Genomic DNA, 133545 nt, shown 5'->3' on the forward strand with positions numbered 1-133545 from the left:
TGGATGAATACTGGCTGTTTTGTTCATTAAAATGAATAATAAAAATACTTACTGCTGATTTTGATTTTCTTCACTACTTTACTGGTCTCATTATTCACTTTCACTTTGATAGGAATGGGATCTCCATGATAGTAGAGCTGAAGGGTGAGAAATCAACAGTGAACAGTGAATGCAGAGACATAGAACTGCATATGTTGAAAACATCCCAATTTCATAAATGATCTACAACAGGCATTTAAAACACTGTACCTCTTTCTCCATGGAGGCCTCCACGTGAATTGGTTTGTCTGCAGTGATAAACTGTTTGTTGAGATCGGTTTTGGGTCCTGCTGCTAGCTCATTTGGTGCATACTGGATTTTACGTATAATCAAACGACAAGTGTCCCTATTATTGGTAGAAATATTGTAATTAGAATAAAAATTTACTAATTGTGTCTGAGAGTATCTTTATGTTAAAATGGAGCAGTACATACTTCTTTTCAACTTTTTCATCTGTCTCGTCTTCTTCATTTGCAATATAGGCTTTGACTTCATAGTCAACCCCGCAAGGCTGTAAGAGTAAACATGTTACATATTAGAAAAACAATTTTTTGTTTGTGAGTTTATTTGTGTATGTGCATGTATTTCTGCTACTGTACCTTCCCGGCATCCTCTGGTGCTGGCTGAAGGGACACTGAGCATGGGAGATGTACTGGAATCTGAGACAGAACAAGAGACACACAAATGAAGGATGTTTTGTGTTTCTTGATTGTTTTTCTCAATGCTTAATGCATAATTGTGAATTTACATCAAAAGTGAAGGGATGTCCTTGGTCTCCAACTTTCTTCAAAAGCGCATCCTGGATTGGTGTGTTTGGGGGCTTGGTTCCCTCAAAGGGATGCATCTGAATGCGCTTTATCCAGATGTCTTTTCTGAAGGAAACTCCAATCACATCCAGATCCTCTCTGCCATAGCGGAAGGCACATGCAAGCTGTACCCACACTAAAAAATTAAATACATTAGATGAAGTGTTTTATTTATTGGTGAATTTTTTTAATGATGGTGTTTTATTTGATGTAATAATTTTTTTTTTTGTTTTGAGATGTGGGGTATATATTGAGCACCCCATCTGAGAGGGAAATTACAAGTCTTTTGAACTAGAAAAATGAAGTGTGTGTATAGATATACATATATACATTTAATAAAAAAAAACTTAAAAGTAAAAGCTTCCCACAATGTTAGGGAATAATATTTTTTTCATCGTAAAGTAGCCTAGAACGTACCAACTGGATCAATACGTTCCACATGGTCCACAAAGTCTCTTCTTCCCAAATAAAGGCATAACTGTAATAAATAATTACTGAGATAATTATCATGTGTGCTTGTGTCTTATAAATATGTTGAGAGTAGGGTTGCCAAGTCTGCGGTTTCTGGATCCTGCGGAATGGGGCTATTTTTAAACTGTTGCCGGGGTTGTTGTTTTCCCAGCTGTAGCTTGACATTGCATAAAATGCAAAGGTTCGACATGTTGCATAAATTATATTTGACTGGGAACCACTGAACTACTGTGAGGTCCTTTATGAAAACAGACTGTTTTTACGATTACTACTAGCCTATATAGTGATTTAAAATTGTGTGTAATTGTGTGTATTGTAGTCTCATAACAGAGACTGTAAAATATGTATTTTAGGTATTGGAGTGGCATGTTTTGAGTTTGGGCTAGGGTCACTGGGTTAGTTTTATTGCTCAGATCTGGCAATCCTGGTTGAGAGCAGATGACAAGTAATGTGAAGTATAAGAAGTATAAAAGGAGCCTTACCGAACCATTGCCACTAGTCTTCTTGTAAACTCTGTAGAAACATAAAGTCTTGATATTATAATCATTATGAGAGTTCTATATCTGCTGCTTTTGCATGTTTTTAATATGTTAGTCTCCATGAAGTGATTAGTGATCTGCATATGCTAAGCTTTGTACTGTTACTTTTAAACTCTTGTGGTAATCCCTGTAAATCCACTCTAAAAGGGATTTCTTATAATCTGGTAATCCACAAGGATTGAAGACCAAAAAGACTTCTACAGATTTAATACTACTAATGAACAGGGTGTAGGAGCATTACATGAAGGCTGCTTAATCTAGAGAGGTGTCATAGAATCCTAAATAGTCTTTAGGATACAGAGAAATTATGGGCTTAAATGCCTTTTTAATGTTGATTATGATGTTTTAAATGTCTTAATATCTAATATTTCAAGTATTTATACATTTCTTGGAATAAATGAATATGCAAAAACTTACTTTGCCATGGTTATGGAAAGTCAGCTGGGGCTTTCTGAAATGAGAAGTGAAAAGGTTGGAGTGTAAAATGTGTGCAATAGAGGGCAGTCGTTTGATTTAGCAACATGAATTGGAAAACCATTCATGTTTGCATGTTGTCCTGCTGAGCTTTCAATCTACTAGGGCTAATCAGAGAAGAGAAGATTAGCATAACGATAGACTGCTTCATAATCCTCCACCGAAGCCACACTCAGGATTAGCTCTTATCTGTTTCTAATGTGTCTCTGTGAATGAGGCCAACAGTTTTCAAACCCTCAAGGAGCCAAAACATCAATGATATTTTTACTTGTACATGTACTTTGAATATTAAAGTACTGTGTTTGAAAATATGTTTAGTCAACTATGTCATTTATTAAAATGGGTGCAAAAAAAGAGTGGTACTTTGCTAAATATATTATAAAAATGTGCATAAAATATTTTAACAGAAGCTAAATTATATTCCTTTAAAATGTGGCACTGCATGGCCTTTGGAAATATTTAAAAATAAATATTTCAAAGTCTGAGCATGAGCATCCCAATAAATAAGCTGAATTAATTACTATTAATTTGTAAATGAGTACAAATAAATCACATGAAATATAAACCATTTATATGGCCTGCAAAATGTATCCATCATGCTTTTTTAAAAATCACACTATATTTAATTTGCTTGTGTGGTTCAAAAGTAATAAAATTAAATGAATATTAAACTTTTTGTTGTGCTATAGAAATTATTACAAAACACAATAATCACAATATTTTCTCAAGTGCAATCAACATGCAAAGTCTAAGTATCATATGTCATATTTAGATGATTATTGTTCTCATGATCAACTATGGATATTCTTGAATATGCAAACAACTGATGCTCCTTGGTCTCTTGTCTGCATGATAGAATCTTGTTATCTTTGGAATTAAGTACACTCTCAGAAAAAAAGGTAGAAAAAAAAGCTGTCACTGGGGCAGTACCCTTTTAAAGGGTACTAAAAATGTACCATTTAGATACTAATATATGCATTTATTCTACAAATGTACTAACATTCACCCTTTGGGTGGTAATAAGGCACACGTGTACCTTTTTGAAAGGGTACCATCCTAGTGACAGCTTTTGTACTTTTTTTGCTGAGAGTGTACAAATACTATGCCACATTTCGATCTTCCTATAGCAAACAGAAATGCTAATCTTCACATTGAACAATCTCATATAAACAGAATCCAAATCAACAGCTGTCCTGAACTCTTTCACTTGCACCTCAAAGTGTATTCATTTTTTTCAGTGATACAGTCCAGATCTTACCTGGTTTTGGGAAGGTGTCCTCTACTTTGTTCTTGACTGTTGCACGTGAGCACCGTTCTGTAGCTGGTGTTGTTAGTTTCCTATAGTGTGTTTCCCAGTTTGTCTCGTCCGCCTTTTATAGTGCAAACTCTCCTCCCTCTCTTTGGCTTACACAGACTACGTTATAAAATGTTCATTTCGCACCCAATCCTATTCGTTGATTAGTAGTCGCCTTTTTTCTGGCTACAATAAGTATAAAAATAGACACAGAATTGGACTTGGAGGGATTAGCTATTGAGGAGTACATGTATGAATGAGAGTGTCAGCCTCAGGATCATTTGGTTGGCTGTAAAAATATGCTTGCATCTCTTGTCTGTGTGCAGAGCTCCACCTCCAACATAGCATGCATCCATCTAGGGCATGTCCTGCACCTTGGCATCACTTTCCAAATCATGAGGCCAAAATAACAATAATAACTGCTCCTAAAGCTTCATAACATACAGCATGTTCATCCTAACAGGACGAGCATGGACAGCCATCAAAGTAAACTAAGCTTTAAAACTCCTGCTCACATTGTTCCTGTTGGTGTAATAAATTCATAAATGGTTTTTCCCTGGCATTAGTCTTCCAGGGTTTTGAGGGAATGAGCTGGGTGTCAAACTTTTTTTAGAACAACGGCTTCTTCAAAAGCAGTTAGAGGGATATTGTCATTGTACTCTCAAGGGGATTTGTGACCGTGGCATATAGTACTTCAAACAGCTGGTTGGCTGTTACTACAGTATTTGCACTAACCAATACACTACACTTAACATTCCTTTGTGATAAAAACAAACATAACTTACCTGAAATTCACAATGAGAAACCCATTTTCTATTCAATAACACCTTTTGCTTGTGGAATAAATTAATCATGACAATAATACATATCTACAATGTTATTGGTAACTGATCATCTTTTTGAATGACTGCATCCACGCCACTAGGTGTCCCTATTAGTTGTTTTATATGATGTAACTAAAACACAGCTGAAAAGATCTGATTTTAGTGACTATGGTCCCAACTCTTTCCCAGACAACGTAAATTAGAAAAAAGTGTTTGTTAAAACAATATGTAGGTATAATTAATATAAAAATGTAAGCACCATTAAGTTATTATCACTATATGTGATCCTTTGAGGGCTTCATTTAAAGGGTGTTGAATGGGAAACGCAGTGTTGAACATATTGTTATTAATAGAAGTAGTGACTGGTGTAATCCTTTTTCTGATAATGAAAGAGAGAGGATCAGACTGGGATGTCTGGGCTCTCACCATACCTCACGCCTGCTGTAACAGATGGTTATAGGGCTTGTGCTCTCTTCTCAGATGTCATGTAAAGGTGTTTTGATCACTATTATGCTCTTTTAAATCTGACACCAAATGGTTAACTGTGTGAAATCTATGATTACTAAAATACAGGTAGTATCAATACCTTTGCCATAGCTGAATGGACAATAGTAAAGTGATCACAGAACAAAAGAATATTGACATACTGCAACTACTTCATGAATGTAAGGTAAGACCTACTGTCAGACCTTTTTAAGTTTCTGTCACTGCTGTGGTGTGCAGAATTCTAGAAAAAAGACACATTAGTACTGAACAACCACTGAAGTTAGTTGTAGTTGGTCAGTTAGTAAATTAGTTATATTATAAATAAAAATCATACAAAGTTTTGTAATGATGGTGCAGGCCGATAGTTTCTAACTCAGTCTGATATAATCACATCATTATTCACATGGCACAGCTGATTTTATTTTTTCGGAATTATTGGTAGTTTAGGTTGTTAATCAACATTCAAATACTCGGCTAGTGCTTACTGTAGCAGTTGCAGCGCATTTCAGAAACCCTCCACCTTCTTAAGGTAAAACTGTATAGACCTGCTATGGGGTAATTTCATGTATGTTATATATGGGAGTTATTCATATAGGTTATATGTGCAGCAGCAGTATTTCTTACATGCTCACAGCGGCATGTCTGTGGATGTACTGGCAGTAGCTAGTGTTGATACTTGCTCTGCCGCAGCAGCATAGCAGATCTACACATTATTTTGCACATAAGAAAAAAAAATGAATGATAATTTTTAGAGTGTGAAAAGATATTTTTTAGAGTGTGTTTGTTCAAATGTGCATCAGTTAGAGACAGCTGCTTATGTCTCTAACCCTGCTGGTCTGAACATGCAGATCTTGACTGAGAGGTCACTAACACTTCTCTGACCTCCACATTAGCATACACAGCATACACAAATTAGGTTATTAAATACTTCAAGTATATACAGGCCATTTTTAAGAGTAAGAGACTTAGTTGCTAATTAGACACAACTGGATATAATGTTTTTGTATGGTTTAAAATTCAGTATGTTGTTTTTACTTTTTAAAACTATTTCAGTAAGTCTTAATTTAGGAAAAATGCAAATATATTATTTTTAGTTTATTTGCCGTAAAAGGAATGTTGAAAATGACATTTAATGATAATTGTTTACTGGGGCTTTCATACATGTTTTTGGTTCAGAGTTATATTCAAAAACGGGTGGTCTAGATGACAACACATGACTTTGCTATCTCCAAGCCACAAATGGGTTCACATCTCAGAATTTCCAAACCAAATTCAGTTTTCAACTTTGCGCTAAACATCTTGGTTTAATTTCCTGTGTCCTCGCATGCTCAGTCACTCCCCAGATGACTAATTTAAATGACTTATCTGAAGACTGCAGACATGCATCCTGTTACCTAAAACTCAAGAAGAAATCATGTTTGATTAGAGAAAATTTAAGTTCAATTTAGCTTATTATTATTATTGTTATTATTATTATTATTTTAGTAAAACAAACAAAGTGATTTATCTTGAAGGGGCTGATTGTTAATGCTCATGTGCTTGGCTTTTATTCATAATCCTCTTTCCTAATGTCTTAAGACCTTTTCTTATCTCCTCACGGTTCTAAGACAGACAAAACACACAAACATTGTTGTAACACGTTCTCTTATGCTAGAAGACTGTCTCTTGAGTTTCTCTCAATATTCAAACATTTTCTTTTAATACTCACTACTCACTCTTTAAAAACTCATATAGAAGGTAGGCCAGTAGACCTATACTGTAAAACTATTTTCAAAAAGCGTTTTTAACTTAAGCAATTTAAATAGCCATACATTTCTATTTAAGCATGAAGGTTCTATCTTTAGAGAGGGCAAATCCTCTTCCAACACCTGTTTCTTTCTCATAATACTTTGGAATAAGCAGGTAATGCTCTTTGCTAGTCTGACCTTTTGCTGGTCTTAATGGCTCACACTGAATTACCGGCCAATGCAGTCAAAAATTAATGTGATTAAAATAAAGGTCAAGCTCTGCTTGTGCTAGGATTGGGGAGTTTTAGCATGCGGAAGCAAAGCTCTGGAAACAGTTCTTTGCTGTGTTTGGTGCTAAAAAAGGCCAATATTCCCTCAGGTGGAAGAGAAGCAATAGATTCTGTGACTGTATGAATTGCTGGACACTGAGAGCATGTCTTAGATGGCTTAGCCTTAGTCAGAGATGGATGTAATCCATTGTGTGTTGTGTAAAAATGACCCCAGGGGGTAATAGGATGGACTGTACCTTCAGAAAAGAGCGCAAAAAAAAACGGGCACGTTCCAACCATGTGACCTTCATATCTACAGAATCTGGATCAAAACAAAATAAACTTTTTGTAGGTTGTTGTTCATCCTTTGCTGGCGAAGATGACCACAACTTCTTCGAATCACTTAATGTTGTGGGTGTGAAGATGGAGAGGTGTTAGGACAGGTGTAGCTGCTCTATTTAAAGATGTCTATCAATGCAAGCAAATGTGATTTGGTCAGTAACTTGTCTTTTGAATATCAATAGTGATTGTGCTGAAAGGTGCTCCATGCATTCTGTTTATCATTATTTACAGGCCTCCAACATACTATCCAGCCTTTGTTGAAGAGTTCACAGAAATGTTATCAATGATTTCCTCAGACTTTGACTGTTTTGCTATTGCAGGGGATTTTAATATTCACATAGATAATGCAGAAAACAAAATTACAAAAGAAATGATAAAACTGTTTTAAACACTTTTGACCTGATTCAGCATGTGCATGGACCTACACACAAAGGTAGACACACTCTAGATTTAATCATCAGTAGGGGTCTAAACATTTCATTCATTGTTATTAAGGACGTAGCACTATCTGATCACTTCTGTATTTTCTTTGATATATTGATCTTTGCTACCACTGAATCTAGATCTGTCTCTGTGAGAACAGCGTACACTGCTTGCGTTCAGCGGATATTCTAAAAAATGGCGCTACGGTTTGTTGAATAACGAATTGTTGAATAAAGTCGTTATTTTTGTTTTCTTCACAAACAATAGATATTCTTGTCGCTTCATAACGTTAGGGTTGAATCACTGATGGCAGATGGAGTATTCTGACGATGTTTTTCATACTTTCCTGGACCTTGACAGTGTTACTTACTTGGCAGTCTATGGGACAGTCACAAGCCTACCGGTTTTCATCCGAAATATCTTAAATTGTGTTCCGAAGATGAACAAAGCTTTTATGGGTTTGGAAAGACATGGGGTTAAGTGATTAATGACAAAATTTTCATTTTAGGGTGGAGTATCCCTTTAAGCCGGAAGCAACAGTTTGAAAACGTTTAATGATGGATTTGTTTCTAATAAATTTAATTTAATTGAATTTACTTTTTTTTTTTTTTTCAATAATCTTTAAACAAAATCTAATACAGTGCTTATCCTCTAAAGTGACTTTCCTTTTTCTCCTTACATTGCTTACATGGAATTTCCAATGGGCATTATGGGCACAGCCCAGGGGCCATGCGCACTTGGGACCCAAGCGAGGGGAAGATACTTTTTTTTTTACACTGTTTTTATAGTGCAAATAGTCTTTACACTTGTTGGCAAATGCTATTTACACTAGCTCCACCCACCAATGTCTGGTACACTCAAAATTAAAAAAAGACACTTTTGGTTCAATGTATTTAGTGGAGTAGGCAGTAGAGAGTAAGAATCTCAGAACTGGCTTTTGATGCGATCGACCCAGATTCAAATCTGCCTTCTGCCAAGCTATAAACAATCATTTATTATTGCATCTTGTTAATGTACAAAAATACTGAAATGCAAATAGTATCTGCCAATATAAGTTATACTATTTATAACAATATAGATAGCATAATTACTATTTACACTTATTGCAAAAATTGCTGCTGGCCCAGGAAAGCATTGTCGCAATCAAGTAGTGTAAATCCTACTTGTGTTGATCAGTGTAAATCCTGTAGAATATCTACAGGTGTTGAGCTTGTCCTTTAGGTTGTGATTATAGACTGTAACCTGTGTAACTCTTTTTACCATCCAGTTAATTTGGGATGGATAAAATGCATCACATTATGAAAGTAGGTTGCTAACAGCAATTTAAGTCGACTTTAAATGCAAAATTTAAATGCAAATCAGAGCCAGAAAAGCCACAACAAGAGCAGAGGTGGAAAAGTGTGGATGAACTCTTCAGGTTTACATATTCGGGGGGATAAAAATAAAGATTTTTTTACATTCCGTGATCATTTGTCTTTATCAGTGCTTCACAATGGAGTAGCTGTTGGCAGTCTAAATGATGGCACCTTTGAAAGCTCCTGCATGTACAAAAACCTGAACCCTCATACGACCTAGTGTGGTCTATTGCCACAACACTGAACAGACAACACTACGAATGAAGGGTGCGGTAGAAACTTCTAGGGACCGCCTGACTTCCTTCATAGCTACCTAATAGGTGGAAAGACTTTTTATAGCCCACTCACAACAAACAGAGATATGTGATGTGTGTCTGGTGGTGAGATTTGCAGAGGGGTTTTTGCTGAGTAGTGAGGGATGGTGTTAATCAAGCAGCTGGAAACAGAAAGAGAGAAGAAAAGGAGGGCAGGAGGAGGAGAAGGACAAAACAAGAGACGCAGAGAAAGGGGGATGATCGTATCCATATGGCAGAGCTTGTGTTCTTCACTTCCTGGACAGACAGAGGGAGATGAGAAGCCAACAAGGAGTGAAGGAGTAAAACAACTGGAAGCATAGCACAGTAACCCAGATCTTCTGAGCTGTTAGCGTACGAAGGGGAGAGAGACCGATTCAAAGCATGTGACAATGATTTAGCTACAGTGCTACTGTGTGGGTTTTTCTGAAGATCCCTCGGAGGGGTAGAAAGAAAGAATGAGTGAGACTGGAAGTTACTAATACGCTGGGCTCAGGTTCATGAACCACCGATGATGTGAGGTCACTTAGAGGAATTCAGGTTAGTGTTTTCATTTTTTCTGCTCTCTCTTCTTCCTCTGCCATCTGGAGTTGTGAAACACTACCTTACATTTACCAGGGGTCCAGCCAATTTAATTTTACATCTACATGCTGACCCTTATGGTTTTTCATCTTTGCGAATGGAGTACAGGTCTAGTTCTTACCCTAAGGCTTGTTGGTGAACCTCTATCTGGAGTTAACTGTCTTTTTAGTGGAGTTTCCAGACATCAGCTGAAGTTCTCAGAGGGGTGTTGCTTTGCCCTTATAAGGCAAAACCAACCGAGTGGAAAAGTATTTGAATTTGTGGTGGTACTGCTCCACTGCCTTTTCATGTCTGCACAGTCTGGAGCTGATGCTTGGCTTCACTCTTGGTTCCTCTTCTTGGATATTTTTGCTGCCAGACAATAGGAGCTTTTGTCAGTGGGCTGGGCAGCATGTGTATGGATGCTCTGTCATCTTCCTCAGTCTCACTCTGTAATAAGCTCTCACAAGTGGAGTTGTTGCAGATCACGAGAGGAGGAGGCCGGTCCTGGATCTGTCCTCAAGCCAAATATGCATTCTGCCTTTAAAACGCACATGCTCATGGGAAGGCAAACACAATAGACAGTGTAAACAAAAAAGCTTTTGGATGCCGTAACGATCTCTGGATCTGATGCTGCATGCTCAGCTCTTGACAGAGAGGGGAAGACAGTGTGGACCTCTGGTTTTGGTATCACTGGAGATCAACAGTATCAATATGTGATCTTTCACCGAAGTTGTGTCAACCATTTTGGTTTTTGGAAATTAGACTGTATTATATTCTGCTAGGACACTCTTTTGAAAGCACCATGACAACAGCAGCGTGGTACCATCGAGACATCAGCCGTGTTCGAGCTGAAGAGCTGCTGGCCCGTGCGGGGAGAGATGGCAGCTTCTTGGTGAGGGACAGCGAATCTGTGCCTGGAGCCTACGCCTTGTGTCTGCTGTGAGTACAACACCTTAATAATATAATACACTACACAACATTTGCACAGAATTGCAGATGAATGATGAGGCAATGCTAGATGCCAAAGGGTAGAACCAATTTGCAGATTTTAGGTGGTCAGAATTGACCAATTTCATTAAAAATTAACAGTGTATAATGGTTTCAACCAGTCAGAGGATGTCAAATATGTTTGATATTTTAGCCAGTTTTACAACACATATAGCCATGCATCTTTTAGCAACAAGGTGCATGTTTCTGCATGAGTTGTTGTGTTCAGAAAAGCATGAAAGTCTAGTAGTGTGCGTTTGTTGTATGATGACCGGATTTTCTGTAACCCATTTACAATGATGCCTAGTGTTTTGAAAACTGTTCCGATTTTAAAAATCATATAGTGTACTCCAGCCTTTACACACACTTGGTTGTGATGTGATAAATTTACCTAGAATGAGTTTGGCACCACACCCAGCTGTCTATTTACAACACTTCCTGGTGATGCACAATGACCTTTTAAAGTAAATCACAATAGTAACCAGGTATCTTAAAAAAGTCAACAAACTATTGTAGTCCTTTTTTCTATAGTCTTTGCCTGTGAGATGGATTTTACAGCCATGTGTCTGCCTTCCCCATCAGGTTTCAGCAGAACTTTGGTAAGACAGTTACTATGGCTACTTTTTTAGTTTAGTACTGTCTATCTCAATGCACATGAGCTCCAGGAGACAACACCCAGTCTACAGCAGTTCCTCTAGGCCCCACTCGGTCAGCTTTGTTCAGGCCTCAGTTTTCCCTGTTTTCCTCCTGTCTCTGGCTCCTGTAAGAGGGAACAGGCTCCAGTGACCGCACTGCTTTTCTCTCCACTGTGGCCCACAGCCAGACACATTCCTGAAGGCTGAGCCCTCCAGCTCCAACTGCACTCCCTACTTTCTTTCTTCAGTTCTCTCTCATTCATTCTTTCCCTTGCCCTCTACCTCGTTTCTTCTCTCTGAAACAGTTCACATGCAAAACATCTACTCACACAGTCGCACTTCCTCTCTGTGCTTTGTTTTCTTTTTTTAGATTACCTGGAAACACTGAGCTTTCTAATCATGTGTTCACTGGTCTCAGTTGAATACATATTCCAGGTTGTGTGGCCAGATGCAAATGAACACAAATTCTGATATATCTAACCTCCTATGGGCACAGAAATATGATCATGTATGATATGACACATACTGATGGCCTCAGTGACCACATTAACTGGTTGTCTTTTATTTTACTGTGGACTTTTATATGGTATAAATTAACTTTTAACCTACTTTCAGAATTAAACACGCTGAAAAAAATTACTTGTAGGATTTACTTGCACTAAATTTTAAAGTAAAATTTCAAGGTTAATTTCACATTAAATTTTACTGCTACTGCTCTGTACAATCTACTTCCTACTGTACTTAACATTCTTAAAGAATTTAAGTAAATATTACATTATTATATAGAAATTCACTGAATTCAGCAAAATCTACTCACCTAAGTTAAGTAAATTTAATGTTTGCTGCCCTGTGGTGACCATGGAAACCATCGATGTCAGGCATGAACACAGTGTTTCATGAAGCCACAAAATGTTCTATTTATGTGATTATTTAAAGGGTTGGTTGGCTTTCTATTTTCTGCTAAACACCAGAGGAGAAGTTTAGCAGAATGTCTGAGCTGATGTCTCGTGTACAAGCTGATGAGATCTTAAAAAGGACAAAAAAAAGCACTATGGTACACAGAACATGTGCAGTCTCATGAAGTCATATGTGTTAAAAACTGACAACTGACTGACTGTAGTTTCAGTTGCTCTTCAATGAAAATATTGTTTGACAGTCGTGGTCACCATTCACTTTCATTGTATGGAAAAGAGCAGCATAAACATCCTGCCTAACATCTCCTCTTGCGCTCCATGGAAGAAAGACAGTCACTACATTTTGATAGACACATTCATTTTTGGGTAAACTTCAGCTTTAAGACTATTTATTTTACTGTATTATCTTAGATTCAACAGTCTGTCTGTCTTGTCCATAGGTTCCAGCGACATGTTCACACATACCGAATCCTTCCTGATGCAGATGGGTTACTGGCTGTGCAGGTGAGCAGACAAAGGAGTTCACACAGTCAAATGCACAGTCACAAGTAAGAAAGTAAATGCATGCGAAAATTATGCCTTGTTAGGCAGGAGACCTTAAATGATGGTTGTATCTTTAAATGAATTTGCAATTTCACATGGAAATTACTTGATACTCATCTAGTTACTTTCAGTTTTTCTTATTCTTCAAAAAAACAAGCAGACTTGTTATTGTCTGCTGTCTGAAGCATGCAGCTGTGTTGGTTTCAAATTGACCTTGGTGGCACTCGCTGTCAATAAAATGTTTCACACAGATTCCTCCTGCACTCAGAATGAACAGAATGGGTTTGTCTGTCTGTGTGGAGATTAAAATATGTGTGACATAATTGTTTCTATGTCAAAGGTTTTGGCCAGGCAGCAGTACTAGATGCATTTTTGCAAATTCTTTTCTGTGCATGGATGAGATGTGTTGGTGTGTTTCAGAAACACTCTACCAGTAAGGTTTATATTTTAAAAGTGAATTTAATGCCTGTTTCCTATTTAAAACACAGAATGGATAACATATACACACACAAGAAGAGGCTTATTAAGTTAGTGTTGCTTTCTATTGTGAAAAAGAAACATTTTCTGAATATTCTCCCCCTCCCAGTGTCTGATTTCTTTTAATCGCTTTTCAAGAGCTGCACACTTGGAAGGAAAAAACATGCGGCTATTTGGAGATTTTAGGGGAAATAATTAAACATTTTTGCCAAAATGGTTTTATCGACCATGCTTTCAAAATACAAGCTTCTAAAAAAAGGCATTCAAAGAGTGGGTTATTTTATTTGTCATGATGCCTGATGGTTTAAGTAGAGTATGTGTGTGTGTGTGTATGCTCTTGTTTGCACAGTGGGTAGCTGGCTAGTGGCTGTTCGTGGTATGTAGAATTTGGCAGACGCAAGATTGAGGGCATCATAATGTAATTGTATATTTGGTCCATAAAGCGGAAAAACTAAAATGTTTTGGGAGTTACATAGACTATATAGTCCAACTTCTTTTTGTGGCAAACCTAGCAGTTCTGCATTTTCTGCCATTCTTTTTTTAGTTTATGCAGGAGAGTCTCAAATTATTTTTTGGCATGCAAGTTTAATAGGTCTGTCAGAATTCTAAATATTTGTTATTTAACAAAAAGTCAGCCAATTCTGAAATATAAATCAAAAATAACCCTTAAGCCTAGTCCCAGACTAAAATGCATGTCTGGGCTGTTTTAACTGAAAGAAACTTGCACCGACATATTTTTAAATATGTCAGTGCCATTGTTTTGTCTCAAGGTGCACACCAGTAATGTTTGTTCTAAGGCACGTTTATAAAAGCTAAAAACCTGTAAAAGTCTAAACCCTGTCTGTGAAACCAGGCCTGTCATCATACAGATTTTGTAGGAAAGTTTTCACACTTTTGGTAGTATGATTTTTCCTGTTAACCTACACTGATGATCCCTTTCCACCTTCCCATATTAGGACAGAATTTTAAAATCTTGTTATGCATATTTCAAATACTCATTGTACTGCTGTAACTGATTCCTGAATTTGTTTGCCTGTATGTGTCGGGTCATTCGTGTTTTTGTTACAGGCCACGCAGGGAGTGCAGGTGAATTGTTTCCGTACTCTTAGTGATTTAATTATGGGTTATCAACACCCACAAAAACGTCTGGTGGCCCCATTGCTTTACCCTGTTATGCGTGAATCAGACCCCAACGATGAGAGCTCAGGTAAGATGATAGAAGCCCAAACTGACAAACAACATTCTCTCAATAAAGATGTTAAGCGCTTCAGTTCAGTGAGTGCATTGCTTCAAACTATAGCTTTTAACCAACATTCACTGTGCTGTGAAGAAGGGGCAATTTTGGTAGGTAGATTATGACGATTTAACTTATATAAACTATAGTGTTTTGGTTGTTTTAGTATAAATTTATTACAATTAAACAATTAAATACAGGTGTCTTTTTGGTGCAGATGGAGACGATGAGAAGCCAAGTTCAACATTTGTCACCCCTCCACCACGTGCAATGTCCCCTGCAGGCCAGCCTCCACCTTCCAGTTCAGCAGCTCATTTACTGCTGCAGAGGCTTCAGGAGCTCAGGCCAAATAGGTACATTCATTCACACATGACTTATGGATCACATATCACTGTCTGTAGCTCTGTGCCTTTATATAAAATTGTGTGAAAACAGTGTCGCTCCTTACAGCTCAGTGTACCAATGTTTACCTCTGCAGTGCAGGCTGTGAGATTGTACAATTACTGGAGGAGTATCTACACAGTAATGTGTGTAAGGACCTGGAGAATGTGAAAGGAGGCACATCAGGACTGCAACACTTTCAGTGCATCCTCAGCCGTGCATGTGACAGTCTGCACAGGTGCTGTTTCTCTAACATCACATCTCACTTTACACACAGCTGCAATTATTTGGAATAAGAACATCTGAATATTTTCAAGAAAAAGTTATTGCTGATTTGTTTACCACAGTGAGATTGACCAGACTCTGTCCAGTTTGGAAACCTTAGCAAAAGTGTTTGATCATCCTTGTGGGCACCTCACCTTCTCCACAATGCAGGTACACAAATACAGGCTGCTATTATAAGTCATATTTTTCTTTAATAAATGTTAATATAGTTTAATAAATTGGCTTGGCGTGCAACATTTTCCTGAATTATGAAGCACTGCACTGTGTGGCTGATATAGGGAACCACAAATTCAAAAATGTATCACATGTTCAAACAGGAATAGGATCTTTAATGGTCTTTGCACAGGCAAGCATCACTATTACTATTGCTCATTCTTCTTGTTAGGAATTTGAACAAAGCCCTGAGCCCCTGACCCTAAGTATTAATTTAGTGTATAATAGCTAAAATCATGCAGCTTGCTGAGAAAAGGTTTACTGTTACTTTTTAAGTGATATGACTGCCTTATTTTCAAGCCCCCCCCCCCCCCCCCCCAAAAAAAAAGTTCACCAAAGTTAATTTTACTAAACATTTTTTTTGTGTTTTTTTTAGTTTTTATATAATGTTTTTATTTTTTGTATTATTATTATTATTATAACAATAATATATACATTGCAATAATTTAAAGTTTTCTGAGGCCCCCTAGTGGGCTTGAGAACCAGTGCCTTAGATCCTATCATTAGGGACCAGAATATTATAGAGCCTTGGAGGCAAACTCTTTTAACTTGTGCCAAGAAATAATCGCATAGCAATCACTCAGAACAACTTCGCAATTTCTCAGAACGCCTTAGCAACAGCATAGTATGAGCATGCAGAGCGGAGACAAATCAATGTCTCCTTTACCTTATAAATTCCTGTTGTCTTATAAACTCTCTTTTTAATAGAATACAGGAAAGAGCCCTGAAGAAAACATGGATAATTTACTTCACAAGCTCACTGCCCTCTGTAACCTGTTGTCATCTCTAGAGAAGAGGGTATGATGCATATGACAAAAACAGCATGCCAATCCACACAAACCACATACTTGTCATCTTTTTGCATTTCTGTCTGTGATGATGATGACAATATCATGTCTTTTTCAGGTTCTCAAAGCTTTGCAAGAAGCTGTAACCAATCACAACTTATCTTTGCAACCAGTCACTCCTCCTGAGTCCATCACAGTCCCCCAAAAATTGGGAAAACCTAACACTGTCCACAGCTTTCAGGTAGCACATTAGTGCCTATTGTTTTGCTTACTGGTAATATTTAAACTATGAAAGTGTTTGCATTTATTTATGTGCATGTCGGTCAAGGTGGTCAGGTATGGCAGGCAAACAGTGTCAGTAGACATAGATGCAGGAGTGCTGCTGTTTGACAAGAAGACTGGCTCATTCAGTGTGGAGACTGTCACACACAACAGGAGTGAGTTTATCTTGCCTTAAAACCTGAGTTACTTCAGTCTCCATTATTATCATACAAGGCTAGTAAATGCCATCTAATGCTTTTATGTTTTAGTCGTGCAGTTGGTGAAGATTCAGAGAAGCCCTGCCAAGCTGAAAATGGTCATAGACAGTCATCACAATCCGCCGAGAGAACTTGTGTTTGAAAGCATAAAGGTGAGGAGAAAGACTTGAATTGGCTTACCTAAATGGTCTAAATCTGATGTACTGATGTGTCTCCCACAGAAACGAGAAGCATTCTGTCGGCTGCTGCAGCTTATGAAAGCTGCTCACTCCCAGCAGTCTGAGCTTGATGTCATCTCTGTGTTTGTGGGCACCTGGAACATGGGTATGGATATACAGTATATCATTAATAATAAATATTATGGCCTCAACAGTTGCTGCAAAATATTTCATTGTTGTTTCTGTATTTTGCCTGCAGGGGGCACTCCACCACCCGGTTCACTTCAGTCCTGGGTTACTTGCTGTGGTCTGGGTCTCACCCCAGATGAGTCCATCGCCTCCCTGCCTCATGATATCTATGCAGTGGGCACTCAGGACAACCCGCAGGGCGAGAAAGAATGGGCTGAACACATCAGAGCCACGCTTCGGAGTGCAACCAACATCGACTTCAAACAGGTCTGACTTTATGAAATCAAAATGTTCATAGTCAAGAACACAAGTTTCTTCTTCTTCTTTTTTTGATCACGTATCTATATTAATCATTTGATTGGATGACATTAAAGTGTTAAATTGGTGAGAGTAGATTGTGAGTGTGTTATTGTGTTTCTCCTGTAGGTAGCAGTACAGTCCCTTTGTAATGTCAGACTGGCTGTGTTTGTGAAACCAGAACATGAAGGATGCATCAGTCAAGTAAACACGGCTAGTGTTAAAACTGGCCTGGGGAACACACTCGGTACAAATATATCTTGCTCAAACAAACCAATAAACACACCCACTAACTCTTCTTTTTTCTGTTTTCTCACCTCCTGTATATCCTTGTCTTTTAGCCAAGCAAAACAAATCAAGTGATAAATAAATCATACTTATATATATATATATATATATATATATATATATATATATATATATATATATATATATATATATATATATTTAGATTCATTTGTTTTTTTCTTTGTGGTTACAGGAAATAAGGGAGCAGTAGGAGTTTCTCTTCTCTTTAATGGCACCTCAATGGGTTTTGTTAACTGTCATCTGACTTCTGGTAGTGATAAAGCACTCAGGTATTCACACATATCTTTAAAATATAGAAGTGGATTTCAAACGTGGTGACGGACCAAAAGTAAAAACTGCAGACCACATATCAACCCAAATACTCTTTTACTTTACAAAAAAATTAGGGCACAAATTATCCTGGAATACATTACACAACTTTTAAAATCTAAACAGATTTTAAAGCACTGAACTTCCAGAGAAAAAAATGGTCATCATACACCATACTTTAATGGCTAACCAACACATGACAAAATATGAAATTATCACAAATTAAAGTTAACCAAATCAGTTAATTAATTGCTATGAGTTGATGAATCAGTTGATTATTTCAATGTGTATGAATTATTGTATTTATATTTTTCAGCTAATAACTCTTAGACCACAGTTTGAGAACCACTGCATTAGTTACCTTGCTCAAAGTTTTTTTGGCTTTAAGTATGAATATGTTAGTCTTAAGGTTATCTGTAAGCTAATGTGCTGTAAAACAATGACAGAATTTGTTAGCATTCAAAACTTACAGTCTTTAAATTTGGCAAATATGGATAGATTATTTTTATGACATCACCCTACACGTCAGCTTCTCATCTGATTTTCTGTCCGATCAATGCTCTCTAGAATCTGAAGTGTCCCGCCCCCTACACTATAGACGCTGAAAATAAACTGTCAAATGCAGTTCTGCTGAGCTCAACAGCTCTGGTCCAAGTTGTGATAGAAACAAAACACTACTGGATATCTTAAAAAGAGTTTTGGATGTTTTTTATGTGTCACACTGTGTTTTTGTGTTTCATTTAAAATTGTCGACACATAGGATGAGCTTGTCCAAATACCCCCACTTGTGGTCTTTTCACTTGACCGCTTGTCTACTTGCATGACGTATTTTCTGTATTTAGCCCAAGACCACAAGTGTGTGTAGAACTTTTCTATTACCCGATGGTACACAGTTATAGTGTTTTAAAAATGCAAGTGTTTACAGAGCTTTAATTTGATTTTCAATATTTTGCATTCAAAAATAAACTTGTCTGTGTCTGTTCAATAGTCTCTATAACAGATAACACAATTTAGTAATTGTGTTGCTTCTAATTAAGAGCAGTTAAAAAAGCAGTTGCAAATGTTGTACAAAAGAAACATACTCACCTTTGCACCAATAAAATGTGCAACACATTGTGTTTTGGTACCAAATTTTATGTAATATCTAATTATTATTCATATTTAACTTGGAAAGGTTTCTGAGACATCTCGCATAATCTCTGCAAAAAGTCTCATGATTTATTTCCAGAACATGGTGCATTATGAGATACACTTAGCCTTGAATACCGCTGCTGAGTGTGGATTTAGTGTGCGTTAAGGGAAATCCACTTTGGTGTTTTTAAGATCTGGAACAGTCTTGTGCACTTCCTGTTGTGTGCACGTGCTCTCAAGTTGCTAAGACTGTAAGTGTGAGTATTTAGACAAGCCAAATAATGCTGTGCAATTCAAGCCACTTGAGTAGACCTTTTAAGTATGAAACATCTATATAACATCATGTTACTATGTGTTGTACACTATTGTTCAAAAGTTTGGGGTCAGTTTTTTTTTTATGAATAATTTTATTCAGCAAATACATATTAAATTGATCAAAAGTGACAGTAATGACTTAGATTGATACAAAAGATTTCTATTTCAAATAAATGCTGTTCTTTTGGATTTTCTATTTTTTTTAAAAATCCAAAAAATAATGTTTTCACAAAAATATTAAGCAGAACGATTGTGTTCAACATTGATTGATAATAACAAGGAATGTTTCTTGAGAATCAAGTCAGTATATCAGAATGATTTCTAAAGGATCATGTGACACTGAAGACTGGAGTAATGATGCTGAACATTCAGCTTTGCCATCACAGGAATAAATTACATTTTAAATATATATTAAAATGGAAAACATTTTTGTATATTTTTAAAACTATTACTTTTTTTGCTGTATTTATAGACCCCAAACTTTAGAATGGTTGTGTATGTGCGAGTGTCTATTTTGCATTATTCCTCTTTCCTGTCTTAGGAGGAACCACAACTTCCAAGACATCCTCAGACTCTTGTCTCTTGGAGAAAAGCAGCTCAGCACATTTGACATTAGCCTTCGTTTCAATCATCTCTTTTGGTGTGGAGACCTCAACTACCGCCTGGACCTGGATGCTCTGGTCACATAGCTTATATCTAATTTATTTCTGTCTAGATATTAGTCACTCCAGCTTTACTTATTCCCGCTCACTGCTTTTTATTAACAGTGATCCATAGTAATTCAAACATTGCTCTAAGGAGACCCCATTAAGCGCATTGAATCGAACTGAGTTGTTCTATGAATCCTTGTGCTCACTTGTATTATATATTGAAGGTCACCTGTCCCTGACTGAGGTCTCCCTTTTGCAGGACATATTGAAGCATGTTTCAAAGCGAGAATTCGAGGAGCTGATGTGTGCAGACCAATTGACCAGAGAGCGGCACAGAAGAAAGGCCTTTTTTAACTTTAGTAAGAACTGCGGCTGCTCTTCTCCTCCCAGGGACACCACAGATACATGAAATCAATAGATGTGATTACACAACAACAGTGGGACAAAAAAAAAATCATTAACAGACACTTTAATATTTCGTTCTTGGTTTTGTTCTTGCTCTGTCTGTGAAGAGGAGGAGAAGATTTTGTTTCCACCCACCTATCGGTATGAACGTGGTTCTAGAGACTGTTATCTATGGCAGAAATACAAGTCCAGTGGGGTAAAACTTTTAATTTCATTTAATCTATCAGCCTTTGTTAATGACATCCTAACATCCTGTATAAACTTATAGTGACCCATGAATAAAATGTGTGATATGATTTGACTCATCATGTGTGACGACATAGATCTCATCCTTTTTGTTTTGTATTATTTTGTTTTATTAAAACTCAATTCAAACTTTCCTCAGGTGCAAGTCAACGGGCCCTCTTGGTGTGATAGAGTTCTGTGGAAGTCCTACCCAGAGTCACACATAATCTGTACCTCATATGGTATGTTATTCCTATTTCTCCCAATTCTTATTCTCAATAGTGCAAAAGAAAAATGTAGTCCATGCATTACAGTGTCTTTATAATGCATCAAGTGGCTAGGCATTCTCCTTTGTTGGTTTGCACTTCAGCTTGAGGGAAGTAACTAAAACATTGGACTGCTATTTTTGTAGAATTTTGGAATGAGATGTGTGTAGCTACCCTGCACAACAAAGGTTTACTTTGGGTACGATTGTAGGTCTGCGGTCCATAATCAGAGTCATATCCTGTCTGTCCGTCTGCTCAACAAACATGTGAATTCAGCCTCCTCAGCAAAGGCCTCCAACATATATTATGCTAGTGTATATAAACACAGCCAACACTGACCAAATGCTTAGTATTTCATTACTACCTCACATAAGTGTTTTTAGAATCTTTTTAAATGGCAGCATTCAATGAGATTGGAATGTGATGTTTAATTAATTTGGTTATTTATTAATGGGATGGTTGCTAATGTTCAGATGGTTTGTATGTTTTTAGACTCATTAAATAAAAAATTTAACTCCACCCCAATTACAGCTTTAAGAATTGAATTGATTAGCAAATATTTGAACTGATCCTTTGGTTCTGTTCATCAGGATGCACAGATGACATCTTCACCAGTGATCACTCTCCTGTTTTTGCGACTTTTGAAGTGGGTGTGATATCACAGTTTCCCAGAACAGGTATGGAGTCTCTGACACTGGAGTTTTTGACATTTGAGTCATTTTATAACACAAAGAGTTATATTAGGGGTTGCTGAACATGCATTTCCTTATTCCTTAACCATTTCCCTTTGCCACCGAACACATTTTTTTTCAAGGCTGGTACATTTTTAACAGCACCAACATAGACAGCCTAAAATGATTTCAACTTTTAGATCATTCTTAAAGGGTTAGTGCGCACAAAAATTTTAATTGTCATTTACTCACCCTGATGTTGTTCCAAACTCATAATATATTTGTTTACTTTAGAAACTTGAATGAAAAAAATATTGGTTGTTGCATAAGTTGATACGTGAGGACAAACCTCATTGGTTCTCAAACGTCAAGCAAGCACATTTGAGCTTTCATTTTCTGTGTTTGATGTGCTTTATATATGTCCTCTGATCAGTGTTTATATGTGAATAAAGTCATACATTTTCAACACAATTATATCTCTTCAGAAGACTTTGATAAAACAGCTTAATATACATGGATTTCTTTTACAATTTTTTTAATGTACTTTTTGATGCATAGAAGTTTTAGGTGGAATGGACTTTCAATGGATAGACACTGGAACAAAAATCTTTCAGATTTCATTGAAAATTTCTTCATTGTGTGTCAAAGTTTATGCAAAAGCGTATAAAATGCTTTAAAAACTATAACAAAAGTCTTATGGGTTTGGAACACTAACCCCATAAATAAAATCAAAGTGTTTTTTTTAATTGAGTATTTGTTTTATGCTTCTCTTAGTGTTATAACCATCTCACATTCCTCTTTTTCTGTCTCTGTGGATGTAGAATTGGGTTCAGAGAGAGCCAGCATTGAGCTGGAGGTGATTGAAGCTGTAGTGAAAACTTCTAGCAAGGCCAAGTTTTTCATCGAGTTCCACTCCCGCTATCTAGAAGGTATCTTTTGTGCAATAATTAATCAGGCTAGCGAGCATGCAGTGTTTCATTGCCAATCTGTTTCCTTTTGAAATGCCAGGAGGTCATGGATAAATGTGACAGATCTTTTTTTTTTTACTTTATGCTTCTCCTTGTGTGTAGAGTCTCGACGTTCTGCTGAGAATGACTCACAGTACTGTGAGGTACCAGGATTTCTTAAACTTGGCTGGTCTTCAAAACAGTTCCCCAAGGTTGTGATAGAGGCAATTTGGCTCAATTTGATCATTTGGAGCTATGCTATTTTTGATAAGTATTTGGTTGGAACACCAAATCAAATTTCTCTTTTTTTCAGCTCCACCCAGTGTTCTCAGATCTAGAGCATCTCCGGGATCAGCACTTGTTGTTGTCTGTGAAGTCATGTGATGGCTTTGAGTCATACGGTACATGGTCATGATGAGCTTCATGTCTTTTTGAATGAAGTTTCTCTGAAACAGTGGTTCGGTTTTTAGAAACCATTACATCATAACCAGGAACATACACATAATCTTAATTTCTTAATTTCTATTGAAAGGCACTGTTGAAACATTATGGTCATATTGATTGTATAGTTATGCCATTTCAGGCGAATGCTGTGTGGCTCTTCGCTCGGTAACAGGGAAATCATTGGATCTATTTGAGACATGCTTGACTAACAGAGGAGAAGAGATGGGTTCTATTCGAGGTCGAATCAGGGTTTATATACCACCAGACCGCCGAAGGATCCGGGAAAGGGTCTATGGTGTGTCTATCATTTCCTCAAATATTTAGTTCCTCCTCTGCTTTGGCCTTGTTTTCACTTTTCTATCTACCATGGCTTCCTCTTTTGCTGCCGTGCTGCCTGATGTTGTCCAGAAGCATTCTAAGACTTGAACTGAAATATGGAAACTTAGCGTACTGCTCATTGAAAACCCAGTGGCTGTGTCACAGATGACTACAATATTTAAACATTTAGACATAAGACATGTCTCCTGCACATTACAGAGTGGCTCTGCATGGAGAAGGATGAGAAGGAAACAACGAAGGATCATTTGTCTCGCCCATATTCCTGTGCATTCCCAACCCAGTGAGTCAAAAAATAGACCTAGGTTAATAAATAGTGTTCATTTGTTCTATGGTAAAGTAGTTTTATTAACATACTTGTTCAGATGATCATGTTCTGCTACCCTTTTCCATTGGACATCACCTTGATTTACACTTCATGTTCCCACTGTAGAGCACCATCATCTTCATATATGGCAACGCCAAACAGCTACACCAATCCTGCATACTTCATCTTTGAGGGGGTGCCTGTGTTGCGAAAAGTTGAAGAGATTCCCTCACCCAGCAAAGAATCCCAAGAAGAATGGGCCAAAGATGCTGTGATACAGCTCCCTAGAGTGACTGGAGGTCACAGCCATGGCAAAAGGTCTGCTCGGAGGTCCGATTTCACAGAGATTGACATTCCTGGATCTTTAGCACCCTATGAATCATCTTGCGAGACTCAAAGTGAACTGACGTCAACTGCTTCCTCTTATCAGCTTTTCCCAGGTCCAGATGTTCCTAATACATCCCCAAACCAAAGACATACCACCTCCTCCAATGCATCTTTACAGTTACAATCCCATAAGAACAATATGACACAGGATTCAGTATTATCAGTCAAAAAAGTCACAAACTCCTACATGAACAGTTCTGTTTTTTCCCGGAACATACAGGCGCCACTCAAAGAAAAAGACAGAAAGGACTATCACAGGCTACACCAAGGTCGGCCCATGCCAATGCGAAATGGACCAAAGCTCTACCCATATATGTCTACAACTGCTCCCGTTCATGAATCCTCAGTACCCTGGATAGTAGAGCAGTCAACTACAACTTCAGGAGACAACTCACTCACAGCCCTCCAAATTGCAAAATCATTAAGTGAGGTGGATTTTCAGCCAGTAGACAGGAATTACCAATATAATCAAATATCGTCTCAGCAAAGGCATCATGGATATGATTATGATTTAGCTGGTGAGAGAAACTACAGCTGGGAGAAAGAGGGTGAGTGCAGTAGTTTTCTGTTATGGATTATGTTGTTTATTGCACTGTGTAAATATGGACTTTAGGATTAGCTTTGGGGTTTAGCTTTAATATTTACAAAAGCAACGTGTGTCCACAGGTGTCAGTCTTACATGGAGCCCCAGAAACAGTGCGGGAGCTTCTCAGCACATTGGGTTTGCAGCGCTACTCGCTGGACCTCAGCCGTAACGGCTGGGATGATCTTGATTACTTCAGGCAGGTTGATGTGATGTAGCCCAAAATCTGACATAGACTTCATTTTCTTCTGTTCTCACAGGCATTTGCTTCATTTATTGATTTTAAGCAGCAACGGTGCATTGTGAACATATATATACAGTACATGCTGCCAAATGTCATTGTGTGTTCTCTTCTCATGCAGTGGTATTACAGAGGAGGAGCTGTGTGCAGCAGGTGTGTCTAACCCGTCTCATCGACGAAGAATCTTAGAGAACCTTCCCAAGATCACTTGGGAAGACTGAACTGAAATAAACTGAGACTATCAGGAAACTATATGACAAGTTCAATATTTGTATTCTTAAGAAATATTTTTTTACTCTTCTTTGTAATTTCTAAAGTTCATTCATTAATAAAGTTCATCACACAATGTGTTCATTCTGTCCCTGTAGTCCTAAACATCCAGCATGGAATAAACTACAGTTCAACACAGCTTCTAACAATTCTAACAAATCATGGCTATCACTAAAACACAGACTCTTCGATTGTTTATTTTATCATTGACCATCTTGATACTCATACGTAGATACTCTGTATATAATAGGCACGACACGTCAGCCTTGTCTCTTATATGAGCATTAGCTGTGAAATGTTCTGGTTCAGTACCTTGTCTGGTGACTGAATCGCAACTTGCCTATATCCCTGTTTTTAGCCTATTGTACTGTTTTTATTTCTAGGAGACCCCTTGATATAAATTACCCTTTTAAAATTGCATAAACCAACTGTGTGCTAAAGGAGTCAGCTGGTCCTTTTTTAAAGAGGAATACATATTTTACTATTTACCCCAGGGATTTAATTACAGTGATGCTGTTCTCCTCTTTACTTAAAAATAAGCTCATGGATTTTTAATGCTTAACGGAACCAACATAATGATTTCCAGTCTTACATCGCTGGCCAACTGTAAATATTACCTGCAAAAAGTAACAGAATAAGCACAGTTCACATTTTTCCTAAACATTAAAGGTGTTATCTGATATTCCACAGGGATTTAATACACATTGTAAAATGTAATTCTATTTGATTTTATTAATATAAAACTATTAAGGCCAACTAGCCTTTAGCCAGCTAGCTTTAATTTATGATGTTACCTTGACGTTAATTGAATTCTCCCACCTTGGCAGTCCTAAAGTCTTTATTCTTGCAATTGTATATCTGTAATTTGATAAATTATTCAATATACACTTTGGATTATGGTGATGGTTTTATAAAGTCAGAAAAAAATTGATTAAAGTGTGATTTCTTTATTTTAAATCTATACTATTGTGTCAATATTTGATTATCATTAAACTTGAACAAATATGAAGGTTGTTTGTATAGAAACAGGATCTTTGAGGACTATGTTTGCACTGGGATAGAGTTTACTGTCAGACATATCAAAAACAATGAGTCTGGAGTGTTTGTAATGACATCAACATGCCCTTATGATGTCCAGAGACATGTCTTACATAAGTGCAGTAATCTCAAAGATATATAGATAGACAGATAGATAGATAGATAGATAGATAGATAGATAGATAGATAGATAGATAGAAAGACAGACAGATGATTGATTGATTGATTGATTGATTGATTGATTGATCTAGACAGACAGACATATGAATGGAAATATGAATTGGAGAACTGGAGAAAGTTCAGTGTAAATTCATATCCTTGTGTGCTCTCTGCTGAAGAAAGCATCTCAGTGAGTCTGGGTATTACATAATTTTAATGACAGCAGTTTATCAAAAATAAACTTCCTTTCTGCTCTCTCAGAAAATTTGCTTTTTTTTATCACTCCAGTAGTTTGTGGCTAATCTTGATTCTTTATCTACTTTTTTGTGACACAAATGAAAATGGCTGGAGAGTAGGTGTATATTCTGCACCAGTCTGCTTGACTTCACCTGTCAGTGATTAGTTATTATGTAGGCCAGAGATGATGAGTGAAACTGAACTAGCTGTATTCCCGGCGACCTACAGTTCACATTACAATACTGAGTGGACTGATCACATTCCTGTATAGTTTAGTTTCCCATAACACTTTTTTGGACTAACTATCAGGTCAGCACTGCAGAGGAAGTGGGTCTCGCCATACCAACAATGCAAACTAATCTCCCCAGAATTCACACAGCTTATAATAGTTTTTTTTTTTCATGATACATGACTTAAATTGTAATTTAATGTTTTTTTTTTTTTTTTTTTTATAACATTCTAGATGTCAGTGATGCATAATACTAACATTATAAGTCAATTGAATTTGAAAACTATATTACAGATTATTTAACATCAAACTATGTAGTTTATTACTGCAGCCAACATCATAAAACAACTGTGCAAATATTCAATGTGAACTTTAACTCAGAGAGCCATAGCAGTCATGCAACCTATTATGACACTCAAACTGATCACAAGCAGATAAAGGTTTTTCTTGGTGTAATCATTTGCCTTTTTTTCATTTAGCTTTCTATTTTCTAGGCTCTTCCACGTTGTCTGCCATGACCAAACACTGTTCACATTATTTACCTAACAGCACATCTGAGTGGTTTGATATAAACTTGTGATTTTTTTCTTAGTTGCTAAAGAATCAGTTCTAGCACATGAGCATCTGTACTACTAGGCTAATCTCTCATTGGTCAAAGTGTTTTTACTAAAGATTAACTTTAGCCTACTCCAAACAAATATGCTTTATTACCTCTGTTACTGTATATTGAAAACCTTTAATTTCTTCGAAAACAATATTTGTAGGATGCATACGCACAATTCCATATGGGAGCCTGTATAGCCCACACAGTCACATGGTGCTTACTGAAATAACAGTGAAAATGAATGAAATAAAATAAAATAAAAGGAAGGTCATTTGGGGATCCTTAACCAACTAAGATAAAATATCCTGGATTTTAAATATAAAGAGGGGTCTGCCTGGAGTTGCCAGTAGGCCTATCTTATATAAAACGGAAAGAAAGCAGCACCATGTGTGCGATGGTGTTAAAGTGTTGTATAATCTACCTTCAAGGATTTTTATCATAAAAACTGGGCAGTATCATTTACGAGAGCCAACATATAATGTTTAAAGGGCATGTGAGATGAGCTTCTGCTGTAAATTACTGTCTGTGTGATGGGCAATGATGGCAGAAACTGATAAGCGCGATATGATACTGAGACGAGTAAATAAACTCAGAAATAGGAAAAATAGAAGAAGAGCTCCTCTTTAAACATGAAAATTTAATAAAAACTGACTTTGACTTTTAATACCTTACCAGTTTCTCGTGGTATTTAAGAAAAATTATGCGATACTGACCAATACCTCACCAAATACTGGTGAATTGTCTCGAGGAGCTGAAGGGAGAAACTGGAAACTCCGTTTGGCTCTGATTCCCCGCCCCTCAGCGCACTTACAGCAGCGGGACCGCATCAGCTCGAGCGCGCCCAGTCCGGTGAATCTGGATGCGTGAATCTCTTAAACAAGTTGAATGGTTTTTGGAACCATTAGCGTCAACCATCTAAGCTCATGTTTTGATCTGTGGAGGGACGTGTTTACCTCGTTCAACTGAGTGAACGGTAAGTTATAGCACGTGAAAACAACTCCGCGTGCTCCTCTTTCTCTTACGTCTCGTGTACCCTATATGTGCACGGTTGTGTGCAAAAAAAAAAAAAAAAAAAAGTTTTTCTTTTTGTTTTGCGATTTATTATAAAACAGCATAGTTCTCAAACGGGAGATAGTTTCGTATGAGATTATTTGAGTTAAGAGTTATGAGAATAAGTTTTCGTGTTTGGACATGGAGTTTGAATACCTTTTTAGACCTAAACCCTATGAGACGATTTAAAAAAAAAACTAAATTTTAGGCACACATAATAGTCTATTCTTTATAGACACTTTCAGCCTGTAGTTCATGTTGATTTTACAGCTTGTGACATAATATTTTACACTGAAATCTAATTGATCCTGTGTTTAATTCTAACTCTTTGTTTCTAAAATTGCTTAAAATCATTTTTGTTGTTATTTTAACAGAGAAATGAATTCACTCTTAAGGAAAAGTGTCTCAGGGAATTTTTCCCTTCCGTCTGCTACTTTGATACCGAGGTCTGAGAACGAAGTGAATTTCAGCTGTCTCTTCGATGAGGAGTTCAAGTATATTCTGCTACCTGTATCATACTCCCTGGTGTGTTTCCTAGGACTGATACTTAACTCTGTTGCTCTGTGGATGTTTATCACCAAGATGAGGCCCTGGAAACCCAGTACAATTTATATGTTCCATCTGGCCCTGTCGGACACACGCTCTATGTGCTCTCCTTGCCTATGCTTATATACTACTATGCAAACCGCAGCCACTGGCCTTTTGGTGTTTTTCTCTGTAAGATTGTGCGATTTCTTTTCTATGCCAACTTGTACTGCAGCATCCTGTTTCTCACTTGCATCAGTGTGCACCGCTACCTTGGAATCTGTCACCCCATTCGTTCTCTGACTTTGGTGAAGCCACGCCATGCCCATGTGGTGTGTGGTTTTGTCTGGATAGCTGTGATAGCCTGCCTGGTGCCCAAGCTGAGTTTCGTCAACACTTCCCAGAGAGGAAATGATACTTTGTGTCATGATACCAGCCGCCCAGATGAATTTCACAACTACGTTACCTACAACTCCGTGGTGATGGTCCTGCTGTTTATCCTGCCATTTCTGGTCATCATGGTTTGCTACTGTTTAATGGCGCGGGCCCTTTGTCAACCTCGAAAGGGCCTGTCCCAAAGTCAACAGAGTTCATCCCGGAAGAAATCCATTAAACTTATTATAGTGGTGCTGGTTGTGTTTGCGATCTGCTTTGTACCCTCCACATCACCCGTTCGCTCTAACTACGGCTACCGTATTCTAGACGCAGATTGCAGGTCCCTTAATATTGTAAACTTTGCTTATAAAATCACTCGCCCACTTGCTAGCATGAACAGCTGTGTGGACCCCCATCCTCTACTTCCTGGCAGGTGATCAGTACCGCTCTAAACTCATCAGAGCGTTCACAAGGCAGACTACAAACACTCGTTCTACTGCGTATGTGCATGAAAACAACATCGGGCTGGCCTTTAAAAACCCAGATGCCCAAGCTGGCACTGAGACAAGACTCTAGAGTCACATACCCAGACATTTTGGGTAATCATTTAAAAAACAGTTCTGGAAGACTGCCTCAAATTTTGTAAGACATCCCAAGTGTTCTCTATCAACTGTCAACAGTCTTATACAGCCACAGACATATGCATTCCAAAAGGATTCAGGAACAGTCTTGTTGTAAACACTACAGCATAGATAAAAGTAAAGGAATCACTTTGGAGAAAGGATGTTGTTTACTTCCTTTGTGCACTCTTAATGATTTTTTTTTTATTTCTTTGTGGTTGGTGTTAGTGTAGTGCACAGGAACTGCAGCTCGTTTTATAAAAGCTCTGATGGCCAATCAATCCACTCCTGGTTTACTTGTAATGTTGAAGTTTCTCACTGTTGGTCAAGGACACAACTTGGCAGTGTTTGGGTTCTGTAAACACTGAAAACAAAACCCACTCTATATCCCAGAACTACAGAAATGCAAGTACAAAGCCTTTTGTGTGTTCTGTTATGTTTTTTAAGGTCCTGTGGTAGGAAATGAAAGTGTGAAATCCTCTTGCAAAAAAAGTATTTGATGCTACAGTTTATGTTGATACTGAAAACATTGTAACTTGTTTTAAAAGAGGACAGATAAAATGCTATTAAAATGTCATTTATTGTACTTAAACAGAAAAGTTGGAAAGCCTTTTAAGGCTCTCTGAGTGAAAAGGTAAATGGTTGTGGAGGAGGCTGAAATTCGAACTGCAGTTGTGCAGATATTGCTTCATTCCTCGTACAGCTGTTTTTGTCTTTTGGCGGAGCAGATCTACAGCTGTGTTGCTGTTCATGTGTTTGTGTGTATTTGTGAGTGATTGCATAGCAGGGCTGAATGAAGGGGAAAAAAGATTGAAGAAATCAGATCCGTTTTGGCATATTGCGGAGATTTTTTTTTCCTCGCATGTAACCTCTGTGGGAATGTTTGTGAGTTGTGCATTTTATTATTTCAATGTTAGTTTCTTGTAAAGTAATGTAAATGTTTTCTTACAGTTCTCTGGTCTCATGGTATTTGTTTAATTTGAAATTGTGTTTTTTACATAATGTGTTTTGTACTTTGAAGTGAACAATTTTCTGTGTGTATTCCGTCAGTTTTAATATGCCCCTCTGATTATCTACTTAGCAATTTCTGTAAATTACACAGTATTTAACTGTAATATGAACTGTTCTTTACTGTAAAACAATTACACAGAATGTTACTGTATTTTAAAGTTGCATTATAGGAAATATCCTCTTGACACCATTAAAATACAGCATTTTTTATTTACTGTAAATCCAAATACAGTAAAAAAAAAAAAAAAAAAAAAAAAGAAAAGAAAAGAAAATGAAAAAAAAAACCTGACCAGTAACATAAAGGCTTTTTTTTTGCTTGGAGAAAGAAGAAGAACAAGAAGAAAAGGAAGACGCACACAGCTCACATCTGCAAATGTATGTACAATATTCCTGCTTTTTCATTACATTATGTCAGTGTAATTTTAGGGGTTATTTGTTGGTTTAATTGAAAGCATAATAATAATAATAATAATAATAATAATAATATAATAATAATAATAAAATTTTCCTCACGGTGTTCGATGGTAGAGAGTGGAAACTCATTTGAGACTGAAGAGAAGTACATGAAGTACAAGTACATTAGTACATGATTTAGTGATGTTTAAGGGATGATTTTTAAAAATAAACATTTTGTCACACTTTATGAAATGATGATAGAATTGTCATTTTTTGGGTGCACTATCTCTTTGAACTAATGAGAAAGGCTCCAACATCTACATATTTACATATCTACATATTTTTAGTGACACCAAAATCAAATGTGAAATGTTTTTGCAAAGCTATAATCACACAATAAAAAACATGAACATGATAAAATAATTTATTTTTTCAGGAGATTCAGTTCTTCGGAGCAAAAAAAAAAAAAAAAAAAATGGATGCTGGTGATCCAAGGCAAAGTCGACCTTCTTTCCTGTGATTGATCTACCAGATATGTCCTCTGCATTTGCTGTTCTCTTCTGTTGCACTTATGTGCATAACATCAAGTACCAAATGGAAGCAGCCACTACTTTGGAATTTATTCAGATACGTATGTAAGTACATCTTGCAGTATGCTGTAATGTTAAGTAAACATTAAAGGGAAAAAGAAGAATGAAAGCCATATACATCAGGGATAGCATGAGGGTAAGTGATGAGAGAATTTGCATTTTTGAGTGAACAATACCTTAAATGGGATAGTGCACCTAAAAATGAAAATTGTCATAATTTACTCACCCTCATGTTGTTCCAAACCTGTATGCACTTCTTTCTTTTGTTTAACACAAAATAATATATTTTGTTGAATGCTTTTGACATTTTGGTTTATGTTCCCATTGGCTTTCATTGTATTTTTTGTCCATGTAATGGAAGTCAACAGGAACTGAAACACCAACACAACAACATTATACAAAATATCTTCTTTTGTGCTCCACAGAAGAAGGAAGTGCATACAGGTTTGGAACGACATGAGGGTGAATAAAGGATGACAGAATTTTCATTTTTCAGTGAACTATACCTTTTTAACTTACCCTCATGCTATCCCTGATGTATATGGCTTTCATTATTCTGTGGAACACAAAAGAAATCCATCTCTGTAAGTCCATGTAATGCAAGTGGATAGGTCCCTCAAAGTTGACACTTCAAAAACCACAAAAAGAAAGCACAAAACTAATCCCAGTGGATGAATCAATGTCTTCTGAAGCCAAAACTATAGATATTTATGAGAAAAACAGTATATTTTAAACATTTTAAATTATAAACCATTGCTTCCGGCCAACTGTCAAACATCATGAGTTTTTTCATGAGTTCACGATTGACATAAATATCAGTACATTGTGAAGCCTGACAAGCTCGGCTGTGAAGTGAGGAGAATGCACATAGGACTGCCACTTCTTGCACGAGTTTCACAATGTGCTTATATTATGCTTCACAACATGCTGACATTTAAATCAAACAAACACATGTAGGACACTTGCCCGGAAGAAATGTTTTAAAATTTGCCCATTGTTTTGCTTTAGAGGACTTTTTTTGTCATATACATCTGGGATGACATGAGGGTGAGAAAATGTTGAGAGAATTTCAATTTTTGGGTGGAGTTTCCATCTGTTACTGTTGTGTCTTCTTGGCAAGCAGTAATGACAACTGACAATTTGAGTTAAAATAAAATGAACAGTGTACTATTGTTTATTCTTTTATTTAAATACTGTAGGTGAGTAAATGGAACTTCCTATAATTCTTATAATTTAATAAATGGAGTCTTTTATGACATGTCAAAGGCTAGACTTTTTTCATACCATGAAACAAAAAAGAAAATTAAAGACTGTTAGTTTTTATTTCACAATAGGCATGTGACATTTCAAATTCTCATATCACAAATTATATCACAAAATAAATTCTGAAGCTTTCATCATGGTATTGAATTATAAGGGGTTCTTCTATAGCTGAAAAAAAAAAAAACAATAAACAAAAAAATTCATAAATTAACAAGTAAAGATTTATAAACTTATTAAACTCAATAAACAGATTAAAGTGCAAAATATTCTAAAGAACAATAGGTAAACACTTTACAATAAAGACTCATTAGTTAACCTTATAGTAGACCTGTAAATAGATCGGGGGAGATAGACCAGTCAAGAGGGGCAGTGTTTGAAATTTTAACCAGTTGATGGAAACAAATTCTTAAAATTTATTCTAAAAATCTAAATTTGTAATAGAGTTATTCACAGTAATTTTGAAGTGCCCATTATAACAATACCATGCATGTTCGTTATTGTGATATAATGTATTACCCAATATCGGTATGTCTTTTTTCCATATATTTACGTTGAATTAAAAAAAAAAAAAATTTCTCCCCTCTCCTTAAGATATTTTTTCTAAGTTTTAATATAATACAGTTAAAGGGATAGTTCACTCAAAACTGAAACTTCTGTCATCAACCCCCATGTTGTTACAAACACGTAAGACTTTCGTTTATCTTTGGAACACAAATGAAGATATAATCACATTTTTGTCCATCCACTGAAAGTACACACAACCAGAATATTCCAGTTCAAAATATGCATAGACAGAAAATTAATCCTAAAGCTTTTATTCACATACAAACATTAATCCTCCAAATACATAGAGCACATCAAATGTAGTAAACAGAATCTCAAACATGCTTGAGAAGTAATTAGATGTCTTAAACCACTCAAATCATATGGATTATTTTAACAGTGTCTTTGGCTGCCTGGATAGACAAAAATTAAGAAAAAATATTAATTTTCATTTGTGCTCTGAAAATGAATCAGAGTTTTATGGGTTTTTAACAAAAATAAGATTTTCATTTCGGCTAAACTAATGCTTTAAAAAAACTTTACAAAGAAAATGAAATGATCTAATGAATTATTTCTTTTATGTGAAGGTTCATTGCGAGGATCGATCCTGTCAACAGCAAGAGCTCTGCAAAATTCCAGATCAGCAAAAGAAGTGGGAAGATGGTGTAAAGGAGAAACTCTGGCCTGAACCCTCATGTGTCCTCTGTCATTAAGGAGTTTGTGGATTTCAGCTGGCAACTTTGAAAAAAATAATCCATGCTTCTTGTGTGTAACAAAAGTTTGAGTTCTTTTTGAAGATTCATGCATGCACTATCGTCACTATTCACTATTATCATAGTATGTTGTGCTTAGCATAAATTTGAAGAATTTTTTCTTACTATAATAGTTAGAATAGTATGTAATTTATATACAGTTTGTTTTGTAACAGTTTTGTTTGAGTCTTAACTGAATCTGTGAAAATATTAAAATGTTATTGCAAGGATTACAGTTGAACAATTGAACAAAAAAAATTAAGTAACAGTTGTCATTGCTTATTTTCATTTAAATTATATATTTTTTTCTTGTTTTTCAATACATTACTGGAGAAAAGACCATAAAATTACTGTATATTTTACAGTAAAAACTAAAAGTACATTATACATACTGTAAATACGTTAACAGCCAGTTAAATGGTACTGTAAATATTAATACAGTATTTTTACTGTAAGTTTAATTAACAGCAAGTTACTGGTGAACTGCTGCCAGTAAGTTACTGTAATTTCTACAGGAAATTTTTACCAGTGCTAAAATAAATCAGAAGGAGAGACCAAACCACATTGTTGCAAAAATACTTGTTTACAAAATACTTAAGTATAATAAAGGGATCTGTTTTATTTAGAACATGCTTGAAAATGTGTTGCAAAGCTGATAATTTATGTCTGCTATGTCCTTTTTAACTGCCAAGCAGAAGACAGAAGTAGACAGAAAATGCATTTTATTAGTAATTTTTTTGAAACATGGAAATTACTTAGAGCAAATTGCAAAAATAAAAAAAGACATTTGATATTTTCCTGTGATATGGCATTATCATGATTTGATAATGGTGTATTTGACAATTTGTGTGTGTGTGTGTGTGTCTGTGCTTTTTTTTTTTTGAGATTATGAAGGAGTGATGCTCTCAGGGGAAAGCTCTTCATTTTTTTTCTTTCAGCCAGTAGAGGCCCCCAGAGCTGTTTTAAATGTTTTTAATGAGGAATGAGTGCGTGGACTTAATACCCACATATCCTTGAGCTCCCTGTCCGATGCTTTTGACTGGGATAAATAGACCTGTTGACTGCTGCTTTTGTTGTGGGGTTGTTGAGGTCATGAATAGTTTAATATACACAAGAGATGGAGAGTTAATGTCCCCCTTCTTTTCATGTACTAAAATCACCCTGAATATTTGGAAACAAATGGCATCAAACAAGTCAAGGCCATACACAATACATGCATATGAATAATGAAAGTAGCCAAAAAAGATGACTGCAGTTGGGACTAAGTTTACTCTGCTATGGATTTCTGTTTAAAATGGGAAAAACCTCTGTAAATAACCTTTTGCGAATAAAAATTAAAAGCAAACAAACAAGCGTTTAAATGTTGCCAATTGTAAGTTTTGTTTTTGAAGTGGTAAGCCTGCTTTTTTATAAGTAGTTGTTAACAAGGAAGGGTGATATGCTAACAGTCTGACATCTATTTCTCTTTAATAGTCCTGATCCCCACCCCCCCCCCCACCCCCTGTCTCTCATGTCCTCAACTGTTTTCATTCTCTCATTCTTGTGCACGGCCCAAGGACAAGGGTTGGGAGAAATCAATGTAGTGAGCAACGCAATACAATACTCATAAAAGACATTGAGCAATAAAAAAATTTTACTGCTGGAAAAGCATGGTTTTCCCCATCAGTTCTAGCAATAAGTAACCTTTATGTGTTTTGTGTTGTTCACTGATGTAAAAGAGCTTTTACACAGTCTAAAGAGAATTGATTTCTTTAGTCACAAAAGCATGTTTTCTGTCAATCTTCATCAATCTCTACATAGCTCTGTAAAATGATAATAACAGCTGGGTAGATGTTCACAATGAAATATGAAGCATCAACACGAAGTGTGTGTGTATGGAAAAGAATCACCCCCCTTTAAAATAATCTTATTTTGTTGCTTTGCAGCCTAAAATGATGACAGATCGTTTTTGTTTAATCCAGCTGTATTTACTCAGTGCAATTTATAACATCCAAGTGAAAGATATAACACCAACATGTCAAAAAGCATCAAAACAATAAGTTTAATACAGTTTTATTTTTTTCTCTGTACATTAAAATGTGTCCTGAACAATACATAAATAAATATTTATATAAAAACAAAAAATTACTTTTTTTGCCGTATTTTGATATTTTTATTTTCACAAAAGATATTTGAAACATTGAAATTAGAAACTATACTTGCATTTAATGTGCTTTCTATGTATATGAAATCACCAATGTAAATTTTATTTTAATGCGGACACCAAAATATATATACACATGCATACGCGCACACATGGAAGCAATTCGTGTCTTATTTAGTATTTACTTTTTTGGAGAAAGATGACATATGATGCTTTGGCAGCCCATCACATCCATCAGAAAGGTATGGTGACAACAATGTCTCTATAGAAGATTTATATAGATAAGTTTATTGCCGTTCGTTTTTACATTCCCACATATGTTGCTTTGTATGCATGCAGTCAACAACAAACATTTTGACAAATCTTTGCAAAAATCTTAATGTTAGCATTACACCTGATTTATATAAGGGGAGACGAGGAGTTATGGTTGTACTTTACAGTCATACAGATGTTCTGTTTCTACCTACTAAGCCATACTTTTTATAAGCAAACTGTTCAGCCTGGGATGCGTGATATCTTTACTTTCATGTTCTCTCTGTTCTGTTTGTCACATTCGAGAATAAACGAATGATTTCAAGGATGTGGACAAGGACTGAGATGCTGAGAGTGGAGAGGAAGTGTGACATAAAGAGGAAAGAAGTTCATTACCCAGCTGAAAAGGAGGCAAAAGGCTTTCATAGTCGCCATGGGAACAGGGCTTTCTCTCCCTGACAAACCTATAATAAGGTACTTCACTGGCCTAAACACAATTATTGCATGTTAAAAAGGGAAATATTGCTTTCCAATGTAATAGGTGGTAGATATTGATTCACATGGGTGTTCAAGCAGACCTTCAGTATAAATGTTTAATTTGCCTCTTAATTCAGATTTTGGCAAAAAATAAAAATTTTCTTAATCCTATTACTAAAAGCAGTGAATGAAGGGGAAAAAATTCTATATGAGCAATTAAGCCTAACCCAATTTTGTAGTTGTTTTAATATTCATTCAAGGCTAAAGTCAAATGCCAAACAACCATATAATGTGAAAGAAACGTGAATTTACTTTTCGGGTTTTTTTTATCCTTTTAGAAAAATAATAGATTTTGCTGTCAGGAGTTAAATTATCAACATAAAAAAAACACACACACACACACACACACACACACACACACACACACACACACACACACACACACACACACACACACACACACACACATCAAAATAATATTACTGTTTTAATATATTATTAATAATAAGCCTACTGCTAATTTATAGATAAGTGAAAGTAAAATAGCAGAATGTTTTTATTTATTAAGGTTTATTGAAGGATTAAAGATATGAAAGACCTTTAGAATATGAAAAATATTAACAAATGATCATTAAAAACATAACATTTATTCATTTGAAAGAGTTTGATAAATGAAATTAATAAATTAAATATATATATATTTTTATATTATAAAATTGAGACATGATTTTAACATTTAAGAATCATGAAAGTATTTCAAAGAATTCACAATATTTTGTAATATATAAATACATATATATATATATATATATATATATATATATATATATAATATAAGCCTTCTCCGTAATGAGGGATGAATTGCTAACAAAGCCAGAGGGTTACTGATCAATCTGCTTCAGGCGCAGCAGGGATGCTGGAGGCTCACGGCTGTATGTGGCTGATGATCACATATATAGAACGGGGAGCTGTGAGTAAGGGTTACTGGGGATTAAACAGCCCAAATCAGCTGGGCCACCCCCACCTGGGCAAATTGTTTTAAACCCCATTACAGCAGCCACACTATTTCCTTCTTATCAAGCCCCCTGCAGCTTCTCATTAATATTCCAGATATATGGCCTTGTACTCTGTATCATTGTCTATTAATGAGACAGATAATCATTCATTCAATTATCAGACCGTCAGCCCATGACCGTGCCCACCAGGTTAGCATGGTTTCTCAGTCGCTGGGTAGGTTGGAACAGAGGGGTGCCAGTCAGGAGGTGAGGGGGATAGCATGGATTACACAATAATAAAGCCTTTAATAAGACAAACAGCTCAGGAGGGTTAATGCGGAGAGACCAGATACCAGTTTTTTTTTTTTTTTTTTTTTTTTTTTTGTGCTTACATAGAGAAACTTTTGAACAAGAAAAATTCCTGATTAAACAGGAGCAGCCAACACTTAAATTGTGATGTGACTTGTGTATTGACATGCTCAGTGAATCCTTTCTCATCTGCAGGTTGACCCTGACCTCTGTTGGTCAGAAGCTGCTGAGAGATCAAGTACATTGTTGATTCCTGCTGAGCAGCTCAAGATCTGTTCTTCTGCTGTAAGGACAACCACCTGGGCCACGACAAACCACTGAGGACGGTGATAAACATGTCTCTTAATTGACATACACACACGTTAGTATACATCAGAGCAACACCCAAAGCAAAAGCACTCCCTCTCCTTGAATGAACTTAACTTCTGTAAGCACTGAGCTTTTGCTGTTAGGAGGAGGCTGGAAGACGCTGGTCCGAGAGGGTCAAATGAGAACGTGGAAAAGATAGGAGGTGAAATGTTAACAAAATCATAGAAAATCCTGAGTTTGATAAATTCCTGCATTTTAAATCAACAGAGGCGGCCGCGGCTGTCGGAGAGCTTTGTCGCTGGCCCATTTTCTCTTCACAAGGCATGCAGTCCCAGGGTCAGAGAAGTTATGAAAGTAATTAAAGCAGCTTGATTCACCGCCTGCTGCAGAGAAAAGAAAGCAAACTGTCATTCTGATTTAGAAAAATAAATTACAATTTTAATAAAGGGGTGTGGGATGGGGGTGCTGCGCTGTCTGGGAGCTTGCTTGCCTGGATGGGAAAGGCAGCAGGAGGGGGTGGTCTAAGGGTTTCTAGCTGCCTACTTATCAATAGTTGCAATTTTTTGAAACCACATCGGTATTACATTGCGGAGGCACAAGTGCCCTTAAAAAAAGAAAACCCGGGGAACATTAACATACTGATTTCCTGCGCGTGGCAAAGGGTCTGTGCCAATATCAGAGAGGACTCAGCACTCCCATTGTCTGCTAGAACTCTGGTCTCCTCTGATATGAAAATTCAATTATATTATAACTAGATCTTGCGCTGCGTTTTGACAGTTGACGGTAGCGTTTTGCCTGCTGCATCAGTGTGGGGGACCAGAGGGTCCTGATAGCGCTGAGGCAGCCTTTCAGCCATTGACATGTTTTCGGGGGACAAGATTACTTAAATGTGTCGCATTTAAGGGAGGAGAGTTAATCTAATGCATTGCCATTATCTTTCTCAGGTAATTCCAATACCACCCCCAATCTGCGTGTTTACGCACATGCACATCCTCTCATATTCCCACTTATACTACGCTGCCATCAGATTCACAGCTGTCTCTCTGCTCAGCACAATGTGTGTTTATTTTTTTTTTTATCTAGTCATTGCCTGTAAATAAACAGGAAGTTTGGGCTGACGGGAATCATTTTCTCAATGGCAAGCACTTTTTAAGTGACAGCTTTCATGGCTTTCTAAAAACTCATAGAGTTATTCAGTCTGAAAGCCCTGAGAAGTGAGTTAAGTTGTCACTGAATTGCTTACATTCATTAATTATTTTGCACAAGAGGTGCAGAGTGTGGAACTGTACCTTGTTAAAATGCATTGATTTGTTAATATACATTGCTTCACTCATTTAACTTATGCCTTCCGAGATGTATTTGTAAGAAAATGTAGAACTCAAAAAGCGACCTCAAAGAGCAAACTCCCTGAACTTTGTGCAGCAACATTTCTGTCACTATTGACTTTTTTAGTCCTCCTGTCATTTGAAACGATATGAGATGTACTTACGGTTATGTTCAGGTCAACTTTAGGCCTTAAAGGGATAGTTCACCTTAAAGAAGATATTTTGTCCATACAATGAAAGTCAAATTTGTCCATTGTCATTTTGAACCCCACTGACTTCAATTGCATGGCAAAAACAGTTTTCTATATGTTTATTCTTTAAAATGTCTTATTTTATGTCCCACTGAATAAAGAAAGTCATACTGATTTGGGCCAACATGAGGTAAATGATAATAGTTTTCATTTTTGGGTGAACTATCCCTTTAAGATGTGATGGTGATATTTGAATGTACATATATATTGTAGATTAAACTAGAGAGCACAGAGTGAATTGGAGAGTGTAGATATACTAGGAATCTTGATGGAGTTTCTTCCTTTCACCGGACTTTAGTCCTCATTGTGTGTGTATATGGTTCTATGTGAGAGAGGCCAAGGCACAGGAAACGCCCCCCTCTTCAGCCCACAGCCCTGAGACCTGAGAGTGGACCCCCCATTAACCCAGCACACAGCACACATACCTGCCTCCCCTCATTAGGCTGTGTTGAAGTACATGCTCACCCAAAAGACGAATAGAAATCCTAATTAGTATTCTCTGCAGGGCCACAACCATTAGCACTTAATTATCACAGAGAGCACCCCTCTTTCCGAGTGTGGGGTGGGAAGGGGGGTTATGTTGAGTACAATATTTCTGCATATTCGCTGTATGCCTTGGCCATGAAGAGTTTTGTTTCACTGGCCTGAAGATTTGACAGTTAAGGATCACATCTGGGTTTATTGTCATTCACTTTCATGGTCTAAAACGTAAGCAAAAAATACACTGCAATGAATGTAACTGGGTCAGTGACTGTCTTTTTTTTGTCCAATATATTAATTTATTTTGAAATATAATAACAATGCAATTCACATATACAGTGAATTTTAATTTATCTGTTTTATGAATTTTAATTTCTGTATTTTTGGGAGGACATGAAGATTTCATTTTACAAAGTTTTTAACAACAGTCATACAGGAAAAAACATACAGAAAAAAAATCTATTAAGTCTCTTAAAATATCAGATAATTGTCCTTTTTAATCACAAGGCAAGTTTAGTTCAGGTTACAAAATAAAGACAGGTGCAAAATGTAGACACATGCAAAATGCGACACAATTACTCCAAAAATATTATATTTATGAATTATTAATTCATGATTTTGATATTCCATGTGTAGATTTTATTCTCCTTCCCTATTCCTCCTTCAACTGCTTTCAGTCCTCGGCTGAGCCCAGGGCGGTGCCACCTTTCACTTCATGAAACTTTAGAGGTGGAGAGCCATCATTTGACAATTTGGCCTGAATGAGGCGGCCAGCAGATTGAATGTCTTTTTCCCACCAGGCTTCTCCATCCAGCCCAGCGTGGAGGGGGTTGGACGAGTAGGATTGGGTGTAATGTGCAGAGTAAAATTAGCACTTTGATGGCAGGTAATGGTTTGAGATGAGTGCCACTGACGTAGATTTCCAGGAAGATCTCTCTTTCTCCCTGCAGCTTGCTCTCTCTTCCCCTACATAGCTGTAAGATCAGACCAGGCCGGCCTCTGCTGTCAAGACTGTAATTTGTCCCTGATCAATATAATTATGCAATTCTAGTGGCCTCCTCCCGCTCAGATGGACAGTTTTCCGGGTGACTAATCCCATAGTTTAAACCCTGGGAAGTCACAAAGACCAGATGCAGAGCACACCTCACAGCAGTCCAAATTAAGTTCCTTTAAAAGTCTTGATTATAGCATAATTACTGAAAAACAAATGCATAATAAGTGGCAGCAGTTAAACTCTCTGTTTTGATATAGTGTAACAATGTAATTTTAGTGAAACAAAACTGCTCCCTGTGGCATGTATGGTAATGATGTGGATAACAGCCGTCTGTGGTCGGTAGGGTGTGAATGTGATGATGGCCTTTAGACGGGGCTAAGGGAGGGGTCACAGTAGTAGTGATTTCTCACCTTTTCTTAATGAAATAGCCATTATTCCTCTGGGAAGCTGAATTATGCCGCTTTGCATAGAAAACATAAATGCAACAGAAATTCTTTACCTCACATATACATATCTAATTATATAATCAAATTAGCCTATAAGAATTCTTCATTTGACCCAGGTTGCATATTGACAGATGGGTGTTGAGGGCTGTGTTAAATGTCTTTATTAATCGGTGCCTGTCATTTTGACAAAGATGGAAATAAAACACCACTTACTGTCAGGAGCCATCAAGACAATCAGAACAACAATTAAAGGCTGTAATGGATGAGCACAGAAGGGTCATCATTTATATGGCAATTTAGGAACATTTTTGCATTGCTTCAATTTGGCCTGTTCACTTTTCAACCATTGCAAAATGCTTTTTTCTTTCTTCCAATAAGAAAAATGTATTATTATATTATATTATATTATATTATATTATATTATATTATATTATTATATTATATTATATTATATTATATTATATTATATTATATTATATTATATTATATTATATTATATTATATCTAGCCTTTTAACAAACCCTAGTCCTGCTGTAACCGTGAAGACTGGGCATCTTGTCTAAGCTTCAAAAGTAACATTCTTTTTTGTTTTATTTCAGATTCTCTCAGTCGTTTCTCTGGCTTGTTCCATGGTGCTTTTCAGGAGCTCCAGGTCAGTTTCCCTACCAAGTTTTGTGGTCTGCCATGTTGTCCATTCGGCTCAGCTATTTAAAAAATGTTGAATATCAACAATGGCTTTCACTGGGGCATTGTCAACTTTTGTATGAAGCAATCTTGGCTGAATGCGATGGCTCCCAGTGCAGGGAGGGCTCGGCTCAGCGCTGCTGCGGAATGGAAGACTGCCGCTCGCCTGCCCTTCTGTCTCTCGTCTCGGCATGGTGACATGGTTTGAGAGTCTTACCTGGCTCTCTTCAGCTAAACAGTCTTCAGGACCCTAAAGATGCAGAGGGAAGGATTATGAAGAACGGCTGTGCAATGGTGAGTGTCTTTCTGGAAAGATGCAGCTGTGGGCTGGAGTACATTTGGGGGGAGGGGGGGCTGTTCAGGGGTGGGGGTGGGTGGATTTTATTAGCATTTCACTTCAGTCCAGAGGGCTACACAGACTGAAACTGTTTTAAGGATTTTTCTTCTGACACAAAAAACATTAGGTTGTTTGTGAGACTTTCATCGGTGTCAAATCAAGTCATGAGCTGTCATTCTGTTAAGTCATTGTTTGTTAAAGCAGTCTTTCTGCTTCAGTTCTGCATCAAAAATGAATCATTCGATCATAGGTACTCCCTAAAGAGTATTCATAACCACAAGTCCCTAAAGATATGGAGCAGTGCTCTGTCAGTGCTACATACGGTCTATACGTGATGTGTGTAGCTCTGAAAGGTAGTCAAATGTCTTTGTCAGGCTGTCATAGAGAGGAAGCAGTTAGCGTCTGCGATGTGTTCCTGCCAGTGCAACTGCAACAGCTTGTATCTGCCATTGACATGTCAGTTTTCAGGGCTTTGAGCTGTCAGCCCTACTGCGCCCTTCTCACCCCAGCAGAGAGCAAGAGAGCGGAAGAAAGAGGGTGTTTGTGTGCAGGTTGGCAAACTGCCATATTAGTGGCAAATGAGAATACATGATAAAAAATAGAGAAAGGCAGTGATGCACATTTGCTCTTGAAGGACGTTGAGTCATCTTAAGTACTGTTCAGAATACAAAATAACTTGGTCCATCAGGACTTTCCTCCCTGCCAGGTCAAACCATAATTGCAGAACAACTAAAGTAATGAGTCTTAATAAATAAGTGCAAAAAGATGTTATAAAAATATTGGTTTTCAGGAGTAGATATTATTGTAAACATTAGGGGGAATGCACTATGCAGTGTCCACATATGAGGGTCCGGTGTAGTCCTCTGTGTCTCCTCTGTGTCTCTCTCTGCCAAGGTGAACAGATTCATCCCCAGGCACCCAATCCATTATCCTGTCAACAACAGCAGGTCCCTGCCACAGTTAGCAGCAACACTGGCCGTAATGAAATCATCAGTAATCCCAAAACTCATCTTATCATACCCAAGGTAATTAATGCATTTGGAGGGCGATGGCTAACTCTTAATTAAATTATGCTTCTTTTAATGAGGCCTTTATGTAGAATAAATTTATGGCCAGTATCTCCATTATCAAGTGCTCGGCGCTCAACAGAGATTCGTCATTTTCACCTCAAATCACTCGCAGATTAATGTAATGAAGCCTATGATTAATATATCAATTTATACTTGTTTGTTTCTTTCCTCCAGATTTAATAAATTACCCCGCGTAATTAGTTCTTCAGGATTTTGCCACAGCCAAAACCTCCGTTCTGGCTAATAATGCATGAAGTATTATCGTTACGTATTAATTTTAGAATAATTTGGAGATAACAACTTTGTGGCATTAATCATATTACAAAATTGGGCGTATTTAATTAATTAAAGATATACCCTGCAAATTAATTGTGCATTTTCACAATATTATCTTAACTAATGAAGGTCTGACGAAGCGACTGTTTCATTTTTAAAAGGCACCAGATTAGTGGGATCTTAATTATGTTTAAAACAAAAGCCATCTGCTTGCCACGTTTGGTGCAAAGCAAAATCAGACAACTCAGCATTCTCTGCTAAACAATAAAAAGAGAAAGTTTCTATTGTTTTGGAGAAACTGTAGTACATGGAAATGATTCAAAAGATACATGGGAAATAATGAGGTCTGTAATTAGCCTTGCAGCCAATGATGGCATTTCAGTGATGGCAAATCTGATCCATTTCTGCAAGTATGACTGACAAAAGACAACATGGAGTTAACAAAATGCTTTCTGTGTATTTTGCTCAGGATGTGATATTTATTTATATGGAACTTTAAAATATGTAAATGTAAGGTTTTCATCTTACTAATTATATTTATTCTTTTCTTGTTTTTTGAAAAAAATAAATAAAACAAAAATCAGCTCTAGGCATGGCACCCTAATTGTTTGCCTGACAGGCACTTACAGAGACATTATAAACATTATCACATTGCTGGAGACAGAGATACTGCTTTAACACAACGAGAAATTCCTTCACAGATACATTTAGCTAAAGCTTATAACACCTCCAAACTCAAAGACAATTGCTTGTGCTGTCAGAATTTGCTCAGTGATTTAATCAAAACCATATTTATAGTAATTTTCTGCTAAATTAAATCAGCGGTTTAATTGAAATTAGCTTTCATTGGGTTAGAATAAATGCAGTTAAAACTATTTTCATTTAACGCATCATGTACTAAATGTGGCTTTATTGATGTTTCACTTAAAATTTTCCTCCTGAAAGTTAAAGATATTGTAGAAAAATGTTGTCATTGGGGAGCAAATAGGGACTGTGTATTCAGACATTGTGCTGCATGTCTTAATATCCCTGCAGATGATATGTGCACATTAGCTTCATGCTGCATTAGATCAGAAATCCTATTCATCACTGACTGGGCTAAAGAGATTCTCAAATATACCTTTATTCTTCTTTTGCAACATACTTCTCTGTTCTGTGTGCTTACTGTGAAAATTATTGTATTCCTTGTAAATATATATATATAAGTGGCATAAATCTGAGCAATTTAAAAAGTTGAAAAGAAAACAAAACACACATCTGTTTGTATTTGTATGCAGTGCACATGCTTTAGGCAGTCATGCTTTGCTTCTAGTAAATAAAGAGTTGATTTAATGTGCAAAAAGCCTACATACCAAAATTAGGTGTGAATAGACAGTTTTGTGTTGTTTGCGAGGTACTTGATAATATTAGTTCCTGTGACAAACAGGACTAAACCAGGGCAATAATATCACTTAACTGAGATTATACAAGAATGTCATTTGTATCAGTGGAATTTCTTATATATATCCTTTTATATCTAGAGTGTGATGGACATGTAATTTCTTTTTTTCCCAGGTACAAGTGCTTATCTTTTCTCGGACTGTATGATACCATGACAAAACAGTTAAACAACAGGCTGTGGACACCAGTGGAAGACACAGGCTGTAGTCTTCAACAGTGAATTACCTGTAGTACATTTGCATGCAGGTAACTTACCTTTAATGGTGAAGAAACTCAAGAAATGGATATATGGATTATCAGTGAGAAAACTGATTTCATTTTTACACTGTCAAATGCTGAAACCATTTCATTTCAGCTCTACTTTTCAGTTCCTGTATCAAATTTGCTGGGAAATTAAAAACAGGAATCTTTAAAAACAAGAATCTCATGTTTATAATCGTATTGAAATGTGAACTGCGGGAAGATTTTTTTTTTTTTTTTTTTTTTTTTTTTTTTGACAAACACGATAATTTGATTGATTTAGATGGCTAACTGGAAATTAATTCGTCTAACGTATTTGAGTATAGTGGCTTTGAGTCCCACTTTTTATTCAATCGATATTAGGTAATTGTCTTCTGCAAGTGATTGAGTAAAAGAGCTTAAGCGCGGTTTACAAACTTGCTGAGAATGAACATTGTCTTGTAATATTAATCTATTTAAAGCCGGTTTATCATTACATCTTTTATGATTTATATAGTTTGTTTCGATTGCAAAAATGTTAAGAATTAACTTTTTATTTTTATTTTAACGGATTTTTCTTTTAATAAATCCGTTATAAGGAAAATGTGTAATTTGACACCGACAAGTAGCACGTTTTCTTTCTTTCTTCACGTATTAGTAACTCAAAATACCTCAAATAAATTAAATAAGTTAAGTGAAAATAGCGTTGCCCTTTTTAAATAGGCTAAATCAGTTTTAGCACAGATGGTTTAATTTTAAAGAGCGAACTCATATGCTTCAAATTAAAAACAGGATATCATTCCAATAGTTCGCAGTGACATCTGAAAGAAGGTCAAACTCAAGCCTCTTTCTTTAATTGACCAGTGAATATTTTTTTACCAGTGTCAGAACCAGAGGGGATGCATCCATTCAGCAAAATACAATAGGAATAACAGACCGTGCTGAAAATGCATCTTCATTTGCATATTCGGTTCAAAAATCATGCAAATCCCAATGAGACGGTCTTTATAGTGCCTGCAATGGATAATCATTCTGTTATCCATGGTAACTCTGGCCTTATTCGTAGCCAGTGAGTTGAAACAAAAAGTTATTAATTCATATGGCAAGACGTGTAAATGGACTCCGGAGCCATGGTTAATGGTTCGGCGAAATATACCTATTTGATCTCATTAAAAAGGTGATTATTAAAATATTATTATTATTTTAGTATTTTTTGTTTCGGTTTGGCTATAGTGTTTAACGTAGGCTATTATAGTTACTGTGCTGTTCATATTTTGTTAGACATAATATGTAGACCTAATATTATTCCAGTCAAGCTTTTTCCAAAATGTAGCTATTATTCACTAATTCACTAAATAATTAGAATGTTTTTATATAGGTTATCCTTCATATAAGCTTTACCTTTTTAAGTAAAGTACAAACAGTAAAAGTATTCCTGTATATGGTACACAAATGACAAACAATGCCTCTTTACAGCTCATAAAAATCATTTAAAAATATTTAAAGTTTTCCCGCATAATTGTGTCTGATGCTTTTGTATCTCAAAGTGGGTGTGTCGCGTGCAGGATTATTGAATAGCCTATACCAAGTTCACTTATTTTAACTTTGTAGAGCGCGGACAACACCTGATTATACCCTTATTAGACTCGAAAAGGGGTCTTTTTTTTAGGCACTGTGTGCGCTTTGCTATAATTTACTTCCACTTTAATTGTTTAGGTCGAACTAATTTACAAGTGAATCCACGGGCTCAAAAAAGGACTTTAAACGGCGATAAAGTATATTAGTCCTGTGGTGATTTGTAGCCTATTGTTGGTCTCTCAATAGTTCATCACGACAGAACAAGTTGTTCAAACATTCAGCTAATACAAATCTTGCATCCTACATTTTTCAGTAAAAAACGTGACCTATAAATCAGTAACGAACTGATAGGGTATCCTATTAATTTTCCATCTCATGTTTTAAATGGCACGGATAAATACATTTTAAAATAGGCAAATATTTTATATATTTTATTTGCGGTAATTAGCACACAGTGGCCTCCTTAATGTATGTATCTGCTGCACAGTGACAGTTTTAGTTTATTCGGGTCATTTGAACAGTCGCTGCTTATTGCCTACTACACTAATGGACAATTCACTGCTCATATAGGCTACACGTGAGTGATTTTCCGAAGCCCTGTGGCTCGGAGCTCAATGATGTTGAACACCGCAGGCTTTCCTGGTGGTCCTCGGCCTTAGCTCACGTTAATTAGGAAATTTGGAGAACAGAAGCCCTCATTACCGAGCTCCGGGTAACTGGGAGTTTTCCTTTTCCTTCTACATTTCCATAAGCAGATTACAAGAGCATTATGTTCCTGAAACCACTGGGATAAATCACCGGTTTCATGGAATAAGTCTCTAATTAGAACTTTTATAATAACGGCTGGTGCACGCTTTTCTATGCTATGTTAATGTAAAGTGACTAACTGATGTGCCAAATGACAGATGTAGTTTTTTTTATTTTATTTTATTTTTGCCTCCCTGAAAACGACGGGAAAATATCCACTTTTCCTGTTGTTTTTGAGGATAGTGTCGGTTACTTATTCTCCATGAAAAATATCAATGTCTTTCTTTTGTCACTGAAAATTAGGTTGTTTCTAGCCCACAAATAGGCTTGTAGCCTATAGCCTACTATATTTGACATAACAAATTAACGTGTTGGAGAAATTACTGCCAAAATAAAGAGTAACCTATGTTTCAATAATTGGGCAATGATTTATTTATTTTTGTTCCCCTCTATTTTATTCGGTAGCCTGACCAGATCATTCTTTCAAATTGCCCTATAATGAAATTCTATGATGAATAATTTATGCCGCTTTACAATTGGAAACCTCTGGCCTGAATGACATCCTCGAGTGACAACACTGGCACTTGTTAAGAGTAGGTTTGGAAAGTAGCCTAAATAGCGGAGACGTGTTGGGGTCCTAAATGTCCTACAAATCGGTCACACACGGTGAAACTTCTCTAAATGGCAGAGTCGTTAGTGTGTGGTGTTAAAAGCCCATCGTGAATATTCAGTGCTGTAATCGGTCTTAGTGGCGTTGAATGTGTTAAATGACGATGTTCTCGATACGACGTGGTAATACTGACCCACTGAAAGGTGTAAGTTCTCCCCAGGAGACAGAAAAGCTCTCAAAACCGAACACGTCCCGAGTCATCAATAAATCACATAATAAGACGCGGAATGATTGCAATTGACAGTGATTGGTGGTGTAAAAATTCAATAATTAGGCTATACTCCATATTGGCGTGGCAGTTGTAAAAATTCGTTTTTAGAGGAGTTGTTTGTAGCTATTGTCACCTCAGAGTTTTTTTTTTTTTTTGCGTCAGAACAATATAAAATTGGTCCACAGGGGGGCGTTACTGTATTATTTTTTTATTTCACACTATAAGTTGTCGTTGTGGATACTTGACAAAAACGCGAAGTGTATTTTTAAAACAAATCTATTTTTTTGTTGAATGTTTGTTTTTTACGTAGTTTTAATGTTATAGTGTAATAATAGGTTATTGAGCTGTCAAGTAAAATTTAGAAAATATTAGGAGACAAAGAATGTAAATTTTGATGTTAAAATCGTAGGGTAGCCTACTTTTAATTAAAGAATTAAAAGCTAATATTTCCACCGTCTAATTTTGTAGCAGATTATCTTCTTTAAGAATAATACTAATTAAAATCCTATATTAATGGCGAAATAAGCCAAGGCAAAAAGGTTCAGTTTGATGTAGCCAACCAAAAGTAAAACCAAGCTTTTGCATTAGTGGATACAAGATTGTCCCATGTAGCCTATTTTTTATATTAATTTAATTATTTATTTATTATTTGTTTAATTAATGATTCTTGTTGTGTGCCATTGCTGCAAAGTTTATAGTTTAAATATTTATGTTTGAATCCAATATGTAGGATCTATCCTGATTCTTGTCTTTATTTTAGGCAATAGATTAAACATGCTTTTTTCCTTTAGTTGTATTACATTGTGCAGTTTTTGCATTTTCACATTTGAAATAGGCTAATATGTATTTAACTCATTCTTTACCGCAAAATCAGGGTAAGGCTAACATTCTCAGTGGATAATGACCGCTTTTTTAAAATATTTTTTGAGTGGTTATTTTTTTTGATAAGTGGTGAGATGATGCTGATGTAGTATTTTATCCCACTTAAAGTGCATCCCGAAACACAGTGCACTGGCAGCGCGCTGCTTGGATGGCGGAGTGTGAGGCGCTCTCTGATTGGTCGGCGCTGAGCTCATTGTTATGCTGTCAATCCAAATCACATGGCCGAGCCTCTATTAACAGCTGAGTTTATCGCACAACTTTGCAGAGTTCCGTGGCAGAGCAGAGCAGAGCAGAGCAAGACACACGGGACTAGCGTGGAGACAGTTGAAAGGGTTCGCTGCTTTTCACTTGACCAGAGTTTTAGTTCTCTTGAACTTTTGACTGACAACAGGCTTCTTTATTTTGTGAGGCTATTTAAACTTAAGCGTTTTCTTTCGAGTGCTCGGCACCACTTTCAAGTCGTTTGAATGTATAACATGATGGAAACCGAGATTAAAAGCCCCCTTCCGCAGTCCAACACGGGCTCCGCGGCGGGCGGCAAAAACAACAGTTCCAACGACCAGGACCGGGTGAAGCGGCCTATGAATGCTTTCATGGTGTGGTCCCGCGGCCAGCGGCGGAAGATGGCACAAGAGAATCCCAAAATGCACAACTCTGAGATCAGCAAGCGCCTCGGTGCTGACTGGAAAATTCTGACTGACACCGAAAAGAGACCCTTCATTGATGAGGCCAAGCGGTTACGAGCCATGCACATGAAGGAGCACCCGGATTACAAATACCGTCCCCGCAGGAAGACCAAGACCCTGCTGAAGAAAGACAAGTATTCCTTGCCCGGAGGACTTTTGGCACACGGTGCCACCGCTGTCAACAACGCCGTGTCAGTGGGCCAGCGGATGGAGTACACGCACATGAACGGCTGGACGAACAGCGCGTACTCTCTCATGCAGGACCAGCTGGCCTACCCTCAGCATCCCAGCATGAACAGCCCCCAGATCCAGCAGATGCACCGGTACGACATGGCGGGACTTCAGTACCCGATGATGTCCACGGCCCAGACCTACATGAACGCCGCGTCCACGTACAGCATGTCACCAGCATACACGCAGCAAACTTCCAGTGCAATGGGTTTGGGCTCCATTGCTTCAGTGTGCAAGACGGAACCCAGCTCTCCTCCTCCGGCCATAACCTCTCACTCTCAGCGTGCTTGTTTGGGAGACCTGAGGGATATGATAAGCATGTACCTGCCCCCCGGAGGAGACAGCGCCGACCACTCCAGCCTACAGAGCAGTCGGTTACACAGCGTTCACCCGCACTATCAAAGCGCAGGGACTGGCGTGAACGGAACGCTACCCCTTACCCACATTTAAAAGACTCCTAAAAAGACTAAGTAGGCTACATCGGATACTTGAACATTTTGATTCGCAAAAAAAGAATCGAAGTTCAATTTCTATTTTTAATCTCAATGAGTTGTCCGTTTTAGAGCATTTTATGACGACATATCGGGACTCTTCTGAATAAACTGTAATGCAGAGGAGCTTTTTATCATAAGCTGTAAAGCAATCAACGTCTGTAGAAGAATATTGGACTTCTGACTTATTTGCCGTCAGAGTTTGTTTCTATGAAAAAGGCACGTGGTTTCGTGAAGAGGCTGTAGCCTGTTTCAAAAACAAAAAAGAAAGAAAAATGGAGCGAAACTATGTTCACTCATAAATGTTTACACTTATTTTTAGATTGCCAGTTTTGTCCAAATCTGTGTAGTTTTTTGTTGTTCATTTATGAACTAGGTTTTATTATAATTAAAGACTGTGCTGGTCGCAAGCGCAAAGTTTGTTTTATTTATAGTGAGTTGTTTTTTTTAAGCTTGTGAACCATTGTACGTCTTGTTGAAATGTTCTACTTTTGTTTTGTGAATGTTTCTTTCTGTGATGTTATTGCAGTATCAGGTTAACCCATTATGTGGGACGGAGAGTTTTATTTAAACTGACGTTTCTACTCAAGACCATCCTATTCCTAAATGAATAAATTTGTTTTACAAAAAAGTTTCATGGCTAGAAATGTTTTTTTTTTCTCCAATTACTAGTTTGGTTATTTAAATCGCACGTCTAGCCAAAAACTATAGTGACAGGTTTAGTCGAATTCGCTTTAAGCAGAATGTGGTAATTTGAGGCGATCGGTTAAATGAAGAGTAGGCTAAATAAGCGAATTCAGACACGCTCGCTACCAAGCAGATGTCAACACTCGTGGATTGTTATTAAACTTTCTCATCAAACAGAAAATATATTTGTGCCTTTCAAATGCCAGTAAATGCAATCGGTCTGTAAATGAATAAAATATCATTCTGAAGCTAATTCATTCATCTCGCTCAAATGCCGGATGCCTTTCTCCCGAAAGTATCAAGTGCTGTCTATAACTTTAGTCATGATAATAGCCTAGGCTATACCAGCCATAAACTTTTTGCAAGATTCGTTGTTTTCTTAAGATATGTAGGCTACACTCTATTGATGAGACAGTTCTCCTTTGCAAGAATATGCAACACACACAAAACAACAACAACAAAACAATAAATCGTAAATGCTTCAATGTAACAAAATATTTTTTACTTCACACGATCTGTCATGCATATATTTTTCAAACGGTGTAATTTCCTCCTGCGTTTTCACTTGTTGAGTCGTCTAAGTAGCCTACATACAGTTCCTCAAAATTATTTTGTATAATTATGGTTAATTGTAAATATCTTTAATCCCTTGGATTTGTCAAAACAAGACGATTATCAATTCTGATAATTACGTTCATAATAAGCGATTAATGCATGGATTATTTCATTGCTCTTTCACTTTGAACTACTAAATTGTAGCCTGGTCAGATGGATGTTAAATATATGCTGTACATTATTTAGTGATTTGAATATCACAGAATATTGTATTTTGGTCTGTGTGTCAAGGGACCATTTTTACCATATCTTTCTTGTTGTAGTTAGTCAAGCAAAGGAGGCATATACAAGGCCGTTACAGACTGCCTCCCGAATTTAGGGTGTCATTTCCACTACCGAGTTCTCAATATATATTATGTATAATAGCTTATATGTATTGTGTAACATACACTTGTAAAAATAAAGATTCTTTAATGACTCTTTACAACATCATTGGTTCAAACAAACAAACAAACAAACAAACAAACAAACAAACAACAACATCAACAAAAACTCTTCAAATAAAAATGCAAAGATGCACTCTTCTAATAAAGATGCATTTTGGCTTTTTTGTATTTTTTATGTTTTAGAAACATTTAGAATGTTAATCTTAATTAATTATATATATATATAGATATATATATATTGTATATATGTATTTATTTTCTAGGTTAACATTCTAAACGTTCCTAAAATAATAGTTTTGTAAATGAAATCATACTTTTTTAAATAACTAGGCTACTAAAAAGCTTTCAATCATAGCTACCTCAAGGTCTCCTGTGACAACAGACAAAAACTCTAATTGGAACCTTTACTTTTTTAGAACCTCTGAGGATTTTCCGACATAAGATTTTGAATTGAGCAATTTTCTTTCAGTACAGAAGCTTGATTTAACTTGTTTTTGAAATATCACTTGTTCATCCACGTTCAACAATTATCCGTTCTGCAAAACACCTCACATTTTCGGAGACCAAATCAACCCACTTATTTGAATTTTAAATAACTTAAAACAGCTTGACAGTAAAAACTGTCAGGACGTATTGCATTATAAATACTATATGTATTTTTACAGTTATTTTAAACCCTACTCATTTAAAATGTCAGCCATTTTTTATTTTTTACTTAAATTCTCAAGTAAGATATTTTTATTTAGGGAATACTTTAAGAACTCAAATTCTGCTGTCACTAGTAATTTTGGCATGCAGCAATATGAAACAATATTGTCACACTTATTGTGCAACAGAATTTCACAACATTGGTGCACTTGACAACTTTACAGCATGGGATGATTTTCACGGCATCCCAGGGCATTTATTCCACTGAGCCGTTGAGTGCATGTGGTGGCTGCTGTCTTTCCCACATTCACTGACAGGTTTGATCCATGCCTCGTTGGTGTGCTTGGATTAGCCCTGTGCAACTCTATGGATGCCAACAGATTAAACAGACCTCCCTGAAAGTAGTAGTGTGTTTGAGACAACCTATCAGGTTATCATGCTTCCTAATGCTAAAAACAAACAAACAAAAAAAAATATTTATAGCAGCTATTGCAGATGCAGTGGTCAATTTGTTGCATATGTCTGCTATGAATGGCATGCTGGGTACCAGATTTTTTTTTTTTTTTTGACATCCACATTGACAATATTAATACATTTAATTGCCAGTTAAAAGGAAGAAATTTATTTAAACTTATATGAGTGAAGCTGTACTGATAGCACAATACATTAGGTCCCAGGCACAGAGTGGGCCTCTCTCTCTCTCTCTCTCTCTCTCTCTCTCTCTCTCTCTCTCTCACTCTCTCTCACTTGCTCGCTCAGTCATGTGTTGCACTGTGCCCACTCAGCAAGTGCAGGCATATCCCACTTCCATCTGCTTATGACCTCACTGGAGCTGTTTGTTTAACCCTTTTTCCAAACCAACATAATTGCACGCTACTTCAATCATGCATGCTGTATTCAGAGTTAGCATTAGAGACAGAAATATTTTTCACTTTCTTTCTGTCTATGGGTAATTATTATTTATTTTTTTTCTGACTTTTTATTATGGATGATTATTCCTGACATATTTGAATACATGTGCAAATCTAAGATTAAAAACGTAGCACTAGTCCTGTATTAATTTCATTCACTGAACCTGCCGGCAACCTCTCATTGTGAACTCATCATTCCAAATCTCTAGGGTGTGTTTTTTTTTTTTCTTCTGTATTCCCTGTTCATGAACATAACACAAATTGCAGTACATCAATTAAAAAAAGGGGGTGTGTTTGAAAAATAATCTGACACACAGGCTCTGTGGTATGCCAGACTGGACTTGCTGTGGCACTGTGTACTAAAACAGAATATCCTAGTATTGATTAGCAGGCTGGCTCAGGGCATTGCTGTTGGGCCTGTCCACTGGAGTGAGACTCATATGGGCTGTGAGTTTGAGTTGTGGGGCGTTTAGTTAATCTCCCTGAACTGGGGCAGATGTTGTTGACGAGCCCCTATTAGATCAGCTCCCCCGTGTGGAAAATGGCATCCAATCCTTACGGGGTCAGGACTTTGAGCTGACCCTCACGGTCTCTTCCTACCTTAAAGAGCTGTCCATTCTCCTGCACTTTATCTAAGAGACAGACTCACCTCTCCTGCCTATGTCCATTGTCTCATGCTACTATTGTATGTTTGGTTTTCTTGTACACGTAAACCTAACCTCTTCCTCTTCTTGCAGCACGTGTCACGATTTTGGTTCCTCTCTGTGTTTTATGTTCATGTATTTAAATATGTGTCGATGCCTTGTTCACTTTAGTTTCACTTTTTCTCTTTAGTTTACACAGTCTCAATATCATTTTACTCCAGTATTTGCACCCAGCACTCCTTAAAAATAGGTTACAAATTGTTGTGTGTTTGTTTGGTTTTTTTTTGCAGCAATGCCATTTTGGGTTCCCCAAAGAATTGGGGGGGGGGGGGGGTCCCAAAGAACCTTTCATGGAAATTATTTTTTTTTATTTTTTTTAATGTTCTTAATGATATTTTTTAAATTTTTTAAATGTTTTATACATTTTATAGTTTGTATAGTTTATTTAGATTATTTATGAAACCATCAATGCCAATAAAGAACCTCATTTTTTAGTGAAGAAACTCCAAAACAGCCATAAATTTTAGATATGAGCAGTGTCAGTGTTATTTGACATTTAAAGATAATTACAAATCATGTCTAGATGAATGTGCCAACTTGTTTCTCTTCTCCAATGGTTCTGATGTTTGTTGGTAATTATAGCCATGGTTGGATCTCCATGGCATTACACAACCACAAAGAATGTAGAGTGGGAGGTTTAAAGGGCGGTTGCCGCTCCAATTCAGGCTTGGCCCTGCAGTCCAGGTGCAAGTGACTTGCATTGAAGTCAGCACAGAGTAAATAATTCTAATAATAGAGTCCTAACAAAAAGGGTCTGACTCTTATGGAAAGACTGTGGCTATATCGAGAAAGAGCAGTTTAAACTTTTAGTAGGTGGGTGATGTGTTGTAATTTGATCTGTTTAAAAAAACTTTTAAGTAATATTTCACCATGCCAATCTTTAGACCCTCTACCTTCATGTATATGTATGTAAAATATGTAATATCCTGTAGAGTTTTAGGTTGTTTGAGCCAATATCCAGTAATTCCATTTCTATGTTCCATAAATTGCTGTCAGCACAGTTCCCACAGCTAATCAGCAGTTACAATAAAACTTTAACCTTTCTCTGGTGCAACAAGTCAAGGCCACCCTTCGTTTATGTTAAACCCGGCACATTTGTAGTATTTGGGATAGAGTTTATTTATTGAATGATTTCCTGGAGCTTCTGTTGTCCATCACACTGAGAAGTGGTGGCCTGAAGGGGAATTAGTCATGATGATATTTCAGTGAAACCCCTCGTAGAGCCGTGGAGCCTTAACTGAGAGTGTGGAAATTTCCCTGAATGTGGAACTACCCTGCCCTTAACGTCTGCACTGCTCTCTTGGGTGGAGCAGTGTCAGTGAGTTTCACTGACGCAGGATGGAAACAGGTTTTAGGGTGCCTGTCTTTAACCCAGCCTCTCCAAGATAGAATTGGGTGTAGTATGAGTGACAGGGCAGATGGCACTGTTTTAGGGACATATCAACCAAGAGAAAAATGTCAAAGGTTGTCTTTCAGAGATTTTTTTATATTTAGGCCTGATCTCATCAGAAAACTATATTTTATGAGCTGGCAATTTCATATGAATTTGTACAATGTGATTCGCTTTGAAATGTGCTATTTTTAAGAAAAAAGTAATGATGAATGTCCCAACCTGTAAGCAGATTGTATGAATTCATATGAATAAGCCACAATTCACAATTCACAATTTCAAAACGCAGTTTTGAATTGCCATGAAAGAGGGTTGGTTTTCTTTCAACTTCTCAACTGTCTCAAATTCATTTAGAGAAATAAATATGGACACACAAGAAGAAAGTTGTTGTTGTACAATAAGAGTATAGAGTATAGTAAACTAACATTAGCATAGTTCAGATAATTTTGGTCATAAAGGAATTTGCTGAAATATATATGACTCTTGCAGTTTTAGCTGACTACCGATGACATGATTTCTTCTGAAACTCTAAAGGAGACATGTGAGATTATTAGGGTATTTCCCACAGGAAAAAAACCCACCTGAGAAGCAGAAAACTTCAAGAATTAATTTGCTGTCTATTTAAAATAACACTAACATCTCATTTGGAAATTCTCTTTATGGAAACTTTTGAACCAGATCTTTATAGAGTCCACATATTTTGGTAAATAGTTTTTGATGCACAACCTATATATGCAATGACAGTGAAAGCAGTTGGGAAAGTAGAGACAATACATGCAGTACAGAGGTTAAGGGGTTGGGGGCAGGGATGTGAAACTGGGGAGATTAGGTCTCTCATCTAGGCCACAGATATTGATTAGTGTAGGTTAGGTCATCGAGAAGAAACAGAGATTGACAGATGAACAATAGTCTTATGCCTGCGTGATGACTCCTTTTCATATCTGTAATGTCAGAGGTTTTGAGGATGCTTGGAAAGTACATACATTAGTCCAACTCACCAGACATTCTCACCAATCCCTCTCTTTTTTAATCCTCTGTGTTATCGGTGAATGTCTTCACTCAGGAGAACATTTTATAGTGCTCCATGTGCATAGAAATAAGCCTCTACGCAGAAGTGCCCTCAATTGTTTATTGATTAGTTGCCATTGTCAGTCAGTCAGTTCTCTGAAAGATGTGTATTTGTGTGCCAAAGTCTCATATTAGGGCATGTCCAGGAGGGGTCTAAAAACGTAACATTTGTTTCCCTTTTATATGCTTCAATTTCAGTATCTGTGTCCCACTCCAATTCCTTTCACTTCAGTTCCAGTGGGTGAGATATTTCAGTCAATAAAAGAATGATAATGAGCCTCAATGTTTTGTCATTTCTTTTCACTGAAGGGTTAAAGGGGTCATTTCCCAAACCTCATTTTTGAACTTTTTTTTTAGCTGTTTTTGTCTCTACAGTGACAGCAATGAAGAACAATGTAAGGACCAAAACAATGTAGGACTCCAGCGACTTTCATTACATGGAAAAACACTTTTTTCTAAATATCTTTTTTTTTGTGTTCTTCAGACGAAAGAAAGTCATCAAGGTTTGGAATGACACGAGGATAAATGATGACAGAATTTTTATTTTTGAATGAACTTCCCCCTTCAATTTACTCTAGACGTGAAGCACAATAGCATAAGAGCATAAGCATATTCCATTTAGACCGTAATACAATAGAACTGAACAAAAGACAGATGCTTGGTTGTATTTGTTTTGATATTTCATGTCATAGTCAGTCACCCAGCATTGTATCCTGCTTTTAAGTATTGTCCTCTTTGGTTCTCCCCAGTCCTCAATAACAACTGCAAAATATGATATTTTGAAATGCTTAAAGACACTTGCATACATCTACAGCCCTTATTATTTTTATCCACTCCACCCTGTCACTCACAACAGCACTCCAGAGTTCTATTAGCATGTGAGTGAGCTTGTAGAAAGATCAGTAGTTGGTGTGACTAGCTGCTTGTGAGGGTGAGAAGGAACCCAATTAATGAGCAGATAGCCAAAGATAACATAAAATAAACAAACCCAGCATTTAAAGCCCAGAATCCCATTTTTCCCCCCCCTCTTTTTTGGGCACCTTTCATCTCATTGAGTGTTGTGAACGCCGATGTTGACTGCGCCTACAGGCCTCACTTGTCAAAGTTTTTTAAAGCTCATTAAAACACCCTGTTTCGTGGGAAACCAATCTTGGCTTTTAACTGTGGGTTAAGGTGATATCCTTTTCACCAGTGCCTTGTAAATGCTCTCTGTAGGTCAAATGAGACGTAAAGCTCTGAAATGCGCACTTTGTTCCACGAGTCGAACCCAAAGAAGTTAATTCGCATCCCTCTCTCCAAACCCCCGGCAAATATCACACCTCAGATGCATAAACAATCCAAACATGTCTGAGCTCCACACATCAAGCCACGCAGGGGGCCTGGCCGGCTATAGAGCCGCACTGTGACACCAATCAGGAATGATGGCAGCCCCTTTTGTCATGCTAACAGGAATTGCCTCTTCTCTTATTCAAATGCTCTCCTTCTCTTTCTCCCTCCCTTCATCCCTCTCTCCTTTTCTCCTTCCTCATGGACCATGTAAATCCATACTTAGAGAGTTTGAAAAAGAGGGAGAGCGAAGGAGAGAGGGAGTGAGAACCCCCTGTCCCCAGAACCGCTGATCGGTGGGCCTCTCTCCTGGGGGGTCAGCGTGGCTCGGCAGCATCGAGCTGTTTCCATGCCCAACCGAGCGCATTTCATATTCAAATGCTCCAATCAGGCCTGTGACCCGCGGGGGGCTTTTTTACAGCCCGGGCCTTGGGGTCAGCAGGTCAAGATGGTGATTTTAATAGCCAGGGCGATGGCAGAGAAAAAAGGAAAAGGAGTGATTTAGTGACTGAATGAGTCATAAAAAAAGCATTTTTCTTAAGCTGTCTTGTAAATGCGAGTAGTTTCCCTCATTTTGGCGCGTTTCTCTTTTCACCTGACTTAGGCACCTGTTTGTGCCGTTAAAATCGCTGAGGACGTGTCAAGAGTGACAAAGGTTCAAGGTCCTTCTGTGGTGTGGTGTGTTATGGGGCAGTCTTACCTGAGCATCTTGTTATTCATGTCTCGACAGGTGTGTTCGCTGCCAAATTACATAGAGCTGGTGTATATGTGTAGGCTTGTGTGTCATGTACTAATTATTCTGGAGACTGTCTTGACTGCATGTGAACACTGAATAAAATTTGATGTTAAGTTGTCATTATTTAGTACACTTCTGACATATGGTGGTTTGCCCTCTGGCGTACACTGTGGATACCTATAGAAGCTAATGATACAGCAGTTATAGCTTTAACCTAGTATTGAAATAACCAGAATGAATTCACTACACACAGAAACATGTTTACCCAAAAGTACCTCTGCATAGTGAATGAATCAGAAACAGAACAGAAAGTTCATAGTCAAGCAGTCAGAAGGTATATTATTTTTTAATAATTCAAACTGTAAGTTTTTTTCCTTTAAAATTAAAATATAAAAAAAATTGAATGAATTGGAAACAGAAAAAAAAATGTTCATAGTCAAGAAACAGAAGTATGTGGTTGTATTATTTTTTTTTAACCATTATAATTAATGTTAACAAACTGTATAATAAAGCAATATTATTATCTAATAATAACAATGTTTTTTTCTTTCAGATTATTATTAAAATAATTACATTTTCCAGAGGTTTACACTAGTGTTATTCTTTTTTATTAAATTTGTTTTCTTCAAAAAATAAAAATAAAAATAATTATTCAGAAACTGAGTAAAAATGTTTATAGTCATGAAATCAGAAATGCTTTGGTTAGTTAATTACAATTTTTATTATTATAATTTATTTTAAATTGCTTTCAAAATGAATCAGAATAATATAATTAAAATTTACTGAAATTTATGTGCTAGTATTATTATCATTATTTTTTTATTTGAACTATTTGTATTTTCCTTTCAAAATGAAAACACTAATTGTGAAAACAAGATTAAAATAATTTAAATAGTAAAACAATTAAATGTTCTTGAAGTGTGGGGTAATGGAATCCAGTACTACATGAATAGCAAGTTTCTCTAGGTTTTCTATAATCTTCTACTGTCCTAAATATACTCTAAAATGCGAAGGGCTGATGGTGATGGGTGTTTAGATGTCTCTTGATTGGGAGTAGTCGTTAGTATTTAGCTTAAGTCCGTTGAGATGTAAAAGAGGCCTGTGTGTTGAGAGCTGCGCGGTGCCCGCAGAAGCTCAGTAGCAGCCACCTCAGTGACTGACAGGTGGGTCAAAGTTGCGGATTTAAGGTGGCTCTGGGATTTGTGTGAGGCCCAATAGCCATCCCCTTCTTTTACCCTGACGCAGTGAAGTTTTCAATGCATGATGATGTGTGTGAGAGGAAGGGAATTAAAGAGAGAGAGAGACTTTGCTTAAAGTTGTGTGTGTGTGTGCATGGGTGAATTTTAGCACAACCTTCAATGAGCACAGCTGTGTCGGTGCCTGGATGTGTTGTTCTCTCAGTCCGCGGGGTTTTAGTTGCCTGATTATTTTGTTCATCTGTTCCGGGGGGTGAATGTGTTCTTCTCTTTCTCCGACCAAAGATATACCTTTGTTCTTTTTTTTTTTTTTTTTTTTTGGTATGAACATCAAAATATGGCAAGTGTTTTCTAAACATTTTAAAAGTTTAAAAAACTATTTATTTTGCTATCTATGATTATTATTTGCACTTACGTTATTTGCATTTGTTTTTTTCAGAACAGAACTATGACCCTTTTTTGTGTCCCGACCCACCAGTTGCACAACAGGTACAGGTTTGTCACTGCTCATGTAAAATTGTTATTAATAATAACTAGAAGGACTTTCTTAAAAATCCTTTAGTACTCCACAAGCAGCATATTGAGGATTTAATGCAGTTTGACAGAGCTCAAGGGATTTGTGCTCTAGACCCTCAAAGGCTTCCCGATGTCATAACCCTTTGTGTAGAGTCTTTTAATGGAAAGGACTGCATTGTAAGGCAGAGGAATCACTGAACACTCAGGGGAGGAGAACCTGATTTTCATTGACTCTAAGCTGAAAACAACCATACAAATATTATTTAGATCATAAATACACTTCTCTCTAAATGCAATGATGACTAGACATTTTGGTTTTTAAGTATTATTTTGTAATAGTCAAGTTTTTATTAATAAAGCTCAAATATAAAGAACAGAATTTGCAAAATCTAAATTGCAAACCATACATATACAAGATCTGAAAAATGAAAGACAGTAACACTTTACAATAAGGTCTTAATAATGTATCACTAAATGTTTAAATTAACTTGAATTAAGATTAATAAATGCTTCCGAAGTATCTTAAATTGTCAGTGGTTAGTTCATGCTAACTAATGTTAAGTGGAAAAAATTTTTTTTGTAAAGTGTTAGTGGTGAAAATGGTTAGATATATTTCTTTTTTTTTTTGGTTGTTGTGATTATTGTAAATGTGAATGTGTTTATAATGTATACATTATAAATTATATTTAAACATACACTACCATTCAAAATCTTGGGCTCAGTAAGTCTCAAAAGTCTCATAGGCTTACCAAGGCTTCATATATTTGATTAAAATATCAGAAACAGTAATACTGTGAAATCTTTTCTGATTGAATAGTCACATGATCCTTCAGAAATCATTCTATGTTGATTTGCTGCTCAAGAAACATTTATTATTTTCAAAACTGAAACCTGTTTGTGCTGCTCTGTCTAAATTTAATAATGCTGTTATATTAATAATGTGTCCTGAAAAAAAAAAGTTTTAAGGTCAGACTGCAAACACTTCTCTTCAAAATGTTCCCAAAGCACTAGCTCAGTGTAATCCTGTGATCTGTCACATAGATCTTTTTTTTTAGCTCTGTTACATGCTAGACCTCCCACGCAATAATACAACGTTTTCTCATTGTGTGGTTTTCTCCAGAAAGCCTGTAAAGTCTGAGAAAATCGATCCAAACAAGCCTTAATTCTGTCATTAGGTGAGAGAGAGAGTCGCTTTGTGATTGGCTGCCCTTCTGCTCCATATTCAGAGGTGCTGGATGAGGCAGAGTGCCCGCAGGGAAAATGGCGTTGTAATCAGGAGCCGGCTGTGCTGCCTGATCAGGTATGAAGTCAGCTTCCACCTTCCTCAAAAAACCCTTCCTCATCTTCCTCCCGTCTCATTCATGTGGAGCCTGCTCTCATGTACTATTACACTATATGACCGCGAGCTGTTGATAGCTGGAGAAATGCGGCTGTGAGAGAGTTTATGTGTGGGGTTTGGGGAGTATTAAATGTTAGTGCTAGTAAGTTGGGTGGGGGTACTTTTTTGTTCCCACATTTGATTATTCAGGTTGGTTGAACTGAATTTCTGAACTCATAAAATTCGGATCCCCTTTGGGGGCTATTTACATATATTTCAATCCCCCCTCCTACAGTCTCCCCAGCTTCTGTCTTCTCCCTCTGAATGTGAAAAAAGAGGGCAGAGCAACCAGGCCTGTCTGGTCTTTAAGATGATGTCACTGTGGGTGTGAAATATAGGCGAACAAGCAGGGCTTTGAAACTCAAACTGAACCCACCTCCAATCCCCCCCCCCACACCACACCACACCCACCACACACACCACACACACACACACACACACACACACACACACACACACACATCACCTAACTCCCCCCCCACACACACACACACATTTACCTTCTGTTGCTCACTCAGATACGTACTTGCACACAGAAACAACAGACCACCCCTCTCTCGTCATGCTGCCTAGTTGGTGACGCTGTGCCCACTGAGACAGATCCATCTCTGGGGTCATGTGTATGTCCGTGTGAGCATGTGTGACAGTGTGTTTGTGTGTTTAGTAGGCTGGTGGGTTACAGGCACCAGACGCAGATGTTTGGGACGGGACTGGTGAGGATGCACCTGTAGTCACTCCATCATGTGCCAAAGATTCTGGCATCTCTTAAAGTATTGGTCAAAACAGGTCATATGGCATTTTATCTTAAAAGGATAGTTCATTCAAAAAAAAAAAAAAAAAAAAATTTTTGTTCCAAATCTGTATGGCTTACTTTCTTCTGTGGAACTCAAAAAAAGATATTTAGCAAAATGTCTCTGTGATATTTCTTTGTCCATATAATGTCTGTTTGACCTTATTGACTTTTATTTTATTGGAAAAAAAATAGTAAATTATTTTGGGGTAGACCCTCATTTGAGTGAGATGTGTTTTGTTGTTGTTGTTGTTGTTGTTGGTAATGCCAATGCTTAATTCGAAAGATGCTTCTTAACTCACTGTTAATTTTACATAACACAAACACATGTCTCCTTGAATTGATTTATCAAGGGGCGTGAAATAGTTTAATTGTTTCAAATGAACACACTCGCACCCCTGCATTGTGGATTAATTTTCAGACAAAGTCTCTGAGGGCCAGGACTTAAAATTCCGCGTGGGCCCGGTGCCCGGCAGCCCGCTGGAGAGATAAAGAGAACACATATGTAGCCAGGCTCAGTCACGCTTCATTTGAGCCATCGCTGCACGGAGAGTTACAGCCGGCATGATGGGAACACTTGTTTGTTTAGGGTTGTTTTTCTGCAGAGTGCCATAGTCTGGTTGGATGGCACTTGTTTTGTACGCTCCATCTGTGCATGTGTGTCTATGTGTTTGGTAAGTATGAGGAGCATGGTGAGGGTGGTGGGGTATGGCAGGGTGGCATTTAGTCAAACAGTGTTCCTGGCCCCCAGTATCACCCCCCTCCCCCCAGTTCCCCCCAGCTCAGCCGTGTTCGCTCCCCAGCGCGCAGGCAGAATGCAGCGTCAGGAGCCCAAGCACTGAGCTCCCATTGTGTATGCTAAGCAAAGCGGAATGGCCGGGTGACAAAAGAGGGAGGAGTGGGGCTCAGGGAATACAAAGCCCGGGGGAGGGAAGGGATGGGGGGGGGGCATTCTGCCGCTGAGGGCTAAATAGACCCACTCAGCCCCCCAAACCCCATCCATAACCCCTGTCCCCACCTCCGAAAAACACCCCTCTTTCCCATCCCAACCCCTCTGGAGAAATGGGTGCCAACTATACGGGCAGAGCGGTAAACTTAAGGAGTCAAGTTTGAGATGAATTTTGCACTGTTTTGAACAGTAAAATGTGGTAATGCAAGAAGTCTGAAATGCATCAAAAGTTTTTGAATGACTGACATTTGAAGCAGTGTTGGTTTTGTGTATAGTTTTGTTTAAAAATTATTACAACTTTATAACTCACAATATGACTTTTGTATATCACAATTACTACTTTTTTATATTTATATATTGACTGTTTCTTGTTATTGTGATTGTTTTTCTTGCAATTGCAAATATATAATACTGTTCAAAAGTTTGGGGTCAGTAAGACTTTTTTTAATGAAAGAAAAATTAATGAATTAATACTTTTACTCAGCAAGGATACATTAAATTGATCAAACTTGACAATAAAAATTTATAATATTACAAAAGATTTCTCTTCCAAACAAATGCTTATATATTTATCAAAGAATCCTGATTTTTTTTTTAGCTTAGTTTCCACAAAAGGTTTTGAACACTGATAATAATAAATGTTTCTTGAGCAGCAAATCAGCACATTAGAATGGTTTCTGAAGGATCACGTGACACTGAAGACTGAGCAAAAGACTTCTTTCCAAAAAAAAAAAAAATGTACCAACTTCAAACTTAATATTTCACGGCAGCTTAATTTCCCATGATCGTGATTTTATATCTTATAATTATGACTATTTTTCATGCTTGCAATCATAAATGTTGGCATTACTCTAGTATACAATTTTTTTATTTTGTCATGCAGTGTTGTGTGTCACCTATGGTTTCTGTCTTAAAGTTCAAAATAGTTGTATGCTAAATTTCCAGCAGGACCTGTAACAAAGGCAGTTTTACTCTGCTGGTTTCAAATATGGTTTCATTGAGAATCAGCAAACAGCTGATTTGACTTGATATTGTTTGGCTTGCGGATTCTAGGACCCCAAGCATGCTTAAGTCACTATACCAGTTGGTTCGTGCCTTTCTCAATGATGATGTTCAAGTTAACATCCGAATGGCCTGTAGTCATGGGGAGCTCTGATTCTGCCCTGTGGGCTGGAAGTTCACAAAGCCTGGGGCTGGTCTTTGATGAACCCTCTTCCTCATTCTGCCCTTCCTCTGCCCTCTCAGATGCAAGGTAACCTCAGCACATCAAAGAGAGGATCCATACAGAGTCCACTTGATGCTATTACCCCCAAAACACACACTTGCAACCCCCACCTCTCCTTGCGCACACATACACCAGCAAGTGCATACACTTTACATTTGAAAAAAATAAATGAAAAAGATTCACCTATTCCATCTGTATGGCTATCTATTGGTCTCCTTGCCCTCTATTTGTCCTGGTGTGGTAGGAAGTGGCTCACTGGGTGACTTTCCCCATCTTTTGTGATGTGAAATGAAAGGGGAGGTTTAAATTTGCTGGTGTAAGACCCTCGGGGCAACAATTCAGGTGCCCAAGACGATGTACGACAGAGATGAAGATGCCACCACCCAAAGGTGTGTATGCGCTGGGCCATAGGTAAGCATGAATATTTCTCATCAGCCTAGTGTTCTCCCGGCAGGCCTGACCCGTGGAGTCATTAACTCTACAGGTAAATCACCTCACAATCAGTGTGTCTGAAGCCCCCTGCTCTCCAGATGATTCCCCTGCTGATTGGCCTAACTGGACTCCTATCTGAGGAACGATTTCCTTGCATTGTTTTCTTTATGGCACATAGATTGAGCTGTTGTTAGCATTCGCTTGCAGGGTGAAGGCAGCGTGTGTGAGGATGTGCTCTGAGGTCGCTCTCTCTTCGTAACAGGAAAAGCACAGGCGAGCTTTCATTCTAATGATTTTGAATGAGCCCTTGAAATGGCAAACTGATTTCTTAAAGAGGATATTGTAGCCAAGTTGGTTGAGGTTACGGCCAGATTCATCAATGCCACAACTGGAGAGTGAAATGTTCTAGAAATATTTGGAACGTTGTTAGTGAGATTGTATTTGGCGTTGATGCTAGAAGAGGGCACTACTTTGACACTACTTACAAATGAGCTTTTAATAAGCCTGAGTTCCAGTTCCAAGTTCCAGTGGTCAAGCCTTTATTTGTATTGCTGTTTACCACTACCTAAACACAAGAAGATACATTTTCAATGACATTTATAAGCATGTTGGGTTTCTCTTCTGTTTTGGTAAACTGGATGAATTTTGATCCCTGTATTCATGATATACTGACAACAGTATTGAGGTTCTGCTACATCTTCCAAAACATTGCTATTGCTATATAAGATATACTGTGCTGTTGTATATGTAAAGAAGTATGGTTATATTAAAACAAATAATAATCCTCTCAAAGTCCTTCTTAAGAAACAGTTCATTTATTTATGTATTTATTTATTTTCAATTTATTTAATGCCTCTCCTGAATTCTCAAGAAAACATGCAGGGGTGTAATTGTAATTTAGGTTTTTCAGTATCAGATTTTTAAACTATTACCTCTAACCATAAAAAATGTCTTCCCCACTTATGTCTGGGGAAAGCCTGAAGAGCCAATAGGATTGTAGGTGATTGAGCATTTATATGTATATGGGATCCAAAAGTCTTAGATGACCCTGAAGGATTCCAGTATTCAAAATCAAATTTAAACATAGAATAAACTGAATATTTTAGACAAACTGAAGAAAAAATAATATTATGACATAACAAATATAAAATAAAAGATTCTGCACTATTTCTAGGTCACTAATTAAATAAGTCACTTTGTAACATGTTATGTTACTCTTTATACAGACGGTCACAGTCAGATGTTCTTGTTTCCACTGAAGCTCAAGATGCTCACGAGATTTTACATTTAATGTGTGTCAAAAAACAAAGATGTTTTCAATTCATTATCATTTTTCACCCAAATTTAAAAGCATTGTCACTACTGGTCTCAGACATGTGAACCTATATATATATATAGTAAAAAATACGTACATGTACATTTCAAAACAGCCTCCTGTAACTTAAAAGCAAGTCTTGTAATTCTGCTGAATTGTAATTATCTGCATTTTTCTTGCAAGTATATACGCCACAGGACAGGGTGTTCCCACGAAAGGAACAAACAGCAAAGAACTGCTTCAAAAAAAGAGGGTCCATACATTATTATAAAGATTATGTATACTTTATGAATCTTTGTAGCTCTTCCGTCTTTCATATGCTCATGAAAGTGGGTGGAAAGGTCACTCTCTCTCTCTCTGTGTGTGTGTGTGTGTGTGTGTGTGTGTGTGTGTGTGTGTGTGCGTGTGTGTGTGTGTGTGTTTGTATGTTTGAGGCAGGGGGCCGGGGGCATTAGGCTGGCTGTGTGAGGGAGTGTGTGCTTAAGGGGGGGCAGAAACCTGAGGCCACTGTGAAGCTGTGGAGACAAAGGGAGATCCACGTGAGACTCAGGCACATGCAGGCTTGGCTTACCTGCTCACCTGCTCTACCTCCTCCATGAACTTTTGGCCCTGAGAGCACAACCTGCAGCCTCTTGCCACTGTAGGCCACACCCTGTCTCCCTCATTTCCTCTCGCCCCCCCATTTCTCCTCTTCCATTTCTCTCTTCTGACCCCTCTATTCTCCTTCTCCATTCACCCCTTCATTTCCCAGCCACTTCTCTTTCCCTCGGCTTCTCTCTCACCATCCTCTCTGTTGCGTGTTTCTTTGTTGGTCCGTCTCTCTGTCCACTTCCCTCACTATTCTTCCTCCTCACAGTCAGTGAACCTCACACTCTCTCTCTTTCGTAATCCTCAGTTCCTCAGCTTACGGCCTTCCTTAACTGTTGCGTTCACCCCACACTGGACTAACCTGACTTTCAGGTCTTGTTCATGGGCAATATCAACTGTAAATGTACTAGAGAGAGAGAGAGAGAGAGAGAGAGAGAGAGAGAGAGAGAGAGAGAGAGAGAGAGAGAGACAGAGAAATTAAGAGGTTGTGTTGGGTTTGGGCTCCTAGGTGGGGCTAAAATGCCACACAGCTGAGCAAACCTGGGCCACCACAACAACATCTTGTGTTTTCTTTTTTAATCCACACTTTCTCTCGGCTGTCTGTTTGAGGAAGGAGTAGGAGGAGGAATGTACCAGACCCATTATGGGAAAATAATAGACCCTGAATGCTGATGGTTTTCTCTTTTTGTTAGTCTTCACCTATAATACATTAGGCAGGGTGCAGACATCACAAACACAGAGCTTCTGCATCTGGTTCACATGAAAGGCCTGTGTACGGCTGATATAAACACGCCAATAATAAAAGACCAGACTGACGTCATTCTGCTTTGAAGTATTGTATGGTTAGTTGGGAAGTTGAGGAAGTTTAGGATCACCATCCATTCATGAGAGATTATTGCTTTTTTAGATTGATACCTTTCATTTCTTATTTTTTTCTTAAAGAGAGCAAAGGATTTTGAAAATATCAAAGCTTACCCGGCTGTCTGTCTGTTTGTATATCTATTTATAAACAGTGTAACAAATTAGAACGTGTGCACATTTGAGACCACAGTGTTTAACCACACTAGTGTGTGTCTATCTATCTATCTATCTATCTATCTATCTATCTATCTATCTATCTATCTATCTATCTATCTATCTATCTATCTATCTACTATCTATCTATCTATCTATCTATCTGTCTATCTGTCTATCTGTCTGTCTATCTGTCTGTCTATCTATCTATCTGTCTGTCTGTCTGTCTAGCTGTCTGTCTGTCTGTCTATCTATCTATCTAGCCTATCTATCTATCTATCTATCTATCTATCTATCTATCTATCTATCTATCTATCTATCTATCTATCTATCTCTGTCTGTCTCTCATCTGTCTCTCTGCTTGTCTACTTGTCTACCTTAATCAGCCAAAAATAGGAACAAGATCACCATTAACATACAAGCTAAATGCTATAGAGAAAGTTAAACTGGGTTTAGCCAGCATGGTTATTTTATTTATTTATTTTTTATTTTTTGCAGTTCATTCATGGTATACATTACTTCATTTAACAAAACAAACATAGTACAAACAGTATGGTTTCCACAAAATGTAGCCTGTGAATCTGCAGTTTTGTGTTTGGACGCTCTAAGGCTAACTCTCTGTTTGGGTGTGGGTCATTTTCTGATCTTTCTGCAGGTGGAGGCCTGACAGACGTGCCAGTCCTGCTGCCAATTGTCCTCCGCCTCAGCCTGCAGACATGGCTTAATACTCTCACACACAAACACACACTCATGCAGACTTACACATGCATACTTATTTCAACCTCATCTTTAAAATCACTCAAATCATGCACCCGTGCCACAAACACAAATACTCACCCACCTACACAGGCTGCTGAAAGCACGCATGATTGCCAGCCTGTCAGTCACATCATATGTCAACTATCTCCCATGATTCCCAGGCTGTCACACATGATCTCACACAGACCTGTTTGTGCATTAAGAACATCAGACAAGAATGCAGATACTCAAAGTAATACGTAGAGTTAGGTAACTATTTTTAAACTCTTACTATCACTCTCTCTCACGCGCGCACACACACACCCATTTCTATTACATAAAACACCTTACTCAGCCCCCTTTCCCCCACCCCGGTCATGTATGAAAGATGAATGAGAGCTTACATGTTCCTGTCAGAATCTTGATTTTAGAAATCACTCTATCAACAAATCTCACCCTCTGCTCTCATACGTCACAGCATGTAATGAGCAGTGCGTGAGGAGAGCCTCTGTTGTAAATGCATGTTACATACCTGTTCAGGGTGTTCTCACAATGAAAAAGACAGAGAGAGTGTAAGGGGAAGGCTATGCTAACAGCACTGAGTGCTTGTTTACTCTTGCTTGTTTACCATTATAATATCTATATGCCTAATAACATATGCATACAGTATGTATATACCAGTAAAAAATGTAGAATAATGAAGACTTTTTCATGTTTTTAAAATAATTCTCGTATTCTCACCAAGGCTGCATTTATTTGATCAAAATAGTAATATTATGTTACTATTTATTTTTGCAGTTATATTTTATCATCATCATTATTATTGTAATTATTATTATTATTATTATTATATAATGTAGTATTACAATTTACAATGTTTTCTATTTGAATATATTTTAAAATGTAATTTATTTATTTCTATTTCAAATAAATGCTCTCTTGAACTTTCTATTCATCAAAGAATCCAGAAGAAACAGTTTCCACATAAATATTAAGCTGCAAAAACAGTTTTTAACATTGATAATAAGAAGCATTATTACTACTTGAGCACCAATGATAACTGATAATAACTGAGCACCAAATCAGCATTTATGAATGATTTATGTGTCACTGGAAACTGAAGTAATGGTTGCTGAAAATTCAGCTTTACCACCACAGGAATAAATTAAAACAAATATTTATATAAACAGTTATTTTAAATTCTAGTATTATTTCACAATATCACTTTTTTATTTTTGATCAAATAAATGCAGCCTTGTTTAAAAAATATTAATATGTATATATTTAAACAAACACAGAGATATACTGTAGTAATAATAATACTGCACTGTAAAATAAAAAATGGTGTATTTATTAATAATAATAATAATAATGTAATTTTACAGAACCATAAAAACAACAATGCTAATATATTTGCCCATACATGTTGAAACCTCCTGTGGTTTACCTTCAGCCACAACACGTGTCCTCATTTTTATAATATTTATTTTTGATTTAAGATGTTGTGATTTTTCAAATGGCACAGTATGGGGTGTACACCCAATGTGAGTCAATTAAATTTGTTTGCATTTGCTTCAAAACTAATTTCTGGATAAAACTGCACGTACGTGCATGCAGGTCTGCATGTTTGTTTTGGTGTGCATAGCTGCGGTACGAACAAAGTTATGTCTATAAGCAACAAGATTTGATTCCATGGGTGGGTAAGAGTGTGTGTATCTGTATTGTTGCCTGAGCATGCATCTGTGCGTGTGAGCATGCATGTGTATGTTGTGTTTGTGTTTCTGTATTGGTTATGTTTGTGGCCTCGGGGTCTTCCTGTTAGTCATTCTCATGAGGTAAACCCCAGTAAAGCTGTCCTAGTCCTCTCTAATTCCTCATTAGCTCACGGCAGGCTGTCTCAGGGGGATTTGTGCTGCCTGTGTGAGTGTGTGTCTGGGTGTGTGTTAGTTTGAGCCCATGCGGTCTGAACATGGAGAACCACAGGGCCTCTTTGTGGGAGACTGCCGTGAGCCAGGTGTGTGTTCGCTGGCAGGTACTTGTGTGAGGGGGAGGAAGTGTTTAAACAAGCTCATTGGGTGGGTCGGCACAGTGGTGCGTTAACTAGATCACAGTTTGGGATGTTCTCCTCGGCTTATACACTGTCAGTGTATTATAACCTGTTTAAACTCTTCTCTGGGACGTTCTCATGGCATTTACCCTCACAAAAATAGTACTGTGGTACAGTCATGGTATTAGGTGCTCATACTGTAGTACTGAATTATAACCATGTTCCTGTATCAGAAAACTTTTTAGCACTTTTTTGTTTGTAAAGGCCATTTGTAACAAAGCAGTTCCTCAGCAGTGTATGTAATATTTTGTATGTATCTCGTAATCTTCCCTAAAGTGTTCTTTTAATATCTAATCACATAAATGTTTGACTTTCAGTGATTTTAATAAGTGCTTTACAGGTCTTATACCACCATGATGGCACATTTACTGGTCCACCCCACTTCTATATTTAAATGGGTTGAGCTCAACAAAACAGGTGAGCCAGACGTGTATATTCAGTGTTCATTTGATATCACTCTGTTTGTCTTGTGTGTAAAGGGTTTCTGTTCCTGTTTGCTTTTGTTAGGGACACTGAGCCCCCCTCTTACCGGGATCATCTGTCTGCCTGGTGGACGAGCTGCGTCCTGCCCACTGCACCCAATTCACATAGAAATTTACTTAAATATTACAGGTTCTTTAGTTAATTTGTGAACATGAAATTAATCTGCCAACTCAAGGGCCTTCATAAAAAGCAAATTCAATGATAATTTTAAGCCTGGCCTATAATACTATGTGTAAACTATAATAATGTTTTTTTTTAATTATTATTTATTGTGATGCTTACATTGAAAAAACAATTATAATTATAAGTCCCATTAGTTAACAATAGTTAATGCATTAACTAACATTAACAATAAGCAACACTTTTTGCAGTATTTTTTATTTTTTTTTTGTCATTATTTGTTAATAATGATGCTGTTGTAATTGTGTTTTTAATAAGCTGTGGTGTTTTTAAAACTAAGATAGAGTTAGTTCATGTTAACTAATGTAGTTGTCTAATGTTAATAAAGTAAACTTTATTGTAAAGTGTTACGAAACATGTAAATAACCATAGATGTACAGGCATATATTTACATTTTAAGTAATACAATTTAATGTGGGATACATAAAAAAAAAACATTTAGCTGAATTTTAGCGTTGGTTGTTATTAAACTAATATTTTACTTTTGTTTAAAACATTTTATTTTTACAAAAAAAGAGTTAATGAGCAAACAATAAAAGGAATAACTAGGACCCCTAGAGGTAACAGGCACCCTGTTAAAAATCACGGTCTAACTGAAAATGGTTAACATTAAAATATAGTTTTGGTGTTTTTGTTTACAACTATGAGTTTGAATCATTAAGCAAGATGATTTTCTCCATCAGTTCTGCTCTCTTTAGCGCTAACCAGTGGCGATGAGTGGAAACACATGATTTGAACTGAGCTCTTGACAGCATGAGAAGCTAAAATGTGTTTCTGCATCTAGATTTTTTACACTTGATACCTTCCTCTGTAAAATCTGATAACATATTTATTATAATTGATGTGTTTCATTTTTAATGGGTTTGATATTTACATGACACATCTGTACTTAAGCAGTTATTACTGGACACTCCTGTTATATTAGGGAAGTGCATTTACTGTAACAGTGGACTCATTCTTCCCTTAGTGGGCCCAGTCAGTCCACATGAAGTGCTCATATAAATGTGTGTCTGTAAGGTGTGATTTTTTTTTCAAACCATCTTTTCAGCTGCATTGTCTTTTTTCTCAGTCTGTATTGTCAGACGTCTGTTTGCTGATAATTGAGTAATTACCTGTATAAGATAGCACTCATGCCGGGAAACACTGCTAATCTCACTGACTGGCCTTCCCCGCAGAACAGCGTTTAGCTCAGTTAGAGGCTAAATGGTCCATTTAGCTTCACAATTTAGTGTGTGCATGTGTGTTTGAATGATCGCTCTCATTTCTGCCTGCATCAAATGAAGGCAGACACAGGGAACAGTGTTTTGAACAATTTCCTTTTCTTTAAAGATAAGATGATAATGGGGACAATTTAGGGAATCTTTTATTTTCTTCAGTGCTTTTCTTTGGAAGAGGCTAGAAATGCCAGCAAAGTGATTGTAAAGTCCAAGTAAATGTGGTTGGTTGTTTTTTATAGAGAAGAGGGTTTTGTTTTAATGTTTTTTATCACTGATGAAAAAGTTACAGGCAGTCACATAAACTGTGTCTTGTAATTGACCATAGTGGGCATGTCTTTTGGAATGGCAATGTCATCACAAAAAAAATAATTTTCTTAATTAGCATTATTGTCTTGTTTTGGAGAAAAACAAATATGTATCCTTAAAACAAGATAAGCAAATTTAGAATTTATCTTTATTTAAAGATATATATATATATCAGACAATCTTTTTGCAAATCCCTATGGGATTCTCTTTATTCCAGGGGCTCTCTTTTTTAACACACATTCACAATGTTTTATAAAGAGTGTACTTGCTATTCACATTTCCTAAGTTAATTATACCTTTTTACACAATAATCTTAACCATTTGAGATACAAATGAAGAAAACATTTAGTCCCTTTTTTCCTTGTGGGGACACAAGTTTGTTTTTCAGAAAGTCTATCCCCATAAGGACAGCAAAACTTCCACACACACAAATCTATGCAGTCCCCTGGTATTTGTAATTTTTTTTTTCTTCTCATGTCACATGTCTGCATTCCCTGCAGGTCCTGAAACAGGACTGAAACCAGAAAAGACCTGAATATTCAGTTTACGGATGCATTTTTCATGCAATTGTCCAAAAGAAGGGCAAGAAGCTGTAAATGATATGCCATGAGGAGATCATATTAATATAACACACACACAAGCATACACACACAAAACAAAACACACAGACACACTCAAATAATCTCCTAGTACTTCCGTTGCATTCCCACAGGAGTCACACCCAGTCAGAACAAGTAATGTGAGAACGTGTTTCACAGGGTCACTGCATGCAGGGAAATGATGGGATGCTCCGAGGTGAAAAACACACTGATCGATATCTCCTCCACCAAACTCAGAGTGTTTCATTCTTGAGTTTGATTCAGAGCGATATGATTCTTCAAATGAATCTGAAGCACACAGTGCATGTCCTGAGACCGACGGCCTCGGCTGTCTCTCGGCAGTTTCCCCTGAGCGCTGGCACTCTGAAAGGGACAACAATATCCACTGATGTAATGTGAGAGATAGTCGATCTTTTATGTGCTGCTTTATAAGGCTTGTGGGCGTTAATGTGAGTTTGGGGGGCGTAAAGGGGGTGATGAAGCAGTGTCGCTGGAATCAGCAGTGTTGTGAACGCTTCCTACCTTTCATCTTCCTTAAACCAATTTCACGCCGAGGTGAGCTAAGAGAGGGAAACTCTGACTCTCTGCCGCCGTAACAATGGCGCATTGAAGGGACGAGGCGAAAGTAAATTAGGTACCACTTTCACAGCAGACGGCAAATTAAAATCTGAAAGTTGGATTGGAAAAGTTGAGGGGGAGATGATTTTGTCTTTATTGTGCTGCTCACAATCTAAAAAAAAAAACCCTACCCATCCTTTTAGCAACCACCTTTGCCCCCCCACCCCCCAAGCCTCTCTGCTTAGAAGAAATAATGATATATTTCTTGTGTGGTAATTGGTTTCTAAGATGCCCTTGCCAAAAAAAAGCACAGATTTTGAATCGTGAAGCTACTCTTAGCTTTCCTTTCAGTCACGTAATTTGGTTCTTATCAGTGAGATATGATATCCTGAGAGAATCGTATAAATTAAACATTAGTGTGGGTGCTTTTTTTTTGTACCGTCATTTTCATGTCCAGAGATGTGATGTCTTGTCAGGGGCCTCGTGTAGAAACCGCTGAGTGTCACAATCTTCATGTCCCTTAATTTTAAGACACTGTCACTGAATTAAAGAAGCCTGGCATATTAGCAAAAAACTATTTTATGTTGATGGGGGCCATCTGTGTGTGAAGCTGTGCTGTGTGCTTTCTCTGAAGGCAGTAGTAATGTGACTCTTGCAAAGAATAGGCGTAAACTGTAAACAGTGCCGCAGTCCTTAGCGGTGTGAAAATCAGACACACTGACAGTAGCAGGAAGAGCGCTGAGCACAGTTCTCTGAAACCACTGGGTCTGGGTGTTGTCAGTGAGACTAAAAAACCTAAAACTTTCACAGTTTGTTAAATGTGTTTCGCTGTAGGTGAGAGTGAGGAAGATACATCACCACTTAATCTAGCTAGCTGTATAGGTCTTTGGTCACATGACCATTGCATTATAGAAAGACCACAAATGTTCATATAGCTGCATGGTATTGAGACTAGTGTTTTTTAACATGTTTTTTAAATGGGTTCAAATAATTTACCTCTTATCTGACACAGATTACCCTAATGCGGGTAAATTGTGCCACTGGTTGTCTCTGGCCTTATGTTACAGCCACATTCCTTGCAATTCTGGTTCATAGATGGGAATCAATCAAATATAATTAGACATAATCATTATACATTTTATTTATCTCTGCCTCAGATTCAACTAAGTATAAAGTGGCCCAGCTTCAAACCCCTCTAAATGTTAACCTCTCTTTATATATTTGCGGTTCAATGTTGCTTTATTTGATTGGCTTTAATGAATCTGTATAGTCTGGAAATCCTCTACAGGAGCATAAGTGTTCCTTTGTCAGTCTATCTGTATTGTGAGATGCTCCCTGATGAGCTGTCCTGTCTCTCCAGGGCCTCACACACACTTTCACAACCCTCACACAAAGCTCTGCCACAGCAGTAGGCTTTACTGCCCCCACAGCCCACTGGCTTTACGAGGCAGGACAGATCCGCCTCGCTGTAAACCCCCCATCAGTCGGAAACAAAGAGGGCAGGTGGGGGGGCCCTCGTAGAAGTGCGACTGCCTCGAGTGCTCACGCTGCTGCACCCAGCAAGGGATGCAAGCCATTACAGCACACCCAAGAGGACAATGCACTCTTCTCCACTCCTGAACTTCTCTGTTCCCCATCTGAAGGTCCCACTTTTTTCAGTTATCTTACATCTTAAATTCGTGAAGAAAACAACTGCCATACAAGGGTCCTGAGGAGATGAGAGGGTCTCAGGATTACAGTCGAAGAAAAAGACAGACATGTGATTCATCGCTGTTTGTTTTATAGAGATGACAGGTGGAAAGACTCTCAGATGTCTCTCAGCAACTTTGTTTTTTAATTTTAATGCATTTTCAAAAACCCTTATAATAAGTAACATTCAAGGTATACTTTTCATATGTCTATGGCATTTCGCCTAGTAATCATACTCATGACTATGGTGTTGACAGCAACCATGAAGTTTAAAACACAGGAAAAATTTATAATCTGGATTTTTTTTTTTTATTAAATTTGAGCGGTGGCCTAGTGGTTAAACACATATAATACTCTGCAAGATAGTTTTTTTGTTCTCAATAATAAAAAAGGTCAAAAATTGCACCGGGTAGAGATACAATTTTATACATATTGTTAATTATACAGTATATTACGATAGTAAGATCTTTACATTAATGAACAGCAAAACTTCTGAAAAACCTGTTTTACCACAATATTCTACGCCTCTGTCGTCGATTGATACTGATCAGGCTATTTAGACGTAAAAGTCCCATTTAGTAAAAGCTTTCACCTTCAGGCAAGCTCACATGCCTTTTTGCTTTCGAGAATAGTACATTCAGCTTTTGAGCAATGTTTATTTGTAACAATTTTAATCAACTGTGTAGTGCATTTGCAGTACTAAAACTGCAGAACTTTGTCATACAACTAGGGCATTTAGGAGCCCATCTTATAAGACATAACATTAAAGAAATGAGGAAATGACAACTGGTATGTATACAGTGTACATTTTAGCAGTATATGAATTTGTCATGTATGCACCAATTGGTACAAGAACAACAGATAGTGTTAGTAGCTCTTTACGACACAGATACGAATTCAGAGCATAACAATGTAACCTATGATACTACAAAACCATTTAACCTATTGACATAAAAAATACATTACACTATAAAACACCTATAAAAAATTAGCTTCTTTCCTGGCCATAGAAATATCAGCAAATGCAAACCAAATTGCACTTTTTTTGCCCAAGGTTTTTTTGAGCCTCTTAGGGGTTTATTTTTTTTGGTTTTTTTTTTGTCTCCTCCGTGGTTAGGAACTCCTACTTTCGTATACATACGTTCTAAATCCTGCTAAATGTAGCCATTAAAAGCCGTGAGGTTAATCACATATGATACCCACCAAACAAATGTTTTTTTATTTACATGTTCAAAAACCTTGAAACCTCCTCCGGTCTGTTTGAAAATGTGAGTGGAGAAATTGAATTTGTGTTTTGAAGCACACATTTTGTTTGAACACAGGCAAACAGAGAGGCAGTTCAAGGCTCCTACATGACTGAAAGGACTAGATTATAACTGCCCTCCTGATTGAAATTAGATTGGTCTTTTTAGCTATAATAAAACTGAATATAATATAAAAAATGTTCATCCGACTCTTGGCAGAGACGGTTACCAAATGCAGGGTTCCTGTATGCGGTGATTGAAGATACTTGTGCGGTTTGAAGATGCCTCCGCTCATTAAGAGGGATGAGAACACATGTGGTGCAACAGGAAGCAGTTGGTCAGTAAAGGCTGACAGTGTGGTAGCATGCAGAGAGAAGACACATTACCAGGTTAATTACAGCAAGTCAGTCAAACTCAGAGAGACAAGGTTGACATGCATGCAGTCACATATTAAGCGGGAGCAGGCAGGAGAAGACAGACAGACAGACAGACATACCCAGGCAAGCGAAGTCAGAAAGCTGGCAGCGAACAGCAGGGGTGATAGTTGCCTGAGAGTCCGCTCTGTGGCAGAGTAACAGATGTGTGGTGAATCTTTAACTTTCCTCACCTTTTCCCCACTGTCACTGCATCTGTCCACAGCCTCTCCTTGGTTGAGTGTAGCCCCCTCCTGTGTGAAAAAAACACCCAACAATAAAAACCTATCCAGTGCACTTATTGATTAGCCCATGGTGTCATGGATGCTGATATTTAATGATCTGCAGGTCATTGCCCGGCTTTCTGCAGGTTAAAACGTTCATTAAAGTTAAACGTTCATTCAAAAATCTATGCGTATAAAACCAATCTGTTACTAAAAATCTTTATGATTGCCGATTATCTAGTGATAAATCAATGGTTTTAAATTAAGTGCTAGATTTGTTTAATCAAGAAATAGAAGATGAAACAGTGTGTTATTATTACATTTTAATGTGTTTTCTGTTTTAATATATTTTTGCTTTTGTTTTCTGGTCATTATTCCCCAGTCTTCAGTGTCACATGATCCTTCGTAAATCATAATTATTTGGTGCTTAGTAAACATTTTCTTATTAGCAGTGTTTAAAAACAATTGTGATGCTTGTAATTTTTTGGGAAACCATTATACGCTTTTTCTTTTCTTTCTTTCCTTTCTTCTTTCTTTCTTTCTTTTTCTCTTTCCTTTCTTTCTTAGCTTTCTTTATCTTTTTCTTTCTTTCTTTTCTTTCTTTTCCTTTCTTCTTTTTTTTGAATCTTTGATTAATAGAGAGTTCCAAATAACAGTGTTTATTATTGGAACAGAAATCTTTTGTAACATTATAAATGGATTTATTGATCAGTTGTAATTACCCCTTACACTGACCCCAAATTTGTGAACGGTTGTGTATATATGACTGGTTTTAACAAGCTTTTTAAATATATATACATACATACATACATATATATATATATATATATCTATATATATATATATATATATATACTCTTAACTATATATATATATCTATATATATATATATAATGAACATATATTAGTTTTATAACAAAATTAGAATATCTATTGATTTTTCAGGAATGATCTCAAATTTCAACAATAGATAAAATCCATCACTTACACTGTCTAACAACTGTATGATTGTATGTCTTTATGTTTATGGTACGCATAGAAAGGACAGCACATAATACAGACGAGTTTGGACTCTCAGGCTTATTAATGTGCAAAAGTGATTCTACATCCCCTGGCTGAATGTGACCAAACTGACAGTATCACACCTCATTGTTCTAACAGCTAAAATACAATGTCTACAGTTCTAGAATATAAACTTAAAATACTAACCCCTGATTTAAAATAACAGATATGTCACTGACATAATACTCATAAGGAATGTTTTTGTTGTCATTTTATGTGATCAGCCTAATCCCTTTGTTAGAAGGGACGTCACCAGTAGTGTAATAGTACTCTGGTACCTTATCTCTCCCTTGTGCCCTCGTACTGATTACTCCCCCCCTTTAGTCATATGGTTTTATTTTAATTTGAAAATTTATACAAAACAAAACATGGGCAAGAAGCTCCCTGAATGGGGCCCCTGTTCTCTCCCTTTTCTCCTTTTCTCTTTCTCCTCTGGAGCTCCTGGGCCGTTGAATAATGAAATAATTTGCATATGGGAGCCAGTAAACGCAGCGCAGCAGCGGCGGCGGGCCTGGCCCTCGAACATGGGCACTCGAGCTCAGCCAGGCGCCTGATTTTATTAATTAACTAAACTGTCAATCTCCCACCCACCTGGGTAGCGTGGGGAAACCGCATCCATGCAGTCAGCTGCTGCCGCCATGCTGACCTGTGCGCTAGGCGAACTGGATTTCACCACAACGCCCACCGCCTGGCCCTGCATACCTCACCACAGGGCGGACAGCGTTATGTGTGTCCCGCTGCCAGTTCGCCACGTGGACATGTATGGCATGGAAGTGTGCAAACAACAAAAGCAAAAAGGAAAATACAGTCAGATCAGTGTAATTTTTATTGGTGGTCCTAAAAGAGAAGAATAAATCTGCACTAAATATAAAAATTATTGTTTAGTGTTTACATGAACATTTGTATAAAATATAACTGACTAAATACTTACAGTGTACTCTATTATTCTTAATGAATTCTGTACTTTATTTCGTTTCAGTTTCCAACAACTGGATTTTTCAAACACATTTTTTTCATTATTTTCCCCTGTATTGTTTGTGTGAGACATTAGCAAAATATGATGGTCATTTTTTAAAAAAATATTTGCAATGAGTTTAAAACATGGTACCTTTAAAAAAAGATAGGGAGTTTTTATACACATCTATCGTCCCCCGCCTGCTCGCTTTTTTATTTTCCCTACAGCCATTGAGTTCCATCCACTACCACTCTTGCCTCTTGGCCTTTGGCCCACTGGGGGTTCCATGGCAACCAGTAAATGGTTAGCAGGATGAAGTATGCATATGCCTTGGTGGAAATGAAGGTCCCAACAAAGACTTATTACAAAGCTGTAGCCTTTTTATAACTTTCCATTGTTTGTCAAGGTGCTCTGTAGTACCTGCCTCTGCCAGGGTTCCCCTGGCCCTGAAACAGTGCGTGTGCATATTGTCAAGGTCTCCAGAGAGAAAAAAAAGAGTGAAAGAGAGAAAGGGCAATGGGAGTGAGGGCAGTAATCTCTCTCTTTTCCATCCCCCCTCATCCCCCCTCGTCTCTTCTTCTCATCACCTTAACAATTTTCTGGGCTATAGGAAGGCCTATAGGACGGTAAGAATGCTTGTTAATTCACTTTCGGTTTACCACATTTCCACAAAAATATAAAGCAGCACACCTGCTTTAAAATCAGCATATTAGAATGGTTTCTGAAGGATCATGTGACACTGAGTAAGGTCATAGTACTCACTTGTGAAAATCCTTGTGAAGAATCCACACGAGCAGCTATACAAGGTAAAAAAGAGCACTGAGAGAGAGGTAGATTAGGGGGAAGTGATAGAGCTGGCACAGGATGTTTCTGAGGTTTGCTCTTACTTTAACAACATCCTCTGCACAGACACACCATGCAGGTAGTGAGATGGGGTCGGAGATAGAAGACTGCAGTCGGCCTGGTCTGCTGGTCTCTCCTGACCCATTGTTTTAACCTTATCTCGTCCTGGTCTATCTCTGAGCCCAGGGGCTATGAAGAGGGGATTGAAGAGATGGTCAGGGATGGATGACCACTCATAGTAAGACACGACAGGGCTCCCTGCTCATTCAGAAACTGGCGGGGAAAGTACTACCCTAATTATTAATCTAATTACCAATTCCAGTCGATTCTTCTGGGTTGGGATGTAGGCCTGCCTGTTGGAAGATGTGCAAGTATGTGCAAGATTTAAACTTTGAGCAGCTCATAGTAAAATCCAAGTTCACTCTTAAAAAAAACAACAACTTAGAACTGAAGGTTCTTCTTTGGAAAACCATGGTTGTTCTATCGTATTGCTGTGAAAACTCTCTTTTGGAACCTCTATTTCAATTTTTTAAGAATATTTTTTGCGCTAGTGATGGTTCCTTAAGAACCTCTGGCACAAATGGCCATTGAAAAACCCACATTTTTTTTTGGTTCTTCAAAGAATATTTTCACATAAACAGTTTTCTTAAAAAGAAACTTTTTTTTCTTAGGTTGAAAAACATTGTTAATAATCTAAATAAAAGAGCTTTTAATTTCCACTATAAAAGCACCTTGGTTGTAGAATGGAAAGGTTCAGTCCTTAAAAAATAAATAAAGGTTGTTTATTTGACATGATGATTCACACTGAAGAAACTTTAATATCCAGTGGAAAATTTCCATGGCACAAAGGTTCTTTATATAGTGAAAATATTTTTTTAGATTATTAAAATGTTGTAGCAAATGGTTATTTTAAGCCCCACAGTGGAAGGTTGTTCCTTTAATGTTAAAAGTTGCGTCATGCAACCAGAAGATGCCGATAACGAACCTTTAATTTGTAAGAGTATGTTGTGTTTGTTTTTTGGATCGAGCAAAAGTTTTGAAATTTTAGATTATTTCTGAAACATAATCAGGGGATCAGGTTTCCTTTATCAGATATAGCAGATCCTGTGTTTTAGTAGGAAAGAGTTGCAACAGGGGCGCTCAACAACACCCATCTAGTGTCAGTGTGGGCAATCACATCCATCAAATAAAGGGCAGCATTGCATGTGGTTTCAAGTAAACATGTTAGGGAAGAGGTAGAGCAATGCTGGTCCACTGGTAAGAGAGAGAGAGTAACACTGACCCTGAATCTTTAGGTGAGCTGTTTTCCTGGAGGTCTTCCCCTCTCTCCAGTGTGGGGGTGGGGGGTGCATTGCTCCGACATGTGGCTCCCTCAATAGGGTCACTTTCCCTTCACACTGGTCCCAGGAGATTGAACTGTTGCTGCTATAAGATTCCCTTACATGATTTATGTTTTATTAGCACACCTATTGTTTGATTATAAACAGTTCACATGTCTGCCTATGAGAGAAGAACTATGCCTGTGGGGGGGAAGTACGTGGGTCCAGTGGTTAGGAAGGTTGACGCCAACCTAAGGTTGTGGGTTCGAGGCTGGGCGGCAATACCATGACCGAGGGTCCCTGAGCAGGCACCGAAACCCCTAACTGTCCACGGGGCAGCAGCATAAATGGTGCCCCACGTGCCCGGGGTGTGTTGTGTGTGTGGTTGTGTGTTTGTGTGTGTGTGTGTGTGTGTTTGTGTTTGTGTGGTGTGTGTGTGTGTGTGTGTGTGTGACTGCTGCGCGCAGTGCACTTTGGATGTTTTTAAATGCAGAGCACGGCCTGTGGAGAGTATGGGTCAACATACTTTATTGTATGTCACGTCATACTTCAATTTCACTTTTTAATTTGAACAAAGGTACTTTGTACTATTTTTGTGCTGATGGATAATTGTCATTCAAATAATTTCAGTAAACGATTTAAATCTATATTTCTTGTACATAAATACTGTAATATAATAATAAAAAATAATAATAATAAACCAGACACAAATGATTTACTCTTAATACTATGAAAAATGAATAATATAATATAATATAATATAATATAATATAATATAATATAATATAATATAATATAATAATTAAACTGAATTATTGTGGTTATCTCAAATACAGTAACTGTGGTAACTTGATTAGTTCAAATAACCACAATCAGATAATTATTCAATAATAGTGGCATTAATTTATTTGGCATTTATGTTCAGTAGAAAAACAATAATTGTCCCTCAGCTTCATGTTTGTATATTAGATACAAATATTAATGTTTAAGCATAAAAACTATATGAAACTATGAATACAAATGTTTTGTAATTAATATAAGTAAATATAAGAAAGTATGTAAAATAAATATATAAAATATAAAAAATAAGTACATGAATAATCAAATTAATAAATACATTTGTAAATTAAAAGACAATCAATAATAAACAAATTAAACTTCCAATAATAACACACTTCATGGAAATCTGCTATTAACCAACTAATGAATATGCATTCCAGTCAAAAATGCATTTGTACTGAGGCACTGTTGATCATCTTTGTGCTACGGAATCTATCATGATAAGCAGGCTCTTGCCTTACCCCTGCTGATTTTTAGATAAGATTAAATTTGAGTGGGGGTGGAGATAGTTTGGGCAGGTGGGGGGCAGGGGGCTCCTGCCAGGGCAGAAGAAAAACATCTTGTCTGCTTGAGCATGAGTGCAAAGGGTCCGAGGTCCTGTTTACCGTGGCAGGTTTTTCCCTCTATGGGCTGATAAGAGCCGACCAGGGGAAGTGCTCCGCCCACAGGTGAGTGGAGAGGAGGCTGGGGAACCCAGATCTGCTCCCTTAGAAGCGCGAACTCTAAACACACAAACTCGTTGTGTAACCATGCCTGGGGAAACAAAGCAAACCTATATACATGAGTAACTAACTATATTGGACGCTACTACTTTAATTTGCATTTTTAATAGTGTGACAATATTCAGCTATTTTCATAAAGAAAATAGTGTAGCCTAGCTTTTCTTGTACCAAGCTTTATCCAACTGGTAGTGATATAACAGAACCCGACATCACCTCAACAGTCCATTCTCTTTTACCTAGTGATGGAATGGAATGGTACCCTCTTTATTATGTAGTGTTGGATAGTCAATTCATTCTTTTATTCGGTTCCTAAACAATTCTCTCTATTTCTTATGTAGTGTTGTATAGACTACTCCGAATCACTGTGGTGATTTGATTCATCCTAACGGTCTTCTCGGGTTTTTGTAGTGTTGGTTTGTCCTATTCATGTGATTCAGTTGATCTCAAAGAGTCTGTTGGAAAAACTGATTCATTTAGTGAATCGGTTCGTTTGAATGGTTCATGTAGGGATGAACAATTTCATTATAAACACCTACTTGGTTCTTTCAAAATGGTCCTCTCTCTTTCTGATGTATCCTAAAAATCCTAAACTGTTCTGTTGGAAAGTCTGATTCATTTTAGTGAATCAGTTCATCCTAATCGTTTTTCTCTCTCATATTTTTGGAGTGCCCAATTCATTATGGTGAATTGGTCCGTTCAGACAGTTCATGTAAATGAAAAGTTCACTATAAAGTGACCTATTTCGAGTACCTGCACCTACCTTTTGGCTTGGTTATGTAAATTAATGTGGTTTTTTGTATTTATGATAATTTTCCAGTTCAAAGTTTGACACTGTCACCCCAATTAAGACATTCATTCATTCAAAACTTTGTTGTGTGCAAATTTTTCTTGAATAAATTATAAATACTGTCATTGCCAAAGTTTGCCATTGCCCCAACTTTACTGTGTCTGCTTTAATTTTTCATATTTTATAGCCTTCTTTTTAATGCTTTTAGGGCTGGAATTTGGTGATATATATGTAGTGTACACAACAGGGTTTTATGACCAAACAAGTTGTAAAACTCCACAAAAATGCTGGTTGACTAGTATAATCATTGATATGACAATACTCTGATCACAGCACTCTGCAATGGTAAATCCAAAACCAGAACCCCTAATTTGGCCCGTGTCAGGTTTGAAATGGACAAAGCAGGTGAGGCACAACGGATGGACAGAGACTGAGGTTGTTTATTTTCACTCTGTCCTTCTCTTCCTCCATTACCTGAGCTCTGGTTGCTCCACTTGCCCTCAGGTGCTGAGGGAGGCGGTGAGCCTGAACTTTTTAACAAGGGAGGATCCCACAACGTATTGGAGAACGCTGCACCTGCTGAATAAAGCTTTCAGTGGGGAGTGTGGGACAGACCACAAGACAACCCTTTTTTAACTTCCCAAAAATAAAGAGTGACATTAATGCCCAGAAAACGATTAGCCAGTGCGTTTTTTATGTGTTTTTTTGTACTCCCCATCTGGTCACGGCCCATTCTTTAATAACACCCAAGTTCACCTTAAACAAACAAAAAATAGTCTAAAAAAATAAATAAATGAAGGGAAGGTAAACAAATCCCATTAGTATTTCAACAACTTAAAAGCACACATGCATCACAGAAACAGTAAATACAGTACAGGTTATAAAAAGCCTTAGTAAAAGATAGGTCTTAAGCGGATTTAAAAGTATGAGACTGTTATTTTACGAATTTCGAGAGGGAGAGTTCCATAGGTGGGGGGCCGCATGGCTAAAAGTTCTAGCTCCCATGGTTATTTTAAGCGAAAACGTGGTGACACCACGGAGAGCGAGTGGGAAAGATTTAAAGAGTGCGTGGAGGGGATAAATATGAAGAAAGATCAGTAAGGTATGGAGGAGCGAGATTGTGAAGTGCCTTGAATGTGAGAAGCAGAATTTTGAAATCAATGCGGTATTCACTGGAAGCCAGTGTATCGCTGGAGAGCTGGTGAAATGCAAAGAAAGGTGTTCTAGTAAGAACACGAGCCACGGGTTCTGAACCAAACGAAGTTTATGAAGGAGTTTAGAAGGAAGACCAGTAAGAGCATTGCAGTAATCAACCGTGAGAAACCCAGTGCATGGATGAAGTTCCAGTGTTGTTCATTGTGAGGGAAGGACGGAGATGATTAATATTAGGGCAGATGGAATAGCTACGCGCTTAATAATAATAATATGGGCTTCAAACAAAAGTGTGTTATCCAGGAAAAAACACCCGATTACCTGTGGGAGAAAGACAAATTTGGCATATTTTCAATTTCCACAGAAAAAAAGTCAGATTTGGTCAGAGTAGATTTTGTGCCTACAGTAAGACCTCATTTTTATTGCTATTAAGTTTTAAAAGTTAGCTGAAAGCCAGTCTTGATTTCGGCTAAACAGCTGGAAAAAGACGGGGAGGAAAAGGGGTCAGGGGGTTTAGAAGACAGGTAGAGCTGCGTGTCTTTCTCCATAGTAGGGAAGTGAATACCAATTTCCTGAAAATGTGACAAGCGGGAGAAAGTAAATAATAATAACTAGGGCCCAAAACAAAACCCCTGAGGAACACCAGTAGTAACTCTAGATGATCTCGATCGTAATTGCTTAGGTTGGATGAACTGAGCGTGACCAGAGAGATATGAAATAAACCAGGATGGGGTGTACCAGTGATCACAATAGAACTAACCTGTCAAGGGGTATCCCTATATGTGAAAAAGGTATCAAAGGCCCCACTTAGGTCAAGAAGGACTGTATAGGTAAAAACCAGAGTATACTATATTATTTAAAAAGCTTCATAATAATGATTAATAGTTTCTTCCCTATTATTACATAAGATCCATGCAACATTTATTTTAGATGATCCCTATTTTTATCTTACATTTTGCATATATATATAACACCAGCAGCATCGTAACTGGTCGTGTTCATGGATTTTGGATGTGGCTTCTGACGCCATTATCAGCAGTAGTCTGTGGGAGAGACAAGTGATGCCACAAGTTACTAAGAACAGTTTGATGTGTTGATCAAATATAATCGAGAGTAGCATGCCAGGAGTGCTCCTGTACAGTATATATTGTAGTTCATTTTACATTTACTATGATCAAAATATACACCACAAACTTGTGGATTTGTTTGACTTTATTTGCATTATTTCAATCATTTATGGACTTGTATATTAAGGCAAACTGTTATGAAAATAATTTTACTTATAACACTTGGCAGTTGTTGCCAAAGCACAGGTGTGTGAGAATATACACTCTGGTAGTTAAAATGCTTCATCATAGCTACAGATGCTTTCCCGCTAGTGCTGGGGAAAAATTCAAGCAAGAGTACAAGTTATGGAATAAGTCGAAGCTGAAAATGAACAGAGAGAGGTGGAGTATTGCTTCAGAAAGCATACTTTCTCTTCCTCAGGCCTCTCCTTCTTCCTTCTGCAGATCTCGGGCCATAAAAAAGCCAAGAGCAAAGGTAGCATGTTATTGTGGCCGATCGGAACCCGGGCACCTCTCCAATAAGCAGTGAGAGCAGTACTGTAGGCACTGCCAGGTGCACTCTTACCTCAAACCTATCACAAAACCTCTATTTTCAGGGCTCCCACAGCTGCCCTGGTTCTGCAAGAGCATTCTTTAGCTACGTCATTCTATCTACTCTCCGGACTAGAGAGATGGACACAGGCGCAGGCTTTTGTGTGCCAGCTGTCTCTGGATATATGAGCCCAGAAATGGCCGGAAATGAGGCCATGGATCTTCTCATTAGAAGCTAGAAGCAGGTGTCCTCTGGCCTGCTCCAGGTGAAGGCGATTCGGGAGTGAATGGGCAGGGGGGAAGGCTCATCACGCATGGCTGGCAGCCCCCTGCTGGGCTCCCTCATCCTCCTCCCTCCTCCCACGGCTATACTTACCTGCCTCGTGTGTAATGAGCTACCGTTGAATGGGCTTACATTGTGTGGAGGGTAATACTGAGGAGCAAGTGCATTAGGGGTACCTCCTGCAGCTCCTAATCTCAGAGCCCATATACAGAGAGCTTAATGAAACGGCCAGAGAGAAAGACACTCCACCTCTCCTCTGCATCATTCTTAGCTTGCATTACATTCGCTTCCCACCTCCGCCCCTCTGCTTTGTTTCCAGGTTCATGCTAGTGAAATTAACAGGGCTTTGAAACCTGTGGAAGCTTGAGGCAGCTATAAAGGCCCTTCTCAAGGCATATGAGGATCCTGGAGAGTGAGCAAGTTTTCTTGTGACAGGACACCTGTTTCTGGCTCATATCTTGTCTTTTCTGTGCTTGAGGATGGCGAACACCTGCAATAGACAATTACATGCTCATTTACTGCAAAAATCATCCGGATCAAAAACATCATGTGCCATTGAAAATCTCCAATATTATGCTGATTTAAAATACTTGAAATTGTGAAATGTGTTCTGAAAAGTCATTTACATTTTGGCAAATTATTATAATGATAATGCTAAAGTTTCTTAAAAATTGCTAAACTTTGAAAAATCGAATCAACTTAACTTTAAGGAGCTTGAGAATTTAAATTGTCAAACAACATAACCAGCCAGGCGCTTGCGCTGGGCCAAACAGAACGCATATCGCCCTTGCGGTGGATGTGTAGCATAGTTATCGCAAAGTATAGTTGTGAACGGCCTTTATTCATATGAATTCATATGATCTCGCTTCATTTGTTTTCTTTTCATTATGGCCATTGTGTGCATGCTAATACAGTTATCATTATAGTTATCTGTATGCTTATTATTACTTTTGTGAACAAGTCTATATTCAATAATATAAATTCTATCATCTTATTTTGATCATTCATTTTGTTATCGCTCGTTGGTGTGATACTAATATAGTTATCATTATAGTTGTCTTTGATAACTATATTAGAACAGTAAGCCTGTAATTGTATGAATTCATACAATCTCATTTGTTCATTTTCTGCTTATGCCTCATTGGTTACGTGCTTAGGGTGTGGACCTTTTTTTTTTCTAAAGATCATATGTTTCTGAAGGTATCACATTGCATCAAAAGTGAACAAAATTTTACATTTTCATAAAATAGTAACACATTTTCTCATGAGATCAGTAATACTTAAGAATCTCAAGATGTACATTATGTACTTCTCTAAGAGTACTCATCCAGTTCTTCTCTCACACTGTTTGCTGCAAAACATTAGTCCCCGGCCCTTTGCAGGGTGCCTGACAAATAAGGTGCTGTTATTGGCCCTTCTCAGGGCTTGGGGGTTAATGATTAGTGCTGTTGGGGGTTAAAGCCCAGAGATAGGGGCCTTTTTTTTCCTGTGCCTCAACAGATGCCAGGGCCTTTAATGTGGTTGTCAGGCTGGAGTGGGCCTTCCTGTGCCTCGGGCTTCTTCCATTGCAGGCAGCTTGCATCTAGGGCTCAGCCACGCACACACAGGGCATCGCGCGGTGAACAGCCAGGGGCTTCCTCGCTGGCACACTGTGGGCTTGGAGTGCTTCACAGCCAGGCAGCCCTCTCCTCCCACACACACTGCATCCACACTACTGATCACACAATATTCTTTTCTACACCTCCTGCTACATCTCCACACACTCAACACCCTGTTCCCCTGCCAACCCTGCTCTTTCCCCAGACACCACCTTTTATGGGCTACTCCTTGGGCAAAAAGTCTAAAAATGCTCCTCTTTACAGTTTACCCTTTTATTTTCTTCACTCCCCCTCTGTGGGCTGCTTAAAAGTGTTTACTTCTGCAACCCCAAATGTCCCTAAAGCTTCATGCTGTCCATTAGAAACGCTAATTTAGGTTTATTTAGTTGTATTTGTTTCTATCAGTACGTTACAAAAGTTCTTTCTATTTTCATACACATTATATGGTCAATTAATTGTAATTATATTAATCATAAATTGTTTTTGCATATGAATATATTTCTTTTAAAATTAATAAAATATATATTCCTTAGATGCAAAAGTTGTTTTCTTGCATCATTACTCCAGTCTTCAGTGTCACATGAGAAATCAGAAAATCATTCTAATATGCTGATTTGTTGCTCAAAAAAGCATTTCTCTATTATTAATACCAGTGCTGAAAAACTGGATTTTTTTTTTTTTGTGAAAAACTGTGATACATTTTTTAAGGAATTCTTTTGATGAATAGGAAAAGTTGGAAAACAACAGAATTTATTTGAAATAGGAAAATATTTTGTAAAATTATAATTGCTCACTATTGATGCGTCCCCAAGGATTTAAAAGTATTACTTTCTTAATTAAATAAACAAACAAACTATGCTCCAAACTTTGAATGGTAGCCTATATATAATAATTTGAATGAATGAAGGAATGAATGAATAAAACAAACAATTGAATAAATAAATAAATAAATATTTAAATGTAATCATCTTTTATTACATGTTTACCTTTTTCTGGCTCCCTGGTTCTTAGTTAAAAAATATATGTTGGCACAACTGTGCTTTTATGTTTTTATGTTTTATGTTCACTGTGTGTGACATTTTTGTATCATAAACTTGTTTTATTTTTTTCTTCTGAAATAGAAATGGCTTCTCCCATACTTTTGACCTTTCTTTAATTCATTTTAAATGATCTAGTAGGTATGACTACTGAAAAATAAAATCACAAATCCATTCCATGTGTAGCTCCTCCTTTTCCTCACGAGCTTCCTCAGAAGCCGCGACGCGGTGTTTGAAATAGTCACAACACAAAACATCAACTTTCCATAAGTATTTAATGTCAACTAACCATGGTATGGATGAATAACGTGGTGTCAATGCCACTCCTTTCATGTGCCATGTAATCGAGTGTCAGAGAGTGAAGGCAGCTGTGTGTGCTTGTTTGTATACAGATGCATGGAGCTCATAATGATAATTACCCTGCAGCTGCACTCCAGGGCCCTGGGCTGCAGTTTCTCACGCGCCACCATTGTGTCTGTGCGCAGAGCAAGAATGTGGGAAAGTGAAGTAATTAAAGTATTCTGTAACCCAATTACCAAACTGCCCCCCAGCACCATCAGCAGGCCAGGATTACACACTCAGAGAGGCACGCTTCACCCAGCCTGCTGCTGCCCTCAGTGTTTAAAGACTAGTTTAGTTAGGGGGTGTTTAACAACTAACTTGTCAAGTAAAGACAGTGTTTGACAGCCATTCTGCTTTGGCTAGAGGGTTTCAGGAGGAAGGATTGCTGGAAGAGATCAGCGGGACTCACTGAGTGGGCAGAGAAAAATAGGTAAGCCTCTCTTTTCCGCTGAGTAGAGCTATTCATTAGGACTCTGATTTATACATCCTTCTGCTTTAATCTGCAGCCAGGCCAGTGAAGATGGATGGGTGACAGTCCCATTGGTCACAGCGATTCAGCACTCAGTCACCACGGAGACAAGCAGTGAAACCAGGATTGCTGAAAGCCAAATGATTTGTGCTGTGAAAAAAATTTATATTTTAGATAATTTTCTTAAACATAATTTAATTTATCATGTAAAGTAATGGAGCTTAAGCACATTAAATAAATGCTCACCATCAAAATGGTGATGTGATAAGTTATTTAAGCTAAATTTGCAACCCTGTTTTTTAATTGAAAATTTAAAAATGTTATGCTAATTTAGTGTTTATATCTATTTAACATTTTACAGGCTATATTTAGTAAATTAATTAATGAATTAATTTTTAAGCTTTTATTTGACTGGAAAATAAATAACTCAGGTTTTTAAACTTTATTTACCCTTTGTATTGGTATATGTTGCAAAATTTCAAATCTCATTTAAAATGAATGAAAAAATAATAATAAATAAATAAAACAATTCATTTAAAATCAACTTTGACATCCTAAAGTAATAAACAACATTTTCTTATGTTAAACTCCTTTCACTGACCATCAGTTCAAAAAGAAAAAAAGTGACACGTTTTTAAGCCTTTCAGGGCTTTGTTTTGAATGCCTTCTTTTTTTTTTTTTTTTTTTTTTACAGAAAAGGAAATAATTCTATCTGACCTATCTCTTCTATCCAGATTCAAAAAATGAGATCTTGTCTACTTCCCTCTGAATAAATAAGCAATGCATGTACTGGTTTTTAGTATCTCTTTGTTGAGTTGCTCTATCTGTGCCCGTTTACTGGGCAGTGTGTTTGAAAAGAGTGAACAATGACAGTCCACAATGAAAGTGCTCAATTAACTGTATAACCCAGCCATCAATTAAGACATCAATTACCAGGTTGATTGATGGGGTTAAATGATGCGATTCATTTTCTCCATCCAGCAGAAAAACACTGGAAGTCGCAGTATGTGAAAATGAGCTGATGAATGTTATATCCAGTCCACCTTGCACCTAATGCAAATACATATATTTTTTAAACTCTTCCTTTTAACTGCATTTAAAATAAATAAATAAAATTAGACATATTTTTAATTGTGAAAAACTGTATAACCTATAAAGTGTAAATTACATTCTTGAACACATTTTACATATGTACGTTGTATCATTCCATTTTAGAAAAAAAATTTTTCACATTTGATCACATGTGAAATAATAGAGTCATGAGGCTATATAAAGTTGTATTTTTTTTGTATAAATTGTTAAGATGATATTGTATTTTTTCGTAAGTGCTGGCCCTAATTAGTAGATCAACATAATTGGTGCTCAATTTCCATTCCCAGGTCGAATTGGGTTGGGATGTAGGCCTGCCTGTTGGAAGATGTGCAAGTATGTGCAAGATTTAAACTTGGAGCAGCTCATAGTAAAATCCAAGTTCACTCTTAAAAAAAAAAACTTAGAACATGAAAGGTTCTTTGGGGGGAACCATGGTTCTTCTATGGTATTGCTGTGACAACTCTCTTTTGGAACCTCTATTTTTAAGAATCTTTTTGCCATTGATGGTTCCCATTGAGAACCCTGGCAGCAATGCCATTGAAAAAACCAACATTTTTTTTGGTTCTTCAAAGAAACATTTCAATAAACAGTTTTTCTTAAAAAGAACTTTTTTTCTTTAGTGTGAAAAACATTTTGAAATAATCTAAATAGCTGTTTCCACTATAAAGCACCTTTTGTAGAATGGAAAGGTTCAGTCTTAAAAATAAATAAAGGTTGTTTATTGTGACATTGATTCCATGAAGACAGAAACATTTAATATCCATGGAAATTTTTCCATTGCACAAAAGGTTCTTTATAGTTTGAAAAATATTTTTAGATTATTAAAATGTTGTAGAAAATGGTTATTTTAAGACAGGTGGAAGGTTGTTTCCTTTAATGTTAAAAGTTCGTCATGCAACCAGAGATGCCGATAAAGAACCTTTAATTTTAAAGAGTATGTTGTTGTTTTTTTTTTGGATCGAAGAAGTTTGAAATTTTGAATTATTTTCTGAACATAATCAGGGGCTCAGGTTTCCTTTATCAGTCACTGTGTTTTTAGCAGGAAAGAGGTTGCAAGGGGCTCTCAACACCCATCAGTGTCAGTGGGGGAAAATCACATCCATCAAAATAAAGGGCAGCATTGCATGTGGGTTCAAGTAACATGTTAGAGAAGGGTAGAGCAATGCTGGTCACTGGTAAGAGAGAGAGAGTAACACTGACCCTGAGAAGTCTTTAGGTGAGCTGTTGTCCTGGAGGTCTGTCCTCTCTCTCACTGTGGGGTGGGGGGGGTGCATTGCATCCGGACAATGTGCTCCCTCAATAGGGTCACTTTACCTTCACGACATGGTCCCAGGAGAGTGAACATGTTGCATGCTATAAGAATTCCCCCTTACCATGATTTATTTTTTATTACACACACTATTTGTTTGATTATAAAGCAGTTCACATGTCTGCCTATGGAGAGAAGAACATATGCACTTGTTTGGGGAAGTCGTGGTCTAGCTGGTTAGAGAGTTTGACTTCTAACCCTAAGGTTGTGGGTTCGAGTCCTTGGGCTGGCAATACCACGACTGAGGTGCCCTTGAGCAAGGCACCGAACCCTAACTGCTCCCCGGGCGCAGCAGGCATAAATGGGCTGCCCCCACTGCTCCGTGTGTGTGTGCTTGTGTGTGTGTGGGTGTGTGTTGTGTGTGTGTGTGTGTGTGTGTGTGTGGTGTGTGTGTGTGTGTGTGTGTTTCTCTGCTGCGTGTGTGCACTTTGGATGTGTTAATGCAGAGCACGAATTCTGAGTAGGGTCACCATACTTGGCTGTATGTCATGTCACTTTCAATTTCACTTTTTAATTTGAACAAAGGTACTTTGTACTATTTTGTGCTGATGGTTAATTGTCATTCAAATAATTTCAGTAAACGATTTAAATCTATATTTCTTGTACATAAATATTGTAATATAATAATAAAAAATAATAATAAACCAGACACAAATGATTTACTTCAATACTATGAAAATGAATAATATAATATATATAATATAATTATATATAATAATATATATAATATAATATAATATAATATAATAATTAAAACTGAATTATTGTGGTTTATCTCAAATACAGTAACTGTGATTAGTTCAAATAAACACAATCAGATAATTATTCAAATAGTGGCATTAATTTATTTGGCATTTATGTTCAGTAGAAAAAAACAATTGTCTCAGCTTCATGTTTGTATATTAGATACAAATATTAATGTTTAAGCATAAAACTATATGAAACTATGAATACAAATGTTTTGTAATTAATAAAATATAAGAAAAGTATGTAAAATAAATATATAAAATATAAAATAAGTACATGAATAATCAAATTAATAAATACATTTGTAAATTAAAAGACAATCAATAAACAAATTAAATTCCAATAATACACACACTTCATGGAAATCTACAACTGAATCCAATGAATATGCATTCAGATTGAAAAAAACAAATATACATTTACATTTAAAGAAATACATTTAAAAATCTGGATGGATGACATGCCTAATGTTAAGATCATGTAGCCTTCAATATAGCAGAAAAAATGAGGTAGGTCCATGCAAGTAAAAAAGTTTTCAAGTGTTGATTTAGTTTTCTGGTTTTTATGTATGAGAAAAAGGACTTGTCATTTTAGACTGATACCAGCGTCATTATTGATTTCAGAAATGCATTTGTGCTGAGGCACTGTTGATCATCTTTGTGCATACGGAATCTATCATGATAAGCAGGCTCTTGCCTTACACCACCTGCTGATATTTAGATAAGATTAAATTTGAGTGGGGGTGGGAGATAGTTTGGGCAGGTGGGGGGGGGTGCTCCTGCCAGGGCAGAAAGAACAACATCTTGTCTGCTTGAGCATGAGTGCAAAGGGTCACGAGGTCCTGTTTACCTGTGGCAGGTATTTCCTCTATGGGCTGATAAGAGCCGACCAGGGGAAGTGCTCCGTCACAGGTGAGTGGAGAGAGAGCTGGGGAAGCCAGATCTGCTGCTTAGAAGCGCAGACTCTGACACACAAACTCGTTGTGTAACCATGCCTGGGGCACAAAGCAAACCTATATACACATGAGTAGATCTGCTAAAACGCTGGGGGTTGTCTTATCAACCCAAGATGCTGGGTTGAGACCGCTAGGTAGGACATTTGGTTGTTTTTAACCCAAGTTTGGGTTGAAAATTGGTCTTGATCATAACCCAGCGGCGCTGGGTTGTGAACGCGGACGTGAAAGAGAGCACGCACGTCACGTTAAAATCGTACGTCTCCAGTGCGAGAAGCCGTTATTTTCTCAGCGTGAAAGAAGCGAGAAGCGAGAAGCGAGTGAAAGACATTATGGTAAGTAAAGATTCAAAATGTAAAATTATCGTTTATTGTTTACCCGGTTTTATGAAAGGCGGAAGGTTTTTTATGAAAGGCGGAACAAAAGAGTTTAACGTTATATAGAAACATACGCGACTCGCGGTTTTCGCCTCAGAAACGGAGGTCTTAACGGCCTCCTTTAACGTTACTGAACGGAACACGTACTTTTAATATAACGTCCGTGAGTGTCTTATGTCATATTTACATATTATTTTACAATATCTGTACTTTTTGAGGGTGTTAATAGACGGTTATGGTTACGGTTACACTCATGTTAATTTATCTTCATATTTTTCGCGGTTTAAAAACTGAATGTACGTTAGTTTCCTAAAGGAAACCGCGTTATGTAATAAAGACTAGCATGATGATTTTGAGGCTGTTGAAGTGGTAATTGTTTAAAAGTATGTTTTTACATGTAATATTTTAGACTGTTGAGCTCGTGTCTTCATTGTCCCCGCACTGAGAGTTAAAAACACCTGCTTTTGTGAGGAGTCACAGACTGTGTGAGGAGGAGGCGGTGTTTCTCCGCTTCTTCTGAGGAGAGGGAGAGGACGGGTTTAAGGCAAGTGAACTTCAGAATTATGTTATCCCTTTTTTTTTACTAAGACTAAAATAATGTTTGTTTTTGTAGATGTGGAAAGCCAGACACATAGGAGAGCATCATTCTTTTGAGATTTATGTAAGTTATTTTTAGCAAAATTAATGTTTCTGTTGTCTCCTGTCTCTTTACTTCACATTTTGATGCAACAGCAGTATGATTACATGTTCATATTCTATTGAAACCAGTGATGTCCCTTTTTTTCTTTGCAGAACTCAAGCTAACTTTGGAGTTAAGGACACAGAAGCCTGCTTGTGTGAGGAGGAGGAGGCAGTGTTCTCAGCTTCTTCTGAAGAGAGGGAAAGACGGGTTTAAGGCAAGTGAACTTCATAATTTCATATATCAGTTATCAGTTGTTTTATTTTACTAAGAGTAAAATAATGTTTGGTTTTTTGTTTTTGTTGTTGGAAAGCAAGAGACATAGAGTGTTTCTGTTTAGATTTTGTAAGTTATTTTTAGAGGAAATAAATGAAGCATCATCCTGTCTTCTTTACTTCAGCATTTGTGATGCAACACAACAGTGTGATATGTGCTCATTTCATTGTCTCCTGTCTCTTTTTCACATTTTGATGCAACAACAGTGTGATTAGTGCGCTCAGTTTAAAAACCATCGATTGTCTGTTTTTCATTGCAGAACTCAAACCAACTTTGGAGTTGTCCTGATTTGGAGAGTCATCATTCTTGTCTTCCCTCTTAAGGGAATAGTTTCACACAAAAAATATTTAGTTGCCCCTCATCATTCCAAACCTATACTGACGACTTTTGTCCGGGAGCGGGCCTGTCTTTGAGAATACAAATGAATATATTTTGAATTTTCTCAGATTTTTTGTTAATCCATTGAGAGTCTAGATAGTCAGTATTTTCAAGCCTCATAAATACAGTTATTGTAGAAGTAATTGGTAAGACAGGTTAAATGAAGTTAATTATTTTATTTACACAATTTAGTTATATGATTTTCCCTTAATAAAAGTTGAAAAGTGATGTGTTTAAAAAAAGAAAAAAAATGATTTAACTCAAACAGTTGACGTTTTAAGTTATTATTATTTGATTTGTGATTGACCAATGAACGAGCTCCGTCATCACGCGCTGTGTGTGTGTGTGGTTGGACGCGCCTGCGTAACGAGAAGAGAGCTGAGCATAGAGGAGAGAAGACGCGAGTCGATCTCTGCGATCAAAACTAGAAGTATATAGTTGAAGAAAGGTAGAAAACCGTTAATTTGATTAATTTCATACCGTGCGGCGTATGGAGAAGCCGAGTGAATGTTGTTGAGTCACATTTCACTCCAGGCTTATAGTGAATCGCGTGGGTATTCATCGTTCACCAACGCTATTGCTGGCCGACGCGTGCCTGTGAGACGTGCTTGGGTGAAAGTAAAAGATGCTAAATATAGAGGTAAATGATTAATATGGGATTAAAAGTTCTTGTGAAAAATTAATATTGCTATGTTATATCATTTAATTGTACTATTTCACTCTAAATGAGTATAAGTGTGGTCATAGTGAACCGCGTGGTTATTCCTCCATTTCAGTTCACCGGCGCCATTATTGGTCACATGCGCCTGTGTGAGGAAGACAGATAGGATTGTTCTAGAGGTAAATTAGTGTGATATATAATGTCTTGATGACACATATTTGTGTGTTTAATTGTTTATTTTGATTATTTCAATCTTTGATGTGAAATTATTTCTGAAATCACTAAATGAATGCTCTGGTCTGTGATCAGGCCAGGTAGAGGTTAGAGGTTCCTTTTCTTTTTTTTTTTTCTTCTCTATTTGTATTTTTATTTTTTTCCTTGGTTCTGGATTGTGATCTTCTGCGATATCCTGTGAAATTCACGTTTGATGGCGAGCCACCCGAATCTGCTACAGAGAGGAAAAGACTACAATTCATAAAGAAGAGGACAATATCCTTTCTTTCATTCTCCAGTCTTGCTTTAAGCAAGACAATTCCTATTAGAGACTATTGAATACTTTTTTTTTTTTTTTTTGAGATTGACAAATACAGGGATTGACAGGAAATTGATCCGTGCTTTGAAGAGCATTGAACACTCTTGGTGTATGGTTACCCGTAGCCATAAGTTGATTGAAATTGATATGTGATATTTTGAGAAAAGTGTTTTAAAAGAGAAAAAAGACACCACTCCTTTATTGAGTATTTTTGTTTTATTTTTATTTTATTTCTTTTTGTCATTTCATTTACCAGTCTGTACATTACTTTTCTGTTTCCTGGGGTAAAAAAAAAAAAAAAAGAAAAGAGTGCACTCTCAAGAGGGGATTTTCATGCTTGAGATTTGTATCATTGCCTGATATTGTATTTAACCTGATTATAATTCTCACTGAAAATCTAATTACATACCAGTTTGCGTCTAACTTGTGTTGTCTGTTGTTTCTCACTACAACCTGCTACCTCCTTTACGACTCTTAAAATCTTCTGATAAATCTATTTGCACCAACAGCAATTCATTTAATTAATTAATTGTTAAATTCTTTAAACACCTGTTACATAAACTTTGGCGAGCCAGCCAGGAGGTGGCGCTGTTGCTGAGAACTAACAGCTGCACATTAAACAGGAACATTTTAGGTCTTTTTTTTTTTTTTTGCTCTCAAACAAGCACCTATAATGGAGATTATTGAAGCTGAGGGGATTATTATCCCAAACTCCGTAATAATCAGTGGTTTAACTGACACTGAGAGTGATGAAGAATTGTTTGATGCTCTGAAACGTTATGGGTCGTTTGCTAAAACCGTGCGCATCGACGACAAAGAATCCGAGTTCTACCAAAACGTGATCATTGAGTACAACAGTAATCAAGCATTGCAAACACTTGAACAAAAATTGCCGTATACTCACCAGCTGTCAAGCGAACCCAGTGTTAAGTACCATGTGAGAGCGTTAGCCAGTGTGTTTACACAGCAACTGGGTAGTAGCATAACAAAATCCTACCTGGACCGATTAAGAGAAATAGCAAAACTGAGCGGAAACAACTTTGAGTCTATACTGAGTGAAATGCTGTCGCAAGTGAGTGCTGACCTCCCACCAGAGCCTGCTGTTTCTGGTAGTACTGGTGAAAATACCTGTGAGAAACCGTATTGGGCATCTCCGGATGGGAATTTCGATCCAATTCGTAATCCGCCAAGTCAGATAGATGACGTACCGTCCCAACCTACTCCTATCAATTTGATTGAGCCGACCCTTCGCACATCTTCCAAAATTCTCAACCCGCCTGAGGTCCAAAGACTAGTAGTTGAACATGTTGTGCGGAGCAGTGAAGTGGGTTGCTCAAGGACAGATACAGCCCAGGCTTAGAGTGTTTTCAGGAAAATGCCCCAGGCCTGGAAACGAGGTAGATTACGACATTTGGCGTTCTAGTGTTGAATTCATTTTAAAAAGATCCCTCTTTGTCCGATTTGCATGCGTCTATAGGCGAATACTAGACAGTCTTTTGCCACCTGCGGCGGATGTTATAAAGCATTTGAATCCCGAATCTCCTCCTTCTGCTTACCTCCAGCTGTTGGACTCCGCTTTTGGGGCTGTGGAGGACGGGGACGAATTGTTAGCGAAATTCATGAACACGTTGCAGGATGCAGGTGAAAGGCCATCTACTTATCTGTACAGGTTACAGTCAGCTTTAAGTGCAACTGTCAAAAGAGATGGTATTTGTCCCAGCAGAGGCAGATAGGCATCTCCTAAAGCAGTTTTGCAGGGGCTGCTGGGACAATGACTTAATTGCAGAACTACGACTAGAGCAAAAGCGAAACAACCCTCCTTCCTTTGCACAGCTTCTCCTTATGCTTCGTACAGAGGAGGATAGACATACTGCGAAAGCAACTCGAATGAAGCAACACCTTGGGTCTTCTAAGCAGAGAGCGTTTATGCACTCTCAGAAAGCGTGGATTTCTGCTGAGTTAGAACAAGATGAAGCTCCTAGTGTGAGTCCTCTTGAAACTGAAACGCGCGAGTTAAAGAAGCAGATTGTCAAGTTGCAGAGTCAGTTAGCTAATCTTGCAGTCCGACCAAAACATCCAAAGAGAGCTCCGTCGCAAGAGGTAGTTAAAAGGCCTGCACCACCTGACCAAAGGAAGTCAGGGGCTGCTGCGAGTGTAGTTCCGGTCAATAAGAAGCCAACTGATAGACCTAGACCGTGGTACTGTTTTCACATGTGGTGAGGATGGCCACATTGCATCTACCTGTAGTTCTGAGCCAAACCCGGAGCTTGTCGCTACTAAACGTAGGCTGTTAAGGGAGAAACAGTTACAGTGGGAGTCACAGAATTCCTCTACTAGCTCAGATTTAAACTAGAGGCTGTTCCTGTCGCGGGACATACAGGAACTGAGCTTAAATCGAGTGGTCCCATTGTAAATCGTGTCTTCAAGAAATGCCAAACTCCTAGGAAGCAGAGTGCAAATCTACCTAAGGGCTTAGTCGGTGCTAGATGTATTGCTGAAGTCAGCATAGCTGGTAAGAAATGTCATTGTTTACTAGACACTGGATCACAGGTCACAACTGTGCCTAAGTCTTTTTACGAACAACACCTCTCAGAGTACCCGATTAACCCTCTTGGCGATATATTGGAGGTGGAAGGCGCAAATGGTTTTTTCTGTCCCGTACGAAGGTTACATAAAGGTAGACATAACTTTCCCTGAAGAGTTTTTTTGGGTGCGACTATTGAAGTGGCCACAGTAGCTTTAGTAGTTCCAGATGTAAAGTCTCACACTCAGCCTTTGGTCTTAATTGGTACAAACACTCTCGATATCCTTTATGAGCAGCAGTTACTTGCAGAATCCCCACCGCACCAGCCATCTCTATTTGGGTATAGAGTGTTTTGAAAAAAACCCTTGAAAACAAGGCGAAAGCAGAACACGAGTGGTGTTCTGGGTCATGTGAGATTAAGAGGCAATGTACCGGAGGTCATGCCCGCTGGTCAAACTGTCGTAGTGAAAGGCTCTGTTGCGGTACCTGTTTGGATAGATAAGTGTGTAGTGGTAGAACACCCGTCTGATTCCTCCTTACCTGGTGGTGTGTTTGTGAAGCGCTGTTTACTTACCATTTCTAGTAGTCAGTCTGTCTGGTTACCTGTGGTACTAAAAAATGAAACGGAGCACGATATAGCCATTCCCCCAAAATGCATAATAGCAGAACTGCATGTGGTTGAATCCGTGCTTCCCCAGCCGAGTGTTTCGCCTGTTAGTGAGCGTTTACCTACTCAGGAGTCCAATTTCGCCTTGAATTTTGGTGAGTCCCCACTGCCACCAGAATGGCGGGAACGCATTTCAGCAAAACTCAGAGAAATGCCTGACGTTTTCAGCCAACACGATTTAGATTTTGGGCATACTCAAAAGGTGAAACATCGTATACATCTGCACGATGAAACTCCCTTTAAACATAGGGCGCGGCCGATCCATCCACAAGATCTGGAAGCCGTCCGCAGACATCTGCGTGACCTTTCTCGCAAGCAATGTTATTCGCGAGTCTGAATCCCCTTTTTCTTCACCTATTGTAGTGGTGCGAAAGAAAAATGGAGAGGTACGTTTGTGCATCGACTACAGGAAGTTAAATCTCCAGACCGTGAAAGACGCCTATGCATTACCCAATCTCGAGGAGACGTTTTCCGCCTTAACTGGGTCAAAATGGTTTTCTGTACTTGATCTGAAATCTGGGTATTATCAGATAGAGGTGGAAGAAGCAGACAAACCTAAAACCGCCTTTGTCTGTCCCCTGGGGTTTTGGGAGTTTAACCGAATGCCTCAGGGGGTCACTAACGCCCCAAGTACTTTTCAGAGATTGATGGAGAAGTGTATGGAGGATATCAATCTCAGAGAAGTACTTGTCTTCCTAGACGATCTGATCATATTTTCTGAAACTTTGGAAGAGCATGAAAGACGGCTGTTAAAAGTTCTTTCTCGGCTCAGAGTATGGGCTAAAACTTGCCCTTGAAAAGTGCAAATTTTTTCAGACGTCCGTTCGTTATTTAGGGCACATAGTATCAGAGCGTGGAGTAGAGACCGATCCAGAGAAAGTGCAAACCTTAAAAACCTGGCCGAGTCCCACAAACCTTAGGGAGTTAAGGTCGTTTTTGGGCTTTTCGGGGTATTACCGCCGATTTATTAAGGATTACTCTAGGGTCGTGAAACCACTCACCGACTTGACTGTAGGGTATCCGCCGACTAGGAAAAGTGGTAAACAGAGTGAGAGTAAGGGTCCATACCATAACCCAAAAGAGTCGTTCGGAGACCGTTGGACACCACTTTGTGAGGAAGCGTTTCGGTCTGTTATTGAGAAGCTAACTACTGCGCCTGTGTTGGGCTTTGCTAACCCTAAAAACTTACCTACTTCCTACATACAGATGCCAGCACCAAGGGTTTAGGAGCAGCCCTGTATCAGGAACAGGAAGGGAGGATGCGAGTTATTGCATATGCAAGTAGAGGGTTGTCCCGCAGTGAGTCCAATTACCCTGCGCACAAGCTTGAGTTTCTTGCCCTTAAATGGGCAGTAACTGAAAAGTTTAGAGACTATTTGTATGGTAGCCAGTTTTTACCGTCATTACAGACAGCAACCCTCTAACTTATGTTTTAACCACGGCGAGACTAGATGCGACTAGCTACCGGTGGCTTGCTGCCCTTTCCACTTTTTCATTTAAATTACAGTACAGAGCAGGCAAGCTAAATGCTGATGCTGATGGTTTATCAAGGCGACCGCAGGAACAGTTGCCTGAAAATCCGGTATCTCAGAAAGAGTATGAACGAATTCAGCAGTTTATGCAGAATCATCTCACGGAAGCTGCAGATTCTTGTGACACCGCAACTGACGTAGTTCAGGCTATATGTGAGAAGCATCTGGTCAGACAGCCAACAGACGTTGGGTGTGGTGCTGCGTTTGTTGAATCTCTTGCACTTTACCCTGATGCTGTACCTGATAGTTACGAACAAGAAGGTGATTTTGAGGGGTTACCTGTTGTATCTTACCTGTCAGGGAACCTCTGTGATGAGCAAAGGGCAGATCCAGTCATTCGGGAAGTAGTATCTTTCTTAGAGTCTGGGGAGAAGCCTCCACCAACAGTCAGGAAGGAGCTCCCAGATCTTCCTTTCTTTCTAAGAGAGTGGAACCGTCTTGAGTTAAAAGGTGGGGTGCTTTACCGGAAACGACAGGTAGAGGAATTCATTACTTACCAACTCGTGCTACCTGAGAAACTGAGGCCCTCTGTATTGACCAGTTTGCATGACAGTATGGGTCATATGGGGGTGGAGAGAACTCTAGATTTGGTAAGGTCTCGGTTCTATTGGCCGAAGATGGCTGCGGAGGTAGAACAAAAGATCAGGACATGCGGTCGTTGTGTGAGGAGGAAATCATTGCCTCAAAAAGCTGCACCGTTAGTTAATATCCAAGCCACAAGACCTTTAGAGTTAGTCTGTATGGTTTTTCTCTCATTAGAGCCAGACAAAAGTAACACAAGAGACATTTTGGTAATCACTGACTTCTTTACCAAATATGCTGTGGCCGTCCCCACACCCAACCAAAAGGCAAGAACAGTAGCAAAATGTCTTTGGGAGAATTTTGTTGTGCACTATGGGTTTCCCCGAGCGTCTGCATAGCGACCAGGGCCCAGATTTTGAATCACGCACCATCAAGGAGCTTTGTGAAATGGCAGGTATTAAGAAAACCCGAACAACCCCTTATCATCCCAGGGGAAATCCTGTCGAACGTTTTAATAGGACATTGCTCAGTATGTTGGGTACCTTAGAAGAAAAAGACAAGGTTCGTTGGAAGGATTTCGTAAAACCCTTAGCTCATGCGTACAATTGCACGAAACATGAGGTCACTGGGTTTACTCCCTACGAATTGATATTTGGGCGTCAACCCAGGTTACCCGTTGACCTTGCTTTTGGGTTGCCGTATCAAGATGGTCCGCGACAGTCTCATTCGGAGTATGTAAATCATCTAAAAACCAACCTGAAAGAAAAGTTATTTGCTTGCGTCACGTGGTATGTCAAAAAGTGCAGAAAGAAACAAAGCTAGGTTTGACAAATCCGTAACTCATTGCTCTTTGGAGATTGGTGACCGAGTATTGGTGAGGAACGTTAGGTTACGCGGGAAGCACAAGTTAGCAGACAAGTGGGAGTCTGAGGTGTATGTTGTGGTGAGTCAGGCAGCTGAATTGCCAGTCTACACTGTTCGTCCAGAGAGAAAGGACGGCCCTCTGCGTACTCTTCACAGAGATCTGTTGCTCCCGTGTGGGTTTTTTACCGTCTTCCGAAGTTGAACCACCCACTCTACACGAATCCATCTCAAAACCTCGAACACGACAGAATCCTAAAGTTCCGTTAATTGATGACGTTTCCCTTTCTGATTCCGAAGAAGGAACTACATATTGCGAGTACAGTCATACTCCAAAAATAGAGACAGTACGTTTCTCTACAGTTCATGATATCGGTACGGAAGGAGAGACATTGAAACGCTGATTTTGCTGATAACTCGGCTGAACAAACTTCCCCCACTGGCGTTATCCTGCAGGGCGACCAGAGTGATAATTTACTTATTGAAGCCTTACCGATCGAAAAACCTGGTGAACACTTACCTCTTAATGTTTCCGGTGACCTTGAGCAAAGTAACTTAACTGATAAGGACCAAGTTGAAGCTGTAATGGGTAATTCCGTTGATGAAGTTGAAGTGACCAGTGTTGTCGAAAGTTCAGATGTTCCTGAAAGAGCAGAACAACAATCAGAAGAAGAGAGAGACACTTTACCGAGACGTTCTGTCAGACAGAGGGAGAAACCAGAGCGACTTACTTATTTTCAGCCAGGAAACCCATTAATATATGTGGTCCAATCTTTGTTCCAAGGGTCTGAATTCGGCTTTTTGTTCAATCTCTTGGTGGAGATGAAAACCTGAATGTCCTTCCCTTGCTACCTAATGGTTTACACGGTGTGGTCACCAGTCAGCCGAGCAGAACATGCAAAGGGACTTGCATGAATTTAGGAGGGGAGATTGTATTATGGTTTATATTGAGTTAATTATTTTATTTACACAATTTAGTTATATGATTTTCCCTTAATAAAAGTTGAAAAAGTGATGTGTTAAAAAAAAGAAAAAAATGATTTAACTCAAACAGTTGACGTTTTAAGTTATTATTATTTGATTTGTGATTGACCAATGAACGAGCTCCGTCATCACGCGCTGTGTGTGTGTGTGGTTGGACGCGCCTGCGTAACGAGAAGAGAGCTGAGCATAGAGGAGAGAAGACGCGAGTCGATCTCTGCGATCAAAACTAGAAGTATATAGTTGAAGAAAGGTAGAAAACCGTTAATTTGATTAACTTCATACCGTGCAGCGTATGGAGAAGCCGAGTGAATGTTGTTGAGTCACATTTCACTCCAGGCTTATAGTGAATCGCGTGGGTATTCATCGTTCACCAACGCCATTGCTGGCCGACGCGTGCCTGTGAGACGTGCTTGGGTGAAAGTAAAAGATGCTAAATATAGAGGTAAATGATTAATATGGGATTAAAAGTTCTTGTGAAAAATTAATATTGCTATGTTCTATCATTTAATTGTACTATTTCACTCTAAATGAGTATAAGTGTGGTCATAGTGAACCGCGTGGTTATTCCTCCATTTCAGTTCACCGGCGCCATTATTGGTCACATGCGCCTGTGTGAGGAAGACAGATAGGATTGTTCTAGAGGTAAATTAGTGTGAATATATATTGTCTTGAAACACATATTTGTGTGTTTAATTGTTTATTTTGATTATTTCAATCTTTGATGTGAAATTATTTCTGAAATCACTAAATGAATGCTCTGGTCTGTGATCAGGCCAGTTTTTTTTTTTTGTCCCTTTTCTTTTTTTTTTTTTTTTTCTTCTTCTTGTATTTCTATTTTTTTCCTTGGTTCTGGATTGTGATCTTCTGCGATATCCTGTGAAATTCACGTTTGATGGCGAGCCACCCGAATCTGCTACAGAGAGGAAAAGACTACAATTCATAAAGAAGAGGACAATATCATTTCTTTCATTCTCCAGTCTTGCTTTAAGCAAGACAATTCCTATTAGAGACTATTGAGTACTTTTTTTTTTTTTTTTTTTTGAGATTGACAAATACAGGGATTGACAGGAAATGATCCGTGCTTTGAAGAGCATTGAACACTCTTGGTGTATGGTTACCCATAGCCGTAAGTTGATTGAAATTGATATGTGATATTTTGAGAAAAGTGTTTTAAAAGAGAAACAAAGACACCACTCCTTTGAGTATTTTTGTTTATTTTATTTTATTTCTTTTTGTCATTTCATTTACCAGTCTGTACATTACTTTTCTGTTTCCTGGGGTAAAAAAAAAAAAAAAAAGAGTGCACTCTCAAGAGGGGATTTTCATGCTTGAGATTTGTATCATTGCCTGATATTTTATTTAACCTGATTATAATTCTCACTGAAATCTAATTACATACCAGTTTGCGTCTAACTTGTGTTGTCTGTTGTTTCTCACTACAACCTGCTACCTCCTTTACGACTCTTAAAATCTTCTGATAAATCTATTTGCACCAACAGCAATTCATTTAATTAATTAATTGTTAAATTCTTTAAACACCTGTTACTATAATCCATTCCGATATTTATATGAGATTAAAATCTTACATTATATGATAGCAAAACACGTATGTTCAAAATAAAATATTGGTCTCCCAGACTTACAATGGAGGACAAAAATAATAGAATATTAATATATTTAGTTTGTGTTCCAAAAATAGCAGAGTTTGTATGAGTCTGGAACAACATGGGGGAGTAAGTAAATTATGACCATGTTTCATTTTTTGGTGGACTAACCCTTTGAAGAGCAGCCCGCAACGTACATGAACATTTGTGAGGTATGTGTGAATGTTTCAGTAAAGTAGCTTTCTGAAAGCAATATATTTATTCAAACAATATCACATGCCCTCACACTGGTGCTGCCATTATAGTATTCTAGAGACATTAAACAACCACACAAAGTGTTGAAATTATAAAACCGACTATATACCTATCCTTACTGATGTGAATACACCTCTATCTGAAAATGGATAGTTTAGTTAAATGTTTTGTTTTTTCAAATGTGTTTCTCTTTTTTAGGCCACTGATGAAGAGCAGGCGGTGACTGGGATGAATGCTGGTCAAAGAAGAGAATGTACTTTCCCCTAAACTGATGCAACAGTGGTTTTAAAGGAGGACGCTGCCCTGGGTTATGTAGAAGATGTCACATGTGCTGATGGGGCTTATTCATGACTTTATCAGTTATGCTAAAGAGATCATGAAAGTTGACAGTGATGCATGATCTGTATTCATGGACTGTGAAACAAACTAAGTGTATAATTTGTAAAAACAATGTTAAATGCTTGTTCTGTGTTGTTTAGTAAAAGAGTTTACACTCTGTCATTCATACACATGCTCACATTCTTTCACACACACACACACACACACGCGCGCGTCTTTTAAATGTTATAATATCAGTGTTAATGTTGTGGTGTACTGTAATGCTAGAATAGTTGGTAAAGAACTTAACTAATTGTACATTTATTGTATAATAGTGTGTTCGTTTATATTTTTATACAATATATAAAATTTACCAAAGTCCAATTTGATCTTAAAAGTTATATTCAGCACAAATGTTCAATGCTTTATTTATGAACTCTGTAGCTGTTAATGCCATACTTTTCTGCATTTCGTCTTACATGCATGTTACTTTGACTTTTCTGTTGTTTTTAAATAAATATTTACCTTTTGATAGTTACTATTTGTGTGTAAAAGTGATTTTTAAAATGAACAAAATTTGTAGGTTTAATGCCTAGCTCAATTTGGGTTCATTTTAGCCTAGCAATGTACTGTTTCCCACAGCCTTACACTCAATTAGTGGCGGCACTCCGCAAGTTCATTTTCTGCCAGCAGGAGGCGCTTTAAGAGAGGGGAGAGAGTGCAGGATTCTCCGGTAACGGCTACAAAGCGCTGAGCTCTCAAACGCTGCCTTATCAAGCATTACGTGCAAAATCGAACATTTTCTAAATACAGTCGGTTTCCTTCTGAAATACAGTGATAAAAAAACACCCGCTCTGGTTTTTAAAACCCCTGCAAAGTAGTAATTTTAAACCATTAAAAAAGCAACCCAGAATGCTGGGTTAAACATACTAACCCAACTGGTTGGGTTAAAATAACCCAGCGTTGGGGTTCGTCCCTTTTTGACCCAGCGCTGGGTTGCCGAAATAAACCCAAAATTGGGTTGTTTTCAAACCCAGCAGTTTTTAGAGTACTATTTACACATGATGTGACGCTACTACTTTAACTGCATTTTTAATAGTGTGACAATATTTCAGCTATCTTTTTCATAAAAGATAATAGTGTAGCCTAGCTGTTCTTGTAACAAGCTTTATACCAACTGGTAGTGATATAACAGAACCCGACATCACCTCAACAGTCCATTCTCTTTCATACCTAGTGATGGGAATGGAATGGTACCCTCTTTTATTATGTAGTGTTGGATAGTCCAATTCATTCTAGTTATTCGGTTCCTAAACAATTCTCTCTATTTTCTATGTAGTGTTGTATAGACCTACTCCGAATCACTGTGGTGATTTGATCATCCTAAACGGTCTTCTCTGTTATGTAGTGTTGGTTTGTCCTATTCATTAGTGATTCAGTTGATCTACAAACAGTCCTGTTGGAAAAACTGATTCATTCTAGTGAATCGGTTCGTTTGAATGGTTCATGTAGGGATGAACAGATTTTTCATTATAAAACTACCTACTTGGTTCATTCAAAATGGTCCTCTCTCTTTCTGATGTTATCCTAAAAAATCCTAAACTGTTCTGTTGGAAAAGTTGATTTCATTTTAGTGAATCAGTTCATCCTAATCGTTTTCTCTCTCATATTTGGGAGTGCCCCAATTCATTATGGTGAATCGGTCCGTTCAGACAGTTCATGTAAATGAATAGTTTCACTATAAAGTGACTATTTCGAGTACCTGCACCTACCTTTTTGGCTTGGTTATGTAAATTAATGTGTTTTTTTGTATTTATGATAAATTTACCAGTTCAAAGTTTGACACTGTCACCCTAATTAAGATCATTCATTCATTCAAAAAACTTTGTTTGTGTGCAAATTTTACTCTGAATAAATTATAAATACTGTCATTGCCAAAGTTTGCACATTGCCCCAACTTCACTGTCGTCTGCTTTAATTTTCATATTTGTATAGCCCTTCATTTTTAATGCTTTTAGGGCTGGAATTTTGTGATATATATGTAGTGTACACAACAGGGTTTTATGACCAAACAAGTTGTAAAACTTCCACAAAAATGCTGGTTTGACTAGTATAATCATTGATATGACAATATCTCTGATCACAGCACTCTGCAATAGGTAAGTCCACACACAGATCCCTAATGTGGCCCGTGTCAGAGTTTGAAATGGAGCAAAGCAGGGTGAGAGGCACAACGGATGGACAGAGACTGAGGTTGTTTATTTTCACTCTGTCCTTCCTCCTTCCTCCATTACCTGAGCTCTGGTTGCTCCACTTGCCCTCAGGTGCTGAGAGGAGGCGGTGAGCCTGAAAAATGTTAACAAGGGAGGATCCCACAACCGTATTGAGAGACACGCTGCACTGCTGAATAAAGCTTTCAGTGGGGAGTGTGGGACAGACCACAAGACAACCCTCTTTTTTAACTTCCCTAAAAAATAAGAGTGACATTAATGCCCAGAAAACGATTAGCCAGTGCAGAGTTTTATGTGTTGTTGTACATCCCCCATCTGGTCACGGCCCATTTCTCTTAATAACACCCAAGTTCACCTTACAAAGCAAACAAAAATAGTCTAAAAAGAATAAATAAATGAAAGGTAAAGGTAAACAAATCCCATTAGTATTTCAACAACTTAAAAGCACACATGCATCACAGAAACAGTAAATACAGTACAGGTTATAAAAAAGCCTTAGTAAAAAGATAGGTCTTAAAGACGTGATTTAAAAAGTATGCAGGCAGACTGTTACTGTTACGAATTTCGAGAGGGAGAGAGTTCCATAGGGGGGGGGGCCGCATGGCTAAAAGTTCTAGCTCCCATGGTAGTTAAGCGTATACGTGGTGACACCACGGAGAGCGGAGTGTGAAGATTTCAGAGTGCGTGGAGGGGTATAAAATATGAAAGAAGATCAGTAAGGTATGGAGGAGAGCGAGATTGTGAAGTGCCTTGAATGTGAGAAGCAGAATTTTGAAAGTCAATGCGGTACTTCACTGGAAGCCAGTGTAGTCGCTTTGGAGAGCTGGTGAAATGTACAAGTAGTAAAAGGTGTTCCTAGTAAGGAACACGAGCCACAGAGTTCTGAACCAACTGAAGTTTATGAAGGAGTTTAGAAGGAAGACCAGTAAGAGCATTGCAGTATCAACACGTGAAGTAACCAGTGCATGGGATGAGAGTTGCAGTGTTGTTCATTGTGAGGGAAGGACGGAGATGATTAATATTACGCAGATGGAACTATGCATTACGCGTAATATTATTAATATGGGCTTCAAACAAAAGTGTGTTATCCAGAATAACACCCAGACTCTTAACCTGTGGAGAAAGACAAATGGCATATTTATCAATATCCACAGAAAAACAGTCAGATTTGGTCAGAGTAGATTTTTGTGCCTACAAGTAAGACCTCAGTTTTATTGCTATTAAGTTTTTAAAAAGTTAGCTGAAAGCCAGTCTTTGATTTCGGCTAAACAGCTGGACAAAGACGGTGGAGGAAAAGTGTCAGGGGGTTTAGAAGACAGGTAGAGCTGAGTGTCATCTCCATAGTAGTGGAAGTGAATACCATATTTCCTGAAAATGTGACCAAGCGGGGAGTACGTAAATAATAAATAGAATAGGGCCCAAAACAGAACCCTGAGGAACACCAGTAGTAACTCTAGATGATCTCGATCGTAATTGCTTAGGTTGGATGAACTGAGCGTGACCAGAGAGGATATGAAATAAACCAGGATGGGGGGTGTGTTACCAGTGATCACAATAGAAACTAACCTGTCAAGGAGTATCCTCTATGTGAAATGGTATCAAAGGCCTCACTTAGGTCAAGAAGGACATGTATAGGTAAGAAAAACCAGAGTATACTATATTATTTAAAAAGCTTCATAATAATGATTTAGTTTAAGTTTCTCTTTAACTTATTACATATAAGATCCATGCATCATTTATTTAGATGATCCCCATTTTTATCTTACTTGTATTACATAACAATTCAGCATCGTAACTGGTCGTGTTCATGGATTGTTTTGGATGTGGCTTGACGCCATTATCAGCAGTAGTCTGTGGAGACAAGGATGCCACAAGTTACTAAGAACAGTTTGATGTGTTAATGACTAAATATAATCGAGAAGTAGCATGCCAGAGTTTCTACAGTATATATTTGTAGTTCATTTTACATTTACCATGATCAAAATATTACACCACAAACTTGTGGATTTGTTCTGTTTGACTTATTTGCATTATTTCAATCATTTATGGACTTGTATATTAAGGCAAACTGTTATGAAAAAATAATTTTTACTTTTATAACACTTACAGTTGCTGTCAGCACAGGTGTGAGAATATTAACTCTGTAGTTAAAATGCTTCATCATAGTTACAGATGCTTTCCGCTAGTGCTTAGAAAAATCACAAGAGCAACAGTTATGAATAAGTCGAGCTGAAATGAACAGAGGTGAGCATTGTTTGTGAGCACTTTCCTTCCTCAGGCTCTCCTTCCTCTGCAGATCCGCTCAATAAAAGCCAAAGAGCAAAGGTAGCGTGCCGGCAGCCATTGTGGCCGATCGGAACCCGAAGCACCCTCCAATAAGCAGGAGAGCAGCATCGTAGGCACTGCAGCACCCCACTTCAAACCTACCAAAACCCCATTTTCAGGCCCCACAGCTGCCCTGGCTCTGCAAGAGCACTTAGCCATGTCATTCTATCTGCCTCTCCGGACCAGAGGACACAGGCGCAGTTTGTTGTGCCGCTGTCTCTGATATGACTCCAGAAATGGAAATGAGGCCATGGATCTTCATTAGAAGAAGCAGGTGTCCTCTGGCCTGCCCAGGTGAAGAGCGCTGGGAGGGAATGGGCAAGGGGGGAAGGGGCTCATCACGATGGCTGGCAGCCCTCGTTTTTGGCCCCTTATCCTCATCCCCTCCCCCCACACACTTAATTGCCCGTGTAAGATATGTGATGGTCTACTGTTGAAGGGGCTTACTTGTGTTGGAGGTACTTGAGGAGCTATGCATTAGGGGTACCATCCTGCAGCTCCTAATCTCAGAGCCCATATACAGAGAGCGCCGCGAATGAAACGCCAGAGAGAAAGACACTCACCTCTCCTCTGCATCATTCTTGTTTGCATTCGCCCCCACCTCCGTCCCCCTCTGCTTTGTTTCCAGGTTCATGCTGGTGAACTTAACAGGGCTTTGAAACCTGTGGAAGCGAGGCAGCCATAAAGGCCCCTTCAAGGCATATGAGGATCCTGGAGAGTGAGAAGTTTTCTTGTGACAGGGCACCTGTTTCTGGCTCATTATCTTGTCTTTCTGTGCTTGAGGATGGCAGAACACCTGCACATAGACAATTTACATGCTCATTTACTGCAAAAATCATCGGATCAAACATCATGTTGCCATTGAAAATCTCCAATATTATGCTGCTGATTTAAAATACTTGAAATTGTGGAAATGTGTTCTGAAAAGTCATTTCCATTTTGGCAAATTATTATAATGATAATGCTAAAGTTTTAAAAATAATTGTTAAACTTTGAAAAAAATCGGAATCAACTTAACTTTAAGGAGCTTGAGAATTTAAAGTGGCAAACAACATGGAACTGCAGCTTCCGCTTATAATAACACAGACAGTTATCGTCCCTTTGGTGTGGATGTAATAGTTATCGTTATAGTGTGTGAACGGGCCTTATTCATATGAATTCATATGATCTCGTTTCATTGTTTTCATTATCGGCCCTGTGTGCATGCTAATACAGTTATCATTATATTATCTGTATGCTTATTGTTACTTTTGTGAACAAGTCTATATTCAATATAAATTCTATCATTTATTTGTCATGTATCAGTTTTTGTTATCGTCTGTTGGTGTGGACACTAATATAGTTATCATTATAGTTGTCTTTATGATAACTATATTAGAACAAGCCTGTAATTGTATGAATTCATACAATCTCATTGTTCATTTTCTGATTATGCATCATTGGTTACGTTTAGGGGTGGAAACCTTTTTTTTTTCTAAAGATCATATGTTTTCTGAAGGTATCACATTGCACAAATGTGAACAAAATTTAACATTTCATAAAATAGTAACATTTTCTCATGAGATCAGTAATACTTAAGAATCTCAAGATGTACATTATGTACCCCTCTAAGAGTACTCATCCAGCTCTTCTCACACTGTTTGCTGCAAAACATTAGTCCCCTCGGTCCCTTTGCATGGTGCCTGACAAATAAGGTGGCTGTTATTGGGCTCCTTCTCAGGGCTGGGGGTTAATGATTAGTGCTGTTGGGGGTTAAAGCCCAGAGATAGGGCCTTTCTCCTGTGCCTCAACAGATGTTGGTGGGCCCTTTAATGTGGTTATCAGGTTGGAGGCCTTCTCAGGCCCCGCTCTTCCATGTGTGCTTCTGCATTCCAGGGCTCAGCCACGGCAACAGGGCATCATGGTAGAACAGCCAGGGCTCCCGCTGGGCCACTGTGGGCCTTTTGGGGGGGTGAGTTCCTGACAGCCAGGGCAGCCCCCTCTCCCACACTGCATCCACCCTACTGATCACACACTATTCTTCACACTCCTGCTTACTCCACACTAACACCCTGTTCCCCCTGCCACCCTGCTCTTTCCCACCCAACCTTTTATGGGCTAATTCTTGGGCAAAAAAGTCTAAAAATGCTCCTGTTTACAGTTTACCCTTGATGATGAGCTAATTCTCTGTGGGCTGTGTTTAAAGTGTTTACTTCAAACCCCAATGTCCCCTAAATTCCCTCATATGCTGTCCAGTTAGGAAATGGTTAATTTATGTTATTTCGTTGTATTTGTTTATCGTAATGCATAAAAGTTCTTCATTTTCCACACATTATATTATCAATTAATTGAATTATATAATCATAAATTGTTTTCCATATGAATAATTTTAAAAATTAACTAAATATATATTCCTGTGATGCAAGCTGTGTTCAGCAGCATTACTCCAAGTCTTCAGTGCTCACATGAGAAATCAGAAAATCATTCTAATATGGCTGATTTGCTGCGCAAAAAGCATTCTTATTATTATCTCAGTGTTGGAAACTGAATTTTTTTTGTTTGTGACAAACTGTGATACAGTTTTTGCTGAATTCTGTTGATGAATAGAAAGTGAAAACAACAGAATTTATTTGAAATAGAAATATTTGTAAAATTATAATTGTCACTATGATGCGTCCCTGCTGATTAAAAGTATAATGTCTTACGTTAAATAAATAAATAAACTATGCTCCAAACTTTGAAATGGTAGTCTATATAATAATTTGAATGAATGAATGAATGAGGAATGATAAACAACAATTGAATAAATAAATAATAAATATTTAAATGTAATCATCTTTTTACCTGTTTACCTGTTTTCTGGTTCTGGTTCTTAGTTAAAAATAATGTTGCACAACTGTGCTTTATGGTTTTATGTTTTATGTTCACTGTGTGACATATTTGTATCAGTAAAACTTGTTTTTAGTTTTTCTTCTGAACAGAAATGGGCTTTCCATACTTTTTGGCCTTCTTTAAGTCATTTTAATGATCTTGCAGTATGACTACTGAAAAATAAAATACAACCATTCCATGTAGTCTTTTCCTTTATGAGCTCTTTAAAGCCGCACGTTGTGTTTTGAAATAGTCACAACAAAAACCTCAACTTTCCATAAGTATTTAATGCGTCAACTAACCATGTATGGTGAATACCCAGGCGTTGTGCCATCAATGCCACTCCTCATGTGCCATGTATCGTGAGTGTCAAGAGAGTTAGCAGCTGTGTTCTTGTTTGTATACAGATGCATGGAGCTCATAATGATAATTACCCTGCAGCTGCACTCCCGGCCCTGGGCGGCAGTTTCTCACCGCGCCACCATTGTGTCTGTGCGCAGAGCAAGAATGTGGGGAAAGTGTAAAAAGTAATTAAAGTATTCTGTAACCCAATTAACCAACACTTCCCCCCCCCCAGCACCATCAGCAGCCAGATTACACACTCAGAGAGCCAACGCTTCCACCCAGCCCTGCTGCTGCCCTCCGTGTTTAAAGACTAGTTTAGTAGGGGTGGTGTTTAAACAACTAACTTGTCAAAGTAAAAGACGGTGTTTGACAGCCAGTTCTGCTTTCGGCTAGAGGGGTTTCAGGGAGGGGAAAAAAGAAGGATTGCTGGAAGAGATAAGCGGGACTCACTGAGTGGGCAGAGAAAAATAGGTAAGCCTCTCTTTTCGCTGAGTAGAGCTATTCATTAGGACTCATGATTTATACATCCTTCTGCTTTTAATCTGCAGCCCAGGCCAGTGAGGATGGATGGGTCAGTACAGCCGGATTTGGTCCCCAGCGATTCAGCACCTCAGTCACCACGGAGACAAGCAGTGAAACCGGCTTGCTGCAAGCCAAATGATTTGTGCTGTGAAAAAAATTTATCTTTCGATCATTTTCTTAAACATAATTTTTTTCAATTTATCATGTAAAGTAATGGAGCTTAAGCACATTAAATAAATGCTCACATCAAAACTGGTGATGGATAAGATTTAAGCTAAATTTGCATAGCCTGTTTTTTAATTGAAAATTAAAAATGTTATGCTAATTAGTGTTTATATCGATTAACATTTTACGGCTATATTAGAAATTAATTAATGAAATTCCTATGGTTGTGTGTTCTTTGACTGAAATAACAAATCAGGTTTTAAACTTTATTTACCTGATTGGTATATGTTGCAAAATTTCAATGTCATTAAAAGGAATGAAAAAAATTAATACTAAAATAAATATAAAACAATTCATTAAAATCAACTTTGAACATCCAACGTATACAAACAAATTTTCTTATGTAAACTCCTTTCAATGACCATCAGTTCAAAAAAAAAAAAAAGTGACACGTTTTTTTGCCTTTCAGGTTTTTTTTTGAACCCTTTTTTTTTTTTTTTTCAGAAAAGGGAAAAAATTTAATTAATCTTCTCTTCATCAGATCCAAAAATGAGTCGTCTACTTCCTGGAAAATAAAACATTTCATTTTCTGGTTTGTACCTTTGTTGAGTGCTCTATCCCGTGCCCCTTTTCGGGCGTGTTTTGAAAAGGGTGAACAAAGACGTCCAAATGAAATGTCAAATTAAAATGTATACCCAGCTCAATTAAGCATCAATTACCGGTTGATTGTGGGGGTTTAAAAAAGGGGGTTTTTTTCTCCATCCAGCAGAAAAACACTGGAAGTCCAGTATTGAAATGACTGATAAGTTTTATCCAGTCCACCTTTCACCAAAGCAAAACTATATTTTTTTAAAATTTCCTTTAAATGATTTAAAAAAATAAATAAAATTAGAATATTTTTATTGTGAAAAACGTTAAAATTTAAAAATTAAATTTCACTTTAACACATTTACATATTAGTTGTTATTCCATTTTAGGGAAAAAAATTTTCAATTGTCACATTTTAATATGAGTCGCCGAGGTAATAAATTTTTATATTTTTGTTAAATTGTTAAGAGGGTATTGTTTTTTTTTCAGCAAACCCCAAAACTTTAATCTAATCAATATGCTTAAGGTTCGTAATAAAAAAGACCTTTTCCCCTTTACTTCTCAATGTACATATACCTTTTCCATGATTTCAAAGGGGGAAGGGGGCTCAAAAAGATTTAATTTGGGTTCCTTTTTTTTTAATTATAAAAGGTATTTTGATGATAAAAAGCAATTGTTGTACGAGATTTAAGGGCTTCTTTTTCTATACAGAAAAAAAAAGTTTTTTTCTGAAAATTTTTTTGTACCAACTTTACAAAAATTTAATTTTTTTATAAAAGCAAAATTTAAAATTTTTTTTGTGAAAACAAAGCGATATTTACTTTTTCTTCTTTTTTTGTATGTTCTATACAAAAAAAACGAGGAACAAGATAAAAAACCTCATAAATTTTGGGTTTTTGTGCTGCAAACTCAAAAAAAATTTGTATAAATTATTTGAAGAAAAATTTTTTTTGTGGTTTTTTTTCCAAGTTTATTACTTAAGTTACATGAAAAACTTTCCTGTTCTAACATCCATTTGAGCCAAAATACAAACTTTTTTTTTTTCTTTGGGCAAATGCCCCCTTTTTTTTACATCCCCATATCATTTGCTTTACTTTCCCCCGGTTTTAAATTTGGTTTGAGCCCTTTTTTTTTAGGGGAAAAAGGTTTATAAAAGAGGTTTTCACTTTCCTTTGGATGTGACAGCTCCCCAACAAGAAAAAGGGAAAGGCCCTTACAGGAAATCAGCCCAATTCAGGTGCCCCTACACATCAAAGGAATCCAGCCCTTTCCCCGCCCTTCCCTCACCCCATTCTCTACAGCCCCCCAAAACTTTGACAACCCTTCAGCGAAAACTTACCTCTTTGTCAACCTCTGCCCGGCCATCAGGATGAAAATCGGTCAATAAGCACATGAGAATTTTTAAAAAGGACAAAACTAACTAGATGACAACCAGCAAGCTGATTTTCCGGGCCCGTCTGCAAACAGGCTTGATAATGGTTGGGAAAATGCTCTCAGAACGGTTCGGTTGGGTAGAATAAACAGGTTTGGCTTTTTAAAACTCCGGCAAATTGCATGTTAACCAAATCCTTCAAATCCATTGCAATCAGTCAGCATTTCCCAAACACAGAACTCATACATGCTCTAAGAAATAGGATATCGTCCCTTTCACAATCTAATACCTGGATTCATTAAGAGAAACCCTAAACCTTCAGTCTCACCTTTGTGAAAAACAGCATTCCTTAAGCTACATGTAATGACAAGCAGGCCAAGCCCCCTGGAAGTCCTGTGCTCGGCTTGTACAGCAGACAGGTGAACAGCAGGAACCACAGTGTGAGGATTCAGAAAAACCATCACTGGGCTTGTTCACAGGGGATGATAGTATCAGCTTAACATGGTGGAGAGAGGTCATGGCTATGGGATCGGGCTTGTGTGAAGAGAGCTGTAGAGTGAAACTAAGCTCCCACGACCTGTAGCTGGAAATTTACAGAACACACTGGCCTCCGTTTAGGTTAATTAGTTAATTCATAAGAGAAATAGCATTTCCACGTAACTAGGTAAATGAGACTTGCACAGCACAATATATAAACTTAGCTTTTATTGGTTTTAACTTGCATCACATTCTGTACCACAGAAAATAAAAATCTCATTACAAATAAGTGAACCCTTGAAATAGTAGGCTACAATGGATTTTTCACACTGCGTTGTCACCCTTTTAAACATGCAGGATTATTAAATCTGGCTTCAGGACCAGCGTATCAACAGACTTGGACCTTAAATGTACCTATCAGTTGTTTAGCAACAAACAACCAAGCAATTACCCGAACAGCGCGTGATTAAGTTTAACACTTAATTGCACTTATGCACGTCACAGAAAGTTATAGACAGAGCTTGTATTTTCGTTCAGCGTGATGTGAAAAAAAAATCATCAAGACTGAGAGCAGGGAAGCCGCATTGAGTGAGGAAAAATACAGTGTTATTCTCTCTTACAGTTATATGTGATTATATAACTTAAGTTATATTAAATTCTGTGTCTAGCGTAAAACAGAAGTTTCAGCTGATGGTTCAAGCATTTATATTAAACAGGTTTGCAGGCGTGCTGTGAATCATGCAATAAGTGAGACTGATACAGCAAATAAGAACGTTACCTGTGGGCTTATGAATGTATAGCAGTCTGGGGTTGCAGTGATTTACTTACATTGCAAGTGAATGGGGGTAATTTTTAAACACAGTACAGCCCCAATATGTAAACAGTTTATGTTTCCATGATTTTAGAGTGGGGGAAAAAAGTTTAAACATAATTAATAAGTCCCTGTTTTGTGTGGGATTTTGTAAAGCTTTTTTTTAAAGAAAACTAATGAAGAGTCGTTTCATTTTTGTTTATAATCAACAGTTATGCCACCAAATTCTGTTGACTGAACCTTGTATTGGACCTGTAATCTTCCTTGTACCAACAGATGTTATTCATTCAGAAGATGGAAGAGTATCTAGCATTAGTATCTGAAGCGGGCTTGCCCCTACTGTTCATATTCAGACCATATGTTTTAAAACCGTTTAGCTATGACACACCCACAAACACAGATAGCGCCCAGAGTATCATCTAGGCTTAGCTGGATCGTTTGTCGCTTAGACATGTTTGTTGGATTTTTTGACTCTCCTAAGCAAGGACCGCAAACAGTCCTTCTGTTTCCTGCCATGATTGATTCGGCCCGCCTGTCCTGAAAAAAAGGGCTGATGAGGGAATCCACGTCCCGTTCTGAAATGCACACTTGTTTCTAACATCTCGATTGGCCATTCAGCCCCCCTCGTCTAAGGGACCCAGCCCCAATCACCAATATTGTCCAAGGCTCCCTGTTGGTTTTCTGGTTCCAATCCTTGTTCACAGCTGTTTGCTGGAGTACCAATCTGCCTGTGACAGCCTTCGACAAACAGAGGCTCTCTGAAAAGGGGTTTCCACAAGCAGATTCCTTCCTGCTGGGGCAGTGGCTGAAATGGCCCTTTCTCCTCGCCATCAAGTGGAACCCAGCCTGATTGAGGCTGGCCCCTGGTGAGCCCCACATTGAGGCGGGGCCACAGGCCAGAACTTTCGCCCCCTCAGGCCCGGGCCCACCCTCATGTTGTTCCAGGACACCTGTGCCCACCTACCTCCAGTGTGGGACCCGGCCTCGGCGGTGAACCTTGTTACCTAATCATTTTGGGGCTGAAGCAAGAGACCAATTTAAGATAACATTAATTTTAATCCTGTGTTTCTGGTTTCTGGTGAAACAAAAATTGGTCCTCAAACTTGTTCAAACTTTTTCCAAACCTTTTAGTTGCTAAGAATCCCCAGACTGAAACCCAGAAATGGGTTTATCGTTTTAAGTTGACCCACTATTTACCCCTCATCCCACCCCCAGAGAAGCTAACTAAATCTCCATGCACACTACAGAAAATGGCATCACTTTCAGCATTCATGGAACCGGTTTAACCTTGAGCCCCCCTATTGTTCCAAGAGCATGGTTTACTCCATACAGAGTCCCCCTGGCTGTTTTAGATCCCTGCAGACGCATCGGCCGGACCAATTGTCTCTCAGCATCCACTGCACGGCACAAATTCCATCCTTACATCTCATTTGCTCATGTTCAGCAACGACAGCGCTCCTTCAGCTTTTCCGACTGACAGCTAATCTTCTTTTGCACTGATGTAAAGGTGAAGCTTAAAGCGCGTTGCTCGCTAATCGTCCCAAAGTAATTCGATTACATTTATAGTGATCAGATTACAGTCAGGCACAAGTAACCGTCTCATTTCCAGTTGGAAGTCGTTCGTGTGTTGCAGGACCAGAAAAGGCAGGAAGTTCTCTCTCTCTTGCGTATTTTCTCCTCCCTCCCTCTCACCGAATGCCGCTTCAACCATTTCACCTTCACAATTCCACTCACCGCATGTGTGAAGACCATCTTTCCATATTCCAAATCTCCCATTGTGGGTGCAAACTCTGATCCTCCTTGAAGGAACAAACTTTTACAATGTGCAGGTGGGGCAATTCTCAATTTTCCATCAATAGGCTCATGTGCCTTTGCCTTTCGCCTCACCGAAGAACCAACAGTTTTAATAATTGGAAGGCGGCATTTTAAAGTCATTCCATCAATCTTAATAACAATTATACTGAAGATTGCGTGGGCTGCATGTTGCTCAGTTGGCACAATTTACTGCCTTTCTGCACAGTTAAGACTACGCTCCTTTTTCTGGATGCAAATTCCCCTGCATTTGGCTCCAATGCAAAGCATAATTTGCTCACATTCAGCAAACACCTTGCATGAGAAGGGCTTCCTATTTCGTGTCCATATTAGAATCTGAGGAGAATTAAAAAAAAATCCCAAAACCATTGCGCACGTAACGTGCCAGGTGGACAGTCTGTTTTGGAGGAATGCTGAGGAAGGATATGCAATTGAGCACATGACCATTAAACATCCTGCTAGCACTTTTGGTGATTCAGCAATCCCGCTCTGTCTTCCAAACTTCCCTGTATGTTTCCTAATAATAGGCTAATTAACAGAATAAAGCATGTTTCATGTCCAGTCAAGTTGGTTTCATTTTAGCATTTCGCATAACAGGGAATCAAAAAGGCATTGTATTTTGCCCATCCACTGATGACACACCAGCGTCCCACTTAGTTCAAGTGCGACTGTCCCCTTTAGTCGTAAAGCGAATGGATTAATCACCCAGACTTCGACCATCAAGTATACTCTATGCTTCCGCTCTTTTGTTCGAATGCCGCAAGGTAGAGAGGTCTCGCAATTCAAAAGACCCAAATGTATTGTTGAAGTGGCGTCACAAGCCACCACCGACAATGGCTTTACAAGAGTCGGTTTTAATTCATACCCCGTTTTAAAAAAGGGACAGCACAACAAACCGTTGACCCACTGATAACAATTAAGAGTGATGCGCAGTTAATGCTACATAAGCAACTCTGTTTTAACAGTCTGTCTTTGACCCACTGCCACTCGAATAAATTATAATGCAGAGAGCGAGAGACCGAACGAGAAAAAAAGGGATCCAGGGAGATTTTAAGTCCACAGTATAAGTAGTTAAAGACCGTTTATAGATTATAACACCATTATCCTTGCTGAATAAAAATAGATTATGATTTAGTGTTTTTTTCCACTTAATTTGAATCAAAAAGAATCCCCACCTTACATATGGCAGTGGTTAAGGTAATGGAGAGAGAATCACAAAAAGGCTTTTGTGGTTTTTTGCACCTCCTAGTGGCCTGTTTGTCCCAGACCAAGGGAAGAGCATGCTTTTGCTCTCGCCTTGCTATCTGCTAGCACCTTCCTAATTGATGCCGCTGCATTCCTGCACTGGGCACCTCAATGAATAACGGTGCACTGCCTCAATTGCCCATGAATTAGTCCCTTCTAAGAGAACATAAACAGCCCCCCGCCCCCCAGCCCGAGATCTTCCCCCTCTAGCCACCGACTCCCCGCAGTCCTGGGCCAATCCTGCTCCACTTCAAACCGCCCACAAAAGTGCCACTATTGTGCCCCGACACAACTCACAAAAGCTGTCCTATCGCCCCGAGGCCTCTAAAGCCCCGGACTCACACAGACTTGGAGTGACAACTCTGCAACTCCCCCCAGCCCCCTTCCCACCCTTGCTCTTTCACCATAAAACCCCCTAAAGTCCAACCCTTCTTCCAAAACTCGCAACACACACGTGTGCGAAGCAAGTTGCACTCTCTCTCTCCTTGCTTGCCTCTTGCTGCGCACACAAAGCATCAATCTGTCTTCGGCATTGGCACCCTCGGCCCTTTGTCCAATCTGCAGGTGTCTATGAAAGCAGCTTTGGTTGCCCACGCCTCACCACGCCTCGCCCAGGGACAGGAACTGCTGACAATGACCCAGTGTTTGAATGAGGGATGCGTACAGGGAGTGAAATTGAGGGGGCTCTCCTAAAATTGATGTCTAAGGAAGTCTTGCACATTTTAGGAAGTCCTGTTCCACAGAGAATAACAACTTGTTATAGTGAATACAGCTCAGTGTCACTATGGGAAGAGATAGTGATGGAATGCAAGATGTAAATTAGTTTTTTTTGCTCATAAACACAGAAAATCTGTATAAACTATACTTTAATTGTTTTTTTTTTTAAAGTAGAAAAAATATATTCTTGAATCAAATAAAACATGCTACTATTAATAAACTGTAAAAAAAAAAAATAATAAAAAATAAATAATAAACTGAATAGTTACTTATCATCAATTATTCTCAGCTGGCATTTAACGAATGAATGAAGGTTGCATGTTTTTTTGTAAATTACCTATTTAAGATCACCGTACAACAGGTTTTTAAAGTACAAAAATGCTTCAATTACACATTTCAAATACAAAATAATTTCCTACACTATTCTGGTGGCCCCTGTATATTTAATGCTTTCTTTCCACAAACTAAGTGTATCCAAGGCGTTAGGATGTAAAACGTTTCCTGAATGAAGTTTGAACATGTCAATCAAAGAACATGTAAAATCAACCGAGCAAACACTAACTGCATTAGGGCGCCAATCGTGTGGGTTTCATTGCATATTTCAGATAAATTTTCTAAGCCCGAGCTGCATTTTAAAATGAAACGTCACCAGTGAAACTTAATATTTTCAACTTAAAATATTTTCATACCAGTGTTATTATAGTTATCTAAAACTACAAACTATAAAATTTTTCGTTATTTAAAATAAACATTAACTGAAATAATAATAATAACAACGTTCATTTATTTATAACACCTGTAGCAATATATTATATAGATAACTTATATACTATATTTTCAGGTAATGAGTTGCCACATTTCTCATTCTCTCATTACTTTAACTTGATTGACTAATACAAATATATAAATATGAAAAAATAAAACTATATAGACATATATTTATAAAACTAATAAAAATGACAAAACACAGCAAAATTACGAAACATTCAAGAAAAATGAAAATGAAAACTATCGATTTAAAAATAAAAACGAACCGAAAATATGAATTATTAAAAACTGTGTAATAGTTTTCTCAGTGACACCAGAAGTTTTCAGAGTTCTCCAGAGAGGCCAACAGTTTCATGCTTATGTTAAATTGTATATTGTTTATATTATATTTTGTTAATTGCTTTTAATATTTTTAACCTCTCATCACTGTCAATATATTACAAAGAAAGAATTAACAACTGAAACAAAAATCCATCAAAACAAACTTTGAAAAAAGTCTTTATATACATGGTGTTAACTTTTGAGTCCAATCTGCAACTGTATACTACATTAAACAGATTCTCTGTCCAGTAAAATTCTCTATAGACTGAGAAGGTCCCCTTTTTATTTAATTAGCCTAATTTTATTAGTTTTAGTTTATTTATATTTTTAAAGCACTTTAAAACTTGAGACTGACCAAAGTGCTGTACGTGAGCAGAGTAACAAATACATATATATATAAAAATCAGAAATAACATAAGCAAAGTATATAAATACCCAGATTAAAACAGAAGCACAAAGAGACCAACAATTAAACATGTTAAAAGCAAAAGTAAAACAGCTTAAAAGCTGCTTTTCACGATACAATCATTGCAAAAGTAGCTTCACAGAAAAGGAAATTTCTACATTACATTTACATTATGCTTATAAGTGGTTGTGGTGACTATGTCAAGATGATGTCCATATGGCAGATATTTACAGAAAAAAAAAATCATGCAGTTAGTTAATGACATGTTTCAAACAAATGGTAAAAACTGTTTAACATCAATGATCATATGTTGTGATCAAACTTATGGGAAAATTTGTAGTATAGTTTGTAATTTGTAGTGGTTCAGGGATGGAGCTTTACATGAACTGCGGAGCATTTTTTCCCCACAGTCTGCAACCTTACCAAACAAAGCTGTCAAAATTTATTAGTACCTTCAACGAAATTGTCAGGTGAAAATTATATATATTTTTTATAAATAAGTAAATATGACAGACTGTATATTGAAGCCTCTGAATTTGTCAATGAAGGACCTTATAGTTACAAAAGGCTGTGAGAACCACTGCCCTAATATCATTTTCCACTGATGATTATGAAAGTATAGCAAATCATGGGAAATTACATGAAAATGATTAAATAATTTTAAAAAACAATTAAAAGCTGAATTAGTTACTTATTATGCATTATCATCTGTCATTAAAGGATGATGATGTGTTGGCATGTTTTTTGGATAATCGCCTATTTAAGGGTCACAGTAAAAACAGGGTTTTTATAAGTGCATGACATTGAGATGTATGTAATAATTGATGATTGCATGTTTGTGATGTAGCCAATGGTTAATTACTAAGTTGTTCTGAGTGATTTGCTAGGCAGTTTTTCTAAGGTGTTACAGGTAATTGCTGGCTAGGCGGTTGCTTCACTTTTAAGAAAAAACCGGGTCCTAAAATGGTACCAGAAAAGGGTTCTTCGGCTTGTAACACTATCAGAAGCCTTTTTTTGGTGCTAAATATAAACCTCTTATAAAGTTCCATTAAAGAACCATGTTTTGAAAATGCTATCTAGAACCTTAGTGTTGTGCATATATTTATTCAACAGTTCTTTCTGGGACCTCGAATCTGATTGGCTGAAAGAGTGCGATATTAGAGTGATAAACAGAACTCCAAACTGTTTCACTGTTTGTATCACTCCGCTTGCGGTATTTCTCATAGACATATAAACAGCGTATTTATATGTCTATGGTATTTCTAAATAACATCGTGTGTAATGCCGGACGCTCAAATCCACTTTAACTTTAAATATAATACTGGTTTTGTGTCATGGAATAATGTAGTTTTACGACGTTTTTTTTTTTAGGTGTAGAATATATACTTGTTTGGACTTTTAAATATGTTTGTAAATAAAAAGATAACTCCTTACCTCAACCTGAGCAAATAGTTTTTGGCTGAGAGCAAAATCTCATCACGTTATATTTTATGTAACTTCAATGATGTATAAGAGCCTTTGTTCTCTGACTGAATTGGCTAGCAACTTTAATGATTGCTGTCGTTGTTTATTAAATATTACTATTCAATAAATAATATTTTATAGAAAATAATAGAGTAGTTGTTTAGTGAGAAACAGTCACTGTGTGTTCGTGACGGTGATCTTAGTGTTTGTTCTGCCATTAGATGGCGATAAGAGAGTGTTTTTTATGAGTCAGCATTAAAAGACTTTTTATATTGAAAGAGACTGAAACGCTGTTGTAGACAAGGAAGTTATTTTTATTTTGTACAACACCTTAGCTGTGTCCCAAAACTGAAAGCATTTGAAGTGGCGATTGCGTCACAGCGTTACAACAGAACCTGTCCCAAAGTCAGAATGCACCCTCGGAAAGACTGCATTCCAAGGCCGATGTTCACCGGCGGGTGGCAACATATTTTTCGAAAGCCACTTCAAATGCACCCTCCATTTCCCAGGAAAACAAAAATTTATTGTTGGCTTAATATACTGTCTTGTTGAGTTAACATTGTAGGTCATTAAGTGCACATTGTAAGTCCACAAGTGCACATTAGGGTAGAAGGGTAGTAGGGGACCAAACAACTCTTTTCTTAAAAGTGCCCTTCTGCATCATCATCCCGTGCACACACGGACGGGCGCCGTCATCATGCAAAGAAATCTGCAAAAAGATCATGGGAGCCCGAAGTGTCCATCATTTGTACCCTTCGAAATCCTTCATCCCGAAGGGCCCTTTGAAGTGGCCAGGTTAGTTATGAGCACTTTGGTTTGAAACGACCCCTTCAAAAATGGCGGCCATGATCCCTCCCGTTTTTTTTTCACTCCGAAGTGCCCTTAGGAGGGGGCGATATATCCCTTTTGGGAACTGGAAGTATACATCTGATGGACACTTCGCACCCTACCATATCCCAGAATCTCTTGCGCGCAGGGACGACAGTGTTTATATTTCAAAGAACACAGCGGGGTCAGAGTTCTTTGGGGGAATTCACATTAAAATGTAAGTATTGTGTTCTCATTTACTCAAATACCCTAGCGAAAGTGTTAAAAGTGTCAGAAAAGCACATTTGTCCTTAATTTTATTTTGACAGACTTGTTTTATAGCCTCATGTTTTGTGTGTCAGAAAAGCACATTTGTCCTTAATTTTATTTTGACAGCTGTGTCCATATTTTCTAATGTTAAGATTGCAAAAACCTGTCTTTATATTTTTCATAAGTGTTTCCATTTTCTCTTATTTGTTTAGTACTATATTAGAAGGAAGAAAACAAGCCTGTTGGGGAAAGACTTAAAAATACAAAGTAAGCAAGTTAATAGACACATTTTTGCTGAAATTCATTGTGCTGTTGTGTGTTAACAGGCATGTTTTATTTGCTCTTTTCCTTAGGATTGCAAGTGTCCTGGACACCGTTGAGAGTGTGAGTGGAAGCTGGTGGAGCTGCTCAGAAGGATATTAAACTTCAGAGAGAGACACGAGGAGAGAAGAGCACAGGAGAGAGCAGGGAGAGAATGGACAGACTGTTTTCTGTTCTTGAGAGAATGCTGAACAAATACATTTAGTATTTATTAGCCATTCTGGCTATTAGGCACAGCGAGAAAGCAGTGGGGGGAAAAAAATGGGTAAATTAAATTTTTTTCATATATCTTTTTTTAAGTGTCACATTCGAATGAAACAAACTAATTTTCTATAGTTTTAGTTTTTGTGATGTTAGTTAAAAAATGAAATAAGTATACATTTATTCATTTTTGTTGTGTAATTTATTTGTAAATGTGCCTGAGTAGCTACTTTAAATTTGTATTTGTATTTTTGTTTTGCATATTCATATTTAAATAAAAGAGAAGTAATTATGTACATTGTGTATTTTTTTAATACAGTTTATAAATTATTTATTTTTTTGTCCTGTAAATAAGTTTTTTTTACACATTAAAAACAAATGTTCTATAACAATATTGAAAGTACTTTTTACAACTGTTTACAACATAGCTTAGGTTTTAACATCAGAAAACACACATCAGTTTTGAGGCCCAGCCCTGCCTCCATGTGTTCTGGGGTCTTCAGGAGGAAATCTCTTGGTGAATGGCCAGCACCTCCTCAGCGGAGGACAATGTGGGGGACAGTGGAACGAGGCATGACAAAACACTGGAGGAGACCACTCTGTATGATGTACCACTGGCAGACAGAAAAAAGAAACACCAGGGTCTGGATTGTGGCACCCCATCAATGTTGCCGTTCTCTCTCAGAAGATCCTGCAGCACTGTCATTGCAAGCACTGTGAGGTACTTTAGTAAACGACTTTAGTAACTACTACTTGGGAAAAATACCACATTGGGAAAAAACTACTAGTCATATTTACAACCTTCGCTAAAGGGATAGTTCACCCAAAAATGAAAATTCCAAACCTGGAAAAACTTAAGGGTGAGTAAATAATTACAGAATTTTGTACCATTTTTGGCTGAACTACCCTTTAAGTAAAAGTATTATTTTGCATTCTCTAATATACTTAAGGTAGTGTGAGTAAAAGTAAAGGTATGTACATTATTGTTCTGGGAAAAATAATTCGTCAGGATGATTTTGCTTTAATATTACTGTTGCACTATTGTGTGTGTTGCATTTTTACTTCTGATATATGTTCAAGGTTATTAAAATTTAAAGATTGCCTACTAAATATACTGTTGGGGAAGTTTAATCTACAACAATGCATCATGTTGTAAAAGACCATATTTTTGTAGTGCTGCTGTCCTGTGAGGAAAAAAAAAGAGAAGAAAACTTAGTTCTTTATATTTGTACGAGTATACTTAATGAATGTAATTCCTGACAGTCCACCTCTGATTATTTTGTGAAAAAGAAAGTATCATCATTTTGTCAGAATATTAACAATTTTTTGCTAACTATATCAAAGGCTGCATCTGAAGGACACGGACAGGTCAAAACAGAACACATCTGTTCAGCTGTCACAGCTGCCCAATGAACATTAAGCTGTACAAATGCTCTATTTTTATTTTACTTTATTATTTTTTTAAATACACAGTTTTATTTTATGCTTACCTGCCTAAAAAATCAGGGCTGCAAACCTGTCTACATATGATCACCATGGTCAAGACAGGAAAACTATATAAAATCGCATCTTTGTAAGATATCAGTCAGCATTTGACCTGCTATGTGTGTGTGTGTGTATTTTGTAGTTTTTCATATGTATCATTACCATTATTCAAGTAAGCTCCAAGCCAATACTTGCATTTTTAAAGTTGTAATCCGACAAAGGACGCAGCAAACCAGTGTAACTTACCTGGCCTAAAAAACAAAAAATTAGCAATTCTGGCTTCACCTATGGCAGGATTTGTCCTCTGGTCAGCTCTCCCTCTCGCACCGTTGCTATGCGACCACAAAACGGTAATCGGGAACCTCTGGGTGTTGCGATTAGGAAATCCTGCAAAGGCGGAGCATCTCACACACTTCGGAGGGCCCTTTTGTGCTCTTCGAAGTCCGTGGAATTCGAAGTGTGCACACTCAATCTAGGGACACAGCTCTTGTAAAAGAAGCAGCCAACAATGCACTGAGCATCACTGCTGTGGGGGAATTACCCTTAACAGATGAAAGGACAGTACAACAAAGATATGGCTTTCCTCAGCTGACATTCAAACAAATGTTTTATTGTGAATATGAGATTGAGTTGAAGAATAAATGCTGTATCAGATGCAGATAACCATACTCGCTCAGTCCATCTAAATGTTTTATTGTGAATATGAGATTGAGTTGAAGAATGCAGTAATAAAATAAGCTTTCAATGAAGCAAACTCAACATTCCTTTGTTTAACTAGTTCTAAAGTTTCGAATTAGTAATGGAGGCTTGAGCTCAGCTGTAAAACTGCCAAACTGAGACTTTGAATCTGTGGCGGAAGGAAGTCAGTAGTTCTGCACAGTAGTTCTTCAGGGTTTTTAATAATGTTTTTCATTAATAAACCTTTTTAATAATGTTTTATTTGCATTAATATCAGTTTTAAAAAATATATAATTTATATATCACATTCTTCATTACAAATATATTATAGCCTATATTAATGTTTTGTATATATATATTATATATATATATATTTTCTTATAAATGTGTGTGTGTGTGACCTGTTGATTATTGCAAAAAACAGAAGAATAATCAGTTTAAAATCAAGAGCAGCAAGAAGATTCCTCTTTCTTTTATTGTTAGATTAACAATAATGAGACAGATGGCCTATATAGCCTATTAACTGTAAAGTGTGGATCTAATATATAATGTTCTACACATCAGATGTTTTTCCCAACAGTTCCCCAAACGTTCACATTAGACATTACAGATTATGTTTGCGTGGAATACTTAAAGTATAATCTAAATTAAATTTAAGTAATCTAACAACATATATTAGCTGAAACATATTAATACATAACTGACATTGAATGTGAATAAATACATAAAGAAATAAAACACAAAACATCATTACGTGTGTATTCTGAATGACAGTTTCTCTCTGCAGATGATGATATTGTGGGGGTGTGACTGATTCTGCATAGAAATACACAACTGAGTTTAGAGTTACAATGTTTCTCTTCTGCTTGTTAAAAACAAATATGTTTATGAAGGCACAAGTTTGCACGAACCCTTCAATGAGCCCTTTACAATGGTAAAAGGAAAAAGTCATGGGATAGCTTTAATATTTATGCATAACCCAAGTAATAATTTCGAACTCTAACAATATAGATCATAATTTCAGTATCCCTGTTACTTAGAAGAGGACTGAAGTGTTCTGTTTAAAATAAATAAATAAATAACAGAGAAAAACACATGATTGTAAATAAAAAAACTGTGACTGCTTTCTACATATCTTAAAAATATATAACGGGCTTGCAATCTAATTATGAACCACATGGTGGTGCTATAACAAAATATATCAACAAGCAGACAGCTGAGTAAAGGGGGTGAGAGAGGACGTCAATATATTCAGAACTTTTCTGTATTTTATCTCTTCCTAGACACGACCACGGACCACCTACTTAATAGCGTTATTAATAGTTCATGCAGCCTATGTATCTGCAATACAATTTGACTGTCTGTTATGATTTTAGGCCACTGATACAGTGATTCACATCGTCGACATGGAAACACGTTAGTGTTTTAATGCATGTAAAAATGCGACAAATTATTACCTATACTGTATGTCACATTCAGTGAATGAATTGACTCTCATGATACTACAGAATACACTTAACGTATAGCTTATTGCAAAAATAAATGTCATGTTTTATATTAGATTTATTAATATTATAATAAATTGAATTTCAATATTTATTGAATGTTTAATGACTAATGATAATTGTAACTTTGACCTTGTTATATATTATATATATATATATATATATATATATATATTATATATATATATATATATATATATATATATATATATAAATAAAAGAAATGTTTTCTGGATTGTTCATGCTTTTTCCCAAGATACACTGCGAAGTGCCGAATAAAGAAAATAAAAGGAAATGAAAGAGTATTCTCTTATAACCTTATAATGGCAATGCCATCAACGTTACAAATAAAACATGTTCACATACGTTAATTTCAGCGGAACTTTTGAGAAATTAAAAAAAAAAAAAAAAAAAAAAACATTAAATCTCAACAAAAACTACATTTCCCAGAAACCTTCTCAGCACTCATGCCGGCACCGAGGGGCTGGGGCTTGATGTCGTAGCGGCTCTTGCGTTAGAAGAGTAAAATGTGTTTGACAGGGAATCTGAACGAGAGGAGGGGGCGGCGGCACACGAGTGGAAATCCGCACCTTCAAGAGGGTCGCCATCACTTTTCTCCCCTCGTGAATCTCCAGTCGCGTGCTGTCCGTCAACCGCGGGGAGGCGAATGCGGTGAATTATTATTTGGAGGCTCAGCAAAAGGGCACACAGAGTACAGGATGCCGCTGAGTGAAGCAACCCCGCGCGTGGGGAGCTCCCGCGACTAGCGCCGC

At 37.6% G+C, this 133545-nt stretch overlaps 3 protein-coding genes, 3 long non-coding RNA genes and 1 pseudogene across 7 annotated transcripts in view; 5 read left to right on the plus strand and 2 right to left on the minus strand.

The window, feature by feature from the left end:
• The window catches only part of LOC122147536 (arrestin-C-like), a gene marked incomplete at its 5' end in the record, with an annotated part of 3573 nt that extends 2588 nt beyond the window's left edge, over positions 1–985 (minus strand). The window contains 5 exons of the mRNA XM_042770548.1: positions 53–137; positions 250–385; positions 474–550; positions 639–698; positions 788–985. Of these exons, the coding sequence (XP_042626482.1) occupies positions 53–137; positions 250–385; positions 474–550; positions 639–698; positions 788–985 (556 nt within the window). The remainder of the gene's footprint in view (positions 1–52; positions 138–249; positions 386–473; positions 551–638; positions 699–787) is intronic.
• A 107-nt stretch (positions 986–1092) lies between these two features.
• Positions 1093–3697, minus strand: LOC122147466. The gene is made up of 5 exons (XR_006161643.1): positions 3588–3697; positions 2273–2306; positions 1799–1829; positions 1263–1323; positions 1093–1108 (listed from the first exon to the last, which is right to left on the minus strand). It is a non-coding gene; the product is annotated as an uncharacterized LOC122147466 (long non-coding RNA).
• A 5955-nt stretch (positions 3698–9652) lies between these two features.
• Positions 9653–26193, plus strand: LOC122147467 (phosphatidylinositol 3,4,5-trisphosphate 5-phosphatase 2B-like). Of its 2 annotated transcripts, XM_042770253.1 has the most exons (28): positions 9653–9882; positions 10689–10845; positions 12883–12946; positions 14531–14669; positions 14914–15049; positions 15175–15315; positions 15425–15512; positions 16284–16373; positions 16482–16603; positions 16685–16800; positions 16894–16994; positions 17064–17166; positions 17260–17456; positions 17616–17733; positions 17968–18064; positions 20092–20230; positions 20460–20559; positions 20713–20801; positions 20991–21072; positions 21687–21773; positions 22589–22696; positions 22838–22926; positions 23028–23115; positions 23298–23453; positions 23696–23777; positions 23928–24736; positions 24856–24970; positions 25134–26193. In XM_042770253.1, exons 2-28 carry the CDS (start codon positions 10709–10711, stop codon positions 25231–25233), a joined length of 3693 nt encoding a protein of 1230 aa, XP_042626187.1. In that variant the 5' UTR covers positions 9653–9882; positions 10689–10708; the 3' UTR covers positions 25234–26193. The 2 variants fall into 2 exon arrangements, with proteins under 2 accessions (XP_042626187.1, XP_042626186.1); XM_042770252.1 differs by lacking the exon at positions 9653–9882 and having other exon boundaries at positions 10173–10845.
• Positions 26194–28207: 2014 nt separating this feature from the next.
• Positions 28208–30201, plus strand: LOC122147468 (annotated as a pseudogene).
• A 1221-nt stretch (positions 30202–31422) lies between these two features.
• Positions 31423–34813, plus strand: LOC122147469. The gene is made up of 3 exons (XR_006161644.1): positions 31423–31505; positions 31963–32161; positions 34510–34813. It is a non-coding gene; the product is annotated as an uncharacterized LOC122147469 (long non-coding RNA).
• Positions 34814–43320: 8507 nt separating this feature from the next.
• Positions 43321–93173, plus strand: LOC122147471. The gene is made up of 7 exons (XR_006161645.1): positions 43321–43633; positions 44571–44701; positions 46577–46708; positions 73237–73313; positions 73404–73508; positions 92711–92777; positions 92854–93173. It is a non-coding gene; the product is annotated as an uncharacterized LOC122147471 (long non-coding RNA).
• On the plus strand, positions 51012–53826 carry LOC122147470 (transcription factor Sox-3-like). The gene has a single exon (XM_042770255.1). It carries the CDS (start codon positions 51237–51239, stop codon positions 52134–52136), a length of 900 nt encoding a protein of 299 aa, XP_042626189.1. The 5' UTR covers positions 51012–51236; the 3' UTR covers positions 52137–53826.
• Positions 93174–133545: the final 40372 nt, after the last annotated feature.

This window comes from Cyprinus carpio, chromosome A14 (assembly GCF_018340385.1).
Source record: "Cyprinus carpio isolate SPL01 chromosome A14, ASM1834038v1, whole genome shotgun sequence".
Lineage (NCBI taxonomy): Eukaryota > Metazoa > Chordata > Actinopteri > Cypriniformes > Cyprinidae > Cyprinus > Cyprinus carpio.

Excerpts from the sequence above, each read along its gene's own strand:
- LOC122147467 (XM_042770253.1), top strand. The coding sequence starts at position 10,709 with ATGACAACAGCAGCGTGGTACCATCGAGACATCAGCCGTGTTCGAGCT. Across the intron at positions 16,995-17,063 it reads TTGTGTTTGAAAGCATAAAG|AAACGAGAAGCATTCTGTCG; the intron begins GTGAGGAGAAAG and ends TGTCTCCCACAG. Across the intron at positions 20,560-20,712 it reads AAAGGCCTTTTTTAACTTTA|AGGAGGAGAAGATTTTGTTT; the intron begins GTAAGAACTGCG and ends CTGTCTGTGAAG.
- LOC122147470 (XM_042770255.1), top strand. The coding sequence starts at position 51,237 with ATGTATAACATGATGGAAACCGAGATTAAAAGCCCCCTTCCGCAGTCC.